The sequence below is a fragment of the Lemur catta genome, chromosome 12 (genome assembly GCF_020740605.2).
Source record: "Lemur catta isolate mLemCat1 chromosome 12, mLemCat1.pri, whole genome shotgun sequence".
NCBI lineage: Eukaryota > Metazoa > Chordata > Mammalia > Primates > Lemuridae > Lemur > Lemur catta.
Window position 1 is genome coordinate 65511977 of NC_059139.1, and position 134149 is coordinate 65646125.

A 134149-nucleotide genomic window follows, 5' to 3' on the forward strand; every position below is an offset into this window, starting at 1 on the left:
TTGAGAGGGAGACTGATAATAAACAACAAACCAAAAACATTGTTTTAGACAGTGATGAGTGCTGTGAAGAAAACAAAGCAGGCCAAGTCTTTACAGAGTGTATCGTGTTTGTGGCTATTTTAGATGTGTGAGAAGGGTTCTTTGCAGAAGTGTCATTTGAGCTGGGATCTAAATGACAAGGAAGAATCAGCAAATTACCAAGCAGAAGAAATAGTTCTTGTGCGAGGAACATGCAAAAGGAATGATTAATAATGCTGAAAGGAACTTGGCGACTTCCAGGAACAGCAAGAAGGCCTCTGTGGCCAAAGCACGGTGAGCATGTGTTGATAAGGTCCCGCTTTTATTCTAAGTGCAATTGGTATCCACTGGAAGGTTTTTAAAATCGAAGATGGGAAGTAAGGAATGTAATACAATAGACATTTTAAGATACAATATTGCATTTCGATTTTACTCTTGGAAACATAGTTTCTAATTCCCGTGCCGATCAAACAATAATATATCCCTCCCGGCCCTCTCTGTTTGCCTAGGCTGTTTGCGCTCGCTGAGGCTTGTTTGTACCCGACACCCTGCTGTTGACAGCCTGGGCGGGACAGTGTGACAGTTGGCAGGCGCAGTGAGGCGCAGCCGGAGCCAAGTCGCTGCAGAGGCCGGGGCTGCGGGAGGGGAGGGCGGGGAGGCGGTGGCGGCGCGCGGGAAGGGCGGCGGCCTTCGCCTCTAGGGTGGCGGCGATGCGCACACCGAGAACGGGATGAGGAAGCGGGCCCCGACGAGCCTCCCTGGGGCTCCCAGGGCCCCTGGCGGTTCGGCCCCGAAGGCTAGCCCGGACTGCCCCGATTTGGCGTTGGAAACAAAAGGTGGCTCCGGGCTGGAGGCAATGGCGCGAGTGCTGGGGGGCAGGGGCGACTGAGGGAGTTTGTGCTTCTGCGGCCTAGCGCCGCGGGGCCTGGCTGCGGGCCCCAGAGGCGGCACCCCCGGGAACCGCAGGTGTTGACTTAAGGCTCGCATCAGGCGGGCCTTCTGCCCACATCCTGCGGCTCTCGCGGCTCGGGCCCGGCGATCCGGCGCCGGGTGTTGTCATCCGCCCGCGCGTAGAGGCGGCGCACCGAGCCTCCGGCCCCGGGACTGCGCTGCGGGCGCGCTCAGCCCCGCGGGCGTCTCTGCCCTCCCTTCAGGCTGCTCTCGCCACCGACGTCGTGGGACACTCGGCGCGGGCGGGCAGCCCGGCTGAAAACACCCACGGCGCCTGCTCCCTCGGCCTCGGAGAAGGGAGCTCCCCGGAGGCAGTCTCCCCGGGAAACCGCCGCTTCGCGCTCCGGACGGCGACCCCCGCCCGCAGGTTCCCGCCCTGCCTTCGGATCGCAGCTTCAGTCGCCCCTCCTCAGCGAGGCCTATCGTCGCCACGCCATCCGAATTAGCTTCCCACTCACTCCGTCCCATCACCCTGATTTAACGCGCGGCGGGCATTGATTTCACTCTCGTGTGTCTTCCGTGTTTACTGTCAGCCTCTGCAATGCCCACTCCATGGAGCAGGGACCGTGCGTTTCCGGCGCAGTGCGGGCGTCCGGGCGCCCAGGGCCGGGCGGACACAGTAGGCCCCCACGTCCGCTGAATGACTGAACTCGGACCCCGGCCCCGGAGAGCGCCGCGGCCGCCCGGCCGCTCCGGCAGGGGCGGGGCTAGCGCAGGCCCCGCCCGGGGCCCGCCCCCAGCCGGGCGCCCTCCTCCCCTGCCTCTCCCCGGAGTCTGGCGGGGGCTGGTCTGTGTTTTTCCCCTTAGCCTCCTCGCTCTTTCTGCAGCCGCCGCGAAAACCCGGCACGGCGGAGCGGCGGAGCGGCGCGCCCCTCGCGCCACCTCCCCGACAGCCCTGGGAGGCCGCGCTGGGCATGCTCAGTCGGAAGGGCCGCTTCAGCTTGCAGAGTAGGAAGCTTGGGCGCTCCGGCTGTGAGGAGCCGCGGCGGGGGGAAAATGGAGCCCTTCACCAATGGTGAGTGGCGGCCCGAGGCGCCCGGACCTGGGCTCCCTGGGGCCCAGGGGGTCGTGGGCAGTCGTGACACGCGGGGTCGGGCTGCAGTCGCCCCCGCCGTGGGCTTCCCGCCGGGGCTGGGGGGCGGAGGGCGGGGGCCGGGGAAGGCGGCTGCAGGCGCCGGGGGCAGCGGCCCGTGCGCGGCCGGGGCTGGCGAGAAGGTGGGCGCGGGGGGCGCGGCCCGGTGGGCGAACCGCGAAGTTTGGGCTGCTGTGCGCGGAGGAGTGGGCAGCGGGAAAGTTGGCAGCCCGGGTTTGCCCTCGGAGCAGGCGGTGTTGGCCCCACTCCGGCAGGGAGGGTTAAGCCGCGGCCGCTGCCAAACGCAACTTCTGTGGGGCGCTGGGAGCTGTCCCCCTGCCCTTCGCCGAGTTGCTGGCGTGACTTTTCCTAACGGAGCGGGGGAGGGATGGGAGGCTTGGCAGGTTAACGTAGTGGAAGGAAGGGAAACTTGCGGAGAGGCTTGCTCGCCCTGCCCGGTGCCGCGGAGCCGCCTGCCCGCATTGCCACCCTCCTGTCCGTCGCCCAGGCGCTCTGCGGGGCGGCCAGGCTTCCTTTCCCTGGCTCCCGATAATTCCAGATTTTCAGTCCGAGACTCATTAAGTATCAAGGGTCCGTCACGGTGATATCACAATGTGTCATGAGTTGACAGTCAAAGCAAGAACCTGCACCCTGCAAACAGCCACAGCCCTTTACTGAATGGAGAGAGTAAATTCCATCCTAGTTAAAACCATGGCTTTTGTTTGGACCAGAAGTGCCGGAGTCACCATGTAGGGGTGAGATGTCTTACCATTTGGCAGCGTTGAGTGTATGGATTCCCTTTTAGGATAGAAAGTAGGAAAACTGCCAATAATGGAGACTACACTCTACAATTAGGGGACTCACTCTTTAGTTGACATGTGTATTCCTGCGGGTGGTTGGTTACTGCAGGTAGTTAGGGTGTCGCTATAATAGGAGCCGAAGTCTGTCCGTGCTTGGGCAGGTTAGTTGCCATCCAAGAGAGAAAGACATTGCCCACTATCTCCCAGACCCCAGCCAGACTTTGTTGTATGCTGTGCTTCACTCATGGGGCTGCGAACTACTCATTATATTCTCCCTGCTCCTAATTCAGAAAGCTTTATTCTACTGCCATCTTTCTGTCTATACTGTTTAATTAGGCTTAATGATGTTAACTTTAATTCTGAATTTTCTTTCTCGTTCAGGTTCTATTTGTAATTATCAAGGCTCTAAGAATCGTCTGGTAGCTACTCAGAAAATTAAGGAAGATTTGAGCTGAAAGGAACTATAGAGATTGTCTAGTACTTTAGTGTAAAATATGTTTAATACAGGTCGTTAAATCCTCGCAGGTGAATATTCCAAGACTTATTCTTTGTTGTAGGTAGAATGCTTTGTTCTAGGTAGAATGGAGCTTCTATGTTAGTGGAGTTTTAAATGTGCAATTTCACCTAAATTAAAAAAAAGTCCCCACAACAAGGCTGAGTCACTCATTTGGTCAATATGAGTGCTAGCTGATTTGCTGAACATATACCTACAGAATTAAAATATGTTCTCAAGTCTTAAAATTGGGATATTTTCTCCCCTCATAGAATATGCTCCTTTAGATGGGAATATTTGCAAATTGTCACATTTGGGAGGACAGTGGAAAAACCCTAGAGAAGAAAAGAAAAAAAGAAGCAATGCTTCAACCCTCATGTAGGAAATTGGATTTCTGATCCTTTCCTATCTATTTTCCAGATTTCAGAGTCAATGCTGAAGATAGTTTAGCAATGCATCATTTTAGTTAATGCATTTATCACTCCTGGGAGCCTTATCTAACATCCTTTAACATAAGGAAAATAGAAACTCAACATTTAAAGTCAATAAGAAATTAGATGCTAGTAATTTGAGGTGCTTTTAGGTTTAAGGTAGACTGGGTATTTATTTTAAAACTTTTGAGGGATTACTGTACAATTTCCTGATGTCTTCAAACATGACATGGTATAGTAGAAAGTATGTTTATCTTTATAGTTCATTCTTTTAAGTACAAAGAATATACGCATATAGTTCTTCCATAGGTCTGGGTGTTTTGGTGCAGAGTATTTAATTATCCGTAGAATTTATGATTGCAGTTTGTATCAAGCTTGGTATTGGATTTTTTTACACATTCATCCTCTTTTAATAAAGGCTTTCCCACTTATACTTTCTCACATATCTCTGTATATGGAGAAAAGTGTGTGAGCTTAACAAAAAGTTTTAATACTTTAAGACCACATATTTTCAGTTAAAATCATGTCAGTAGTTTCACCCTCTAACCTATGCATTTGTGAAGGAAGTGAAATTAGTTTCTGTCTTATCATTCCAGCCTTTAATACTCATCTGTTCCAGTAGGGCTTTCTGTATGTAGTTTCTCTGTTTTCTGTCAAAAATTGCTACCATTTTTCTTTGGTCCTGCTCTCTGCCTATTGATGATGGGTTCATTTGATGAATATCGTATGTTAACCTGTTCAGGTAGCATAACTGCTGCAACCCATTTCAAATACATACCTACAGAAAGAGCTTATAATAAGGCTGGACCTTAGTGCTAGGAGTTCCAGTGTAGCTCAGGACATATTTTTGACCTTGCCCTTGGGAGGAACTGCTTACATTGAATACTGGACATCTGGTCTGTCTTTCGATCTTTGGTGGCTTTCTTACGGTGAGAGAGAGATATGCTGGGATTGGTTTGGCAATAACTATTGTGTCCTGTTAGACAGGTAGAGGTGAAAACTATTAGGAATCGAACTATTAGGAATTGATGGCAATTATCTAGGTTTTTTGATAGAGGTACTTGATCAAGGCAAGTAATGATTTGATGTTTGTCTAGCTTTGTCTTCATTTGCATGAAGGATTGGGATATTTCAGAATAATTTAAATTTGTGTTAAGAAATGCAAATGCCAGGGGCTCAGCCTCAGAATCTGATTGAAAAAGTCTGAGGTTAGACCTAGGAATCCATTTTTTTTTTTAAACCAGAGATCTATTATGTAGTGATGGACCTAGAAATCTGTGACTTCATTTTGAGGATACTAGAAGTGTTCACTAGAAGGGAGCTATTGGGAAGTTTATTAGGCAAGTAAATTCAGGATTTGGAAACATATTGATAGAGAATATCAATATCTTTTCCTGGTATTTTATATGTATGTGTGTGTGTGTGTGTGTATATGTATGGAGACAGAGACAGAGAGTCTACTTTGTGGTATAGTCTCTAGAGATTGGAAAAGCATTGGTATTTTGAAGTCCCAGAACTGGAAACATAATCTAAATAGTTTTTCATTTTTTTCATATGAACATAGCTTCAATGAATCTCTTTATTACCACAGCCTGGTGCATAATCAAACAAGGGGGACTTTCCTGCCTCACAAAATTATTTTTGTTTTTGTTTCAGATTGCTATCCAGTTGAAAGCACTTTTCAACTTCCAAAATGGGAAGTCTGGGCAACAAATTAGGTATTTGTGGGTTGTAAGGCAGTATAAAATTGTGATTTCATCCTTTTATCCTACAAATAATTGTTCTATAGGTATGCATATCTTTCTAAAAAAATTTGGCATCATTTTTCAAAAATGTAAGCTTATCACAGTTTGTATATTTTTTTTCTTTCATTCTATGCTAAATTACCACACTGAGAGAAAACCCTTAAGAAATGGAAGCTTATAGTTTCTCTGTGTGGTGGAATATAAGTTAAATTCTATTTTTATCCTTCTGTCTTAAGTTTTTTATTTTAGTTGAGGGAAATAAAACTATATAGGAATCGAGTTTAGCATCAACCTACAGTCTAAGGTTGAGACTGTAGCTAGAAACCAAAGCAATTTTTAACTGGAACCTAGTGGTAGAAAAGTTCTTTGCTAGTATCAATTTCCGGAGAAGAGTGTCTTGATACAAGATAAAAAAACAGACAGCATATTTTAGAAACTGTTATAACCAGTGATTATCATTTATCCATAGGTGATTCTTGAGAACTCAGCCTGAAAGATACATAGCCAGAAAGATTGGTTGTAAGCAAATTATGTAGAAGAGAAGCGAGGGGTAATTTCCTGCTCAGTAATTTGGTCATATACCATCTTCTGAATGACCACTTCCATGTAAACTTTCTGCTAGGCCCAGATACCGAAAAGCCACAAAAACTCACAAACCTGTCATCAGATAATGCTTACCTGAAAAGAGAAGTAAATTAAAGAGCCTGGTTTTGTTTTCATGCTAATATAAAAATATAGAAATATAGAAGAAATTTTAAAAAAGCAATAAAGCTTTGTCTAAGACAATATTCCAATTAGGAAAGAAATATACAGAATTGTCTTTGTAACCTCTTCTTAACTGTATGATATCTGTCACCACTAAGCTCATATTTCCCCTGATTTAGTGTAATATTCCTGTTAGGAAACAGCAGCATTGGCCATCTCTGTGAAAACACTGGAAATTGAGATGTGGAAGAATTTTATCAAGATTATGCCAGAAATTGAGGTGGAGCTAGATTAGGCCTGTGGTTCTCGGCAGCTGAGGTGAGGAGGATGGTGGTGCAGCCACATTGTCAGTGAGTTACCTCACGTCTTAAAAACTGTAAAAGGCTGGAGTTGAGTTAGTACTACTAGGCCTTTCCATAGTGTCACTGGAGCAACCAGAGAAACAGTTTTTTGTTTTTGTTTTTAACTTGAATCCCTACATATGCTCCTTTTCTGAATGTTCACAAGAAACCAGGATTAGGAATGGAGGGAAGTTTTAGAGCCCTGTGGTTCATCTCCTTTTGTATCTATATGTATATCTGGTTTTTGTAGAGAAGGCTGCTCATTGCCCTGGTATTTCTGGGCAGTAAATGAAACGTTAAGAGTTCCTGTGTTCATGGAAGGGTGTCCTCCAGGATTCCCTTATAACCTCATCTAGTGTTGTAAATTCATTTGTGATTGTCCAAGAAGTGCATGTAGGAGTTTGAATCCTACAAAGATCTTTAGGGAAAGTTTGGACTTAAAAGGAGAATCAATGATGAAGATGAAAGAAATGTAGAGATTTGGGGGTAAAGGAAGAAGCTGATAGGCAGAGATTTTCAAAATGGTCATGCTTTGAACCTTGCAAGTCTTTGGCTCAGAAACAAGCCTAGGTTGGAGAGAAGGGCACTGTTGTATGAAGTTTGAAGATGGAATCAGGGTTGGAAGAGGGGAGCTATGTGGGTCTGGTTGGACTAAAGGAATAGAGGGATGAGGAGATGAATGAGTTAAGACTAGCATTTGGAGGCCCTGGCAGAAGATAGAAAACATTTGCCAGGAATCTAATCATACCATCTTTTCTCTTTCATAGTCAGAAAACTCAGTCACTTGTTAGTTAGTACTGTTCACTTTCCTGAGTGTTTTTAGATTTCAAGAAACAAAATACAAAGAGGACTATATATAGATCCATCTTTTGGCTTGGTAGCAGTCACTTACAGTTCTTTATTGCCTTGTTTTGCCTCACTTTTCTACTGGTGGTTATGGTTGAACAATGAACCAATTAATTTTTTTAAAATTCCATCCTTAGCATCTTAAAGGAGGAGGAAACGAGGTCATTTGCCAAATAAAGAAAATTCAGGCTTCCAAGGGAATTTCAAAAAACAATGGAGAATCAAGTTTAATTGTAGGAGACCCTTTGAAGTTCTTTTCCTTCTGGTGTGTATTGCTTAATGAGTGTCCTCCTGGGCATTCTACATACTTCAAGAATGCAGTCATTGAAACAAAACTGGAGTCAACTGTCTGGACGTCTCTAGATGGGGGGGGGGGGGTGGTCCAAAGTCATCTTGAGCCTCCAGTACTATTGGGGGAGGCTAAACCAATGATCTGGGATGAAGGCAGTTATAAAAGGCTTCCAGATGTTTCTGCATGGGAATGTTTCTCCAGCTGAGGGAACAAGAGAGTGGGGAGTGCAGTGAAAGAAGGGTACTTCAGGCAGTTGGGTGTGTGCTTTCCTCTTGCAGTGTGGTAGCATGTCCCAGACTACTGCCTCAGGTGTCATTCAGTGTCATAGAGGAAATTTCTGGTGGGGAAGGAGGCTTGGGCCCTGGTATTTTTCACAGCTGAGACTGTTATTTTGTGAGATTAAAAACAGAATATTCATCACCAAAACAACATTGCATCATTCCAGGGTTCTCTTTGGAGGAAAAAATACATAGATATTAGTGGGAGTGATTGGGAGAGCTAAATGTTTTAAAGATCTTTCTTTAAGTTGGTGTTGGGAGTATGATTTGAAGACAGAAACAGTGTCATACTTGTCTAGTTTCTTCTTGTTGCATAATTATGAGAAGATTCTCAATGGTTAAGTAAGGGAGGCTGCTGGAACTCTTGAGTCTTGGAGGAACTAGTGTGCCCAGATTTATCAAGATCACATGTAGGAGTCTGGGCTGGCCTACCCTTGTACTTATTAGCAGTAGTTTCTCTGCTCTTTAAACTGGATGCTAAATGCCTCAGCCCTTGGGGCCACTAGCATTGTCTTTACAGAATCAAGACTGAGTGGCTAGATTAAGAAGACAGCTCAGGCTAAGCATAGAGTATTGGGTGTTAGTCAGTGGGAATAAGAAATGGATTGTTCTTTAAAGGAGCAGCCTCACTTCCATCTGCATCAATACAGGCTACTGAGAGGCTTGGTAATTTTCCAGCTGAAGGAAGCACTCAGAAAAATAATTGAATGTAGAAAGGAGGGTCTATTCTGACTTGGGCATTAAATGATATAACGTGTTGAGTTAGATAGAAATAAGCACATGTTCACTAAAGTGTGCCTAGCTTTGTTCAAGTCCGGCTGTTCACTGCGGTTGGGCACATAGTTCTGTTTTAATTAATTTTGGAAATACTATTGAGATAAAGACTTGAAGAATTCATGCACAGAAGCTTTTCTTGGCATGTAATTGAATGACAGTGGCTATTAGTAGAAAATATGTAGTTACAATGCCTGCTTTTTGAGTAATCATCACTAATGTTTTAAATGGGTTAACAATAAGCAAACTGTTCTTGAGTCAGTTGTAAATTGATGGCAGAGTTATTGCTGTAGAGATTTAAGACTGTCATACACCTTGTGTTTTATCAATCTGATGAGTCAGATAGAAAACTATTTCAGAGAATTATCAGCAAAATAATCCTTTGTTTAAATCCCTCTGAAATCAGGGCTGGCAAATTTATTTACCACTGGAGGTACTTTTATAACACACAAGATTTCTGTATACACTGAAGAGTTCTTATAATTTCCTTTTCAGATCTTATTCTGTTAAATAACTCACAGATATTCATTATGACTAGTGCTACTTTTCATTTTAAATAAGGAATTATGATAGGTTAAGCTGTTCTTTTAAAACTATAGTATATCCAGTGTATGGAATTACATATAAACTTTTTACCTTTAGATCCTATGGTATTTGCAGCTATACAGATTTGTCTGAGAGATTAACAAGCATAAATATTTAGGCATCATTGACAATTTCTTTTTACAGCTAAATTTTTCTAAGAGGGTCCCTGAGAGTTGCCAAGGACTATGGAACCTATATTATGAGAAAGATTTAAAAAATACTTACAAGATAAAGATTGTTAATTTGATTGGGGGACAATTTTGATATAAATGCAAACAGGGTAAATAATTTAGCCTAGGAAAAGAAAATTGAAAATTGGGGCTAAAATAATTTGATTTTTTGCTTAACAAGGTTATTGGTTATCTTTTGAAGTGAATAAAAGGGCATATCTTTATGTGAGTTTTCATCATTGTCATATGATAAATATAAGGATAAAGCAGCAGCAGCCAGATGCTATCAGTATTCACTCTTGTTTGTGTTTTTTACTTCATGAGATATCATGTTGTATGTTGACTTGATGCTTTTTCAATGTCCTACAGCCAGAATTTTAACTATGGTACTTCTTTTGTGGTATCGACAATATTTTTGTCTCTCTGTGGCATTGACAATGTTTTGAATACCTAGTTGTTCAGTAGAACTCAATGGTTATTATTAGAATTTTGTACATTATTGTAAATTTTTAGTTTTCTCTTGATTCTGTGTTAATTCCATTGTGGATAACAACCAGAGAAAATAGAGAGAGAATATATTGTACAAAAAAAGTTTTAGAAGATGAATACTTTAGGCTTAATTCTATTTTATTGGTACTAGAGAATACTGGGATTCAAATCTACTTAATTTTTCTTTTTAAAAAGTTTTTCCAATTTTTCTTTTTGAATTTCTTCCTTTTTACATCATGTTAATAATTCATTCTTCTTCTCTTATTTTTATCACCTAGACTAAAAATTTAACAGACCAAAATTACTTCTCCAGGTTTCCATGCTCTGTTCTTTTTTGTGGGGCTGGGGGCAGGTGTTGGGAGTGGACATCAGGGAAGAAGCATAGAGTAAAAATTTTAATAGAGTCTTCCTGTATATTGTTTTAAACTGCTTCAATTAACAGATATTTTAAATTTGTTTTGTTTTTGACTTGTGTCCATTTGTCTTTTTTAAAAGAGAATAGCTTTTAAAAAGATACCATCCCAAATAAATACATTAAACACATTAAAATATACTTTTACTGTATGCTAACTTGTTCCAAGCTTTGTTCTTAAATGTAGACTACAAATCTGAATGCAGTGTGGTCCCTGCCATTTAGGTACTTACATTCTGGTGGAATTAATTTTTTAAAAATTATTGATATGAAAGTACAAATTAGTACACTCCTTGAAAACTGCCTGACTTCAAGAATTACAGGTTCCATCCCTCACCTTTTCCTTCAGATACATTTGGTTTTATACTCTTTTTTTTTTTTTCACTTTGTAGGTGTATCTATCCATGGATCTAAGTTATTTTGTTAAGACTACTTACTGTATAGTGTAGCATAATATGAAGAGCAGTTCAGATTATTGCATTCAGATCCTGGCTCTTTACTCACTAGCTCTGTGATTCTTACTTAGGGATAGTATCTGGATGTTTTAATATATTTAGTTAAAAAAGCTAAAATGTGCACTCAAAACTTTTTTGATACTAGCAGTGGTCCAAGATACATGGTGGTTTGGGCATATTCCAGCCATAGTGAAAATTATGAAGAATTGGAAACAAATGGTATTTCTTGTATCTTCATTCTTTACTAAAGGCTTGAGGTCAGTGTAGGAGGACTCCTTCCATATCATATTTGTTGACAATTATGAATTTGCAACGCTTTCAGGGAAGTGTTGCTTAAGAGTGGAGGAGCTCTTCCTGCCTACGTCCAATTTAATTCTGGCTTAGGTATGCTTTCATGGTTCCTTCAAGCAAATGCTATATGCAACACCTCATTATTCATACAAGCAGAACTTGTTTCAGTCTCCAGCAAGTATTAAATATAGTTTGTCTGTTAAGTACAGTTGAAATAGTTAGGAGTTTAAGACCAAAAGGGGTAGTGTTAACATAAAGATACACAATAAGGGTACTTCATTAACTTCTAACAAGGCCTCCGTTTCTTAAGCATCAGGAATGCAAACAAACATGTCCATAATATTATGTGTTTAAGTTCATACCTATTTTGCTATGCTTTCTCACAGGAAGCTTAATAAGAAGCTAGTTTTACTAATGAATTTGTATTTCTGCTAGTGACTGTTTCCCTTATTTTATTATTATTTTTGCTGAATGAATGTAACTTGGCAGCAGCTTTTGGCTCTGAGAATCTATTATAAATTATTAGCAGTTCACTTCCCTACTTCTACCCTGCCATGAGTCTCTGGATATGTTTTTGTTTTTTTCTCACAAAGATAATATTTTGAACTTCTGAAACACATAAGCTAGTGATTTTGACCAAACAGCAAGGTGAAGTATATAAGAAATAATCCTTTAAGTGTTTGGTGGCTATACGGGTAGATTGCATGGGAACAGAGTACAGGCTTTTCCTCACCGTGGACCACAATTGTTGCTGGGAAACCTCGAGCTAGAGAGATTACATTTTCCCACAGGGATAAGTTATTGAAGTCTACATTTCTGCCCAAGGATGCTCAAATAAGCATAAGTGGTGTATTATAAAAACAGAAATATCACTTGTTTAGGACTCCATTTTCTAAATGGTTAAAACTCCATTTTGGGTTTTATATAAAGAATGTACATGCTTGTTCAACTAGGAACCATTAATTACATATAGCAGATAAAAACACAGTTCTTTTGTATTTGCTACTATGGTTGGCATCTAACATACTGCTCCACACGTATTAGATGCTCAGTAAATGTTATCTGAGACAAATACTTCTTCAAGCAATGCCAAAACAAATAAATAACAATTTTGTTTTGTTTGTGCTCTTAAAGGTCTTCCTTTCTTTCCTTTCCTTCCTTCCCCCTCCTCCCTCCCTCCCTTTCTCCCTGCCTTCCTTCCCAGAAAGCTCAATACTCTTTTTCTTTTTCTATAAAGGTTTCTACAGCAAACAGAGTAATTCCCATTTTTTGGGAACATTCTAATCAGTGTTCATTCAGCTTCCCTTTCCACTGAAATGCATTTATTGAGCATTTGCTGTATTTCAGACCCTATGCTTTATACTGAAAAGACAGTGTGCTAAAACACCATCTCAGTGTTTCAGGGGAAGGAAGATAACGTGGAGGCAGAGGAGTCTCTTACTCTGAAGCATTTGCAAAATCAAAATTAAAGATTGACCCAAGATTTCCCTCCTTTCTTTCATCTTCTGTGATAGCTGCTGTGCATTTATGACCTAAGTAGTACAGTTAAACCAATTTCTCTTCCTGCAGTGCTTCAGGGCCTTTGGCTGACCTGTATTGGGGCACTTTACCCTTCATTAGAGAGCCACAGAAACAATTCCCAAGCCAATTAGATTCAACTTGTAAAAAGATATTTCCTCATATCCCATAGAGTTGCTAAGAAGGCATGAATTTGGTCACATATGAGCTTTCGTATGGTCTTATGGGAAGAGTAAAGAAGGTAAAGTGATGTCACAGCTGTTAATGAGGAAAAGCCACTGAAAGGCAGGATTCCATTAGTTGACATAACTGAATAAGTAGTGTTATGAGTTAGTGGCAGTATGAGTTGAGGTGTGAAAACATGAATTTTAGACTTATATTAACCAGGGGGCAAAATATATGGATGTTTCTGTCCTGGTGTTCATCAAAGGATGAAAATCAAATGACATTTTGAGAAGAACAAAACCTAAACAACTCCTTAATGGCCACATAACATAAATTACGATGTGTGGTATTGTGAAGACACTGATTCACTACTCCCTGCCCCCTTAAGAAAGTTTCCATTCCTGCCCCCTCCCCCTACTCAGTATGTTTATGGAGTGACCATATGGGAGCAGGCTATAGGCAGTGCATTAGTCTGCTTCGGCTTCTGGGATGAAATAATAGAGACTTAGGTGGCTCTAACAGCTGAAATTAACTTTCTCACAGTTCTGCAGGCTGGTAGTACAAGATCAAGGTGTCTGCACAGTTAGTTTCTGGTGAAGGCACTTTTCCTCGCTTGCAAATCGCTGCCTTCCTAGTGTGTCCTCATATGACCTTTGCTCTGTGCAGGTGTGGAAGGAGAGAGCTTTGGTGTTCATCTTTTTTCTAAGGACACCAATCCTATTGGATTAAGGCCCACCATTATGGATGGCCTCGTTTAACCTTAATTACCTCCTTAAAGGCTGTATCTCCAAATATAGTCACATTGGGGGTTAGGGCTTATTATATGAATTTGATTTTGTAGGGAGCACAATTCTGTGTAGAATGGGAGCCTTCACTTTGGACAGTTTGTTTCTGGAAACCTCAGGGTAAAGCAGATTCTTTTTTTCCACAGGCATAAGTTATTGGAGTTTACATTCCTGCCTGAGGATGCTCAAGGAAGCATAGATGGTTAAGTTCAATTATTTTTTTTTCTGGATGCAAGGAATCCAGGATGAGGCAAAAACCCTTGTCCCATTCCTGTCCTGTGATGGAGTGATCCAGACCTATGTTTATTTACTTTGTGTATTTACTTTATATGCCTTTTGAAACAGTATACTGAAACTTGCATGTTCGAGTCAAGATATCTGGAGACTTTCATAGTTTCTTCTTTCTCTTTGAAGGCAGAGTTAATGTTTCTCAAACTTTTTGGTCTCAGGACCTCTTTTATACTCTTCAAATTATTGTGGACCCCTAAGAGCTTTTTAATAAAAAACAACTATTTTCCAAAACAAAAAGATTAGTGAGAGGCATTATTTTACAGCTAGATTATCAGATTTGCTGCTGCATTCAGTCTGTTGTAATAGCACATGTCATGTAGCCTATGGAAAACTTTACAATCATGAGCGAATGGGAGTGAAAATGCAAATAACATCTTATTATTATGAAAATAGTTTTGATTTTGAAGACCTCCCGAGAGGGCATCAGGGATTTCCAGGTGTGCCTATACCATATCTTGAAAACTGTTACTCTAAACATTAAGCTTGCCTTTTTCAGGAACTGGAGAGGGATGCTGTAGGAGTCCAGAGTGGGTAGGAAGTGGAGCTGTTGGAATTGGGCAGCAAGTTTCTTTAGATAGATCTAGGTCACAGGAAGGGGAAATGCTCTGGCCAGGCATATCTGACAGGCCACATTACCAGATGCCTTGGTTATTTGAGGCTTCTACAGTCATTTATTTCAGCCCTGAATAGTTCTAACATAGGGAGGACACAGGTTTTTAAAACTAATTACCTTAAAAAATAATTGATTTTTATCCATTTTCTCTTTATATCCTTACTGAAGGGTTTTTAACAAACTACCCCATCCCCAACACCCCCAGCTCCTCAACACATACATAATAAAGATGTATCATTTAACTTCTTCAGCCGTCTAGAGATTTCTTAGACTTATCTTAATTTTAGTGAATTAAAGCCCTATTTGGCTAAGTTCAATTATTTTTTTTCTACTTGTATGATCTGTGGACCCAGGAGTCCAAGATAATACAAAACCCTTTGTTTCATATCTGCCACAGAATGATCTAGACTTTTAAGAGGACTAAAATCAGCCTTGTTTTTTCCATTTCGGGCCATAAATGACTGGGATTGATCTGCTTTCCCCAGCTCTGCCCGTGGGCCTAACCAGGTCAACTGGGACAAGCCTGTGAGGTTTGACTACACCTGGAACAGACAGTTAATCTGTAATTAGCTTGCTGTAAAATAATTTTCGTGAGGCAGACAGTGGGGAAAGGAGGGTATTTCAGTGAGCTACACACTGATTCTAATCTAGGTGTTCTCCACACATAAAAAACCAGGTTGTATGAAAGAGAGCTTGACCCTCATGTTCCTGATTGGCATTTTGTATTAGTTTGAAATGCTAGAAAGGTATAAACACAGGCAGGTCTAATCACAAAATGGTTGGAGATCTTTTGTCCTTTTCTTAGAGCAAATTTAGTAGAGGAGTTTGATTAGCACCTAAGACTTGCTTAAATATGAACCATTAATTTTTTTCTTTCCACTGACAACTGCCACCTCCACCCTTCCTTCCTCTCTCCACATGTCCCTCTGTCACACACATGGACATATGAGGTCATTTAAGGTATAGTTTATCCCATAGAACAAAATGAAATGGAAAAGGACGTTTATTCCCTGCATCTTGGTTTCCCTTATATGAAACCTAATATGTGGCCAAATAATGTGTTGCCATATATAGAAATGTGTGGTTCTCTCATTTCTGGGGTTTTTGTGTGTTTCTCTTTGTCGGTCTGAAAGTTTTCTCTTGCCCATTTGTATTTTGATGTTTTCTTTTTTCAGCGAAACTGTTAATTTCTAGGAAGCACACCAGATCTATGTCTTAGTTTGTATAAACTATTTTATGTTTTTATTTTTTACTCCAAGATGTGTTGACAGAGGTTAATATAAAAAATGCTTGTGTGGCATAATTCAAAAGTTATCTGATTCTGAACCTGTAGCATTTTATAACCAGTGTTTGTCAGTTTATGTTCGCTTTTATCCTCGAGGTTAGGGAATGCTTAAGAGATGATTAAAAATATCTGTCAAGCCTTTGACTACTAGGTACATTGCAGAATAAATAGAACTGTTGCTGGTGCATATTCTGTATTAACCTGTCCACAGCAGAGTTGTCCCGTGATCTTAAGGCTCTTTGTAGATGTTACTATTGTGTTATGGCATGATAAAATAGAGATAATTAAAACCATGAAGTTCACACTTTAAGTTATCAATAACAATTCTAAAGTAGTCTTCCTTTCCTCTCCTCCCAAAATATGACATGCGGTAAACTGTGATTAAATGTAAACATGTGCATCCTGGAGTGTACATATAAGTTCAGCTGAGTGAACTAGAGTTCTATAAAGTTAGGTGATACACCACCCATCCTAACCCAGCTGTTCAGAATACCTTGAAATACTTATTAACATTATAGAGAATTAGTCCTTTACCCTGCTGGTGTTTACAGTAAGTGTCATAAATACTTGCACAGAGAAGACCTTGTGTGGTTTCTTTACTTGAGTGGTCTGAAAGTTTTGTGGAACAGACCTGGATGGAATCAGGAATGTGAATGTGCAATAATTGTTCAAATGAATAAGTCTCTAAACTTAGTCTTTGTGTAAATTAAAATCAGGGTACTGAAGTAGTGCATATTCCTGATTCTTAATATTATATTTTTTAAACTTAAAGTCAAAACAAAACAAAAAAACAGACCTTTCAATCCATCCCTCTCTCTATACCCACTTCTTGGCAACCACTGATATGCTGTCATTATCTAGAATTATCTTGCATTATCTTGCATTTTCTAGAATTTTATATAAATGGAATTTATATAGATTAGATTATATAGATTTTATATAAATCTTATATAAATGACATTATACAGTACTCCTTTTTGGTCTGTCTTCTTTGACTCAGCATAATAGTTTCTTTTTAAACAATGGCTGAATAGCATTCCATTGTATAGATATACCATAATTTATCTATTTACTGCTACATAGATATTTTTTCCAGTTTTGGGCTGTTATGAATAAAGCTGCTATGAACACTCTAGTACAAGTCTTTGTGTGGACATTGGTTTTGGTTTTTCTTGGGTAAATACATAGGAGTCTATTGGTTGGATCATCTGGTAACTGTATGTTTTAACTTTTTTGTTTGTTTTTTTAAAAAAATAATTTTTTAAAAAATTTCAGTAGGTTTAAGGGATACAACTGTTTTTTTGTCTTTTTTTTTTTTTTTGAGATGGAGTCTTACTTTGTCACCTGGGCTAGAGTGCCCTGGCATCAGCCTAGCTCAGAGCAACCTCAAACTCCTGGGCTCAAGCGATTCTCCTGCCTCAGCTTCTCGAGTAACTGGGACTACAGGTGCACGCCACCACACCTGGCTAATTTTTCTATTTTTAGTAGAGACGAGGTCTCACTCTTGTTCAGGCTGGTGTGGAACTCCTGACCTCAAGCGATCCTCCCACCTTGGCCTCCCAGAGTGCTAGGGTTACAGGCCTGAGCCACTGCCCCCTGCCACAAGTGTTTTCTTTGTTACATAGATGAATTGTATAGTGGTGAAGTCAGGGCTTTTAGTGTAGTCACCCGAATAATGTACATTATGCCTGATAGATAATTTTTGATCCCTCAACCCCCTCCCAACCTCCCTTCTAAGTCTCCGAAGTCCATTGTAACAGTCCATGTGGCCATGTATACCTATCATTTGGCTCCCACTAGTGAGTGAGTTCATGGGAGTATTTGTTTTTCTGTTCCTGAGATACTTCACTTAGGATAACGGCTTCCAGTTCCATCCAAGTTGCTACAAAAGACATTAATTCATTTTTTTATGGCTGAATAGTACTGTATGTTATATATATGTGTATGTGTGTGTATATATATATATATATATATATATGTACACACACGCACACCCCACATTGTCTTTATCCACTTATCAGTTGATGGGCACTTAGGTTAATTCCATATCTTTGCAATTGTGAATTGTGCTGCACTAAACACACATATGTCTTTTTTTTCTTTTTCATTTTTCCTTTTTTTTTTTAATTATTTTTATTCCCCCCCACATATGTCTTTTTGATATAATGACTTCTTTTCTTTTGGAAAGATACTCAGTAGTGGGAATGCTAAGATCCAAACCATCTTCCAAACTGGTTGTTAATCATTTCACATATCCATCAGCAGTAAATGAGAGTGCTGATTAATTTGGTATGGTTAATCTCTTTAACTTAGCCAAACCAATGGGTGGGTAGTCCTATCTCAATGTGGTTTTAATTTGCACGTCCCTGATGACTATTGATGTTGCACATCTTTTCGCCCGTGCGCGCGCACGCTTGTGTGTGTGTGTGTGTGTGTGTGTGTGGCCATCAGTTCACCTTCTTTTGTGAAATGGCTATTCAGATCTTTTGCCTATTCCTTTATATTGTATTATTTGTCATCTTACTGAGTGGTAAGAATATTTCATATATTCTGGATACATGTTTACAGAAAGATATATACACACACACATATAGAACACAAATATATATAATGGTTTTCTCTATATAAAAAATACTAAAGATGTTGCTCCATCATTTCTGATCCTCCATAGTTTTCTATTAAGAAATCCACAATAATTTGAATTATTATTATCCTCTATATAATATGTTGGTTTTTTTTCTAGTTGGTTTTGAGTTTTTCTTTACTTTTAGTTTGCAGCAGTTTGATTATGTGTGTCTCGGTTTGGTTTTCTTTGGGCTTATCCTTTTTTAGGTTCATCAAGCTTCCTGAATCTGTAAGTTTGTGAAGTTTTGGGTATTGTTTTTTCAGATAATTTTTCTGTCCAAATACTTTTCTCCTGTTAATCTGGAACTCCAACTACATATGTTAGTCCTTTTGATATTGTCCTACAGGTTCCTGAGGCGCTGTTCATTTTTTCCTCCATATTTCTTTTCTCTGTGTTCTTCAAATTGAATATTTCTGTTTATCTTTTAAGTTCATTGACTTTCTTTGTGATCACAATTCTGCTCTTGAGGCCATTTAGTTAATTTTTTATTTCAGATTTTTTTTTGTTTAAAACTTTAATTTTGGTTCTTTTTGTATGTAAGTTTCTATTTCTCTACTGAGAATTTTTACTTTCTCATTTATTTCAATATGTTTGTCTTTGCCTCCCAGAGCATAATTATAATAACAGCTTTAAAATATTTGATAATTCCATCATCTGTTGATTGCCTTTTCCATTGAGGATTGTTTGCATTTTCTTGGTCCTTTTTATGTCAAGTAGTTTTGGTTTGTATCCTGGACATTGTGAAGGTTGTATCATGTAGACTCTTTTATCCTCTGAAGTATATTGATATTTTTGTTTTAGCAGACAGTCACTCTGTTCAGGTTCAGACTTGGCGTTCTGTTTCACTGTCTGTGGATATCAATATCAATTCAGTTCTCCTAGGCTTTGTATAGTGGGCAGAATAATGGTCTCCAAAGATGTCCATGTCCTAATCCCTGGAGCCTGGGAATATTTTAGGTAACATGACAATGAGGAGTTATGGTTGCAGTTAGAGTTAAGGTTGCTAATCAGCTGACCTTAAAGAGATTATCTAGGTGGGCCAATGCAGTCATAAGAGTTCTTAAAAGTGGACGAGAGAGGCAGAAGAGCCAATATCAGAGTGTTAAAGTATGAGAAAGACTCAACTAGCCCTTGCTAGCTTTGAAGATGAAAGGGGGACCCAAGTTAAGGAGTGCAACCAGACTTCTAGAAGCTGGAAAAGACAGGAAATGGACTCTCCCCAGAGCCTCCAGAAGGAGTACAGCACTCTTGATATTTTGATGTTGGCTCAGTGAGACCCATTTTGGATTTTTGACCTTCAGAAATGTAATAAAATAAATCTGTATTATGTTAAGCCACCCACTCCGTGGTAATTTGTTACAGCAGCAATAGAAACTAATACACTTTGCTGTATTGATTCTGGTCAGTTCTGCACATATGTAGCTTAGAGGTGGTTCTGTAACTTTTGCAGGTTCATATACAGATTTAGGGGATCCTCCTCTCTGATTCTCTCCCCTCTGGTATTTTGCCCACACTGTGTAGTCTACTGGTTTCTCTGGCTAGAAATATGGAACTCATTGGAGTTTTACCTATTGGCATTGCCACACTACTCTGTGACTAAAGCCTGCTCTCAGGGGAGAGTGGAGAAAGTAAACGAAACTAAAACAGAAAACTCACCCGCATGTGGATTGCTTCAGCAAGTTTGGACTCCGTAATCCACCATTAAGTGAAGTGAAAATGTAGACACCTGTGAAGTTATCTGAGTGCAAAATTTGTCTAGACTTTCACAGTTATTTTCCTACTCTTTTATAGTTGTCTCATACCTAATTCAACAACAGTGTTAATGGCTTGCCTTTATTGAGTTTTTCGAAAGATTTCACCTGATTTTCTCAGAATTGCCTTCTTCATCTGTTTTGTAAGTTAATTGAATTACCAAATAGCTTTACCAATAATTACTGGAAATGCCACAGCTGATTTTGGGCAAGCTCTTAACTCCACTGGAGTACTGGATGGGAGCCAACCAGCCATGAATGTTAGGCATGCTGTGGGTACCAGTTGTATTTGTTTTTTAATACCACCATAAATTATCACAAGTTTGAGCAATACAACACAAATTTATTACCCTACAGTTCTGTAGGTCATAAGCCTCACATGGGTCTCACTGGGCTATAATCAAAAGGGGTTGGCAGGGCTGTGTGTTCTTTTCTGTAGGCTTTGAGTAGGACCCATTTCCCTCACTTTTTTAGCTTCTAGAGGTCACCCACATTCCTTGGCTCTCAGCCCCATTCTTTCATCTTCAAAGCTACCAAAGGCAAATGAAGTCCTCTTCATTACTTCACTCTGATCTTTTCTTCTGGCTTTTGTAGACCCCTGTGATTATACTGGGCTCCTCCTGGATAATCTCTCTCTCTCAGGATCTTTAACCATGTCCCTAGAGATTAGGACATGGACATCTTGTGGTGGTGGGGGGAGGATTATTCTGTCTACCATACCAATCTTATTTACTGTCAATCTTATTTACAGAGGATCTGGAGAGTACTGGTTCATATGGTGAGCTGGTGATGTAGACATTGGCTACTATTTGTAGAAGTAATGTTTGAACAAAGAATATATTCCAAGATAGTTTCTACAAGATTGATTTTATTTTTCAGAAATTATAATTAACTTGCAGTTAATATAACTACCTCTGTATTTAGTTGTGGTGTTCTGTGGGTAGAATTGAGGAAGGTATGGGAGTGGGATATTGTGGCATAGTTCATAATATACCAAAATTTGATCCTTGGTCAATTCAACCAAATATCCATGTAAACACATTTATCTAATTTAATAATTTACTGACATTTTCTTTATTTTAACTTTTTTTTTTTTTTTTTTTGAGACAGAGTGTCACTTTGTTGCCCGGGCTAGAGTGAGTGCCGTGGCATCAGCCTAGCTCACAGCAACCTCAAACTCCTGGGCTTAAGCGATCCTACTGCCTCAGCCTCCCTAGTAGCTGGGACTACAGGCATGAGCCACCATGCCCGGCTAATTTTTTTGTATATATATTTTTTAGTTGGCCAGATAATTTCTTTCTATTTTTAGTAGAGACGGGGTCTCTCTCTTGCTCAGGCTGGTCTCGAACTCCTGACCTCGAGCGATCCACCCGCCTCGGCCTCCCAGAGCTAGGATTACAGGCGTGAGCCACCGCGCCCGGCCTATTTTAACTTTTGATAAAGTTTATAGCCATTTATTTTAGACAGGGTGGTTTTTGAAGATTTCTGTGACATTTTCATAGATATGATTGTTTTAAGATAGTTTGAGTTTTAAATTTAAAAAATCTGGCTTAGCTAAAGCTCTAACTTGGCAGCTAATTCTCCGTATTTGACCAAATTGAGTATTGGGGGATTTTCTGAACCTGGGAAGATCTAAAATTTTTGGTTATGAGAATTTCTCATATATTTCGAATTTCAAGTCTTATGCATGGCTCTAATATCAAGAATAGTAATAAATAATATGTGTATTTCAATACATTTGTAATCCATCCTTCTGCTTTTAAATTTTATTTCCATCCATAGATTTCTGAATTGAATTTATCAAATAAATATTTTTAACTAGAAGAAATGTTTACTGATTGATATGTGAATCATAATCAGGTTGACCTTTAGTTGAAGTCACAAGTCTCCTGAAAAATAGCTGCAGTAAAACTTGGTTCAGTGCTGCGGTCTCCGACTCCCTGGCCGTGTGGACTGGCAGCGGGGGCCGCACAGCAGGAGGTGAGCAGCGGGGCGAGTGAGTGGAGTGAAGCCCCACCTGCACCCACAGCCGTTCCCCATGGCTGGCGTCACGGACCGAGTCCCGCCCCCTGTCAGATCAGCGGCAGTGGAGGCATCAGACCCTCGTAAGAGCGCCAGCCCCACGGCAAACTGCACATGCAAGGCATCCAGGTTGCAGGCTCCCTATGAGAATCCAACACCTGATGATCTGAGATGGAGCCAAGGAGGCTTCTCCCCCACCCATGGAAAAACTGTCTTCCGTGAAACCAGTCCCCGGTGTCAAAAAGGTTGGGGACCGCTGGTTCAATGAATACATCTAAACTAAAACTTTAAAAATCCCCAAAACCATGCCATATGATTTGCTATCAACTTACGGTTAATAAAATGCATTTTGGCCAAATTCTGGGGTATAGGTCGGGGTTATCCATTTCCTAAATAAGTACCTTATCAGCCAGGCCACCGAGTTCTGTGTCCCAATAATAATAGTTCAACCATTGATTTTTCCTTTTATGATGACCATATGTTCAGACTAGTGTTTTTAAGAAGACAGGAAGATAGTAAAATGTGTTAGAAATATTTTCATCAAAAAACAAATTTCAAAATTAGTAAGTAAAATTTCATTGCTTAGGTAGAAAACTTTTATATTAGAAATTATACAGAGTCTTTCATCCCAAATACTAGATTTTACTCTTCCAGGAATCAACTGGTACTACAGGAGAAAAAAGAGACAGCAGATAAATGTTTCTCAAAAAATCAACTATAGTACATGAGAAATTTCTCTAAAAATATAATTTTTTCCACAGTCACATCCGGTTTCTGTTTTGTCTGAGATCAAGGTGAAAATTTTGTTGCTCAGTCTTGAACTGTCAGTTTGTCTGTTGTCTGCAATGATTTTTATTCTTCTGTTTTGGTCTTAAAGTCTTCAGAATTTATATTATAATAAGATGTAAAAACTCATTTAAAAATTGAATTCTTTTTGTTCTTTTTAAAGGAAAAAGAATATCTGAAATGGAGTAATAACCTGTAGCACCTTGTAGACATGCTTCAGTTAATGAATGCTTGGACAATTTTAGGACTTGGAGGACAATTTTAGTCCTATTATTTGAAAAGGACTCACTTTAAAAAAAAAAAATTGTCTACCATGCAAGAACAAATGAGGTCTTTGAGGTTGCTTAACCATTTCCTGTAAGTCTGGGAAAGTGGTTGTTTTCAAAATCACCAAGTTGAATTTGGGTAGAACTAAACTTAGCTGAGCAGTTCTGTGGGTTAAATTCACTTATTGCTTCACTTCCATCTTCCTGTAGAAAAGTTAAAATGTAAAAATTAAAAAGAGAAGTCTCCTCGGTTCCTATCATTTTTACTAACTAGCTAAATATTTTTGGGTAAAGTCAGTTGTTTTATCTATAAATGTAATAGGTTTAGAGATTCTCTAAAAGAGGTTCTAGTTTTCTAAAACAGCAATAGCTGATTTCTTAAGAGTTTCTAGTTTTTAAAATAGCAAAACAGTGTTTCAGTAGAATGAGCACTGTGTTGTGCATTTGCCCCCCTCAAGATCCTCGGGGGATGGAGTCTGGGACCCCTCCCCCATACCACAATTTGTGAGTCCCTGATACAAAATGGCATGTTATTTGCATATAACCTACGCACATAATCCTATATACTTTATTTTTTTAAGTTTTGTTTTACTTTTTTTTTTAAATTTCAAAATATTAAGGGGGCACAAAAGTTTTTGTTACATGGATACACTCTATAACGCTGAAGTCAGGGTTTTCAGTGTGCCCCTCACCAGGACAGTGTTCATTGTCCCCAGTAGATACATTTTTATCTCTCACCCTTCTCCCACCCTCTCTCTTTCTTAGTTTCCAGTGTCCTTTTCATCTTTTTTTCCCCATGTGCACCCAACATTTAGCTCCCACTTATTAGTGAGTACATGAAGTGTTTGTTTATCCATTTCTGAGGTACTTCACTGAGGATAATGGTCTCAGTTATCCTCCAGCAGTTACATCCAAGTTGCTATGAATGATGTTTTTTCACTCCTTTTATGGCTGAGTAGTACTCCATAGTATGTATATATATATACCATATTTTCTTTATCCGCTCATGTATTGCTGGGCCCTTGAGTTGATTCCACATCTTTGCAATTGTGATTGTGCTGCAATAAACATTTGAGTGCAGGTGTCTTGTTAAAATGACTTCTTTTCCTTTGGGTAGATACCAGTAGTGGGATTGCTGGATCAAATGGTAGGTCTACTTTTACCTCTTTGAGGAATCTTCATACTGGTTTTCATAGAGGTTGTACTAATTTGCGGTCCCACCAACAGTGTATAAGCGTACCTTTTTCTCTGTATCCACACAGGCATCTCTTGGTTTTTGACTTTTTAATAATGGCCATTCTGACACTTCCTGCATACTTTAAATCAACTCTAGGTTACTTAAATACAATGTAAATGCTATGTGAATAGTTGTTATACTGTATTTTTTATTTGTATTTTTATTATTATATCATTTTACATTTTTTCCAAATATTTTTGATCCATGGTTGAATCTGCAGATGTGGAATCTATGGATATGGAGGACTGACTGTGTTTGAGTAGTTTCGTAATCTTAAAGAGAGGAGGGGAAGTCCAACTTACTGCCCATGATGGAGTATTAATACAGTTAATTTAGCTGGACAACATCAGCCAACATTTTTTGAATACCTACTAAGTGCCTGACTGAGAAAGTTGTAGAAACCACAGTGTCAGTATCTGACACTGTGGTTTAGGTTTAGGTACTGCATTCAAAAAACTGTGGGGTTGGAACTTGGCTGTGCCACTTCCTAGCAAGTTCTTTAACCTCTCTAACACTCACTTCTTCATCAGTAAAATGTTGTGAGGATTAAATGAGATGACATATGGAAAATGCTGATTGATAATACGGAAAACTAATAATTATTGAGCATGTACTATGTGATCTAAATGCTTTTACACATATCATTTAATTCTCGTAACTCAGTGAGATAGGCACCATTATTGTCTCCATTTACAAATAAGCAAACTGAGCTTGGAAAAATGAAATAACTTGCTGAAAGTTACACAGGAAGTAGCAGAGCACTCTGGTTCCAGAGATGTTCTTAACGATTCTGCTGTGCTCTCTCTCTTTGTCACTCAGCCCAGTGTTAGCATATCATAAAGCCCTCAGTGAAGATTGGTTTTCATTATCATCATTATTGGTGGTGGTGGTGGTGGTGATAAGCTTGGTTTTACTTTTTTCAGCATCCAACCTTGTCCTGTGCTAGGCTACCAGGCAGAGTTTCCTCACTTGCACTGATAAGGAAGTGAGAAACTATGAAGTCATGTACATCAAGGCCCTTGGGCTTAGGAGAAAAAGCCCACAGCTGCACACAAGAGTTTTTGTATAAAGAATACAAAACATTCTAAATACCAACTATTCCATTCTCTTCTTATGATTCTGAGTTGAAGTTTGAAGTAACCATGAAGCGCTGCAAATGTTCTCATATCAAAGATACCACAGAATCATAGTACTAATATGAACGGTATAATTTCAGTTTTGTCTAGGGAATAAATTAGTCTATAAAAATGGTATGCCAAAGTATTAATAGTGATACTATGTGTGTGATGAATAAATTCATCATCTATTGCTGCATAACACATCACAAAATTTAATGGCTTAAAACCACCATTTTATTTGCTCCTGTTCCTGTTGGTCAACAATTTGGACTGGGCACAGCTAAGTGTTTCTTCTGCTAATCTTGCCTGAGCTCACTCTTGTAGCAGCTTGGCTTGGAGGTCTATGATGTAAGAGAATTTCACTCATGTGTCTGGCAGTTGGTGCTGGCTGTTGGTTGGGCTTGTCTTTCCACGTGGTTTCTTATCCATAAGGAGGCCAGCTTAGATTTCTTCTCATGAGACTCTCAGGGCAGTAAAAGAGAAATCATGAAAGCTAAATGGCCTCTCAAAGCCTAGGATGGGAGATTCTGTAGTGTTATTTCTGCTGCATTTCATTCATTAAGTTACAAGGCCAGATTCATGGAGTGGAGATAGAGATTCCACCTCTTAATAGGAGGTCCCATGGGAGATTAATAGCAAATTTTTTAAAAAAAAATTTATCGATTTTTTAAAGTGACCCATTGTAATTGTATGTATTTGTGAGGCACAATTCCATCTTTTGATATGCATCTGTGTTGTATAATGATCCAATCAGGGTAGTTAGTGTACCTATCACCTCATGCATTTATAATTTCTTTGTAGTAAGAACATTAAAAAGCCTCTCTTTAGCTATTTTGTAATATGCAATACTTTGACTGTTAATCAGTCACCCTACTGTGTAGTTGAACAACAGAATTTATTTCTCAGATTTAACTGTAACTTTTTTCCCATTGAGCAACTAACCACTCCCCCATCCTCCCCTCCCATCTCCCCTGCCCAGGTAACTATTGTTCTGGTAACTACTGTTCTGCTCTGTGCTTCTATGATATCAACTTCTTTTTTATTCTACAATTGAATGAGATCATGCAGTATTTGTCTTTCTGTGTCTGGCTTTTAACAGCAAATTCTGTCCTGGTATCCATCCCAGTTTCCTGATTTTACTGTTGAGGTCCATTTCTAAAATATCCTTACAGTGTTGATAGTTTTTCATTAATTTATTAACTTTAGATCTTGGCAAATTAAAACATCTGTACATGTTTCAGAGGTTTGTTCCTATTTTTTATGTATAAGAAGAAGAAAATATAGATAATAAAAATAACCAACACTCATAACTCCACCTATCAGAAATAACCACTGTTAACATTTTTATTTTCAGTATCCAATTGGATGAATATTTATTTATTTAAAATTCTATAACCTGCTTTTCTCTCATTATACTGTGTTTTGAACACCTTTCTATGTTTAAAATAAATGTAAATAATTTTTATGTCTGAATAATATTTTATTGGGTCTGAATATACCTATCTCCTGTTGTTAAACATTTAGGTTGTTTGCCTTTTTTGCTAAAGTGCAATAAATGTTTTTATACATATATATCTGTGCAGGCACTCTTAGGTTAAATTCCTCTTGTGGAGTTACTTGGTCAAAGAACACATTTTAGACTTTTGATATATATAGATAAGGCATGATTTTAAGAATTTTCTGGCTTAAACTTTTCAGTGAGTATATCTATGCAGAGCCAGGTTCACTATGTTTGAGATCACGTTAAAGGGAAATTTCTAAAAGCTAGTTGAAAATAGAAACCATAAACAAAAATTTATTTAGGATTTTGTTTATAAATCAAAACGTATACACTTAATTGCTAATACTGTCTTTTTTTCTGGTGTTGCATTTGTTTCTTTTTTAAAATTGGTACATAATTTTACATATTGAGGGGTACATATGATATTTTGATACATGCACACAATGTGTAATGATCAAATCAGGGTAGTTGGGATATCCATCACCTCAAACATTTATCTTTTCTTTATGTTAGGATTATTAATAGTTTATTATTATGTAACCACAATTATAATTTTAGGTAGCATAAACTGGTTTGAAAACAAGCAAGTAATTCGGGGTAAGAATATGGTGCCTTTGGTGGGGGCATAAGTGCTTGGACTTCTAGAGAGTGGCCCATGGGTTGTAGGCATTCTGTGAGCACTTAGCATCACAACATATCTTATAGAGAAAATTGAGAACAATGGTTAATTTGGAGGTATGTTAAATGGACACAGGTTAAAAGAACTTCTACCTTGTTTGTTGAAATTGGGATTTTCCTTCCTTTACTGAAGGCAATGACTTCTCCCTCATTTTTTTATTCTTGTTTTACAATTAAGGTTTTATTACACCACAGTTACTTATTCATTCCTTTCCTTGATTATTTAAATTCTGTATCTTTGAAGCATTTTGCAGAGAGATTCTTTATGTGCTGTGGTTCTTGTTTCTGTTTGATATTCTCTTTGGTCATTGGCATTCTCTACTAGAATTTCTCCTTTTCATCTTTCATGTCCTCTGTGATGGATATTTACAATGTGCTTTATAGCTACAAAATTAAACCAAAATGTAGTTCATCTTTTTTGCTTCTCTCTAGCACTGGAATGTTGATTTTTGCTTACAGGACTATAGAACCGCACAGAAAATAGCAGCTGTGATTAGACTTAGTAAATATAATGCAGTGAATTTTTAGTCAGAAAATTCACCGAATGAAGTGTTTTTGTTTGATAAAATATAATTGATTTCTGTGTAATGGTGTCCTTTAGATTATTTCAACCAGAAAAATTGAGCATTATATACATTTAAATTGCATTCTTACAAATCATAGCTGCCATAGGATATCTGAGTTCTATTGTGTGAATGCAGTGTAGCAGATGAGCATGGTCTTTATATATACTTAATCTTTGGGATGTTTTGGGAGCTTTTGTGACATTTTTATATTAAGGCAGCCATTTGACAAATATCTTGGAAGTCAGATGACTTAAAGTGCAAAACCTGTGTATCAGAATCTCTATAAAACAGGTAATATCTAAAGTTCCCTAATGCCTGCGGTTGTACATGAACATTGATGTAGCTGACCCTAAAAAATATCAAAAGACCAGAGTTGTTGTTTATCTTCATCATTTGGTATTTATGTAGCCAAAACCAAAATAAGATTTCTGGACTCTTCATATTTTATGAATTTATCTACTGATATGTGCTGCAAATGACATTAAAACATCATTTTTTTATAGTGTAAAATTCAAGGGGGAAATTACATTAATGGATCTTGAAGAGAAATACTTGTGTGGGTGGCTAAAAAGTAAAAGATATGTTTATTGTGCTTATGATTTTGAAGCTCCTACACTAATTATTTAATATAATAGCAATAAACTCTTCCTAATATAGCACTTCATAGTTTGCAAAGTGTTGAGACTCATTTACCTTATTTGACCGTTATGATAATCAAAGTCTACAAGGCAGTTATTACTCCCATTTTACCACTGAGAAAACTGAGCTTCTGACATACACTGAGGGCTGGAACCAGGACTAGCATCCCCAGTTTTTCTTCACTATATTTTATACCCTTTAAACCAAAATTGATTTAATTATATACCAACTTTGAGGAAGAGGAAATGTAGTGAGTGGTCTCAAGGATCAGTGTCCAGTAGAAATGAAATTCAGTGACTCAGAGCCCATAATCACTGAAGTACTCCTAAGCCCTGCTGATTTAAGACTCAGCCCCACCGCACATGTTAGAAGGATCTTGTTAACCTTACAGCTAGCAAGTGAATTCTGTCTCCTTCCAAGCCTTCAGTAAATCTAGATTCTTCATTAAAGCATTTGCGCATGGACATGGAGGTAATTTTCATTAATGAATACTTCATTTTAATGTGTTGGATTAGTGCTACTTTCAACATTTATTGCAGGTCTCTTCCCTGCTAGGCACCAGGCATGCCAAGATGAATGGGATAAGAACCCCTCCCTGGATGAATTATCTATGTGTGAAGCAAAATTTATAATAATTGCAGTTTACTTATGCAGAAATTCTCTTCTCTACAGGGTAAACCAGGCCTTGAGATTTTTCTAAACCTTCCTTCCTTCAACCTATTCTTTAATAAGCAAAAAGTTACTAGGATTAAAATGTACCCATTATTCTAGAAAAGTAAATGTGGAGCAGGTTTTGGAACTAAGTATTTCATCCAAAATGTGAAAAGCTATACAGGCAAATAGTGTGTAAGAGTTTTCATTTTCCAAGTTTGAGAGTCTGCCAGTGGTACGTAGTGTGGAGAGAGTGAAGTGACTCATAATTCTGGAATGACTGTTTTGATCTCTCCCTGTAGCCTCTGTAGAACATTGGCAGGGCAAGCAGCATAATTAACACTGCACAGTCTAATTATAAACAAAACTCTATGTACATTGGCTACCAAGAAGCAAGCCTGTACCGGATAATCCTCCAAGTTGGCAGGATTACTTTACACTGATGACTAGATAATGTCAAGTTTACTATAAATCAAGTTGCTTTTCCTTGATTATCCAAAGAGTTACCATGGGGGGAACATCATAATATCTGTGGAAGTTTTACTGGATTTGTTTTTTTCAGGGTGCATTTAAGCTTTTCTTTATTGTAGTTCTTACAACCTTTTTATTCTAAGAGAACTGTTGTGCACTTTAATATTTGCGTTGTACTATTTTAGGGAGGGGAGGGGAGTTGGTAAGACATTTGTTCAGATTGATCTTTAGAAGGTGAAAGAAACTAGGAATTTGAAAAGATTATATTGGGCTAATATTCATACAATAAAGAGGGAGAAAAGAGAGTGGAGAGAGTGGGATAAAGGCACAAAAGTGAAGTGACTATAGCAGCCATGCATGCTTGAGAGAAATCAAGATGTTTGTAACAGGTGTGTGGTCTCTCATACTGGTCAGAGGCAGAGCAGGCACAGTGCATGGCTGTGTGTGCTCTACAGATTTGTGGAAGCATGGCTGAGAGCCGAGGACCAATTTAGCTACTTTATATATAGGTTTGGCCATTGGGTCTCCAAGATTCAGAACAAAGGTGCTGGCTGTGGAGATTTGTTTTCCATAGCTGTAACCTGAACTACTGAAGGATGGTTGTAGTTCTACAAAATGAGCCTCAGAGTTGTGATTACCTTAAAGGAAGTAAGAATTTTAAATCAGAGGTCTTTTTTTTTTTTTCCTATTCAGAAATACTCAGTTAAATTTTTAAATGGACACTTAAAATTAATTGGGGTTTCCCTTTTTAGGAAAAAATTACAAAAATCCAAATACAGAAACGTATGTTAAGTATTATAATTTTTTGCTTAAGAATGCTTTTATACTTTTGATGTGACGGTGTGAGCTTTCTTTTAAATAGTAGTTCTTTAATTCATTGTAAGTACTTGGATTTACAAAGAAAATTTCCCTAGCTTTTTACTTGAGAGGAGGAGCAGAACATATGTATTTTCTAAATTTGGGCGTATATCCAGCATTACTACTGGCTAAATGATTTTGTTTGCTGAATATTCTTGAAAGAGGAGTAGATGTAAGACAGTTGGGCTTGTTAAAGAGGATCTCTGTCTCTAGCCCATGACCTAGTTCTGATTTGTCCTTTTAATTAACCTAACTAGACTTTGAAGAGAAGTGAAAAATTGGTCTTGGAGATCCAGCTGGACTTGATATACGTGGATATTCAGGCCAGTTTCTAGGAGAATATGAGTTAGAGCCAAGAACACTGCTTTCCTGCCCTCCAGCAGCATTTTTTGCTTTAATTTTCTGTTGTTTATCTTTTATTTTATTGATTTCTCCTCTGTTCTTTAGTATTTCTTCTACTTATTTAGGTTTAATTTGCTATTCTTTTCTAGCTTCTTAGGGTGGAAACTTATATCATTGATTTTAAACCTTTTTATAATGGAGACAAAGCAATAAATTTCTCTCAAATTTTGATATGTTTTATTCATTTCAAATCTTTTGTAAATTCCTTGTGGTTTCTTGTTTGCCCCGTGGATTATTTAGAAGTCTGTTTTTTATTTTCCAAATATCTAGAGATTGTCTACCTAATTTACTAATTGATTTTTTTAATAGTTTCCATTATGGTTAGAGAAAAAAGTCTCTAAAAAGACTATTTCGGCCTTTTGAAGTTTATTGTGATTTATTTTACTTTATTCCATCTTGGTAAATATTTCATACATATTCTGCAGTTATTTGGTTTAATGTTGTGTAACTGTCAATTAGGTCAAATTGTTATTGTCCAGATCTTCTGTGACCTTATTTGTTTGTTGTCTACTTATTCTATCAATTATGAAGAAAAAGGTGATAAAATCTCCCTCTATGGTTGTGGATGTTTCTATTTCTCTATTGAGTTTTGTCATTTTCTGCTTTATGAATTTTGAGATTCTGTTATTAGATATGTACATATTTAAGATTGGTATCTTATCCTGTTGAATTTCTCCTTTTATCATTAAAAAATTTCCTTCTACTTTGTTAACCTATTTGTGTCTTTAAATTTAAAATACATCTCTTATAGACAGTGTATACTTGGTTCTTGCTTTTTTCCCCCCATATGACGATCTTTGTTATGTAGTTGAAGTGTTTAATCCATTTATAATTAATATGTGGTTGGGTTCAAGTCTACTGTTTTGTCACTATATTCATTTGCCTCTTTTGTTTTTGCTTCTCTGTTTCACCTTGACTCTCTCCTTTTGGATTAACTGGATTTTTTTTTTTTTTTTTTTTTTTTTTTGAGACAGAGTCTCACTCTGTTGCTTGGGCTAGAGTACTGTGGTGTCAGCTTAGCTCACAGCAACCTCAAACTCCTGGGCTCAAGCAATCCTACTGCCTCAGCCTCCTGAGTAGCTGGGACCACAGGCATGCACCACCATGCCCGGCTGATTTTTTCTATGTATTTTTAGTTGTCCAGCTAATTTCTTTCTATTTTTTTAGTAGAGACGGGGTCTCCCTCTTGCTCAGGCTGGTCTCGAACTCCTGAGCTCAAATGATCTGCCTGCCTCGGCCTCTCAGAGTGCTAGGTTAACTGGATATTTTTTAGCATTTTATTTTATTTTTTCCTATTGGATTTTTAACTCTACATCTTTTTTAAAATTACTTTTTCAGTGTTTAGGGCTAATGATATGCATCTTTAACTTATTGAAGTCTGTGTATAGTCAGTATTATACCACTTCACATTTTATGCTTGACCCTTCTTACTTTCTACCTCTTATTTCTCACTTGACACATCCCATTTCCCGTTCTCAATTTGTAAATGTAATTTAATATAATTTCTCTTACTCAACTTCCATATTCTTTGTGTTTTTGTTGTCATATCTTTTATTTCTGTATATGTTAGGAATAGGTAGACAATCTCTACATATTTGGAAAATAAAAAACAGACTTCTAAACAGGCTCACAATGTTATTTTGGGCTTTAAGCATATAGTTTTTAAAGATAGTCTTTTAAGGAAATTATAAGAAGAATAAACATAAAATTTTTATTTTTTTAACACTTATGCATTATTTCCAGTATTCTTTTCTTCCTGAAGGTCTGAGTTTCCATCTGGTATCATTTCCCTTTATCCTGAAGAACCTCCTTTATAATTTCTTATAGTATACATCTTCTTGAGATGAATTCTGTCAGCTTTCATTTATCTGAAAATGTCTTTACCCTTGTTTTTGAAGGATATTTTCACTGGATATGGAATGCTGAGTTGACAGTTTTTTTCTTCCAGCCCCTTAAAAATGTTTTATCATCTTCTGGTCCCCACATTGTTGTGATGAGAAGTTAGTGCTCTTTATATTGTTTTTTGTATGTAACATGTTTTCAGGCTCTTTTAAAGATTTTCTCTTTATCTTTGATTTTAAGCAGTTTGACCACAATGTGCCTAGATTTGATTTTTTTTTTTTTGTATTTATCCTATTTGGAGTTTGCTGAACATTTTGGATCTGATAAATGGTGTTTTTCATCAAAGTTAATAACATTTTAATCATTTCTACAAATATTTTTTCTCCCTCATTCTCACACTCTTCTTCTGTGGCTCCTGTTACATATATGTTAGACTGTCTAATACTGTCTCACAAATCCCTGATGCTGTGTTCATTTTTCTTCAGTCCTTTGTTCCTCAAATTGGGAATTTCTAATGATCTGTCAAGTTTATGAACTGTTTCTTCTGTTGTCTCCCATCTGCTGTTAAGCCCGTTTAATGACTTTTTAATTTGTTATTGAACCTTTCAGTACTAGAATTTCCATTTGTTTCCTTCTATTTAGTTCGTTTATGTGGTCTAAATTTCTCTGCTGAGATAACCGTCTGTTCACATATTCTGCCTTTTTCTTTTTAAACCACATTTTCCTTTGGTATTCTTTTTTTTATTTATAATAGCTACTCTAAAGGTTTGCAAAATGTAATATCTGGGCCACCTTGAAGTCAGTTTCTAATGATTTATTTTTTCTTCATAGGTCACATTTTCTTGTTTCATTAAATGCCTAGTAATTTTTTTTACATATTGGACAGCATTGATGCCACATTGCAGAGAGGATGAATTCTTTAAATTTCTCTGTAAAATGTTTATTTATTTATTTTCAAGTAGGCAGCTTAGTTACTGGCTGGTCACCTCTTGTAGGCTTGGTTTTAAAGTTTGTTAGGGCAGATATGTGGAAAGCCCAAGGTGCTTCTTAGCCTCTTCTAACTTAGCAAGACTCGTCCTCAAATTTTTTTTCCCCTGTGTTTTTTTATTAGGGCTTGGTTTTAGGCTTTGTTAGTATGGTTCTAGAGTGTGACTTTTACTCCTAAACTGAGGCCTTTCTAGTGTTTCAAGCTGATGTCCAAGGTATTAATGAATTCTCTTTGCTCTGGCTGGGTTGGACTGCCAGTGTTACCCTACACTGCTTGACCTCTAGTATTTCTGTTCTGTGTTAACCTTTGCGGTCACTTCTTTGTACACCTCATGTTGTTACATCGTGAGTTGGCTAAGAACTCTCAGGCAACAGTTGCCCAAATCTCTGTGATCCCTCTCTGCATAGCTTCCCTCTACCCTGCCCCGGCACCCTGATCTTGGCCTGCCAGCCCTGCTCTACTTGGAGTCCCGCTATACTGCAATTGGGAAATTGTCCCCAGGAAAACAACCAGAGCTATTGTGGGCTCACCTTTCTTTTTCTCAGAAGTCACATTCTTGCTCTGTTATCCAGTATGTGAAACCAGTTCCATCATTTTGTCAAGCTTAATAGTTGTGTATGAGAGGAGTCGTTTGATAACAATTTCTCGTGAACTTTAGGGGTAGCTTGAAAGAGAAAAGTAAATCATAATCTCTCTATACAGAGTGAAATGGGCTTATGATGCTCAGGGACTGAATCAGTTCTCTCTGAGCTTCCTGCCTCCTACTGCTACTCATCCATTTACTTCTTTCTTCACAAGGGAGACAAGATGGGGCAGGTGGAAGAGAGAAAGACCTTACTGGTCTTGCATCCTGGGTCATGACCTTGGCCTCTCAACTGGAAAATTAAAGGTGGTTTGTGAAAAGGCACAATGTACTAGGGGAAAGGTATTAATAGTAATGCACGCAAGACTTTCCATGTGTGTATTTTATGACTCTGCATACATTGAGGTATAAGCAAACAAGGTGTCAAAGAGGAACTGTTTAGATACATCTTCAAAACTTGTTCGTTCTTCATGACTGTCCTCCAGATTCTGGTGAGATAATGGTATATCTAAACTTATAACTTAATATGAGCACTGTGATGAAGAGGAAGAGATTTTCTCTGAGCATGGGTCAGGGAGGTTGGGTAATGTTTTGTCCATCTAGACCTAAATAGGAAAAAAAAAAAAATCATTCCTTTTTGTTCTAAATTCTAGTCTTTTCCTTTTCTTTTTATGCCTAAACTTTACAATAAAATCTTTTTTCATGGAAGAGGATTCTCATTAGGGAAATAGTCACTTTATCTGATAATTAGCCATCACTTTGGAAATTTAATGAAGTTTCCATTTGGAAATGATCTAGAAGATATAGATGCCGTCTCACACTTGATGTGCATAGGGGCCTCAGAAAAAGAACATATATAGCCTCTTTTTTCTTGTTATTATTTCCTAAACAATGCAGTATTACATTGATTTATATAGTATTTACATTGCATTAGGTATTATAAATAATCTAGAGATGATTTAAAGCACCTGGGAGGATACACAAGGTTATATGCAAATAGTATTCAATTCTATACAAGGGATGTGAGCATTTGTGGATTTTGGTATCCACTTGGTGGGGAGGGGATTCCTTGAACCAATCCCCCACCAATAGAGAGGGATGACTGTATATCCCATTTCATTTCATTTTCTAAGAAAATTTGATGATAGTTTAAAGGGATCAAAGTCTGTGGCAAGTCTGCTCATTTTAATTCAAGCTATTCTCCAGGTGGTTTGTCATGGCTTTACTTTTTGTCTTGTCTTCTACATTGTACGCCTCAGCTAATCATTTTCTCTCTTGCCAGCACCCTCTATGCACCATGCCCTTGGCTTCTCACCACATCCTCCCTATGTGTTTAGCCCATGTCAATCTGCTTTCCTTACTTTTAAAAAACTTTTCACTTATTTTTTATTGTGGTATTAATAAAATATACATAACTTACTTTCTCTTCTTTTGGACTTGAGCTGGTAAGCACTGCAAGGATGTTTACAGAGATTTGTGGTATGAAAAAATCCCCTGGCCTTTCTGAGCTTCTCAGCCACACTTTGTGGACCGCTCCCAGGTCCTCTCTCGTGGCATCTGTCCTTTATTGTTCTCAAGCCCCTATGCCTTCCCCACAGTTGCCTTTAGCTCTGGGCAGATGGCCTTGCTTCCACCGTCACGGAGAACATGAAGGCTCTCTGCTGTTTCATGCTCATAGACATGACTCTTGTGTCTTTACCTCCTGTCCTGCAGGTTTGCAGGCAGAACACGCCTAGCTTCCATCAAGGCTGATCTCTCCATTGGGGTTTTTGTGATCTCTCCCTTTCCCTCTGAGGCAGCATTTTCCCTCTTCCACTTCTCCACCTCCATGTTTTGTCTATCTTTACTTTTCCTTCCCCAGAGAAATACACAAATTGTTCCCATCTTAAACACAGACAAATAAAAAACAAAAGATTTAACTCTCCTCTACACCATATATATATATATATATATATATATATTTTTTTTTTTTTTAGTTTGACACCCCATGTTTTTTCCTTGATTAACAACTATGTACTTTGAAGGAATAGTCTGTAGACGTTGCTTTCTCTTGTTAACTTTCCATTCCTTCTCTGGGCCACTGTGGTCAGGCTTCTACTCCCACCACTCTACCGAAAGCACTTCATAAAAGTCACTGGTTCCGTGGTTGCCAAATGTAAGAGACTCTCTCTAGCCCTCATTTTGCTTGACCTTTCTAAGATGTTTAATAGTGACCCCTTCCTTCTTCATGAAACCTTCCCTTGGTTTCATGCATCCCTTGGGATGCTGCTCTCCTGATTTTCCTACCATTCCTCATTCTGCTTAGCCATCCCCTTCCTCTGCCCACTCACCTCTTAAGTGCTGATGATCCCTGACTCTTACCTCGCCTTCAGCACGCTCCCGTATCGGCATGGTTTTAATTATCGTGCATACCCAGGTTATTCAGAAATCCAAATCTTCCAAATACTTCTTTTGAGCTCTAGACCCACATAACATAATTCTTATAACAATCTTACCAAATAGTACTGTTTTCCACATTTATAGATGAGGAAATTGAGGCTAACAGATGGAACCTGTTTGAGATCAAGTAGTCAGTGGAAGAGCCAGGATTTTAACCTCCATCTAAAATCAGGTCTTTAACTCTATTAATCAAACATCTCCACCTGGTTATCTGACAGGTGAATCAAATATCTCATATCCCATACTGAATGCCATCTCATAATCCTGTTCTTTCCTCACCTCCAAGAAAAAGAAAGGGAGAATATGAAAACCTATATTCTCTATCTCTGAATGATATTCCTTCTTGCAGTTATCCAAGCCAGAACGTATAAGGAATTGACATAGACTTTTCTCTCTCTATCCTACCAGCCCATCCAGCCCAAGGGAGCATCAGTTCCTGTGCATTCTCCCTCTTTAACCTGACTTGTAATCATTCCCTCCTCTTCATTTCCACTGCTGCTGTCACAACTAAGAACTTTATCTCAACCAGGATTGCCATTACAGTGACAGTTAACTCATTGCTTCTCAAATTAGCTGAAGAACCATGGTTTCTTGTTTTTGTTTTTTAATTTCTAATCTGTTGCAGAAATTTTGTAGCATACAAAAAATCATTAGAAAATTGAAATAAAAAAAGACATGCAAAATATAAGCTCCCTTTTAAACATTAAATTCAACGGACATAAAATTACTCTATCAAATTGTTACAGAAGTTTTTGGACACTAATTTTCTATGTATATCCTGTCACAGATGGGTAACAAACAGCTTGCAGACTGGCACTGGTCCACAAATGACATGGAGAAGCACCAGTTCACAGCGTCTGATGAAAAGAAATGTCTTTGGTTTTCTTAGATAACCACATGGGCCTATGTTATTTAAAACTGAAATATTTCAACTAGCAAGTTTTTGCTTTTGGCTTATAGTTAGCTTGTATATGTGGATTTAAGAGGTTTTAGGAAATTCCCTGTTTCTTTAGGATCCCTTCTTTTAGTAGGAGTAAATCCCATTAGAGCAAGGGATAGTCGTGTGTTCCATTACAATTTAATGCTGAAATTAAAGTGCACTGACTTAAGAATCAAACTAACATTTTCTTAAATAGGATTGAAGTACAGTGTTCTTGGGCTGCTATAATAAAAGTGATTTCCCCTGATTTGATACATTGAATTTGATATGATTGCACACACAAAAGTATGCTTCTCATGTGCAGTAAAATACAGTAGATGGTTGACATGTTCCATTTTTGAAAGTTTAATATAGACATTCTTCTGACTGGTCATTAATAATAAAAGTAAGTTTTCTGGATTTTGGCAGGCATGTGACTAAGCCCTTTGTCAGAAGATTTGAAGTTAATGAAGTACAGACAGAACATGCTAAGTGGTCAAACTGTAGAATATCCCCAGCCTGTTTAGGGCATGGCTGAAGAATCAAAAAAACAACAGAAAAGTTCTAAGGGGACAGAATTCAGGGATGGGAATGCTCTTAATAGTAAGCTGAGATTCTACCCAGAATTAGTTTAGGAATTTATTAAGTAAAACCATACTGTCCAGAACCCATTGTTGTCTCCATTGGGTCCAACATAGAACAAATCACATGGGCAAATGCCTGAAAAAGCATAATCTTCCCATGTGCAGTAAGGAAAAGAAGAAGGCCTTTTAGATATTTTCAAATGAAAAAAATTAAGCAACTAATCTATAGCACTGTGCCAGGGACTAAAAAACTGCAGAAAATTTCTAACGATTAAAAGCTTAAATGTAATTTAAACAAAAATTCAAATACACCAGTCTTTGTTAATGAAGTGCATGACCCCAAAACAATTAACTGTCAAAAAACAAAACAAACTTGTTACAAGAAGCTGGGGCACTAACAGAAGTTTAGGAGATTAAATTCCCCAAATCAGGATGTTATGGCCCTTCTTCCATTCCAGACCTCTCACAGGGGTGGATAGATGGCTGCTTGCTAAACTCACACCTAGAAAATGATTAAAAGTTTTATTCAAAGAAAACTTTTATGAGTAGCGTAACTTGTACAAAGTTCAGGATAGGGAGGCAGGAAAAGCCAACCTTATTGTGATTTGTCTGATCTTCAAAGCAGAAATGGGTGAGTGACATGAAATTATTTTTAAAAGGTAATAAAGAAAAATGAAAAACAAACAAAAAAAGATAACCTTTCTTAAATCATATTGTAGCAGGTTAAGCTGAGTTGTGGAATTGCAGGTGTTCACCAGGTGGACAGGGATGGGAAGGAGAAATAGTGACATTCTGGGGAGAGGGAACAGAAAGGGGGGAAAAGGCATGTGGAGAATAGCATGAAATAGCAGCTTGGCTTGTTCTGAGAATGGTAAGCAGCTTGGGATGGCCAGAGCACACCCAGGAATGGCACCATTAGTGCCCGTGGGGGTCTGACCACGGAGGGTGCTTAGACCAGTGCTTCTCAAACTTCGGTGCACGTTAATCATCTGAGGATTTGTTAAAATTCATATCTAGGGAGGGCACATGGGAGTCTGCTTTTCCTACAAGCTACAATGTGATGCAAATGCCACTGGGCCCCAGGCCACACGCCACATTTTGAGTAGCAGAACTGTGAATTTTATCCTAATTTTATGAATATTTTGTTGTTTGGATCATGAGCTGCCACTGTTTAGTTTGTTGAATAGTGCAGATACATGGCATTTCTGTTAAGCTAGATACTAAGTAGTCTTACGTAAGCTTTGCTGATGGTGAAATAATATACTCTTAGCAACGTCATTGCCAGGTACAAAATAAATAATGTAGGTACAAATTCTCATCCTTTATTGAATTAGTTTGAGTAGGGGGATGCAATATAATAATGAAAAGAGCCTGAATTTTGGAATCAGATTTTTAGACCTGGGCTCCAATATCAGTTTTATGACTAAATAGTTGTATGACTTTATGAAGATAATTAACCCATTTTAATTTTTCTGTTTTCTCATGTCTGAAATAGAATACTTGCCACTTTATAGACTTGTTGTGATGGTTAGAAATGATATAAAGTACCTTGAAAGGAAAGGTTAATGGTTTCAATTTGATAACTTGAGATTTCTTAAAAACTAAAATTGTATGAATTTTAAATAAAGACGATTGAATGGTCTAATCCTAGGAACTATTGATATATGTGGAATTCTTTACCCTTCCACCTTTTGAATCTTTTTATTCTCAGTGATTCTTGGCAAATTGGAAGGTGTGGTTCTCTGTAGTTTATAAAAGCTCCTGCCACTACCTCACCCCAAGATCCACTAGCACTCATGGTGTATAGTGTAGTTGTTACAGGTGGGACTATGTTGTACTTCTGAATGCTATGGAAGTGTGAAAAACAGGTTGAATTATAGGTTTATCTAATTTTTATGTTCTTTTGGTCTTATTAATTTTTATTATTTCTTGCTTATGAAAATTTCCTGCATAATTTGCTACTTCCAGTTTGCTGTGGAAAAGAAACGTCCCTCTCCCAGAGGAAACAATAACCTATCCTGTTGCTTAGCTGACACTCAAGCCTAGAAATGGGCATACAATTTGTGGTACCAGCTAGGGAAAGTGGGACTCAGGGAAGGGACCCACAAATGCCTTTGACACAGGTTTGAGGCCTTTTGGGGAGGAATTCTGGGATTCCAGTGCCCAAAGCACAGAGGGGGCAAGGACTGTAGGTGGGCACATCCCTTTGGTCCTACTGACTCCTCACCCCATGGGGACAGACACAGCCTGAGGCAGGCCACAGCAGGGCCCTCTGAAGCCCTGGGCAGGCTCCCAGGTTGTTGGGCAGGAGTGTGTAAGGAAATCAGTACATAATCTCAGCTGTCTTTGTTTGATACTAGACTATTTATTTAGCTTTCTTGTTTCATGACTGGTATACTTTTATTTATGTTTGAGTTTTTAATGGATGACTCAAGCATATCATAAGCATCTTATTTAATTCAGTTGCTCTGAGATGGAAATAAGTCTTAGCAATTTAAAGAAAGTTCTTAGATTAAATGTGGTCTTGCTAGAAGACATGTTACTATGAGCTTTGTTTCTAACTCTGTTCCTTGTCCTTATGTTTTGGTTTTTTAGATCGGCTTCAGCTTCCCAGGAATATGATTGAAAACAGCATGTTTGAGGAAGAACCAGATGTAGTGGATTTAGCCAAAGAGCCTTGTTTACACCCTCTAGAGCCTGATGAAGTGGAATACGAGCCCCGGGGTTCCCGGCTGCTAGTGCGGGGTCTTGGTGAACATGAGATGGACGAGGATGAAGAGGATTACGAGTCATCTGCAAAGCTGCTGGGCATGTCCTTCATGAATAGAAGCTCAGGCCTTCGGAACAGTGCCACTGGCTACAGGCAGAGCCCAGATGGGGCATGTTCAGTACCGTCTGCAAGGACCTTGGTGGTCTGTGCTTTCGTCGTTGTGGTTGCTGTTTCTGTAATCATGGTGATTTACTTACTGCCCAGATGTACCTTTACCAAAGAAGGCTGCCATAAAAAAAACCAATCAATGAAATTAATTCAGCCATTTGCAACAAATGGGAAGTTGTTTCCATGGGCACAAATCAGGCTTCCCACTGCCATTATGCCACTACGCTATGAACTTAACCTACACCCGAACCTAACCTCGATGACATTCAAGGGTTCTGTGACAATTTCAGTTCAGGCTCTTCAGGCCACTTGGAATATCATTCTTCATAGCACAGGTCATAATATTTCAAGAGTGACCTTTATGTCAGCATTTTCAAGTCAAGAAAAACAAGTAGAGATCCTGGAATATCCATTTCATGAACAAATTGCTATTGTTGCCCCTGAAGCCCTTCTAATGGGGCACAATTATACCTTGAAGATAGAGTATTCGGCAAATATATCTAGTTCTTACTATGGGTTTTATGGCACCTCCTACACAGATGAAAATAATGAGAAAAAGTATGTAGCTCTCTTAAATAATTCTGGTTCTGTGCTCTATGATGACTTCTGTAATATGGATCCCTGTGCCCACACAAAAGACGCTAACTGCAATTTTTTTTAATTTAGAAAGTCATGTACAAAATAGTAGAATGTTGGTTTGGAGGGATTACTATTTCTCTTAGTCAAAGCCTTGAGTGTATATCATGGTGGGATGGGGGCTGGGTGCGCTGGTGGAAGGAGATAGATAAAGATTATACAAAAAAACCCTTAAGTTATCTTGAGCTTTTCGTATTTTACAAGATGAATCCAGTTTTCTGTCACCTTATACAGTTTCTGTGGGAAGCAGAGTAAAGGGGAGTATGGGTTGGTTATAATTTAAGACCGATTTTCTTAATGTGAAGAACTTTTATGTGGTGCTTAGTAAGATGGAGAAAGAGGGCATGAAGAAGTTGAAGAGGTGTATGCTTTACATATCATTTTTAGTATACTTAACCTTTATTGGTTTATTTTTTTTAAAAAATTCTAGTGTGACTATTTTAGATTTCTGATGGAAATTTTTAAAAAAAGGCTAGTAGAGATTTAATTTGGTTCAAAAAAAAAAGGGTAAGACAAAACAAAATTATTCAGCTCCCTACTTGGACCATATATTTTGTACTTTAATCTTAGTATTCATAGCATACAGTTTGAATTTCTGGGGAGATGTAGTACACACTGTGTACAGGTTTTTCTTAAGTAGAAATAATGTCAATTCTCTTATGTGCACAAAGTCCTCATTATATCTGCTTTATGCAGTTGGAGCATTGTCTCTTATACTACTCTATAAACCAGTATGTGAATTACTGATGCTGGCTATTTGGCTAATATGTGTTGATGTATTAAGAGAAAGTTAGAAATGAATATTTTAAATCTATCTTAAGGGAACTTTTTGATCCTTCTTAAATGCAGATAGAAGCAAAGCAAGATCTGTAGGTTTTTTTTCAGATAAATGATTTTTATTTCTTTCCTCTATGTAATACTTTACAATAAATGGCATGCTGGATCATCATTTCAATTCTCACATGAAATGTGGTATTGAGCACAAATTTATAATCACAATGGCCACTTGGGGGTTCTTCACTTTAGTCCTCCTCTAATCTCCATCATCCCTAGAAAATACAGGATATACGTAAAAACAATGTTCTTAGTATGCAAACAGACCTTTAAGACAAGTCCCCTAGCCATCTCTTCAACCAGATCATTGCCCCTGGAATCCTTGGAGCTATTACTGTATAATGGGAGGCATAAGTGTTGTGTAGCAGTGTAGTTGATTTTTGGTATGGCCACTTGTTGAATTTTTGCCACGGGCTGGATTGAGTTGTGGAAAATGCCAGAAAAATGGAATATGTTTCCTTAAAATTAAAAAATAGAATATTTAAAAAAATAATATTTTAAAATGTGTTGAAATAAATTAGTGTGTGAAACTCTGCTATCACAAACAAAATATAAGTTCATTAACCTACCTGTTTCAGTAAAATGAATGCTGCACATAATTGTATGTGTTGGTGCAAGGTAAAAGTTTAGAAGATTATTTATCCCTTTCAGGATGTCTGAAAACTATAATTCAAAGCAATTTTTTGACTTTCACTTTTAATTTTGCTTAGTTCTATTAGGGAAGTTTTTATACTTTTTTCCCCCTCTGAGGTATAATTAGAATAAATATTTAAAATGGTAGATGAAGTAATTAAGGGATATAGTCCTTGTTGCTGGAAAATCAGAGTATATGTAAATGTCAAACGTCTTGCGTTGACACTGCTTGAGGTCAGGGAGCTTTACCTGTGTGATGTAAGGTGGAGACAGTAACCTTGGAGTTAATTCTAGAAGTTGTTGATAACAAACTGATACTAAAAGAACTAGTAAACAAATTTAGGATGGCCACTGTGTTTCAGCTGTTCCTCATTTCTAACAGACCTTTCATTATCTGGCCATTGTTTTTTCTCCCAGCCCTCACTTGCCATGTTAAACTTTGTGTGCATGTTCCTAAAATCAGATGATAATAATAGACAATATTTACTGGGAACTGAAGTGCTAAAAACTGTTCCAAACATATCCTGTCAATCCCACTAAGGTAGATATTAATATTAATTCATTTTACAGCTAAGGAAGCAGAAGCACGTAAAGGAACTCATCTAGCACCTCGTGGCTAGCAGATAGCAGAGGAGAACTCAAATCCAAGGTCATTTTAACTATAGAGGCCACCTTCTTAACCACCATGGTGTCCTGCCTCCCCAGTGCATACCTCCTTCCCTTTGCACATTGTTATCCCCAGTGCTCAGAATTCTCTTTCCTGACCCCCTAGCTAATTTGTAATTGTCTTGAGCACTACTTGAGGAAGTGCCAGTACTCACCCATGAAAGAATAAGCTTCAAGTTATTCAGCATAGATAAGACAGATTATAAGAATCATCAAGCAGCAGCCATCTCAAGGGACTTTTATGTGAGATAGCTATTATTGGATCTCTTTTAACAGTAGGGTTTTATTTGTCTTAGAATGTTATGATCTAATTTTTATCCAAAAGTGATGGTCTAAGTAGGCTCTCTTTTATGTTTAGTGGGGATATCATCAAACTTTATCCCCTGAGTCCATGTGGCCTTCTTAAAAAATTTTCTGTTACCAGCCGGGTGCAGTGGCTCACGCCTGTAATCCTAGCACTCTGGGAGGCCGAGGCGGGGGGATGGCTTGAGGTCAGGAGTTCGAGACCAGCCTGAGCAAGAACGAGACCCCCGTCTCTACTAAAAATAGAAAGAAATTATCTGGCCAACTAAAAATATATACAGAAAAAATTAGCCGGGCATGGTGGCGCATGCCTGTAGTCCCAGCTACTCGGGAGGCTGAGGCAGTAGGATCGCTTAAGCCCAGGAGTTTGAGGTTGCTGTGAGCTAGGCTGACGCCACGGCACTCACTCTAGCCAGGCAACAGAGCAAGACTCTGTCTCAAAAAAAAAAAAAAAAAAAAAAAAATTTGTGTTACCTGAGTAAGAATGCTGGGGGTAGGGTGAAGTCCTGGAATGTTAGAAACATAATATTTTTCAGTTGTTTCGTGTATGTTGATTGCTACCTTTCTTGCAGTTTACCTAATAGAAATAGTTATTTGGGCACATCCTTCTCAAAAAAAAGGTACAATAATTTTAAGTGTGGAAGAAGAGTTATAGCTATCTCACATTTGCAATAAACATCCATAAAGGGCTTTGTGGTATACAAGTAGTTTTTATTATGAATAATCTTGTTTGATTCTAACAAAAACCCTTGGTGTTTGTCAGGGGATCCTATCTCAATCCTAATTTAACAAATAAGGAAATCAAGATATAGATCACTGATTTGCCCGAAGTCATATGGCTGGTAAATTGTAGAGTTTGGGTCTTATTACTCCAAATCTCTTACTCTTTCTTTTCTATTTATCTTCTAACAGTGGAAACTAAGCCCTAAGCAAGAGAAGCTACCATGTCAAAAGTGGTAGTTGTTTATATGCCATATTGACTGGCACCTGAAGTATGCACGCCAGGGCCATACTTGCCCTTGTTACTCTATGTCCATGTTTGGATGATCTCCCAAATGCAGATACGCTTTATTTCTCTACTTAATTGAAAATCTGCATTTTCTCCATTTCTTTTTATGCTTTCTCCCTCCACCTGTGATTGAGGACTTTTCTATGTGTTTCTCAACTGTTTCTGCTGTGCTCTAGGAGAGGGAGGAAAATTTTTGATTCATCTCTTAAAAGAGTAAAGGAAACGAGAACACTACAGGGCACCTAGTTTTTTCAGTCTTCATGAAAGCACAAGTTGTGAATTTGAGGCATAGTGTTTTAAAGCCAGAGTCTGTACAGATGACTAGTGGTGACTGATGACCACCCTTTTTACTGATCTTCCATCAGAAACCTTTTTAAGACTTCAGTGGGCAGCTGCAGTCTACCTTCTGGCTTCATCTCAAACCACATTGGACGACCACCCCCAGTCCCTGGACATGCCCTGCTCTGTTTCCCTGTGCTACCTACTCTTTCCAGAGTATACTCTCTTCCCTTCTCTACTTTTTCAAATACTTATCTTTTAAGACCCTCTTCAGATTTTGTATCAGTTTCCTTACAGTGTCTTCAACCTCTAGTCAGAATTTGTTTCCCTTTGTTCCCACTGCATTGTTTTCATTGTTAGAACATGATTTGCAGCCTGGCATAAGTTTCAGTCCATTGTGTAAATCTCTGCCTTTCCCAGTTGGTTGCAGATCCTTTAATGGCTGGGATTGTACCATATTTATCTTAGTATCCCTGGCACTTTGCAGGGTGCCTTGTATAGTAGGTGCTCGATAACTTTTGGATTGAATTTGCATTTGTTTTAGGTACTTCGCAGCAACTCAATTTGAACCTCTGGCAGCAAGATCTGCTTTTCCTTGTTTTGATGAACCAGCATTTAAAGCCACATTTATCATCAGGATCGTAAGGGATGAGCAATATACTGCTTTATCAAATATGCCTAAGGTACTATTCTCTTCCTTGAATATAAAATCTTTGAGTGAGTCTCTTTAAGAAAACTTGATTTCCTCTTTGCCAAGCTACTGTTGGAAATGATTAAAATCATATACATTAATATTTTTCTTAAAATACTTAAATAAAAATTAAAACATGTGTTGGAAGCAATTGAGAAGTCACCTGAGAAGCACAGGAGGAAAAAGAAAGACCTGTTGGACTTGGTATGTGTGGGTAGGAAATGTGAACTGTGTGCTGTGTACTAAAGTTGTGCAAATACTAATACTGTGAACTAGTCCAAGATTAGAGTAATATTTTCTGAGCAAGGGTAAATTTGCTGTTTTAAACAGTGTTATTTGATAGTGTTGACTCATGATTGTTCTTAGTGTTTTTTTGGTAAATGAACAATCAATATTGTTGCAAGTAATGTGGAGACTGAGAACTACAACAGGAGCTTCTTTCCTGGGTGTTAGCTCTGCGTGGGAGGCAGTGCAGGTGAAACCAAGCAGAATGGTTTTTATGCTAAACAGAACCTAGAGGGTCCTTCTTTTGTCTCAGACATCTGAGTGGCTGTGTGCAGCCTGATGAGAGCCTTCTGAAGTCCATGTGGCTAGGGGAGAGGAGCAGCTGTACCCAGGAGGCTGTGGAGCCCACCCCTGTAGGCAGCAGAGAACATGATCTGTTCTTAAACAGGTTGTCATTCCAAAGCTTCACTCCCAACCATACTCTTCACCTTTATCTTTCTCTAAGAGAGGTGGATGCCTATTTAACTAGTATCCCAAAACGTATCTTAGCTCATGGTTGGAAAATCCTGCAAGGTTGCCACATTCCCTCATCTTGTGTTTGCTGCAGACTTCTCTAGTGACTTACCACCTTTGATCTGCTAAGCCTTCTTTGGGTCCTCAGCATGGCAGTCTGTGAAGCCATTTCAGATCACTTGGAGGGATATCCCAGCTGTAGCTCCTCCTGTGGATGTCTTTGTAGCAAGAGTGGAACACTCCCAGGTCATAAGGAAGGATTTTGGTTTTGGCTGTGTTTTAAAGGGGAAAGACAGAACCACTGTTACCATATCTAACTTACATTTATTTAAAGTCATCTTTTGGACTAAAAACTCATTAAGGATTTTCAGTGTGTCCTCATGATGAAGGATGGGAGAACAGGCTGAGACTGAGGGGCATGTTGCCCCAGAAACTCATGCTGAGAGATTAAAATATGCTAGTACCTTCACTACTTATTTCTTATTTGAATTTTCAGTCTATTTGTCATTGTCATTGATTCCTATAGTTACAGAACTGTCATCTTTTGCCCTTTGCTTATAGAAGTCATCAGTCGTTATGGAAGATGGACTCATTCAGGATGAGTTTTCTGAGAGTGTGAAGATGAGCACTTACCTAGTTGCTTTCATTGTGGGGGAGATGAAGAACCTGAGTCAGGACGTAAATGGAACTCTGGTATGTTGATGTGGTAATGGCCTAAAAGCTTGTTTCGCAAGTCGTTAAGAGGAACTCTTGCTGTAATGATTCCTGGTAGTTGCTGTATGAAGAAAACAAGCTGTTAGATCACACTCTGACATTTTATACCAGAAACGCTACTCTTTTCCTTAGCTGTTGTTTACTGTTATTAATTTGATACCCACAAGTCAATTTTCAAGTTTCTTTTAATTTGACTTTTATAAGAGAATTCTAGTAAGACAATGTATGTATACTAAAGCTTTCAGAACTGTGCTATACAATATGGTGGCCACTAGCCTTATGTGACTATTTCAATTTAAATTAAAATTAAAGATAATGTAAAATTCACTTCCTCAGTCTCAAGTTTCAACTGTTCAGTAGTGTTCATGTGGCTAGTGTCCGCCATGTTGGATAGCTCTAGGTTGTAAAAATTAGATGAATCCTTCTTTTTTTTAAAAAAAAAAACAAAATCAAGTGCTGATTGAGTTTCTTTATTTTAGAGTAAGAGTAAGATTATTTAACTTAAGGGTTGGGTTTATCTGTGTTTTGCCAAAATTGATCATTTGTTCTAATTAGGCTGCTCTGTTTTTCTGTCATTAGTACCTGTCTGTAAATGATTATTTGATTGGATTTTATACTTTAATTTCATAGTAGAGACCTAATAAAGCTAACATTTTCATGTACTGACAATATAGAAGGAGAAAAGACTCTTTTTAAGCTACAAGTGATTATTTTTCACGATAGTAATATGATCGAATTCATTAATTTTGTTTCTATATTTTTGATCCCCACCAGAGAAAATTATCTATCTTTTGAACGCATCCTGCTACTTTGGGCATGTGTTCCTTTCTAGACTAAAGAGCTTTATTGTAATTGCAATATACTTGAACCTCATCATTTTTCTACTTCAGAACAGTATATTTCTTTCATTAGAAAAGATGATCATGGGGCTGGGTGCCGTGGCTCACACCTGTAATCCTAGCACTCTGGGAGGCCGAGGCGGGAGGATCGCTTGAGGTCAGGAGTTCGAGACCAGCCTGAGCAAGCGTGAGACCCTGTCTCTACTAAAAATAGAAAGAAATTATCTGGACAACTAAAACTATATAGAAAAACTTAGCCGGGCATGGTGGGGCATGCCTGTAGTCGCAGCTACTCAGGAGGCTGAGGCAGGAGGATCGCTTGAGCCCAGGAATTTGAGGTTGCTGTGAGCTAGGCTGATGCCACGGCACTCTAGCCTGAGCAACAGAGCGAGACTCTGTCTCAAAAAAAAAAAAGAAAAAAGAAAAGATGATCATGTCTACCCCATACCTCTCAGAAGCAGGGGCAGAGATTAAGGTCCTCTGGCTGATTATCAGCAGTAACACTCTATGGCTTTGTGCTCTATACTAATGGATGGCACACTGCTGAAGAAGCACACTGAGTGTTTAATGTAAGTGTAGACTATGACATTTAGTAAGGCTAAATATGGTTCACTCACCTTTGGACTGAAAGACTTTATGTCAAATCTAAACCAAAAATTTTTTAGGATCCTTTTAAAAGAGTATGAATTCTGGCCTACATATGAAATAATTCAATTAATTCCACTTCAGTTGTTGCACCAGAGATTTAGCCCTTGATTTAGAGTTTGCAGCCTCGACAAAGCCTAAAGAGCCCAATCTAGAAGAGTCAGGTTTGCTTCTTATTCAAGACTTAGCTGAATACCACCCTTTCCATGAAGCTTTTTTTCCACTCAGCTAGAATTAATCATTCCCTCTCTGATCTTTCATAGGACTTTAGTTACATCTTTGTTGTGGTTCTTATCACAGTCATTGGTATAAAACCCCCAGCACTTTTTATTGTACCTCAAAATGTATGCAGTCTTGCCTTTTTCTTTTTTTCCTTTCCTTCCTCCCTTCTTCTTCACTGTTTCTCTCTTCCTCCCTCTCTCCATCCCCTTCTCTTTGTTTCTTTCATCTGCTGTGTTGGCTTCTGTGTACCTCTGGGATTACATTCAAACTCATCATTCTAATATTCAAGACTTTCCTTATAAATTCAGCCATATTTCTGATGGCTTCAGTGTGAATTCTTTCATCTAGCCAAGTTGAATTATTCATTGCTCACATATATATTTCATTCTCACATATGCACATATGTGTGTGTGCACGCCTGTATGTGTGTAGAAAGATCGAGAGAAGAGAGTTTCAGGTGAGTATTTTTTTTTTGCTTTTTATTTATTTGTATTAGGAAGCAACATGGTTAAACATGTATTCTAGAATCTACCTATGTTGAAATTCCTCCAACACAGTTTCCTAGCTCTGGTAGACTACTCTCTGATCTCTAAATCTCACCTTCCACAACTCTGATACTTTATTGCCTACATTAGCTCTATTAAGGATTAAATTTTATAAATTCTTATAAAATATTTAGTACCTGGCACGTATGTGTATCTGTGTATATATACACATGCATATATGCCATACATATGTAGAGAGTGCACACTCCCTTTTTTCCATATTTCCATATGAAAAATCCCTTGCGTATCAGTAAATATAAATAATATTTATTATTTTTAATGTTACCCAGTTGTAAATGTTTTAAAAAAATTAATATTATACAAATAGTTTTATTAATTTCCTCCCTTTTTCTTAGGAAATGGGGAAGGCTGTAACATGCATGGAGTTATATGCCATGCTGGCAGTGGTCCAAGGCACTCATTTATAAACAGTTTTTCATTTTGTAAACCAAATGAGAAGGAGGCATTAGCCCCGTGTTGCTTATTAGGAAGCAGTGTCTCAGGTTAAGTAATTGACCTAAGATTATATAACCAGTAGGTGATAGTCAAAATTGTTCTATCCATGACAATATAGTGCCTCATAAACCAGGTAACATAAATAATTTCTGGAGGCATGGTGACCAGAAATTCAAAACTTGGAGACTAACAAAGGATTTTTGTTATGTCAAAGTGTTGTAACCTCTAGGATGGCTTTTGTTTTGTACTATTTGACCATAGGTTGATTTAGCAAGTTCAGAAATAAGGCAATAGGGCCTTACTTACTAAAGTCAATCTTACCAAGCAACTAAAAATGTCAAAGCTGTGAGTGTAGATTCTTATGTGTATCCTGTTCAGTATTAAAGACTACTTTGTTGTCAAAGACCTAAAAAAAAAAAAGGAATATTTATTTCATCATTTCTGTTCATTCATCATTCTTTAAACCTCTCCTGCCTTCAGGAATGACAGAATTACCTAGAAAATTCTAGGGCAGTTGTGAAATACACTGCTCTATCTGTTTGTCTTGAGATTTTATTTTGTTTTGTTTTTTGCCACTGCTGCTTTTGTGTTTAGTCAAGTCTAATTTGTAGAATTAGGATCTAATCATGGCTAGTCAGATGTGGACCACACACATCTGACATTTGGCATTCAAACAGAACCTTCAACAGTATTATCCGTGTGAAGTTATTTATAATTTTATTTTCATCAAAAACATGACTTTGTTTCAAATTTCCACTAAAAATATTTCTACCTCAAGTATCTTTCTACCAGCCTGGGACATTGTACACAATTTATATCATTCTCCTAAAGTCTCATGTAATCAGTTATTCTGGAAAGAAACCGTATCAAAATACTGTGGGTTTTTTTGTTTGTTTTTTGTTTTTTATTTTTATTTTTATTTGTTTAGCTTTTTGTGTGTGTCCTGTTATTTGTTTAGGAAGGCTGGTGTTTTTCAGGAAATTTAATATTGAGGCTTCCAATATTTTCTGCCTTTATAAATCTTGTAGACCATATTATTGTGCTTTTTAGGGGGTTGAGGTTTGGTTCTGCTTTTTTTTTCCTCTTGTTAACTAGTTTTTATTTTTATTAAATTTAAAGAAGAGATAAGTTAAACCTAACAAATCTGTTATTCCTTAGTCTTAAAGAACTCTTTTTCCCAAGAGTTGACCAGGGGTCTTTATAGTTGTGTTTTTAGAAATCTTCCATAAGGTCTTTGCAAGAGATGTGGCAAGAAAAATTTCAATTTGTAAATCTTAAGCCCTGAGTGCCCACTGACTTTTATTTAACAATGTTTCGAGTACTCTTACCAAGTCCAGAATGCTGTTCAAGACTTTCTTTGCTGAGCTACATTGCTCTGTTTATTTCTTACTGCTTCTGTTGCTCTTAGAACAAGTTTGATGATAATTATAATTACCAGATGATTTGTTGCTAGTAAAAATCATAACACATGTTTTTTAAGGAAAAGTAGAAAGGAAGAGAAAATACCAAACTACCTTTTTCCCTAATCTTTGTTTTCCAGAGATGAGAAAGGGGATACTTTGGTCAGATTTCATTTTCCTGTGAACTTCTTTTTTCTCCCTGACTTGTTCTCTAAGGAAAGGTGCTTACACATACAGTGATGGGAGTGGCCAGGTGGTACGTGTGGCAGAAGAATGTTTGAGGAGGAATCTGGGGTATAGGTGGTATTTCTGTTGGGATAGCATCTTCTGGATGATTGAGTTGACTATACCATAAAATATGTGTCTGGAAAGAATAGGCAGAGATGATAAAGACTTGCCTTAAATTCCAGGTGATCTTGGCACATTTATAATGATAGGGATTTTAAAAAGACTGTCAGGCTTTTTTGTTTAAGGCTAAAACTGACTTCAGTAGAAGGGGGAAAGATGCAGGAAATACGCACATTCAGCGCATTCAGCAGGATCAGCTTGTAGTTCCCTTGGCAGATGGTGACTGAATTCAATAAGCTGTGATCACAGCCCTGTACCAAGGGCTGCAGATGGTAGACGACTGGCCTAGTGAAGTATCCTTGACCACATGATATGGGAGAAGAACTTTCTGCTATAGTTACTTTATTTTTTACCCCTGGTTATTTTAGAAAGCAACCAAAGTAACTTAATTGGTTAACTCCAATTCTAGATACTTAATTCTTACAGTAACTGTTGCCACAAATGTTTTGGTCACACATATTTCGCCCCAGTTCTGATGAGAGTCTATTTGTAATAACAATACTAACTAGCATTTATTGAACACTTATATTATGTCTTGCAATAATACATGTGTTAGGCCATTTAATCCTCATAGCAACCCTGTGAGTGTAGGAGCTACTTTTATCACCATTTTACAGATAAGGAAACTGAGGTTAACTAACCTCCTCAAGGTCAAACAAATAGCAGAGATTTGAACTACAGCACTATAACTATAGAGTCTATAAATTTAATTTTTGTTCATTTACTTAAAAATTTTTTCTTTACATTTAAATTTTATGCCATGTTACCTTCATTTTTCTTTAATTAATGTATATGTTCTATAGATTGAACCCTCACATAAAGGCATTTATGGTTGAAATCTATTTGACTTCTTAGAAATTGTTTACAATTTTTTAATCTTTTAATGAGAAACTAAAATGGATTTGGAGCTAGAGTTTGCCAGTGTGCTTTTTCCAAATGATGAATTGCTCAATAAGTTTCCATTTCCTACCTGCTGAGATCTTCATTTTGAGGTTTTTATTTTCTGCCATATCCTGTTCACATCCCACTTTTTCAGGTGAGTAGAGAGGGCTTTTTTCAACCAATTGGAGAACAATAAATATTGCTTTTTAAAACCCATTGTTTTGAACACGGTTGTTTAAATTTTGCCTTTTTGTACTTACTGAATGAGATGTTTATTGTTAGTCACATGATATGTGTTTAAGTTATGCATTTAGCAAAAAAAAAAAAGAGAGTGAATAGCAGTTTAAGTAATGGAAGTGGTTTCATTTCCTTTTCCTCTATGTGCCCTTGAGTGAATGGGCAATGGAAGACATGAATCTGTTTTTTTCTTAGTTGGTTTTTTTTTACTATGTGCCACCCATAGTGTGAGTGTTTCACTGTATAATTTTTTTATACCACATGATCCATAAAACAAGCTAACAACTGAAAAAAAAAAGTAAGCTGTCCCAAGCACAGAAAAAAAACTGGCTGTGTCGTACTTGCTGAAAGAGAATGGTTGATCTCTAGTAAGTTTTTCCAGGGTAATTTCAACAAATGTGTAATTTCTGCCTTATGTGCTAACTTTAAACTCCATGCTAAGATGTGACTCCTCTGTATTGAGTGCCTGCTAGATGCCAGGCACTGTGATAGGTGCTAAGGAGATGAAATTTAATTTTGTCCTTCAAATAACTCTCAGTATTCATAGCTCATTAGTAAAGAAGGGCAACGGCAGGTAATGGGAGAGAAAGAGAAGAGTATCATAAAATTAAATGGGCAAATGCTTATAAATTGCTGTAAGATGACCCAAAATATCAGTAGTTTATTTTAGGTGTGGTTAGCTCAAGAAAAAATAAAGGAATAAGTTTCTTGAACATGTTTTTATGCACAGAAGGGACTTAATAAATGCTTTGGGAGCTAAAAGAACTATAAGCAGGAGTTTTATCCTGAAAGATCTTGTACAACTCTGTGTAGTTATCAGATATGCTAGTCTTGACAGTGCTCACCTGAATATCACGGCATTTTAATTGTACTTGTCCTTACCTCATGCATAATGTTTCCCTTTAGGTTTCTATATATGCTGTACCTGAAAAGATTAGTCAAGTTCATCATGCTTTAGAAACAACTGTGAAGCTTCTTGAGTTTTATCAAAACTACTTTGAAATTCAATATCCACTTAAGAAATTGGGTAAGAATCAAATAGTCCCTCTGATTTTTTGTTATGCTTATAACCTAGATTTATTTTGTTAATTTTTTTTAGAAAGAAATTTGACTCAAGTTATTTTAAAAGAAAACCAAGAAACAATGCTTCAAAAATTGTTTGCAATTGTTTTAGGTTGTAATGGTTTGTTTTAGGTTGTAATTCATGAAATCTAAAATATATCTGAACTTGGAGCTTAAGAGTTTGTGGGGCTGTTACAAAGGTGCTATACAAATGGGAATTAGCTTAGGGCTTAATCTGAAGTTTGACTAATTCTAACTTACAAGAAATTCCTGATTCAAGTAAGGAAAACTGAGTAGTGGAAGCTCAGGAAAGCAGGAGGATTTCAGTACTGTTCAACATGGAGCTGTTCCTAGATAGAAGAGTATTGACCACGCACTCTGTCCTCCTTGCTCTAGGAAGTTGATTCATTGTGAAGCAATTAGATATCTCTTTCTTCACTAAGGGACAGAGCAACAGTGACTCTAGAGGTTTGATCAGGGTTTCCTCAACTGTCAGGTAGATGAGGAGCACGCAGAAATAGAGTAAGGAAGATTCCATTTGTTAGCAGTATAAAAAGAACTCACTACCTTCACAGTGATAAAGCACTGGGTAAAACATTTTGATTTAACACTAGAGTGCCTTCGGTGAGGGAAAGTTGATCACTTCTTTCTTGTTATGTCCAGATTTGGTGGCTATTCCTGACTTTGAAGCAGGAGCAATGGAAAATTGGGGTTTGCTCACCTTCCGAGAAGAGACACTTCTGTATGACAATAATACTTCTTCAGTGGCAGATAGAAAACTGGTTACTAAAATCATCGCTCATGAGCTGGCCCATCAGGTATTAGCAACCAAGGCTCTTATGTCTGATACATGAAGAGGTAGAGTTCTAGAATACATTTAGATGCTAATAATTATTCATCTTTTTTTTTAGTATTGTCTTCTTTCATAATAAAACAATATTTTTTAACACAAATTTGATTTTCAGATGAAAATGCTTTCAAATTGCTTATATAGGACTTTGCAGTTTAAGTTATTTGCACATTGTTATCTCACTTCACAAGTGCTCCAAAGTGGCTGGTAATCACATTTTACAGATGTGGAAACAGACTCAGCTTAAATGACTTGTCCAGAGTCACACAGCTAATAAGTGGTAGCACTGGCCCTTGAAGAGCCACTGTCTCTTCTAGATCTCCTTTTTCCCCTCAATAATGCACAGCTGCTTCACCTCTGACAGATGCCAGCTGCTCAGTATAACTTTGTGGCGAAGGATCCTTTCCCCTAAGTTGCACTCTTTTCTGACAACTCTTGAACTGTAGTTGTCAGCACTAGATTTATTTTTTCATCTCCTGTAGGACCTGGGTGCTGTATTAATTGGAGAGAGGGATTTCCTGAAAAAAAGGGCAAGAGTACTCTTTATATGACATGGAGAAAAAGGAAAAAAATCTTAGCCAGGCGTGATGGTGTGCACCTGTAGTCGTAGCTACTCAGGAAGCTAAGGCAGGAGGATTGCTTGGGCCCTGGAGTTTAAGGTTGCAGTGATGAGGCCACTGCACTTTAGCTTGGGTGACAGAGTGAGATCCTGCCTCAAAAAAGAAAAAAAAAGAAAGAAAGAAAATCATATGGGCTCATAACACCCCCCTTCTTCCCAACACCTTATCTCTGTTGTACCCTGGATAGGTGCTTATCAGTGTTGAGTACGGTTTGGGTGATTTCATGACAGTGGCAGGGTATGAAGAAGAATAGGACATCCTCTGGTCCGTTTACTCTCTACCTCGAACACAATTTGTAAATGACTAGCCCTTGTGAAGACTTTGACAAGTTGTCATATGAAACACATATTTATTTACTTTTATGAATGGGTCATATAGATAAGTTATCTTTTGGGGACTCTCCTCTAGGTCTATTACTTCTGGGGCCACCTGTCACCACTTGGGGAATATTTCTGTTATTGCTTTAGGACTTACAAATCGCCTTCCTCTGAAACAGGTTTTAAGACAGTATTTTAGAAAAATATGCTATTGTAATTCTCAAAAGCATTTTGTTTTAGTATCTAGTAACCTCATCCTTTTGATGCTGATTTGAGATAAGCCTTAGGCTGCACCGACTAAATTGCATACCCTATGACAACTTTTTATTTCAAGGATTTTTGACATGCATTTTTTTAGAAGAGCCTCCAATTATTTTTTTCTTCTACTTGCTACCTCATAGAAGAAAATATTTAAAGATCTTTCTGATTTCATCTGTTTATATGTTAATATATGCCACCTTTCTTAAAGAATGTTATTTGAATTCTAGTTTGAATCATGCAAATACTGTCTTCATCTCGGGCAACTGGTGAGAAACATGAAGTACAGGCTCTCTGATTATAGGAAAATCTCTCACATAGAAACTTATTTTTTAGTTGTCATGGATGGTTGTAGATACAATGGAAAATAATCTTATTAACTTAATATTAGAAGGTAGAAGAATTTCATTATCTAGGAAATCTCACTTTTATTCAGTGGCTAAAAAAATGTTTTTATTTCCCTATATAGCATGCTATATAGCATGTTTATTAAATTGATAAATATGCTAATAAAAATATGTTAATCATCTTTCTTGCTTGTTTTCCCAATTAAGCTAAAATGTTAAATTTTTAATTTTACTTTTAAAGTAAATGTATACAAATTTTATTAAGTTTTAAATTAGTTTGAATATAGTTTGTTTTACTATAAGAACAGTGTACTTTTAAGATCCCATCTAGTTATGTACTCTAGCTATGGGCATTTAAGCTGACAATTTAGCTAATTATTAGAAAATTCCTGAGGATATAAATACCATGTTGGTTAATAGTTTGTTTTTTTCCCCACAGTGGTTTGGTAATCTGGTAACAATGCAGTGGTGGGATGACCTATGGCTAAATGAAGGCTTTGCTACCTTCATGGAGTATTTCTCTTTAGAAAAAATATTCAAAGAGCTCTCCAGTGTAAGTATAGTGTTTCTTTGGCCTACTATGAATGCTAGGAGGAAAAATAGTCAAATCATATTTGTCGTGTATTTTCTTTGCATTTAAGTAATGAAAATGTTTCTAGAAAGGTATAATAAAATTGACCTTTGTTGCTGATACCTATACCTTTTGAGATTAGACAATGAAAATTACACTTTTATTTATTAGTATATTTTGTTGAAAGATAAAATTATGTAAGATTATCTTACATTTTTGTCATTAGGGTAAGCACTTTAAATTGCTTTGCTACATTTTATTTTTAACAGATGAGGCCCTTCTGCTTGAAGAAATTTCGATAATGTTGGAAAGACAAAACAGTTTTATCCTGTGTATAAAGAGAAAAAAATTAAGACATTTTGTAGCAATGCTGTCTCTTATCACTGTGTGCATTCTGTAATAGTGATAATTTGCCCTATTTAGGTACAAACCATATTTTATGCCCTTTTCTAAAGACTTGGAATGCTATTTCATTATAGAGAGTCATAATAGTGTTGTCACTATGTTATTAGACTCTCTGGAGATATTTCCTATACTTAAGGATATTTGGACACACTAGGCCATGATACGACAGATATTGACAAAATAATTCAAGCAATAAGTGAGAAAGTGTAAAGATCCCTTTCAACCCTAAAATTCTATGACTTTCTATTAAACTTCCTGGTGATCTGATCCAAGACTGCTTCAAAACAGAAATACTCTTAGAACTTTCCTTTTGAAATTTTTGTGTAGGGCTAGTTCAAAAATTTCAAGAAGTAGGAGGAATTAATTTTTAGCTAGAGTACTAAGCAAGGTATTCTAAATCTGTGTATGCTACTTAATTAAGCAATGAGATATACAGTTTCACCACTTGGTGGTGCCCAGAATGTTTAAAAGCTTACAATATATATTCTAGGGGAGCTTATCTGCTGAGCTCTCAAAGAATGCTTTCTGTTGAAGAGTTATATTTTATTTAAAATGGGCCTCAGTTGAAAGAAATGTATGTTATTTTATTAGAAACACTGGACTATCTATGAGAAATCAGCTTAAGGAAGAGTTTTTGTTTTTTAATTTCAGGTTTTATTTTAAAAATACTAATCTTTTTAGAATGTTTATCTTGGATATCCAGAGTTGGCATTTGTTTGCTTTAGTGAGATATTCTTAATTCATCCTTGTGTTATTGTTTAGGCAATGCTGATTTTTATATGGCCAGCTTATAATTGTATTTTTAAATTCAAGAAATATATCTGAAAGTCACAGTATTACTACATTTTCAAAAGCTTATATTCTGAAGTTTAGTGAAGCTGGTTATTTTTTTAATTATGACCTGAAACGGTAATTAGTCTTATCCATGTAAATAATTACTATACTTACCTTTGCCTTTGATGCTGTTCATGATATTCTAATCTGTTTCATTTTGTGGTAGTATGAAGATTTCTTAGATGCTCGATTTAAAACCATGAAGAAAGATTCCTTAAATTCATCTCATCCAATATCATCATCTGTTCAGTCTTCAGAACAAATTGAAGAAATGTTTGATTCTCTTTCCTATTTTAAGGTATTGCTATACACAAAAAAGTAGCTGGAGTAGATTTCAAATTAATTTCCTCTGTGTGAGTGAGCTGCATGATTTAGATTATTGTAAAGATTAAACTTTAAAAAACTTTTCCTACTCAAATCTTGGGCTTAGCTTTTGTGATGAGTTTTTTTTTTTTTTTCTTTCTTTCTGTATCTCTCTTTTAAGTTTTATGACTAGTATTCCAGGCAGTTAACCAGATCTTATAGCACTACATCTTTTAAAGTTGGTTTACTCTTCACATCTATAGGTAGAATATGTGCAGGGAAGGTCCTAAGCAAGCCTTGGCTATGTAAATTAGAATTGAGGTATGTTCTAAAATTAGTATTGCCAAAACAAGTAAGCAAAAAGAGGTTTTAAGAATTGAAGATTAAATTGCAGGGTCAGAAACACAGACTCTGGGTTTGAGGGTGAAGAATAAGCAGAAAATTAGAAACCCCACTGGCATCACCATAGGTTAGAGAACAGAAAAATAGGGATATCTATGTCATTCACATTTGTGTTGTGGGGAGGGATGAATATTATCGCTTACTTGCCTCCTTATTCTGGCTATCAGATTTATTGGTTAATAAATTGGATTCCTGTGCTAAAGAGAGATAAAAGTATATAAAATGTGTGAGATACAATCTGTGTCATCAGGAAGCTGGTGGGTACTTATGAAGCAATAAGAGATGTGCTAAATGAGTGGTACAGAGAACTTTTGCCTGGGGTAATGAAGGGAAATGTTTTGGAGGAAAAAGGGAATTGAAATGAGTTACATAACAAAAATATAGGTAAAGAGGAATGGGAAGAGGGGAGTAGGGCAGGAATGGGACAAAGAGGTCTGCAAAGAAAAAGTCAGGAATACTAAGGGGCAAGGATTGTTTGTTTAGAGAGTACATGTTTGACTGTAGTGGAAGCCACAGTGGAGCATGGGAAAGGTGAGAGAGGTAGGGTGGGGCCCTGTTGTAGAAGGTTCTGAACACCATAAGGAGTCCCATTTTTTTCTATAAAAAAATGGGAAGCTTTAGAAGACTTTTGAACAGAGGAATGACTTGATTAAAGTTACTACTTAGGAAAATAAAATTGGTTTCAGTTTATAAACTGGATTTAAGCGGAGAGAGACCTAAAGTTGGAAAATCTGCTGAAGCCCATGCATGAAATGGCAAAAGTTTGAAATGAGGAGTGGTGATAAGATTGGAAAGAAAACAATGGATATAAAAAGCACTGGGTGGGGGGAGTACTTAAAGGATTTACTGACAGGATCAGGCAGGTAAAGAACGAGGTAGAAATGTTTTCCAGGTTCAAGCCTGACTGTCCCGGAGAATTATAGTACAAATACTGGTAACACACAAGGAAATCAGGAGCTCAGTAAGCTGTATTAAATATTATTCCGATCCAGGCGCAGTGGTGTGCTCTTGTAGTCCAAGCTACTTGGGGGAGGGGGGCTGAAGCAGAAGGATCCCTTGAGCCCAGGCTGCTGTGAGCTATGGTCGTGCTTGTGAATAGCCACTGCACTTTAGTCTGGATAATATAGCGAGACCTCATCTCTAAAAATGTGTATGTATTTTCTGATTAGAGCTACTGCTGTGATTTTTAAAGCCCTTATTGGACCTGTCAGTAAAGAAAAGTTTTAAACTGGTGGTTCTGTTGTTATATAGAATTTAAACAGAGCAGTTATTTCAGGATTTGTTGTGACAGAGCTCTGTCTGCCTCTAACCCTCACCCTCTAAACCCAGAATTCAGTGTCTTCTGATCATGTGAGTTCCACAGCATACTTAACACCTGTCAATATGATAACTACTTATTTCAGAATTGGGAATCTGGCAAATATTTCACATATTTAAGAAAAATAGGACACTGGATAATTTATCAATATTGTGTGCTAGTGGAAGTAGGTGCCAGCAGGGAAATGTATTCAGCAGACATAATCTGTTTGGTCTTCCTAATCATCAAGCCTAATTCTGACGCAGGTTGTCTTGTAAGATATGAATCCATTCATTTAGCAAGTCTTGAAAGTACCAACCGTATGTCAGCCATTGTTCTAAGTGCTGGGGATACATTGGAGAACAAAGTGGACTGTGTCTCTTCTGTGAAGCTTCGGCACTATACAAATGAATGAATCAATAGGTATTGTTTTAGGTGGTGAGTGCCAATATGAAAATAATGCATGTAAGGGAAATGAGAGTGACAAAGGAAATGCTGTTTTATATAACATGGTCAGGGAAGACTACTTGTAAGGTGACATTTGAACACCATCTGAAGAATGAGGCTTGTGGTTTTCTGGGAGAATAATGTTCCAGGCAGAAGAAATAACCAACATAGAGAGCTTGTGTGCAGAAAAGAGTTCATGTGGCAGATCTGAGGTGGCTATCCTTTGAAAGCCCTGCTTGCAAGATTGGCCTTTGGCTGGCATCAGGGAACTTGGATTTGGAGAGAGTTTCCACCATTCCATGATAAGAGTGTCTCACCGTGCCTAAATTATACAATTTAGTTTATGCTGAACATCTGCTTTCCTTCTGGGAGTCTGGAATTTTGGTATGTGCTAGGCAGAGGGTCCCTCCATGACTTACCACCAGTAAAAATCTTGAGACTCTTAAAAGCTCATGCCTGGTTTCCTCTGGACTTTGTCCCGTGAGCCTTTTTTCTTAGCTGATTTTACTTGTATCTTTTCATCTTAATAAATCACAGCAGTGAGTCTGACCATATGCTGAGTCTTGTGAGTCCTCCTAGTGCATCATCAAACCTGGGATGGTCTCAGGGAGCCCAGCACAGCTTGAGATATGAGATTGCTTCGCATGTTCAAGCACCAGCAAGGAGCCAATGTATCTGTAGTAAACTACACAGAGGGTCAAGTAGTAGTTGAAGTCAGAGAGATTCTAAGGGGCCAGATCATTGTAGGGTTTATTATGCCATTGTAAGGACCTTGATTTTATTCTAAGTGAAATGAGAAGCTATTTGATCAGTACCATGGTATGATATTTTGGCTTATTTGGCTTATTTTGTAAAAGATCACTCTGATCTTCAACAGCACATAGAGTCAGGATGACTAATTAGGAAGTTGTAATAAATGGGTGGTGAGGTAATGCTGGCCTGGATTAGGGTGGTAGTAGTGAAGATGATTAGATATGGAATATATTGTAAAGGTAGATCCAGTAGAATTTGCTGATGGATTGGATGTGGAATATAAGAAAGGCATCAAGGGTAACTTCAAGATTTTTACCTAAACAACTTGGAAAAATGGAGTTGGCATTTGCTGAAATCAAGAAGCTGCTGGAGGAATAGATTTGGGGCAAGAAGAAAAGTTCAGTTTCTGAGTGAATATGAGATGTGCATTAGACATCCAAGTGGCTGTATTAAGCAGGCAGTTGGATTTGAGTCTGGAATTCAGAGTCTGGTTAGATACATAAATTTAAAACCCCTGGAGTTGAGGAGATCAACTAGAAAGTAAGTTTAGATAGAGAACAGAAAAGATCCAAAGGTCAAATGCCAGGGCACACTTCCCTCATTGGGAGATGAGGAGGATCCAGCAAAAAGAGACTGAGAGGGCTGGCCAGTGAGTAGGGGGAGAATCAGGAGTGGTGTCCCGAGGCCCAGGGCATAAAGACTTAAGAGGAGGAGAGGACGACTAGTCATGTCTGTCATGCTACCAGTAATGATAAGATAGGTGAGCCTGAAAAGTCACACTGGTTTGGCACCAGGAAGTTCACCAGGGACCTTTATAAGAATACTTCCACGGGAGTAATGATTAGAAGATGGTATAAAAGAAAATGGAAAGAGAGCATATGGAGATGGCCAATGCAGACAACTCTTTTGAGGAGTCTTACTACAAAGGGGGAGCAAAAAATAGCATGATAATTGGAGGTGTGGAATGAAGGAAAGATAGGGATTCTTTTATTTCTTTAAAATTAGGAATGTTACATAGTTTTTGTTTTGCTAATGGGAATGTTACAGTACAGAGGGAAAGCTGGTGATGCAGGAGAGGAGGGGGACTATTGGGACCAAGAATAAGGACTTAAATTTATAGAGCAAGTAATAGCTGTGTGTATGATATAAAAATAGGGGAGTAAAAGATAACTAATATGTACTGATAATCTTGATGACTTAACATTGTTGCATTTTAATCAGAAGAGAAACTCATTCAAAAACTACTCAAGTGCCTACTGTGTAGTAGGCATTGGAGTTGGGCTTTTCATTTTTTCTCTCAACTAGCATAGAGCATAGAAGAGGAAATAAACATATAATAGATACAGGATACAATATAAATTGCTATAGAAGATGGAGAAATATGATTTGATTTTTGAGTCAGGAAAGGCTTCACTGGGGAGATGGTGGTTGTTTCGAGACTGGGAATAATGACACGTGCTTGAGTAGATATAGTGTGGCCTTAGTGGTGGTGTGGCAGATTGTGAGTTGTTAGTGTATGTTTGCTACCCTATACGTTTGTTAATTACATACATTTTGCAGTGACTTTGCAGGAAGAAGAGAGATCTTGGTTATGTCACAATGTGCTATGCTAAAATTAGAAATTAATGTACTACCTAGCAAAAGACTTTTGAGAGCTCTGCCAATTTCTTTTGTCTCCAGCAGTGTGTGTCCATGAATTCACCTGGTACTTTAAGCACTGGGGATGGAGGTGGGGATGCCACAGAATATTTGGCATGTTTTTCTATTAAAAATATATTTATAAATACTTAGCTTTTCAGCACTAACACTGAAACATTGAGTACACTGATAGCCCACACAAAATGGCTTATGGCAGGATTAGGGCACATGGGAATCTACTCCATTCATTCTTTTTCAAATCCATTAAAATAATTTTAGGACAATTTGAACATAGTCCACATCTAGTTATTTGAGACTAAATAACAAACAGCGTATTATAACTAAGTTCTATATATGAAAGTATATGTTTAGAATGATATTTTGAATTTTAGATTCTCAATTCTATAACCTACAGCAATATTCTGTTGTTTTCTTCCTTTTTTCTCATCTTTTCTTTTTTTTTTTTTTTTTTTTTTTTGAATAGGGAGCTTCTCTCTTGTTGATGCTGAAAACTTACCTTAGTGAAGACATATTTCAACATGCTATTGTTCTTTACCTGCATAATCACAGCTATGCATCTATTCAAAGTGATGATCTGTGGGATAGTTTCAATGAGGTAAGCAACCTGTATAATTTATTTAGTCCTTACAGAAAGAAGACAGGAGTTCTTCTGTTTATATTTTTAGCATGTATGTAAATAAGTTTATGACAACAGTTATTTAAGAGGGGGGTGGAACTTAGGATATAAATATTTATGAATAGAGCACTGAATTTAATGTCAAGAAATGGGAGTACTATTCTTATTTGTTGAAAACTATGCGTGTGGCCTTGGGTAGCCGTTTTTATTTTGTACCTTAATTTCTATTCCTATTTTATAGGAAAGCTGCCTTCTCTGTGTTGATGGATATTACTGTATTTTCATTATTTGATTTTTTAAAAAAAGTCTCCTTTCCTATTCTTATCCTTGTCTGGTTTTCTACCTCCCATTCATGATTCTGTAATCTGCTCTATGAATCTCTGGTCTTTTGTGGCCATGTTCATCCAGAGTAAATGATATATCACAAGCTGACTTCCATGAGCTGCATATTGCCCTTAGACCACTTTGCTGTTAGGATTTTGTCATGCTTGCAAATATTCTAACAAGCACTGTAATTAGGTAGAAGTCATGGTTCAAAGCAATGCATAAAGCCAGCCTGCCTCATGCATGTATGCTGACTGCTCAACCCTTATAAGCATTTGAGTTTGTTACCCTGATCCAGATTGATGGTTCTTTAATGCTTTGGAAAATCACAGACATATTTGAAAATTTGATGAAAGTTCTGGCCATGTTCCCCAGAAAAACCATGTATGTGCAAAACATCACGCACAGTTTCAAAGTTTTACTGATGCTGGGTGAAGAACCCCTGCTCTAGACCTTTCTCGTGTACTCTTTCTGCTTCCTTGCCTTATCTGAATCCTGGTATTTTCTAGCTGTTAACCCTTTGCACAGAAGATATACCTTCCCTACTCTTTGAGTGATCTTTGGAAGAGGGGTCAGTCCTTGTTATCTAACAGTTGCTTCTAGATCATTGTTTTTTTCAATTCAAAGCTATGTTATTTACTTTATACTAATTGCTTTATCTCTTGGCATTTAGAACATATTTCTGCATTCCTCACTTACTACAACTTTTGCATCGTGGTGTTTTCCTGTTCCAACCTAGTCCCCAACATTGACCTTGGGTTTTTCAACATCCACATTAAATTATGCACTTGCTCATTTGAGTTCTGCTTCAGACACCCAAAAGCACCCTGCTTTGGGGCAAGCCTATTTTCTTTCCAGCCTCTGGTCCAGAAATAAATATGTCAGAGCCATGAGAAATATAAAATTAATGTTACAATGAATTTGGGAAGATTTGCTCCATTCTTTTGCTTTAAATAAATAGACATATGGTGATTGAGGTAAGGCCTGCCGTAGTGGAGTGATATTACCAATTTAGGTACATGATGACTTAGTTGCTTGCAATTCCAATCCATATGTAATCTAGAAAAATAATTTGAATCACAAGTTCAACCTACATGCTTTAAAGAAACAGTTGTTCAAAAATTGCTTCATAATAATTGATACCAGATGCCTTAGGGGCTGTGGGCTTTAGAGGATCTGTGAACCTCTGACACCAGATTCTAAATTTTGTAGTTCATGTATTTTCTGAGAAAGAATGTCTGTGACCACAAAGTTTACCACTGTTTTCTAGAGAGACTTAAGGTCAAGGTAACTGATCTGTTTGTATTTCACTCTCTGCTAGGCTGCTGTTCCCTGGTTTTCCCACAGTATTAGGTCTTAAAAGACTAACATTTATGAAGGTAAAGGGTAGGAGAATAAAGAGAAACCTGGACATAGGTGATTCACAGGTTTGAGTAGCAATGCTTCTGATTCTAGACAATATATCATTATTTGTATCTTCTAAATGGTAGTATTGTGACTGGAAAGAATGTTCATACTTTCTAAGGGATTTTAATCTTAATGAATTTCAGGATTTTAATCTCAGTGAACTCTCAGTTTGTTGATATATGTGCTACTTTTCAACATAGTGCCTCCTTTCTCACTCCCTTAGTTATCACTTAGGTCTGTTCCAAGTTACTTTCCTTTCAGTAATTGCTCATTTACCTAGATTAGAAATGTAAACTCGACATACATGCTTTCGTGCTGCTGCCTTTTTTTTTTTTTTTTTTTTTTGAGACAGGGTCTCGCTCTGTTGCCTAGGCCAGAGTGCAGTGGCATGGTCATAACTCACTGCAACCTCAAACTCCTGGGGCTCAAGCGATCCTCTTGCCTCAGCCTCCCTAAGTGCTAGGATTACAGGTGTGAGCCACTGTGCCCATATGCTTCTTTTTCATATTAACATTAAACACAGTCTTCATAGAATGTGGTAGGGAAAGAGAGAGGGGTACAGACAAATTAAACTGTGAAATTTTTTTAACTGATTTTTATCTTTAAGCAAAAATAATTTATTCTTTTTTTGTAGGTCACAAACAAAACACTAGATGTAAAGAAAATGATGAAAACCTGGACCCTGCAGAAAGGATTTCCTTTAGTGACTGTTCAAAGAAAAGGAAAGGAACTTTCTATACAACAAGAGAGATTCTTTTTAAATATGAAGCCCGAAATTCAGCCTTCAGATGCAAGGTACGTGCCCTCTTTCTTTCCATGCCTTCTCTTTTATGTACTTGGGTTGAAGTATTTTTAAATGTTTTTTAATTATAAGTTCTTATGAAACCTAGCAAGATTATTCCTTTCTGAGAATAGCTTGAAAAATTCCACCTTCCTGCCCACGTGGCCCCCAAAAAAGACCCAACAAACCTTGTGTAACTAACTGGAATATTGAAAAGAGTAGTAATTTTTTAAATATTTTCTTTTCACAGCTATCTGTGGCATATTCCACTATCCTATGTCACTGAGGGAAGAAATTCTTCAAAATATCAGTCAGTATCATTACTGGACAAGAAATCAGGTTTGACTATAATTAACACCTTTCTGATAAGAAATTGGAAGTGGCATAATATTAAAAATTATTGATATCTGACCACAGAGCAGAGAGGAGATTACGCTTTTCAGTGTGCACACTCATTGAGCTGGTTTTATGAATCACATATATAGATGTTACTAAAATGAGATTGATTCTATGTGTCATGTGCAAAATCGGCCCTTAGTCATGTGAAATAAGGTACAAAAAATTGCAGGAAATGTGCTGGCAGTAGAAAATAACAAATATCTGTGTTTTTATGTCCTAGATAAGTATTTTATGTAACAAAGTCAGAAGTAACAGAGTAGAGTAGTTTCTTAAAGTATCCTCTGCTGTCTATCTTCCAGGGTTGGGCTGGGGCAACTGCATGTTAACAAGCACCTTTGATGATTCTTATGCATAATAAAGGTTGATTCATGACCTAGATTTCAAGTAAATAGTTATTATAAAATGTCCTTCGGACATAGTATATGTTTTTTGATAATGAGAAAATAGACCAAAAAATACGACAGCAAGGCGGAGGGCAATAATAAAATGTAAAGGTGGTATATGCTGACCCACAAGATGTCTATGAAAAGCAATTAAAATGTAGTTTCTGACCATCTGTGAGGTACCACTGTGAATGCCACACCACATATCCTTTAAATATGTTAATACATCCTAAAAGAGCAAAAGGGTGTTGGGTTCTGTAGGAACCATTAGTGATGCTTTAGACTGATGACAAAGGGAAAATTTCTGTCTGAATCTGGATCTGGTATTTAAGCCTATATTTTTGAGAGGTGAGTATATCCTAGAGCTCAGGGAATGGAATTTGGAGCCAGATTGTCTGGTTCAATTCTTAGCTCTTCCATTGATGATTTTAGGCGAATATGTGACCTCTCCCAGACTCATTCCCTCAGCTACAGAAAGAAGATAAGTGATTTTACTTACTTTAAAGGGTTTTGGTGAGGATTAAATGAGTTCATATATATGAAGCACCTAGAACAATGCTTGGCATGTGTTATGTACTATATAAATGTTAGCTATCATTATTGATGTTGTAATTGAAAAAAATAAGTCTTTAAATATAATATAACCATATTATATAAAATCTGATAAATGGAGAATAAGTTTTTATTACCCTATCTTGAGTATTTGTTTCTAGTCATTTTTTTAAATAAATATTTGTGACTTAGTTGAAATTGTATACATATAATTTCTGTATCTTGCCTTTCTTTTTTAAATTTATTTATTTATTTATTTTAGAGATAGGGTCTTGCTACCCAGGCTGGCCTCAAACTCCTGAGTAGCTGGGATTATAGGCATGTACCACTGTTCCTGGCTCTTGCCATTTTTTGTTTTTAACTTAACATGTACAATAATTGTTTTAACCTTCCCTTACTGTTAGACACTTACTTCACCATTTGTCTGTATAAGAAAAAAATGCCTCAGTAAAAATTTGGAGTCTTAAATGTTTTAACACTGTATGAACTTTTTCTTAGGAATGCTTCTCAAAAATGAAAACTGTGTTTTGTGATTTGATCCATAGAAATAAATTTCCCTCCTAGTGTGTGGTAACAATTGATAATACTGCCTGGGATATATGAATGTGCCAGTTTCATTGTAGTTTTACCACAGTGGCGTGTTACAGAAACAGCAGCAGTCTCATTATTTAAATCCTAGGAACAGGTGGTAATGTCATCATATCTTTGATAGCATAGCTAGAAGTGCAAGGAATCGCTGCCTTCTTGGTGAAACAAAACTTTAAACCTTAAGTGAGCCCTGGAAGGATAGTCTCTGACGCAAAAGAGAACAAATAACTCCAGCTCCCTATATCCTGCAGCACAGGCAAAGCATGGCTGAAACATTTAGAAGGAACCAGTAAGAAAATTTTGCAAACCTCCTGATGGTATATTAATTTTGATGATACTAGAAATAATTGGACAATAATAAACCTGCTTTTATTATCTCTTTTTAGGTCAGTTTACATGTGAGCTTATTAAACTCTTTTTGAGAGTTTAACCCCATAGACTAACTCATATTTTCCTACTTTAGCCTTCTTAGCCCTTACCTGGCATTCTGTGTGTTCACTGCGCAAAAATTCTTTCAGCAGCTCAAACATGCCACACTGTCTCTTGTCTCTGGGCCTTTGCATTCATTGTTTCTTCTCCTTGGAGAACACCCTTGCCTCCCCACTTCCTTGATCTACTCCTATTCATACTTTAGAACTTACCTCAGCCATTGTTTGTTCCAAGAAGCCTTCCCTTTCTCCAAGACAGGATAAATGGTCTACTTATGTTTTTTAATAACATTCTCTGCTTCTCCACTTGTAATATAACTACTGTTGCACTTATATCTGTCCCCGAATTAGATATATCCCCCATTGAGGGTAGAGATAATGGCTATATGAATCACTTTTGTAAACTTAGCACTCAGTAGGGACACAAAAATTTATTGAATGAATAAATTTTAGCCTATAATAAAGTGACTCAATTTCAGGTATCACTACAAAAAACTCTAGGAAAAGAACATGCAAAGGCTGATGAAATGATATCTTCTGTTTCCCTTCATTTGAAAGGATTCTTAGTAAAGGGTAATATGCAAAATGTACTGTAATATAATTGGTTTAATCTAGAGCTGGAACTGGGCCAATATATGATGAAAGCATGTCTGTTACTTCCTCTTCTCAACTGTGTTATTTCCCTTGCTGCCGCTGCTGCTGCTGCTGCTGCTGCCGCCGCTGCTGCTGCCGCTGCTGCTGCTGCTGTTGCTGCTATTTTAATTCCTGCCAGTTCAGGTTTTGAGAGTCCACATTGAAAACATTCTGTCCTTACAAAAAATGTTTGGCCCTGAAGACAGTTGAGTCTTCTTGGTTCCTAATGCTCCAGTGAGAATTACCATTATTTTAATTACATTTTCAATTTTTCTGTTCTCAAAAGAAATATAGCAGAGAGAGTGACTGCAGGCTTATTTTATGACATTTGACTTTAGTGTATTATCTTGATGCTTGATGGTTTGTTTGTAGTATATTTTCATGTGTTCTAATTCCAGGATTGCTGAGTTAGTCCATTAGTTCAATCATATATAGGAGTTATATTTAGTCAATATCTTTGTCAGTTTTCCTCACATACATGTATTTTTTTTACATACATGAATTTTGAACAATTAATATTTGTTGTGCATAAGAAGAGCTGGAAAGGGCCATTTTTCTGGGCTACATATTGAGAGAATTATACTTTAAAAAGTTTCCCTCTTCCCTTTCTTCCTCCGCCCCTCTCTTTTATTCACATCTTACTTAGACCTGAGATCTTTAGGAGATTTTCATATTAAATCTAACTTAAAACATTTATGTTTCTGAAAGGATATTACTGTACCAGAAATACTGCTGTGAAACTAAAAGATCATTGGAGAGAAAGGCAATTGGAAAGAAAGAAGAAGGCAGGGCATGCAGTAATTAAAATATTTATCATGTGCCATTCTCAGCTCTTGCCTTTTTCCCCCCTGATAAAATAAAGGAGGAAGAAAGGGGTATTGGAAAAGGGAATACTTTGAACAAAGGGGGATGCAGTTTAACTGCATGTATCATTCTAATCCTCTGGAGCAAACTGGACAAGAAGTTTTGTAACTTTGTAGTAAAAACATGTTTTTTTGTTCAAGTACTTTAAAGTTTCTTTGTAAAAAACAGTAGTTGATTTTCATAGCTCATTGACAAATGTTTTTTTAAAATCCCTATTAGATTACTTCATCTGGGCATTTGCCATTTTAGATTGGAGTTGCTCACTCTTTTTTACTATTCAATGGACTGTGAAAATTGAACTGTTAATCTGTTAATGATTATAATAAATTAAAAACATACGAGGCTAGCCTCATCCACATTTGCACTGCAGGATGTAGTTAACCTCCCTTGTGTGTAAAGCTATTATTTGTTGAAACCTGTGGTTTTAAGGTCCTCCATCTGATCATTCAGAAGATCCAAAAGAGGCTAAAGTGTTGAATTTTTAAATGATAAGTCTCTTTCTTTGTGCTGTTGGCTGTACTGCTTTATGTCCTGTCGTCTCGATGACAGTAATAATTTCATGTACACTCGCAGCTGCATCCCTCCTCTCTGCCATCTGGACTTGGCTGGGTTAACAAGATGGCAAGTTGCTTATCAGCCAAGATACTCTGTATTTCAATATTTTCCTGCACTCGTCACGTAGAACAGTTGCCATATTTAGCATTCCTTGTCTCCCTTTTTAGGCAAGGGAGACTTGGTGCTCGGTAGCCCTTCTTCACAAGGTCTTTTCTTGATAAAAGCTCTGTAGGAGATTGTGTTTGGTGATCTGGAGAGTGTTGATGTTTTTGAATTAGCTAATGATAAAGTTAATTTCATTAGTCAGAGGTTTGTTAAAAATGGCTCCAGCTTGGAGCAGCTACTGTTGCTGTGACATATATTCCTTAAAACTGTATTCTACCCTGGAAAAAGGAATAAGCCCTATATAATTGATCTTTCCCATCTGTTGCTATATCAACTATATAACAGAAATTAGCATGTAATTTTTTAATGAGAAAGAATTATTAGCTTGGCCAGGCATGGTGGCTCACTCCTATAATCCTAGCACTCTTGGAGGCCATCGTGGGAAAATCACTTGAGCTCAAGAGTTCGAGATCTGCTTGAGCAAGAGCAAGACCCTGTCTCTACTAAAAATAGAAAAAATTAGCCACGCGTGGTGGTGTGCGCCTGTAGTTCCAGCTACTTGGGAGGCTGAGGCAGGAGGATCGCTTGAGCCCAGGAGTTTGAAGTTGCAGTGAGCTATGATGATGCCACTGTACTCTAACCAGGTGACAGACTAAGACTCCTCTGTCTCCCCACCAAAAAAAAAAAAAGAATTAGTAGCTCATTAGCTTATATGTCCTGTTTAGAAGTGAGCAGAAAATCTTTTCATTTTAAACACCTTTTGCAGTATCAATAGAATTGGAATAACAAAGATATTAAGAGAATCTGATATATTTGAATAATTCATGCTTTTGAGATTGACAAACTGTAAGGCTTGAGGTACTAATATATAACCATTGGGCTTAAAACATGTTTTTAAAACATTTTATGTACAAAAAACTTCAGTATGTAATTATTATGATAGTGAACATTTTAAAATAGCCTAAATGTTTCAAAATAGGAGATTGGTTAAACTGTGGTAGGTCTTGAAGTGGAATATTATGAAGATATTTGAACACTGTATATAAGACAATGGAAAAATAGTGGGGGGAACTGATAGGGAAGAAAGGATAAAAATAAATACATATAGATCTGCTATATGAAATATTAAACCTATTAAAACATGTACAAGCAAAATCTTGGCAGGAAATACACTGCAAAATGATAGCATTGTCCAAGTTTAGATTATTTTTATTTACTCTTCTTTCTCTTATAATTTTAAAAATTTAAAAAGTATTCATTGCTTTAAAATGGAGGGAGAAATATAAATATCTACAAACTATATTTGAATTTGATTTTAAACTATCTTTCATGACATAGTCTTTTATTTGTTCACTCATTCACTAATTCAATAAGTATTTTTTGAGCACTTGCAGGTACATTGTTCTAGGGGCTGAGGCTTCAGCAGTAGGCAAAATAGTAAGCTCATGGAGCTTATATTCTCATAAATAATAGACCTCAAGATGCTTAGAAGCACACCCCTATTGTATTAAATCCACATTCTTGTCACCAACTTTAAAGGACATTTCTTGATTAGTAATTCTGAGAATTTCTAAAATTCATATATGTACTTTGTAATCAGTTCTTCATTATTTGTACATTAGTTGAAATAATTCCATAAATATTTCTAACAATTCTCTCAGCATTTATATATGTAATGGTAGGGACCTGAAAAGTACGTGTCACTTTTCTATTACTTTAACGCAGTTATTTCTTATTTGTTCCTAATGAAATCATAAGCCTAATGTTTATTTTGCTAGCTTTGAATTATGTAACTTTTCCAAATGGCTTTGTTTGTTCTTCCTTTGCTAATATAATGAACGACAAAGACTGAGATGGAATACATTGTATATAGTTCTCTCCCTGTTTTTCCCTACTGCCCCACCCTACACACACTTTCCCTTTCTCCAGCCTTCTTTTCTCTAGCCATAATGAACTTGGGAGTATCCAGTTCAGTGCGCAGGTACTATGTACGCTTTCTCTCTGGGCCTTGAGCACTTCAGGTCTCTACTCTACCTTCCTCGCATAGCTAACACCTAAATGTCCTGAGGTCTCTTCGAATAATGACAACTTAGTAGTAGTTCCAGCTACTCGGGAGGCTGAGGCAGGAGGATGACTTGAGCCAAGAGTTGGAGTCCAGCCTGGGCACCATAGCAAGGCCCCCATCTCTTAAAAATACAAGAATGAAAAAAAAAAAAAAAGCCGAATGACAACTTGGATGTCATTTCTTTCAAGAAGCCTCTCCTGACCTTCGTTGTGAAATAAAGCATTTCTTCCATGTACTTCCATTGAATGCTGTATTTTCTTTTTCTATCAATAGCACTTAATGATATTATACTTGCCTGGTTGCTTTAGACTATAAGATCCATAAAAGCAGAGACATATATACTTTGTTCACTGTTTGATTTCCAGCGCCTAGCCTAATGCCAATAATGCACAGTAAATAAATAATTGTTAAGTGAATGTGGTGACCTTTTACTAATATGAAAACAACTGCACTGGGAGGCAGACATTTAGTTTCTTACTAGAATGATCAAATATAAAAATAAACCATATTAATTTTGGATCTAACAAAGCATTCATTTAATTTTTTTTTCTTACTCTGTTGTCTTCCCTCTTGATCCCTCATTTTTCGGTCTCCATTAGGTGTCATCAATCTTACAGAAGAAGTGCAGTGGGTCAAAGTCAACATAAACATGGACGGCTATTATATTGTACATTATGCAGATGACGACTGGGAAGCACTAATCAAACAGCTGAAAATAAATCCTTATGTTCTGAGTGACAAGGACCGAGCCAACCTTATCAACAACATCTTTGAACTTGCAGGGTAGAGTATACTTTGGCTTGGGTTTATTTTGGTTTGTTTTGTTTTGTTTTAAACAGGTCTATTGAGGAAAAGAACATTTATGAAAAACAGTTTGAAAAAACGAGCATGTGTTGGTACAATTCATTTTGGAGGACTGGGAAAATACAAGACGTGTTCTTTGCCTCCAGGGACTTTATAATCTATTTAGAAACATCAGCTACAAACATATTGAGCAGTTAAATAACATAAAATAAGACATTTAATAATAATTCGAGACTCGATACCAATAAACAGGACACATATTTTGCTGAATAAATTGATATAGGAGTTCAGGCATTAATTTATTTCATAAGAGAATTCTTTTCAAGCAGCAGCCGGTGTAAGCGTGAAGTGTCATGCTTACCTGTTGGTTTTGAGGTCACGTCTCTGATAGCCGGAGCCTCCTTATCTGTGTACTACTTGCCTCCCCAACCAGATTACATTTTACAGAATCCCAGAGTCGAGAACGGCAGGGACCTCGTGTAAAGACATACTCTGAATAGAGTATTACCACTTGGATCAATAATAGGCTTAGAAACACAAGGAATACTCAAGCATATTCCTTCTGACCACTCTTGACCTTCCCATTTTGGTTCATTTTTTCTGAAGTGACCTTCTTATATCATCTCAGCCATCACTGCTATTATTTCTTTAAATGGTTAGTTTAAACATACACAGTACAAATTCACAATAGACTTTGCCTTAACAAATTTGACAAATTCCAATACAACCAACAATTTGTTTTTCTGATTCAGATACTCTCTATGCTATACCCTCTCCCCTGGTAAATATAAATAATTAGTAAATAAAATTAGTACTTTCATATTTTCTCACCCAAGAGATTACAATAACTTTTGCTGAGCCAGTAGCAATTTACAGATGACTTAAGGAATAAAAAACATGCTATTGTTGAGGTTTATCTTTCTCTTGAAATGCATCTTTTTACCTTGGGTCACACGAATGTAATCAAATAGAATATTTAGTCCAACTTTACAGAATGCTATGCTAAGTTTAAATTTTTGGTCTTCAAGACTTGCCATCTAGCCATAAAGTTTCACTCTCAGCAGGCATAGAGTTCTGTGTGTCTCTACATATTTACCTCTCCTTTTCTTTTATCCTTTAGCCTAGGCAAGGTGTATCTCCAGAAGGCCTTTGATTTGATTGATTATCTTGGAAATGAAAACCATACCGCACCCATCACTGAAGCTCTTCTCCAAACAGGCCTCATCTATAACCTCCTTGAAAAACTGGGATACATGGATCTAGCTTCAAGACTGGTGGTAAGTCTGCCAGCTTCTCTTGTTGCTTGCCTTTGATATCGTCATCCGTGATTCCATTCAGCCGGTAATGAGCTGAAAAACCAACCAGTTAAATTCTATTTTCTTTACCTTCCTAGTTGTGAAGCCTTTGAAGCAAAATGTCACTGCCTACCATGAAGAGTTGATAAAGGCTTAGTATGATATGGTCTTATTTGAATATCAAAATATAGACTTCTGACACTGCTGTCAAAAGAGTGTCACATGAAAACAATATTTCTCTATTCAATTTCTGTTTTATTTTCATACAATGAATACTTGAAATATAGGACCTTTTCCAAAGTAGATCTCCCCATTAATTTTCTAGTGATCATCATAAAATGTGAGTTAGTTTGTATTGAGAATATTCTGTTTAGGAGCTCTTGCTGATAATCATCTAATGGATAATGATGCTGGTGGATTTAAGTTTCTCCGCAAAGCATTAAAGGAGTCTTAGTATCAGAGACTGTTTTACCTGTCTTAAAACCAATTGCCTGATCTGAATAGTATCTTGTTATTTTAGATACTTTCAGTATTAAATGATTGACTGAGTCTTTAAAAATTTGGGAAAGAGTGAAAAATTCTTCATTTTTATCTAATTCTCTGAACCAGTACATTCTGACAAAAGAGTTTGTCTTATAAACTCATCAGGTTTTTCAGGGACCCAGGCAAAAGGCAGCTTTCAGAAAAAGGAAGAAAGTATTGGACCAGGAATTAGAGTAAGTTTTTTGGGGTTTTGGTATCCTCTCTAGTAAAAGGGAGGGGTTGGATTAAGTCATTTTTTAAAAAATAACCTTCTTTCTGCCTCTATTATTGTCCTACGGTGCATCTCTTGTGATGAGGTCTCTCGTCACATACATGATTCGTAGTGGAGGGAGGGATGCAGAACAGATGGGCCATTTGGAGCTTGAAGAGCTCCCCTCCCACACCAGTTTCTGATCTGACCCAAAGGAGGTGCCCATCTCCACCCATGAGGGAGATGCTTAAGTTGGATGATTTCTGAGCTCTCTTCTAATGGTTAAGATTTTTATTATTTTCTATTTCATAAGGCTTTCAACTAGCAGGCCTAATAAAAACCAGTGCCTGAAACATGACCTGACCTGTAGTGATACTCAGTAAATGTTGAATGAATAAATGAGTGAACACATCAGAAACAAGTGCATTTGAGTTTTATTACATCCTACACATCATGCTTAGTGCTTAATGTTGATTACCTCATTTAATCTTCACACAATGCCAAGATAGATATTTCCACCTCTATTAGATAAATGAGGAGACTGAATAACTTTTCCAATGTCACTTACCTGGTAAATTATAAAGCTGAGAGTCAAACCCAGATTAGTTTTACTCAAAAGCCTACTCTTTGTCTTATGTTGCCATATTAGTGTTCTAGCAATGTCATCTTTCCAGGGTACTCTGTTGCAAAAATTAAAGCTTTCTTTCTTGATATCATTTTTTTTCTTTTTAATACTGAGACTTTTACATTAAAACAGTTTGAAAAGCTTGTAGGCCATACATTTAAGGCTTAAAATAATAGACCTACATATAGTTGTTCTCTTGAAAATAAAGTTGTCAACTTATGAGACTTTTTTAATATCTGAAATATTAATAACTGTACATTTTTACAGTATTTTGGGGCGTTAGCCAGTTCAGATACTGTTGATGGACATCTGATTGTTTATAGTTTGGAGCTATCATGAATATCACAGCTATGAATATTCTTATACATGTCTTTGGTATGCATTTCTATGGAGTTTACATCTGGAAATGGAATTATTGAGTCATAACATTTGCATAGTTAATAGTGTACTATCAAAGTTTTTCAAAGTTGTACCAATTTACACTCCCATATGAGAATTCTAGTTGCTCTATATCCTTGCTGTTAACTTAATTATCCACAGTAAATCTTTTTTCTTTTAGCCACTCAGATGGGTGCATAGTAGTATTGCAATTTTGGCTTTAATTTGCATTTTCCTACTGACTAGTGAAGATGAATTTCTTTTTGATATGTTCATTGACTATTGGATATTCTTTTGTGAAATGCCCGTCTTTCACTTACTTTTCTATTTAATTGTCTGCCTTTTTCTTATTGATCTGTAAGAAATCAAATCAAATTTGCATATTCTAGATATGAATCCTTTGTTATATTTACAAATATCTTCTCTCATTCTGTCTTGCTTTTTACTCTCTTAATGAGGTTTTTGGTTAATGTAAATTGTTAATGTATATAAAATATTTGCCTACCCCAAGATATTCTGTGTTTTCCCTTTTATATTTAGATCTATGATCCATCTGGAATTGATTTTTGTGTATGGTGTGAGGTAGACACCAAGATTCTTTTTTTACAATATGGTATCCAGTTATCTCAGTAACGGTTTATTTTATCATATATATATATTTTTAATTCTAGATTTATTTTGGAAGTAATTAGTGTCATATCAAATCAATACTATATGAGGTAGTATATTAATTTCCTAGGTCTGCCATTATAAATTCACAAACTTGATGCCTTAAAATAACAGAAATTTATTTGCTCATAGTTCTGGAGGCTGGAAGGCCAAAATCAAGGTGTTGGCAGGGTAGGGTTGTTCCTTCTGAGGAAGATTGTGTTCCGTGTCTCTCTCCTAGTGCAGGTGGTTGCCAGCAATCCTTGTTTCCTGGGCTTGTAGATGCATCATTCCAATCTCTGCTTCTGTCGACATGATGTTTTCCCTGTGTTTCTGGGTCCAAGTTTCCCTGCTTTTATGAGGACACCAGTCATTGGGTTAGGGTCTGAGTAATTCAGTATGACCTCATCTTAACGTGATGGCATCTGCAAAGACCCTGTTCCCAAATAAGGTCATGATCACAGGTTCCAGGCAGACATGAAATTTGGGGCAGGAGCGGGGAGACATTATTCAACCCAGTACAGGTAGCAATAAGATTAGTACATCTCACTCACTTTTTTTCACTATTAAAGGACAGTGTTGGTTCTGAATATATCTAAGAGGAAGCAGAATATCTGCCTACGCTAAAGCTGCCCAGCTAAGTTAAATTTCATAATGGCAGAAGCCATTCTTCCCCCGACTCGCTCTGTTAACTCTGTTTAGGGCTTAGTTCTGAGGAAGCACTTGATACTTACCTCAAGCTGTCCCTATGCTGAGAATACAGATGCTAAACTCAATTTAAGGAGTTGTACCTTTGGAGCATTTTCCTACTGATACCCGAGTAACTCTTCTTCTCATTGCATCTTCATCCTGGATGATTTCCAGTTTTGGGGGCAGGTATGTGTTTATTAGGAACATATGTCAGGGTAGGATCTAGGGGAATGATGGATAAAAGACAAGAGTAGGAGGCTTAGTATGTGTCTCTAAGATCAGGGGCCCTGTTAGTGCTGTAGGTCTTCATATTGTTAGCTAAAAGCCAAGTTAGCTTTACTTCATCAAGAGGGAGAACCTGTCTCTTAAAAATTCTTATTCTAATATTAGGGCATTCTGGTAGCATTAACACTTTCAAACTATGAAATCTGGCACTCTGTAGTTAGGAATTGGAATAGCAGACATTTCTGAGTCCTTGGATACAATGCTCAGATATATTAGTATTTAAGACTGGTGTCTGATTAATTTTTATGTCATTGTAACCAGAGCATTATGTACATTTATTGGTCATTCTGTTATGTAGGCTGCACATGATGTGTGCCACATTTTTTGATGTATGCTGTGGTGTTGTGATGGGCAGGGTCTGGAGGCACATTTGAATTGTGTTAAATTGTTCACATCTGATGTTAACATCTGATCCTAGCCATATTCCTGTTTTATCACTTACAAATCTGTCATTCTTTTACATATGAGGCATTGATGGGATAAACCTTTTGCAATAAAAACTGACATTTAACTTTTAAGAAACTCAGTTGACCCAGGAAAGAACTCCCTGGGCATATGAGTGTAAAATTAAAGCAGTAAATCAAAATGTAACATATAACATAAGTGCCAGCATCTTTCCCTGTCTGTTTTATTTTTAAAATCATTTTGTGGTGGTGGTGTTGCATGTTATTGCATATCCAATATTTGTAGTTTGTATAACCCGTTAACTTATTTCCCCCTCCACTTGCCATTTTACTTTATGACATCATAGGGTTGGATTCTATTGTTTAATGAGCTTAAATTTCAAGAAATTAATTTGGGACCATAGAAAAACAGTTTCATTTTAGTACTACAAGGGAAAGATAATTTGAAGCACATGCTATACTTCATTAATATTAATTAATATTAAAAATATAAGCTGAATTACTTATAAAAATGATTATATTTTGTAATGGCAGGATTTTTCTAAAAATAGAATTCTTTTTTAAAATAAAAATTTTTACTCTTATGTTATAATTTGAAATATATTTAAAATCAACTATTTTTAGAATTCCTCTTAATAATTTGGTGCTGAGACTAACTAGCAAAATTGTACCCTGTGATTCCAGTGGTGTAACTGCTCAGGAATTAGCCTTAGCATCTTCAAGTGTCAGGTTTCCTTTGCTTCTAATGCTTTAAAGTGCCAGTTTTTCCACTAACTTCTTTACGTTTTAGTAAACTCTGAATGAGCGTTGCCATTTTTCCTTCGCTGAGTTTTTTAAAATAAAATTGCAGGCTTATAACTTTTTTTTCTCACATTCTTCCTTGATTTCTATTTGACAGTTAAGAGTAGCTTTTAAATTTCTTTTATTCTTCAGTCTTTTGGGATGGTTTGCAATCATGATGCTATTGAGAAGGTAAGGCTGGCGGAAGACAGCGTGTACCAGCGCAGTCAGGTGTATCCAGGGGGATCTCCTGCGTTACTTTACTGTTCCTCGCATTACTAGGCAGCATAGCAAGTCTTTTCCACTTCATGTCCTCCCAGCGACTCTCAAGCTTTACACTCACACATTCCACAAGGTGTCTGTTCTTTATGTCTTTGCTTTTGACAAAAGTGAATTGACATGTCATCACAAACTTTGAGTCCTTCTCCTTGCACAGACTCTTTTCCATTCTTATATTCAGCTCCACAAGAGACTTGTCTCTGCTGAGAAAATGGCCTCAACAGTTTAAAAATCTGCAAATAGGATTCATGTTAAGTATTGACAGTGGTACTTGGGAAGAAAGTAAAGCTATGTGAAGAACTTGAACTGAATTTCTGGGATTAAGAGTTTTTGTTTGTGGTCATCTGTGGTACTGGATTGCTTGAGATGAGATGTGATAATGGTCGTGGTGGTGAAGAAGGACCAGGGGGAAGAAATCCTCCTGTGCTGACATCCCTAGGGAGGGGTCACCTGTAAATTTTTTTTCACTTTTATCATCCTTATATATGGCTGTGAAGGTTTTTTTAAAAATGCCTAAAAGCATCTTTTATATTAGAATTTTTGTTCCTTCCAGTGGCATTTATAAATACATTTTTCATATGGTGCTTTTTAAAATCCTGTGTGTCCTCACCCTTCCCCATGTATAACAACTTGTGATATAGAAATACTTCCACATGCTGTGTACAGTTTTTATGCTTTTGTTGTGGAGAAAGATGAAAAAGTTGTTGGTTCTTTAATACCACAAGTATACATTTGACAATGGCATCCATTCAGAAGAAACTATAAAATTGGACTGGATAGTAGGTGATATTAATGAATAACTTAATTTTCTTAAGTGTAACAAGGTATTATTGTTCTGTAGAAGAATGTCCTCATTTCTGTGAGTTGCATGCTAAAATACTTATAAATGAAATATGATGATATCTGTAACTAACTATCATATGGTTCAGCTAAAACCAGAAAAAAAAAAAACAAGTTGTGTGTGTATGTGCATTACACATATGCAGAAACAAAGCAAATGTAAGAGTGTTAAAAACTGTTGACTCTAGATGAACAACATCTGGGTATTCATTGCATTATCTTTTTTGTAGGTTTGAAAATTTTTTAAAAGCTTGGGAGAAGAAATAAACTGTAAACAACTATTCATCCCTGCAGGCTTCATTTTCTTGCTAATTTGATTAGATTAATTTGTTGTAGCACCAGACTAGTTGATACGTTAAATATACTGTTAACAGTGGATTCAGAAACATTTAAGCATTAACCATCAGTAAAGAAGTATGTTTTTCTCCCATTGCTTTATGGTTTTATAGATTCTGAAGTCACAGGGTCAGGAAGTTCCAACTTCCTTTCAGCAGTGGTTATAAGTGATACTTTTTGGCAGCAAAATAACTTCTAGCTGAGTACACACAGCATAAATGTTCCCTACTGCACAGAAGTCATTAATTCTTTCTGAGTTATGTCATTAAAAGTTCCCCTTGGCTATAGCAGCCTTATGTATAGCCTTTGTTATTGAATGGTTTCATCCCAGCTATATGTGGGCTTCATATCGTCAGTTGATACGTAATGAGTAATATCTATGCCCCCCCTTTTTTTCTCATTGAGTAAATGTTGGGGAAAAGAGATCTTATCGTTCTAATTTTTTTGATTGCCCTAATTATTGCGAATCTATTATAATCTGTTTTGTTTCTCTAGACTAGGGTGTTTAAATTGCTTCAAAACCAAATCCAACAGCAAACATGGACTGATGAGGGCACCCCATCTATGCGAGAGCTTCGGTCAGTCTTGCTAGAATTTGCTTGCACCCACAGCCTGGGGGACTGCCGCACTGCTGCCATGAAGCTGTTTGACGACTGGGTAGCATCCAATGGAACTCATAGGTGAGGTAGACTTCTACTCAAGTGAATCGCTTTCCTCCTCTTCACCTCACATCCTATACTGAAACCAGGATCTTCTCATCCTGGGTCTTAAATGTTATAAAACTGAGTGTTAATATGGGTGAACTCTCTGCATCTGTGCTCTCAAACAAGACTTTTGTGGTCAAATACACATAACATAAAATTTAACATTTTAAAACATTTTTTAGTGTACAGTTCAGTAGTGTTAAGTATATTCACATTGCTGTGCACCAATCTCCAGAACTGTTTCATCTTGCAAAACTGAAACTCCGTACCCATTAAACAACTTCCCACCCCTTCCTCCCCACAACTCCTGGCAGCCACTATTCTGTTTTCTGTTTCTGTGGGTTTAACTACACTAGACACCTCATACAAGTGCAGTCATACAATATTTGTCTTTTTTGTGATTGGCTTATTTCACTTAGCATGAGGTCCTCAAGGTTCATCCATATTGTAGCATGTATCAGAATTTCCTTCTCTTTTAAGGCTGAATAATATTCCATTGTTTGTATGTACCACATTTGATTTATCCATTCATTCATGGATAGACCTTTGAGTTGCGTCCGCCTTTTTGCTACTGTGAATAATACTGCCATGAACATGGGTGTACAAATATCTCTTAGAGACCCTGCTTTCGTTTCTTTTGGATATATGCCTAGAAGTGGTATTGCTAGATCACATGGAAATTTTATTTTTAAATTTTTGAGGAACTGCCGTATTATTTTCCATAGCAGCTGTACCATTTAAATTCCTACCAGCAGTGCACAAGCATTCCAACTTCTCCACATCCTTGCGAACACTTGTTATTTTCTGCATTTTTGATAGCAGCCATCCTAATGGGTGTGAGGTGACAAACAAGTTTCTTTTAATTTAGGACTAAAACATAGCAGGTAGCAGTAATGCTTTGGGTAATGATCGGTTCTCCCCAGGTTCCTCACTGTGCATTATGGAGAGAAGATTCAAGCATCAGATGGACAGTTGGGGTGGGCGGTTCAGATAACCTTTTGAGTCCTTTCCAGCTCTGAGATCTTAATGAATAAAGGCAGTGGACTGTTTCTTCCCCTCTTCTCACACCGCCCTCCACATATACTGCTGTATTTTTACCGCAGAACTTACCACACTGTATTGTAGTGCGTGTATGTGTTGCTCTAAACTTTGTGATAACCTGTGAGTTCCTAGAGGGCAGAGACTATCTCATTCTTCTTCCCCTTGCCAGCATCCAGCCAGCTGCCTACCCGGTTTTTTGTGAGTGCTTCATGAATAATTCTTGTATTAAATTGAACTGATGTTCTCCATAGTTGTACTAAGATAGTAGCAGTCACTGAATTAACCTTTTTCTTGACTCTGAGTTGTATAGTTAAGATTTTTGCAATTATTACCTACACTGACCCCAGAAACACTCCCACTAGTCAACTCCTTACCTTTGTATTCAGAATTTTTTCTTCTTCTTCTCATATTTGACCACCTCTCTTACAGCTTACCTACTGATGTCATGACTACTGTGTTCAAAGTGGGAGCAAAAACTGAGAAAGGCTGGTCATTCCTCTTAAGCAAGTACATGTCTGCAGGCTCTGAAGCAGAGAAGAACAAAATACTTGAAGCACTTGCCAGTTCAGAGGATGTACGGAAACTTTACTGGTATGAAACCACCCAGGGAATGTGATATATAGAAACCAAAAGCATTGTGCTCCTATGATAGGAGCTCATTTTTTTTTTTTTTTCTTTTTTGAGATCTCCCTTTTCTGCCTTTCTGTCACAGCCCAGGCCTGACTTGTGCAGTGTGAGGAGCCCACATGTGCTGGGCTTCATCTCAGAGACTGAACCCTTACAGATAGGCAGAATATGCTTTGCCCAAAGAGATGGGGAGATGTCAGGAATCACAACCTGCTTCCACTCCCTGCTCAAAACATCTTCCTCTCTTGGTATGTTGTCTTACACAACACAGTTAGTACTGCACTCTTTTGGGCCAAGGTGTTGCTCTGGTCAAGCTGTCATTTTGAAAATGCAGGCACTTCAGATAAAATGTAAGGAGCTTATAGGTTCTACCTTCATGTGAATTTATTTGTCAGCCTTTTCCTTTTTTATATGTAGCTGATGAAGGCCCAGAAATGTGAGTTTCATAGGGTGCAAGAAAGGCTGTAAATAGGGCCTCCTGACAGAAAGAACAGGCAATGGCGGGGTAGAGGAGCTCTAGGCAGCCAACAAGAATAATAGGACACAGACGCTGAAAGTCCCACCAAGAAGGACAGAAGTGGGTACCTGGGTCTCATTGTTTCTCTTGTGTAATTTTGCTCAGGTAGATCTTAATAGTGTCCCAGAAATGTCTTCAGCACCTGCCCAGATCCACTTTCTAATCTATAAGTAGGTGTTTTCTATTTCTATAGCCTCTGACATAAAGAAACAGAGAAAAATTTTTTTTAATTACACTTAGTAATACACTAATAATTTCCCATCGTAAAATATTCAAGCAATATCTAAGAAAATGAAATAAAATGTAAAAGTATCTCTCATGATCCTTCTCTTCCATGTTTATTTTCTCTTCTCTGTTAGTAAGGGTCATTTCTGCTCTGTGTGTTTACCTATGGGGATAGATGTATATACATATGTATATATGTATTTAACCACATTTTTTACACATAGGTTTATACCACACTCAACTAAAGTTTTGTGATATCCTTTTTTGTGAATGATTAGTCTTTGAGATTTGCTATGTCACTTCATAAAACCTGTTTCATTTGTTTCTGTGGCTTCATAGTATTGCACAGTATGATTCTATCATCTATTTAGCCCATCACATTTCATTGGATGTTTGGATTTTTCCCCCCTAAAAATACTGCTGCATTGTTTTTGGGGTGTGTGTTTTCTCACTATAAGCTTAGTAGATGAGAACTGCTTATATTCAAATACTAGGCTTTGCTATTTGTTAGCTGTGTTACTGTGGGGCAGTTATCTGACCTCAGTTAGACAGGTAATAAATCCTGTCTCCATAGCATGTTATGTCAAGAATTTAGAACATTATCTAGTACATAGTATCAATAAATGTTCACTATTATTAATAATATTAACAAGAGTATATTCTGAAGGGTATCTTCATTTTCAAATCATTCAAGTGGCCCAGTTCTTTAAGAGTTGTAATATAATATACCTGTCTACTAAAATAAGGCTTTTACTAGAAAGAAATGCCAGTCTCCAGAATTCTAATAAATTCTATCAGAATTTATTTTCTGAATGTCCTTCCTATATCAAAAATTATTTATTATTGTAGGTAAATGCCTATCTTGTTGGTTAAGTTCTTCTTTCATTTAAAAAAATGACGTTTTCACTCTGACTTAGACTAACCTGACACTTATTTTCCTTGAATTGCTACAGAGCTTTAATTAAGAAACCAATACCGATTTAAGTTCAGTCACCACTTCTTTGTGAATAATTATTTTGGAGGCTAAATCTGCTTTGCTCTTTAGGTTAATGAAAAGTAGCCTCGATGGAGATATCATCCGAACACAAAAGCTGTCTTTTATCATTAGAACAGTGGGCCGATGTTTTCCTGGACACTTACTGGCATGGGATTTTGTCAGAGAGAACTGGAATAAGCTTGTACAGAAGTAAGTTTCTCAGACAACCGCTAACTTTGAGTATTCTCGGCCTCTGCGTTTGAAAAAGGCTCCCAGTGTTGTGTTTGTTCACAGGAGTTAAAATTTGCTGTAAAAGGAAAGATACTTCTGTGACAGTTTGAAACATTCAGAAGTTTTTACATTTGTAAACATAATTCCATAGCATGAGTCATTTAGCAGTGTGTCCCAGTCAAGTACTAAGCAAGCTTTGCCTTGCTTGGCACCAGGTCACTTCGCTCAGCATGGCCCTACAGACTGTTTCATAATAGCTGTTTAGCTTTTTGTGTTGAAAAGTACCTCTTCATCACCAAGGCATCAGTTAAGAGCATGCACCCAGCTAGATAGCACATGTCGGTGTTTTTCTTCTTTCTCTCTTTTAAAGCAATAATAACATTTCTAGGTGTATGATCTGATCTTTGAGAAGAGTAAATGGATTAATAATTTATCTGGACATTCTCAACTCCTCCCTATTTCACCCACCTTTTCTTCCCACTGGCAGTAAGTGTGTGTGTAGGCCTAACCCTGCTTTAGTGGGGTGCATTTCCCGGGAGGAGGACCCCACTCTGCCCTTGGTATTAAAGCATTTCCTTTGCACTCAGGAACGACGCTTTGCTCACCAGCAGCTGCCTCATTTTTTTGCTCTTATTTTTGTGTTTTTTCAGATTCCATCTGGGGTCCTATACTATACAAAGTATTGTTGCTGGATCGACTCACCTGTTTTCAACAAAGCCACATTTATCTGAGGTTGGTTGTATAAAATGCTAGTAGGGAGATTGGGTAACTCTTTTCCCCTCAGGCTGCTCAGTGTGAGTGGTATGGTGGCTTTTCATGCTAATCCCTGTCTCTTCTCTGTCTTCCTTCATCAGTACTAATGATTCTGCACTGTGATCACTTTTAGAGAGTGGGATATATAGTAAAAAGGAAACATTTTGGTTTCTATCTGGGCAGTATTCCTTTGTCTTCCTGATAAAAATAATAAAATATATAAAAATAAAACAATAAAATGAAAATGATTATGAAATTATTTTTAAGAATCCTATTCAAAGGGCAAATTTATAGCACCAAGACAAACTTCAGACTCAGCCTCACTTATTGTACTTGGACATCTTTTTTCTATTGTAAGTTAGGAAAATGTATTCTTATGGGAGTAAAGAGAATGCATTTTAAAAATTACTTCAGATATCACCATACTTGATCGGGAACTCCGTGTAGACACCCTTAATATTAAAGTATTTCTTCTCTCTACTGCTTTCAAGATAGCGGTACAGCCATCATTAAGTTACAGCTTATTTGAAATGGATAGCCAGAGTTACCTGAGGTGTATTGTCCTTTTCTTCTTTTGAAATACTTCTATGTGGAACTTACAGGTTCAGGCATTCTTTGAAAATCAGTCAGAGGCAACCTTTCGGCTCCGCTGTGTCCAGGAGGCTTTGGAAGTCATTCAGTTGAATATCCAGTGGATGGAGAAGAACCTGAAAACCCTGACGAGGTGGCTGTAGCATGCACAACCGCACCTCATTTTGTCGCCCATTCAGAAAGCTTATAAACTTGGTCTCTGCTGCTTTTGCAAAAGCCAAGGTAAAGCCAGGATTGCTGCCGAGTTGTTTGCACTCTTAGGAGTTCTAGTTAGCTCAGGGCCCAATTGTGTTTTTCATCTGTCTTTTCTGAAATGTCTTTGGGCAGTATGTAGTTATTTATTACAAAATTGTATTCACTTATATGCCAACCATCTACAGAAACAATGAATAATTTTTCTACTTTGAAGATACACAAATGGGGGAAACATCTGTTTTGGAATTCAGTTCTATTTCTCAGTATCCAGAAAGTTACTGAACACAGTGGAACAAGGAATGGTCTACCATAAGAGCCACCATCTTTGCAGGCTGCTGCTTTGTCAGCCATTTGTTGCTTCTTGTTGATAGATGTTATTGGAATGTGGTACAAAGTTAGTGTGATACAAAGAGTATGGTAACAAAGACGATAAAGCATGCACTGTAGAGAACTGATCTCAGGTGTGCAGATCTACTTTGATTTGGGGTTTTGATTAATCTTTTATTTTCTGAAAAAAGTCTAAATAATATCTACAACTATTGTATTTTTTTCTGCAGAATAGCCAGGTGCTACAGATTTTTGAAATTTTTTTGTTGTATTGAAAAGCTAAATAACAATGCCAAAAGGCTAAACTTTCCAAATATTTAACACTTTCTTTTTCATCTTTTATAGCATTACCATAGGAAACTGTTCCAAACAAAGTTAGCTTTAATTATAATTACGTTATTCATGAATGCTGATATTCCCCAAATCTGTACACCTTTATCACTCCTTGCGTAGATATACCTTATGTTATTGAGAAGTATCTCTACGTTTGTGGCAAGCATTTTGCTAACACTGGTGTTTTTCATCATGACTTTTATCACTGTTACTAAGCATACAATTTAAGTTACCTTTTGGCATCATAGATCATAGACACTTTCTCTCTGAATCATAGCCATGTGTGGATTTTCATTTTATATGATAGAGTAGCATATTAGAAGCATATTTTAAAATAGGGCCTTTGAGATATTGAAAATTTTTATTTGAAGTTCACCATAGTACCTTAAAGGAACAAAGAGAAGGTGGAATAGGAGGAACTTGAAATCAGATATGGTGGGCTTTGAATTTTTTCCATATCAAAAATAGCACTTCTCTTTAGTTGAAAAATCATAGTTTTTCTTTTATTGTGGTCAAACTAACATTAAAAGGAGTGGTCAAAGAAAGAAAGAAGAAAAATGAGGGAGGATATCCAAAACTGTATGGCATTTTTACTCCTTCTGAAGGGGAAATACTGTACTTGAATTTTTTGAGCTATGCAGACTTATACCTAGATTGTTTTGTTTCTTTGATTCTTAGGAGAAAAGCTTTCTTCCTAATAATTATTGAGAATTTTATATTTTGTTTTAAAACAGCTTCTATGTACATAAAAAGGGTAATTACCCATTTGCAAGCACTTAAAACACTCCACAGAGTCAGACAATGGGAAAGGTCACCTTTTTTTATTCAGCAGGTGTAAAGTTAGAATATGTGAGATTGTTTATAAAATTAAATTTTATTTTGTGAAAATATTTTTATATAACAAAATTTAAAAGGCTGGCAAGCTAAAAAAATAGTCTTCTTTAATCCTAGTGTGCTTTCCCCCAATTTAGTCTTTTCTAAACATTTATCTCTTGCTTTAGAGTAAAAAATATTATATCCTGAGAATCATAGAATCATCTAAATATGTCTTATTGAAATTAGGGTGATTGTAGGTCTTTATTCCTCTTGTACTTTGGTAAATGATAATTTAGTTGATATTGAAAGTTAGGATGTTTTTGTATTTTTAGAGTGAGGGAAAAATACTAAACTTTTGAGGGGTTTTTGCTTATTGTTGCTGATTTTTTTTTACCATGTTGTGTTACTGAATTCCACTTTGATACAGAATTTAAATTTTGTTACTCCTCAAAATTGGTTAAGATTCTTCAGTTCTGCCTACCCATCTTGACATTGCTCTTGGAATGTATGTTAATTCTGCATATGGCAAATCTTGTCTTGAATTATATCATTTTTTTTCTATGAGTGTGTCTGCATGTGGTGTGGGGTGGGGGGGTATTGTTATAAGTAAAACTTTATCAAAACATGGGCTAAAAAGAGGTAACTCATGATCCATTGCTATCTTCACATGCAAAGGCTGTTCATTCCCATGACACCAGATCCATAATATTTGTAGTTTTATTTGTAGCCCTCACCTCAATTATATGTAGTTTTAGTAGGCTTCACCTCAGTTTTTCCCCACAGAATTCCATGATGTCCCCACAGATTCCATGGAGTTAAAGTAACCCCATCTATATGGGACTTCTAAAAACTAGCTCTTAGGAATATAAGGTTAAATAAGAGGTAAAACTCGTGGTATGATAAGTATAAGGGTAGCTTTCAAAGTTTTTCTCCCCCAAAACTGTATCTTAGCCACTGTATTTCTGAGAACCCAGATTGAAGCACAGAAGTCACAGTATGCTTTTTTATATAAGCACACAGATTCATGACACAATGAGGTACTTGTTGAATAGGTATTCTCTTCATTCAGAGAGAGGGTCTACTTGAATATAAAAGGGACATCTTACGAGATTATTAGGAAAGATAGAATTGGCAATCTGGAGTTGTGGAAGAAAAATTTATGCTTTGGAGATCTGAAAGGTTACAAAAGTAGGAATCGGAGTCCAGTTTGTTCTGTGAATATGATGTGGTTAGCTGTATTAAACTGCAAGTAGTGTCAGCCTCCACCATAAGCTTGTGCTTTCCTCCATCTTATCTAAGTCTCTTTAAATGAAATTTTGTTGCTTGTCACTGTTTCGTTGTTCATGAACTTCCTTACTATCACAGGTTGTACTTAACTCTAATTTTCTTTGCCATATGTGTTTTCATTTTATGGGGCCACTGTAGGAACAAAATTGCTGTCAGAAGAGTCCTGGGTATAGAGAACGAATCAAGCTGCATTGGTATTACTGGGTACCAAACAGAAAGAATCCTTTCTTACTATTGGGAAGTAAGAAATTAAAGTTAAGTGCTGACTTTGTTGGATTATGGATAGACTGTTATCAAGTTAGATTTTCAGAAGATTCTACTCAAACTAAAGCACGTGGAACCAGTTGCTGAACACTCACACAATCCCCGTTTCCTAGGGCTGCTAGGAAGGTGTACTCAGGCCCAAGGACAGCAGTTCCTAGGCTGAGTTGCAAAACTAGACCTGGATTTAGTTACACAGGCCTATCTAAGAACTAAGGTCATAGATTTGATGTAGCTCTTCTCACCTCTGACTTTATAATTTTTGCTTTTATTGGAATTAAAACTCTCTTTTTAAAGAGCTTCCTTCCCCCTCCCTACTCCTGTTTGTATTTTTAAAACCTAAGGTATATATTTTTGCTGGTTTTCACATTCTTTTATATTGTGCTTTCATTCTTTGCATTGCCAAGTATGTACCAAATGAAAAGTGGAGGTCCAAAAGTATGATAAATCTCCTCTTCTCCCTTTCCCTTATTGCCTACATGGGCAATAGCTAATAGAATAGTTGATGGATTTCTTTGAGTGGTTTGGGGTTGGGGATATATACTTTTAAAGTGCACATATATGTGTGTTTTTGATAGGTTTTTATATTCTTTCATTTTGTATATTTTTGTCCTGATGAAAAGTGATATGTCATCCTATGACATCTCATCTCCCCTTCCCGTATTGCCTGTAACAACAGCTGCAGAGTAGTTACTTGGTTCCCTGTTTTGAAAGGAGGTGGTAATGTTGAGAGGAGAGCAGGGTATGTTCTTGTAAAAGTGTGTACAAGTGTTTTTGCTGCTATTTGTGAATGTCATTTCATTTTCTATTTCATTCATCCTTCTTGTGGACATGTAGATGAGATGTGGAGGTCCAGAAGTGTGACAGATGTCCCCTTTACCTTTCTCCTTATTGCTTCTGTGGACAGTAACAGAGTAGTTGTATTAATAGTTGCTGCTGCTTTGATTTAGTCTTGGGGGCTGGGGTTGTATATCATCCTTTCAAGTATATATAAATGTTATGCTACTTTTTCATATTTTATTTCATACTTGTTTCTTTGCATGGATGCATATATACTTAATGAAAATTGATGTGCAGAGTATTACAAATCTCTTCTTTTCCTTTTTCCTTATTGCCTCTTTAGGCAATACCTAGTAGACTAGTTTGATTTGGGGCTTTGGGAGAAAATGGGCTATGTACTTAATGTATATAAATATACTTGCTACTACATTGTATTACTAATTCATTTCATACTATGTCCTTCTCATGGACATGAAAGTACTTAATGAGATGTGGAGGTACAGATGTGTAACAATCTCCTCTTGTTCCCGTCCCTTACTGCCTATTGGGCAATAGCTAATAAAGTAGTTATCAGGGTGGGGCATGGGGGGAGTGGGGCGGGGGAGTCAGGGAAATGCACTTAATGTATATACATGTTTTTACTATTATACTGTATTAATTCATTGGGTGCCCAGACTGAGAGGCACCCAATGAACCATGGAGTTCTGGATGTATAACAATCTCCTCTTCTCCCTTTCCCTCATTGCCTGTGTGGGCAATACTTTTAGAGTAGTTTGGGGTTTTTGAGGTTTTTTTTGCTAGGGGAGAGAAAGTGATTTCAGAGTAAGGGTGTATACTTTTAAAATGTATACATTTTTCTACTTTTTTGTTAGTTTGTTTCTTTCCTTGTCTTTAAATGGATATATGAAGAAAATTAAGGTTCCGTCTATGACACGTCTCCCCTTCTCCCCTTCCCTTATATTGCCTGTGTGGACAGTCTCTAGGAGAGTAATTAGTTTCAGGCATTCTTTTATGGGTATTGGGGTATATACTTTTATAAATATATGTACATGTTTTTGCTTTATTATAGTATTTCACTGGGGACCCAGCGCTTCACTTGGATGTGTAGGTTCCTATTGAACCATGGAGTTCTGGACGTATAACATGTAACAGTTTCTTTCTCTTTCCTTTTTTATCTACATGGGGAAATTTTTTTAAGTAATTTAGATTTCTTGAAGTTGTGGGGGGTAGAAGGGGACTAAGGGCAGGATATATACTTCTAAAAAATGTATGTACAGTTTTTGTTACTATATTGTGTTATTTCATTTTGTACCCAGTGCTTTGCTTGGACATACAGGTACCTAATGAAATGTGGAGGTCCGGATGTATGAAAATCTCCTCTTTTCCCCTTTCCTTATTGCCTCTGTGGGCAATAGTTGTAGAGTAATATGTATTTTTTTTCACTCAACCCCCCTCCCAGGAGGGTGAGGATATGTACTTTTAGAAATGTATATAAATGTTTTTGCTTCTTTTTTCTGTTACTTCATTTTGTACCTAGATCTTTCCATGGATACTTAGGTACATAATGAAAATGAAGGTTCATTCTATGAAAAAAATCTCCCTTCTCCCCTTCCCTTATTGCCTGTCTGGGCAATGGCTGATAGAGTAGTTGTTTAGGGCTTTTTGGCAGAGGGGTGGGGGATTTAGGGGTTTTTATTTTTTTAAATGTATATAAAAGTTTTGCTGGGCCTTTTTGTTCTTTCACTCCAACTCAGTTTTTTGTTTGGAATTGTAGGAATCCAATGTAATAAGAGACCCAGACCCAGAGGTGTGGCAAATCTTCTTTCCCTTCCCCTATAGCCTGTGTACCCAGGCAAATCTTCTTTTCCTTCCTCTGTAGCCTGTGTACATAGGCTATAGTAAATGAGTACTGTAGGGCTTGGTTTTTTTTTTTTTTGTTTTGTTTTGTTTTTGAGATTTTTAATGGGGAATGGGCTTATTAGGGAAAAAGACAAGATATATAATTTTTCTACTGTATATAAATGTTTTTATCCCCTTTTGGTGTTAAAGTCATTTTGAATCTAGTCCTTTGCATGACTATTTAGGTACTTAATAGTAATGAAGTTGAGATTGACTCTATGAAAAATCTCCCATTCTCCCCATCCTTCATTGCCTGATGGGCAATGGTAGAATAGATGTTTGGTTTCTTTGGGAGGAGGCTGAGTGTACATATATACATACATATTTTTAATGTATATAAATGCTTGCTACATTCTGTGTGTTATTTCATGTAGTACCCAGTCCTTTGCTGGGACATGTAGGTACATAACGAAACATGGAGGTCCAGATGTATGATAACTCTCCTCTGCTTCCCTTCCCTCATTGCCTTTGGGGTCAATAGTTTTATAACTTGGGTTTGTTTTTGTGTGGGGAGGGGTTATATGGGTGGGAAAGGGTTAGGGGGAAAGGACAGGGTATATCCTTTTTAAAGATGTATATAAATGTTTTCATGGTATTGACTTTTGTACCTAGTCCTTTACATAGATATATAGGTACCTAATGAAAATCGAGGATCAGTGTATGACAAATCTCCCTTTCTCCCCTTCCCTTATTGCCTGTGTAGGCAATAGTGAGTAGAGTAGCTGTGTGTTATTTACTTGTTGGAGGGATTTATATTTTTGGTAGGGGGATATTCTTAATAAGTATAAATATGTTTTCATATCTTTGTTATTTCATTTTGTATTTAGTTTTTTGCATGGCTTGTAGGGACCTAATGAAAGTTGAGTTTCATAATATGACAGATCACTTTTTTCCCTACATATTTTCTCATTTATCAGTAGCTAGCGTAGTTGTTTTGTGGTTATTTTGTTTTATTCTCCATGATATATGCTTTTAAGGATTTAGGTATGTACACACATGTGCAATTTGCTTTCACTCCCCTCCCATTATTTCCCTTTAATGCTTAGTCCTTTGCAGGGCTCTGAATGTACCTAACAAAAATAAAGGCCTACTAAATTCATGCCCTCTGGCTTGAAGGTATAGCAATGTGGGAGTGTAGCTAATGGCATCAGGTGTGTAACAGATAAGATGGGAGAAGACGCTTGGGTATGGGTGAGTGGTGAAAGCTAATCAGATCCAACATTTATGTTGATTCAAACTGAATGAGACGGTGAAAAGGGACCTGTGCTTTTGTAAATTCTAGAAAGACAGGGGCCAGTACTGAATAAAAATGTGTTTACACTTCATTGCTGATTAATCTTTTAGTAACTGGTAAGTGAGTGAAGCTGGTAAGCCAAAATAAGAGTGCTACCTAGAAGTCATTTGAAGACCCTTCAGAGTAGCTTCTTCTTGTGGCCTGGAATTCTGATTCATCTAGAGAAATCTGTTGCAGTTAACATATTTTTGTGTACCCAGTAGAAATTATTTTGATTCTTGGAATGTACCTTTTAAGTTATAACCGTGGCTCCAGTGAATGACAACACGGACCCAAAAACTAATCTAAAAAAAATTTCAGGGGCAAGCCCTTTCTTTCTTTCAACCTGCATGTGGCAGGCCAAGTTTATCCTTTCCTACCCAGAATTCTTCTGTGTGGCTACATCTCTCTCCTCAGTTTTCCAGTAGTTGGACTATTCCTGTTCTTTTTTCTGTTTTGTCTTCAGTCCTACACTGTTACATGTTATCTTCAATGGCATTCAAAAATTTAAGCCAGTGCTGTCTCATTAGCCTTGTGTTTTTGTGTGCATGTCATGCATCCAGACCTATACGTTCACTTTTGGTATTCTTATATTTCACATTGTCTCTTGATCCACCACATGATAAATGCTATGACTACATTTGTTTGCGTCAGAGAATATGCATGTGCAAATATCCGTCCCTCGCTGTCTTCCCTCCTGCAAGCATCTTAACATTATTTATTTGTTTTCACATTTATCGTGATGCTACTCCATGCTGAAGATTTGCCATATTATAATTTTAGAGACATCGATAGGACTCCTAGAAAATTTGCAAAGAAATGTTATTTACCACATCAAACTCTCAGGTTTAGTATTGAAGAATTAGCATATACTTTGCTATTACTTATACCTGCTGCTATGGAAAAAATAAAAGTTTATTCATGACACATTTAACTTTGATCAGAAATAAAAGAGAAAGGGGCACCTTTTTGAAGTTAGTCATGGTAGTCATTAGTGATATTTCTGAACAGTTCTTAATTTGAAATACTTCTAAGGAAGTAAAGGTCATGGCTTAGCTGAATGAAATGCTCCAGAAGTTGGACTGTATAAACCATCAGTACAATAATACACTGTGTGTGTATGTGTATATAAAATGAGAATTACAGCATAATTGGAGCATTTGCATTAATCAACAAACTCACATTGAGACAAACAGTCTTACAGCTGTCTTGATTAAAGCCAAGTGTTCCATGTTGCTGTGAAGAATAGTCTCTTTCAAGTACTTTGGAAAGTAATTACTTGGAAACTTGTAAAGATATTACATTTTGTATTTAAACACCTATAGAGTTCTTCAGTTCCTCAAGTCTGAGCTTGTTGGTGGAATTCTAAATTTGTATCATAATCTGTCTTTTGTGGAAGATTTTGAAAATATTATGTATATATAATATTGTATATGCAAATTGTGTTTCACTTGTAAAGGGAAAAGGCTTATTTTTCTTTATATTTCTGATAACTTGTTTTGCATATGACCAGCACTGACTGAAAGGCATGTTTAACTGCAAACACTGTTGCTTTCTTTTGTGACATGAAAATAAAAGTATTTAAATACAAATAATTGTGTGGACTCTTTGGATTAAAAAAAAATACATATATAAAGTGTTATTTCTTCTCAGATTATGAGCTCTATCAGGGCAGCTCCCATATTCATTGTCTTCTGTTGTGTTTCCTACCTCGCCAGTACCCCAGTACCCTTACTGCATGTAACTCAAGGGTTCTCAAATCCACACTACTGATATTTTGGGTTGGATAATTCTTTGTTGTGAGGAGCTGTTCTGTGTATCATAGGATATTTAGCAGCCAATTGCAACTAGATGCCAATAGCACCTCCTACCCCTAGTTGTGACAACCAAAATTGCCTCCTCTAGACATTGACAAATGTCCCTGGGTCCTGGAGTGGGAGCTCAGACTTTCAATGCATGCATAGGGCAGGGGACTGAGTAACAGTTACAGGAGCTCCATCCACACAATTATTTGCTTTTCGTACTAAAGCAATTCTTGTAAACATTCAGGTCACCTAAGTAGCCAACTGACAGTCATAATACAGTAACTAAATCAGTATGAGACATGTAATTTCTTATGCAAGCAAAACCAAGGAACACTTACTCGTAATTAAGGTGAGACATTGGATGTTATCAGGAAATACCCCTTGCTTTGATTCACATGTAGTTGGAGTGGACACACTGCTATAGTTACATTCTTGGTTAGATCTACAAAAGGACTTCCTTTGTTCTATGCCCATAGATAGTCATGAGGAAGAATTGAGAATTTCCTAGGCTTCTTGATACAAGCACTAGAAGCAGTATTCTTTTCAGTAACTGTTAGTGCTTCAAGTTGGGCATTTGAGGACAAATTTAGTAAGTCTCTTAATTCCCATCCCCCAAATCCTGTTTCTGGGTATACAAAACCTTGATGCCATACCCTTTTAAAATCTCTTATCAATGATCATTGCTAATATATAGGGGAAATGCTCTGAGAAATTGTGGGATTTTTGATCCAAGGCTTCTAGTTAACTTTTTATTTTTTATTTTTTTTGAGACACAGGCTCACTCTTTTGCCCTGGGTAGAGTTCAGTGGCATCATCATAGCTCGGTGACTGCAACCTCAACCTCCTGGGCTCAAGCAATTCTCTTGCCTCAACCTCCTGAGTAGCTGGGACTACAGGCACGAGCCACCACACCCGGCTCATTTTTCTATTTTTAGTAGAGACGGGGTCTCACTCTTGCTCAGGCTGATCTTGAACTCCTGAACTCAGGCGATCCTCCCGCCTGGGCCTTCCAGAGTGCTAGGATTACAGGCATGAGCCACCGTGCCTGGCCTGGTTAAAGTTTTTAAGCTTTTATATTCACGGATATGGGAAGTAAACAATTGAACTAAAACTCATTATAAATGTAAGGAACACTTTGGTTCCAATAGACTTTTTGGATGGATAGTATAATAACTTTATTTTCAAAATCATTTTTAGAACTCATGGTACAGAATAGTGATTTGTTTATATCTTGTTTTTGCTTTACTTCAGTTTTTACCATAAATCCCTCTCCCTCAACACACGCATGCACACACGCACGCACACACACATACTCAAACCCTCTGGTGTTTACTAAAACTTGTGTGCAAGTTGAACGGTTAACTTACGTGCTGTGAAGAGATGTTTTATTAACAGAGAGCAAAAACATACTTTTAAGTCATTCATTACAGCCCACCCTCTAGAGCCCATAATTGGTGATATGTTTCCAATGCTTTGTGCTTGTTTACTTTTATTATTTTCATCATGGATGACATCCAGTCAACTGGTCAAAGTCCAGCTGAAGCTAAATGCACTTTTGGGACCCCTGTGATTTCTGTTGTTGGCTGAGTTGAATTATATCCAGGACTGTGGCTTACACATACAGTAAGTTTCATTCTTGCTTTCCCACTCATTTTTATAAAAGGAGAGAGCATAACGTGATAACCTAATAAAATAGCAGCGTCACAGTTGGACTGTTGATGGGCAGGCGGCAGCATCAGGAGGCTTGGTTTAGAGGAAGTCAGGGGACATACAAGAGGCCACATCAGCATAGGAAAGACTCCTTGGGAGGGGTCAGTGTGTTGCTTATTAAAGTAACCATTCGTGTACAAACCAAGTGTGGGAAATTGAAAGCCCTTTTGTTCAATGTCTTCTGATGCTGTTGTTCTTCTCCAATGTGAGTGTAGCTGAAGTGATCCCTGGGTCCTGCTTGCAGAATTGCACAGTGGCTGCCCACTGGGTTCAGTGGCTGTTCATATCTTCATTTTATCTCCAAGGCCTCTGTACTTTTAATTTGAGCAAAATTATTGGAATGTTATTATTATCACATAACAAAGGTAACAATTTCAAGAAATTAAAATACTTGAGAGGCTATGAAGAATAGACTGACATCAATTTGGACTGGAATTGATTCTGGTTCAATCATTTTCCATTTAAAGACAGAGTTGGTACTAATTCCTATTAGTCTTAGTTTCCTCTATTTATAAAATTGGGATCCTACCTACCTACCTTGCAAAGTTATTCACATTAAATAAAATACTTCTAAATTGCCTAGGACAGTGCCTGGCTCAGGAATACTAAATATCAACTGTTATTGTTAAAACTGTAATGGGCTGGGCACGGTAGCTCACACCTGTAATCCCAGCATTTTGGGAGGCCAAAGCAGGAGGATCACTAGAGGCCAGAGGTTCAAAGCCCAGTCTGGGCAACATATCGAAACCCCATCTCTACAAAAAAATTTTTCAAATTAGCCATGCAAGATGGTTTGCACCTGTAGTCCCAGCTACAATGGAGGCTGAGCCAGGAGGATTGCTTGAACCTGGGAGTTGGAGGTAGAAGTGTGCTGTGATTGTGCCATTGTTCTCTAGTCTGGGTGACAGAGTGAGACCCTGCCTGAACGAAAAAGAAAAAGAAAAGAAAACCTGTCAGCTGTTTTCTGAGGTGTATGGATGTTAATGTTTTCATGTTCAGTGACAGATTGAAATGATTTTTTTTAATTGAATAAGGTTGTATAGCTTACCAGTTAGGAAATTATAGAAATAATTGTAATCTAATCTTTTTATAAATTTAAACTTTAAGTTTGCAAGGATTGCATTTGTTTGAGAGGCATTGTAGTATACTAGAAAAATAATGCGGTTATATAGTTTTTATCACTGAAATTAAATCCTGACTGTTGCTGAATGTGGTTAGTTAAAACTAGGTACAATATAAAATCCTGACTGTTGACTAATCTCCAATGGGGGTAATAACAGCTACTTTTTGCTAATAACACGAGGCCCAGGTATATGGGAAAATAGACCTGGTGCTTCACAGGGGCTCAACAAATATTCCTTTCCTTATCTCAATTTATTTGCCATAAATATGCAGAAGAATCAATCATGCCCAAGTCTCAAATCTAGCTAGAAAACATTGTATGCAACTTACTCATTAGATGGTATGATGCAGAGAAGTTGGCCAAATGTTTTAGGATCTCTGATTGATAGTGCTAGGAGGAACCTTCCATATGACCTCGTCTAACTCCCTCATTTTACAGATTAAGGGCACCAGAGGTTATGCTTGAGCTAAAAATCCCACATAATATTATATGTTAAATTTGTATATGTGTTTACATTAGAAACAGTTGTGTGTATCACTTTTGAGACAAATGATGTGCAATTGCCTGCAGAACCCTGTTTCCTTGGAGAAGAGAACGTTAGAATTTGCTATTGAAAGGTGTTTCATTAATGTTGAGTGCAGAATTAAATTAAGCTATCCTAATGTTTTCACTTTTAAATTTGATGATGGTGTGAATGATCCAAACAGAGTGGTCTCAGAACAGTAGCCCTTTTGTGTGTGTTAAAGGAAGAGGGTTGTGTTAAAGTGATCTCGTCTCAGGTGGGAGGCAGTAATGTCAGGAGGTTCAGATAGACTCTTTCCCCACCAAAGAGGATATCAGGGTGGGGCGGGGTGGTTAGCATTGACATGACAAGTTCAGTGTTGATGAGCTGCATGCAAGGACCATAAACATTAGCTTCACTGACTACAAGTAAAAGATGAAAATGAACCATTTTCCCAAAGTACAGTCATATGCCGCATAACAACGTTTCGGTCAATGACAGACTGCATCTGTGGTGGTCCCATAAGATTATAATGAGCTGAAAAATTCCTCTTGCCTAGTGTCGTCTTGATGATCCTGACCCTTTATAGGCCTAGGCTAATGTGAGCATGTCTTAGTTTTTAACAAAAGTTTAAAAAGTAAAAAAAAAATTTAAAAATAGAAAAAAGCTTATAAGGACATAAAGAAAAGATATTTTTGGCCGGGCATAGTGGCTCACGCCTGTAATCCTAGCCCTCTGGGAGGCCGAGGCGGGTGGATCTCTCGAGGTCAGGAGTTCGAGACCAGCCTGAGCGAGAGCCCGTCTCTACTAAAAATAGAAATTAAAAAAAAAATTATCTGGACAACTAAAAATACATACAGAAAAAATTAGCCGGGCATGGTGGCACATGCCTGTTGTCCCAGCTACTCGGGAGGCTGAGGCAGTAGGATCGCTTGAGCCCAGGAGTCTGAGGTTGCTGTGAGCTAGGCTGACGCCACGGCACTCACTCTAACCCGGGCAACAAAGTGAGACTCTGTCTCAAAAAAAAAAAAAAAAGAAAAGAAAACATATTTTTGTACAGCTCTACCATGTGTTTGTGTTTTAAGCTAAGTGTTATTACAAAAGAATTAAAAAGTTGAAATTAAAAAGTTTGTAAAGTAAAAATGTTCCAGTAAACTAAGTTTAATTTATTGAAGAAAGACTTTTATGTAAATTTAGTGTAGCCTAAGTGTGCAGTGTTTATAAAGTCTACAGTAGTGTCCAGTAACGTCCTAGCCTTCACATGCACTCACCACTCACTCACTGACTCACCCAGAGCAACTTCCAGTCCTGCAAGCTCCATTCATGCTGAGTACTCTATACAGGTGTACCATTTTTTATCTTTTATACCGCATATTTACTGAACCTTTTCTATGTATAGATATACAATTCCCTACAGTCACATGCTATACAGATTTGTAGCCTCAGAGCAACAGGCTACTGCACCATCTAGCCTAGGTGTGTAGCAGGCTGTACCACTCGGGTTTGTGTAAGAACACTCCATGATGTTCTCAGAGTGACAAAATCACCTGGCGATGCATTTCTCAGAGTAATTCGTATCCCCATCGGTGATGCATGACTGTAGTTTGCAATCAGCCTGCGACAGGCCTTCGGTCCTCAGCCACAGACTCTCAGACTGTGGTGCAGGCTGCTGTCTTTGCCTGGTTTTCAACAGATCCCCTTTTGTTGCCAGAACGACAGGAACTGCAAGAAGTTCATAGTCATGAGAAAAGAGACAATGTTAAAACAAAGAATATACAAATCATCGATTTCACTTACTTGATTTTTTTGAGGAGGCAAAACCCAGGTGTCCACTGCTGCTCCTCGGCCCTGCATACAGGTCTGTGATCTCTCCTCTGCCTGGAGCAAACCTAGACTCAGAACTTAGCATCTCTTCCAGATTCCTTCCCGCAAAATACACTAAAGCCAAAGCATTACTGAGCGATGCTGGTTTTCTCCAAGTTGTTATGGAGAGGGAAGTTACTCTCACATGCCATGACAAACAGCTTCATCCTCTCTTGATGTTTCTGTTCTCCAGAACCTCTCCTTTACCTTCCCATTTCTGGGGGTTCTTTTGACCTACCCTCCTCACCCAAAGCACACGTGCGCACACACACCCAGGCTTTGCTGACTCCTCACTCCTGTTTCTAGACATCCCCATGAACTTGAAATTTTTTCCCTCCCTTATGGCATTGTGTCTCAGCATCCACATCCAGATGTACACGGCCAAGTGCAGTAGGAGCTCCGCAAAACTAATGGCCTGCAGTTAGCAGCTGGCCCCAAGATTTATAGGACATTTTCGTGGCCTTTTGCTACTTGGACATACTCCTTGGAGTCTCACCCCTTACTGTAAGCAGCTTATCAACAAATATTTATTTCAAACAAATACATTTTTCTTATAAAAGGAATCTTCACCTCTGTAGACTGGCAACAGATTTTTTTCTTCCTATGTTTTTCCAAGCTAATATGAAAATTGGCTTATAATATCTGAGCCCATCCTAACTTTGGGTGAGGGAAAGCAGCTGAACTAGTAGAAGAAGGAAGTCAGGACTCACTTTTAAAAGGCTTTTCATGGATCCTTCATTCAGTAAATATTGTGATCCATCTACTATGCCCTAGGCCCTGAGCTACGTGGGTACGTGAGGTTGGACTCTGTAACGTGAGCAGCTGGCTGTGGCCGGGAGAATGCCACCTGGGTTTTATAAACACTGCCTGCGTGGTGGGTGGTAGATAGTCGAGGGCACTTGGGTTCATGTGGAACAGAAGCAGAGGGTGTCGCAGTGGGAGATTTTCAGCTACGAGGCTGGTAGCAGTGCAGCCTCCTTCAGTAACAGCACAACCGCCTTGAGGGGGAGTGTCTGGGGGACACTCGTCCCAGCCAGAATTCTCCCTCTGCTCATTCGGGTGTGCGGTGAAACGTGAGAAGTGAAGGCCTCTCACCAGATGGGCTTAAGTGCCACATTTAGTGCCCCGTGTCACTGATTGGAAACCAGAGGCACTTTTGATCCATGCTGAATAACCACACAGATGTTCGTTCCTAAGGGGGTTCCGAGTGAATGACAGGAGGTGGGAAGTTAATTGCCTGTTTCCCCTAAATTCTAATTAGCAACCAATGAACTTGGCTCACCTCAACCTGAGTTGTAAGAGTGGGGGCTTTCTTGTCTGAGTTCCCCTGTGTGGCTAAGCAAGAATGAGGAGCGTGTTTCAAGATAGACTTGTAACGCAGGAAGTCTTGACTTACACCTAAGTTCAATAGAAGAGAGGGTCTGTGGCCTCCGGCGGGGGAAGCCCGTAGATGAAGTCCCAGAGCATAATCAATTAAACGTGTCACACAGGAAATGCACTGTTTGTCTGCTTGGCTTCTAGATGACAGTCACTGGCCACAGTTGTTCCAATTGCTGCCCTCTGGCCTCAGTACTCAGGAATTCTGTTCTTTGTCGTCTCCAGGGTCCTTGCTTTAGATTATGTGCGGTCTGCTCCAGGCTTCTAGAACGTGCTTGGGATGCACTTTCAGCAGGATTGGGGGGGGGGGGGTCGGGTAGGGGGAGTCTGGTCTGGACTCTAGCATCTGTCGTTGTCCAGTGCTCACCAGGAGTGACCGGGGACAGCCAGAGAGACCTGTCTGTCCTGAGATGTTTTAGAGTCCACACAGCCCTCATGGAAGCTCCCAGACTCACACAGAGCCCGGGGGAAATTCTAATGAAATCAAAGGAATCCTGGGAAGTGTGCGCCTTGGGAAAGGACACTGCAGAAAAGTATATTTTCAGGTGAAGGGGCCTAAATGGGAGTTATTCTTTTTGTGTTTGGAAAGAGATGGTTAGCTCTAAAGGACATCCTACACCTTCCTGTAAAGAGGCTGGACTCATCTGTGGTCTGATTTAGGGAGCCTAGAAATTTCCACTGGCCAGAAGATGACCAGAAAGGGAGTTGTGCTGTCTTGAGTAAGAGTCGCTGCAGCAGGGGCTGTGGGAGGCGCAGCCAGAATGCCCTCCAGGAGGAGGCAGGGTGGGCTTCACCCTCATCCCAGGGCTGAAATGCTAAGTCACGTCCCTGCAGGCAAGGATCTTCCCTAGGACCTGTGTGACAAGGGACCTAGCGGGCAGGCAGGGACAGTGCTGATCTTCAAAGGTGTCCCTTGCTTGTCCCGAGTTAGCCCGTGAGCCTGCTCAACCCGTAGCAAGGCTGGCCCACGTGCTGTTAGTTTACCATGAAAAGTAGTTCCAAGTGGCGTTACCCCAAATATGCAGACGCAAACTGCAGCTCAGCCTCCTCAGCCTACAGCTGGCTCCAGGAACATTTCCTCTTTCACCTGTCACCAGACCCGTTCTCCAAGTAATTGGCAGAAAAACAGCATGTGCAATTCAGACCAGATGAACCTAGTAAGGAGGATGGGTGTTTGAAAGTATTACCGGACTTTGTGGGAGAAGGCACTTTGGCAAACATTACCCGTGTGATTTTTGCAGCTCCTGTCTCCACAAGCATTTGTTCAAGGTGATGACATTTGAGACAGGAGCTTCATAACTTAGAAGGCCGAGCTTGGTGATGCTCCAGGCATACTAATGGTCCACTTGTGCAGACCCTTCTGGGAGAGAAGCAGCATCCCCGGGGCAAGTGGGGCCCCTCCCTTGCTTTCTGCAGGCCAGCCAGGGGCTGGGGATCGGGTGGAAGAAAGCAGGTGGATTAAGGGAACGGATAGACAGGTATTTTTTGTGAAGGTCTGGGTTGCCCTGGGAAGAAGGGGGGGGAAAGAATAGGGACAGATATTTAAGCAGCTAGTGGATGAAGTGAAGAGGAAAAGAATATTTAAAAGAGATGTTTAAGAAGTTTAGTCAGGTAGTACGTGTGGTGTAGCCCCTTCCTCATTCAGTACAGGCCATAAGTGAAGATCTACTTTGCCCTTTAATAATCAGGACTGCTCAGACAGGGCACGTTCTGAATGCAACACAAAATGCATACAAGGGTAGCAAAGTCATCCCTGCTTCTGGAATCTCTACCCTGCTTTTGTCACTGCACTTAGTGGTAAATCTCACTTCTCACTTAGAAGAAACTCCTGTTTGGTGGTATTTGCTTTGCTCACTAGGCCTTGCATTTTAACATCTTCTGTGGCCATGGGGTGTTACAGAACTCCTTCCATAAGTGCAGAAGCTGTAATCTGGTTTCCTCATCTGCAGGGGGAGCATTCTCAGGTATGCAAATACTAGAACTCAATTAACATAAACAAGGTACCAAATCAATGACTTGCCCATCTTGAACTACATATAGTAGGTGCTCAATAATCTCCTAGAAGTAGTAGGATGAAGGAATCATTGAGGCAGAGGGTAAAGGAGATACACAAAACAAGGGACTTAGGTTTTAGATATTTTTTATTATTTAAACATTTTATAGCTAGTATGTGCTGCTTTCATGATTTAAGGAAAAGGAAAGCCCATGATGAATAAAAAAAAAAATTTACCATCTTCTAAGTTTTACTATAGGAAATATTCAAAATGTAATTGCAGAGTGATGTCAGTGAAAAGGGTACAGTAAGGGCCTCTGAAAGTTCATTCCTTCATAAAAAAGCAAGGAAAAAACTTGCAAAAATTATGAGAACCATTTTTTTCAAAAATATATGGAAATTAACCAAAGTCTTACAGAACCCCAGGGAGTGTTCAGTTAAGAAAAACAGGGGAATCTCAGTAAGAACAATGAGCTTTGTAGCATTTGAACTTACCCCAGACCCACTTCCTGCTCAGCCTCAGCCTGGGGAAAATAACAGCCAGCCTTCTGGGTACTGGAGGGAACAGAATGAACCTCATTTCCAAAGAATCATCATTATTTAACCTGTTTGGTCGAGAGAGTGACCTCACTTGAACTCGCTCAGTGCTGAAAGCCTCTGGAGGAGAAGAAATGGTGTTTGTCAAATGTGTTAATATCATGGCTGCTTAAGACAATGGGGCAAATAGACTAGCCACAAAGCTTAAAAGGAAAAGCTGAGAAATGAAATGTCCGCAATGGCTTTATATAAAAATTCCAACATATTCTTGGGAATCTAGAAGACCATGTGCATGCCCGGGGCTGTACACATGCCCAGGAAAGACCTGAGAAAGTTCAAAACTCGCACCCACGACTGACTCTGAGACTCTGTGAAACAGGAAGTGAAGGCTGAGGCAGGATTGTCAGCTGCCTCACTGAACGTTGAAGGCATTGCCAACATGCACACAGACCCCTGTGGCAAGACGAGGAGACCTATTGGATGTAGGTATTTAAGGAAACCTCTGTCCAGTCATTGGATCACCACTGAGCTAAGCGAGTAGAAACCTATACAGACTTTAGAGAATTAGTTCATAAAAGTTACTAAACAAACTACGACAACAAGCAGTAGCAGCAACAGCAACAAAACCTGAAAGGGGAGAAAATCTGATTTCCATAGTTTCACATTATATTATTTGAAATGTGCAATTTTCAACAACAAAAATTAGACATTCAAATAAATAGGAAGATACAAGCTATACATAGGAAAAAAACTCAATTTATTGAAACTGTCCCTGAAGAAACCCACATGTTGGATTCCCTACACAAAGCCTGAATCAACTATTTTTAAAGTTGTCAAAGAACTAAGGTGAACCATGTCTAAAGAACTAAAGGAAAATATGCAATGATGTCTAACCAAATAGGGAATATCAGTAAAGAAATCATAAAAAGGAACCAAATAGAAACTCTGCAGTTGAAAAGTACAATAACTGAAATTAAAATTTCACTAGAGGGGGCTCAATAGCAGATCTGGGCAGGCAGAAGAAAGAATTCATGAATTCAAAAATAGGTCAATTGATATTATCTGATCTGAAGAAAAGAAAGAAAAAAGAATGAAGAAAAAAATCAGAGCCTCTCAGAGACCTGTAGAACATTATTAAACATACCAACAAATACATAATGGGAGTCCCAAAATGAGAGGAAAGGAGGCTAGAAATAATTTTTAAAGAAATCATGGCTAAAAACTTCCAAATTTGATGAAACACATTAATCTACCCATCCGAGGAGATTCATGAATTCCAAATAAACTAAATTCAAAGAGATTCACACCTAGACACAGCAAACTGTCAAAATCACAAAATAGGGAATCTTGAAAGCCATAAGGGAGAAGCAACTCATCACATACAATGTGGAAAAAAGTGTTACAGTTCCTGGACAGGTGCAACATAGAGTTACCATAGGACCCAGAAATTCCATTTGTGAGTATATACCCAAGAATTCATAACATTTGTTGATATAAAAACATGTACATGAATGCATGAATGCTCATAGTAGCATTATTTGTAATAGTCAAAAAGTAGAAACTACCCAAATGTCCATCAACTACATGGATTAAAAAATGTGGTACATCCATACAATAGAATATTATTCAGCCATAAAAAGGAATAAAGTACTGATACATGCTATAACATAGATGAATATTGAAAACATTATGCTAAGTGAAAGAAGCTAGACACAAAAAGCCACAGATTTTATGATTCAATTTATGTGAAATGTTCAAAACATGCAAATCCATAGAAACAGAGCATAGATTTGCAGTTACCAGAATGTGGGAGAAGGAGTATGTAGAGTGACTTCTAATGGGTATGGGGTTTCTTTATGGGGTGATGGAATTGGATACAGATGATGATTGTACAACCTTATGAATGAACTAAAAACCATTGAATTATAAAATTTCAAGTGATGAATTTTATGGTATTTGAATTATATCTCAATAATAAATAAGTTAAAGAAAATGTAACTACATTAGAATAGAGTTCTCAAACTTTTTGTACTTAGGACCCCTTTATAATAACTCTTGAAATTATTGATGGCCCCAATAAGATTTTATTTATGTAGATTAGAGCTACCAATATTAACTCTATTTTCAATTAAAACTTAGAACTTAAAAATATTAAATTATTTATTTATTTTATAACAAAATGAACCCATTAAATATTAACATAAATTATATTTTCTAAAACAAAAAAATTTAAGAAGAAAAAAACTATTGTTTTACATTTTTGCAAATCTCTTTTAATGTCTGACCCAATAGAAGGCAACTGGATTCTCACATTCAGTCTGTTGTAATATGGTTTTTTGGTTGAAGTATATGAAAAAAATCCAGCCTTACACAAATATGTAGTTGGATAAGGGAGGAGCATTTTAATAGCCTTTTCAGATAATTGTGGCTATTCCTTTTGGATCACAAAAACTCATTAGGTGGTAATTTCTGAAAGGCTAGTTGTAATGTGGAATCCTAAACTACATCAATGCACTTTTTATACTCTGTTAGTTTAAAAATATTGGTCTGTCTTGTATTTTGAATGAATCTGTTACCCATGAATGATTTTGAGACATCATTGAAGTGGTCATTTGTAAAACTTTAGTTCAGAGTGATGCAGATCCTCCAAATGGTGATATATGTCATTATACACTATCAAAATCATATTTGCTAGTATCACCACCCATCTCATAAAAAAAAAAGTCTATAGGTATTGGGAAGTTTTCACACTTACAGTGGTTGACAAAAGGTTTCCAAAATACTAATTTTCTTTTGAACGTTCAAATTTTATCATTGGCAACAAATACTGTCCTTAGTGAGGTTTTTTGTTTTCAAAGTAATAGGCTCACTTCATTAATATTTTAACCTCTTACAATTTATTTAACTTTTTATTTTGATATCATTAGAGTTTTATAGCAAGTTGCAAAGACAGTACAGAGAGATCCTGTGTATCCTTCACCCAGTTTTCCTCAATGGCCACATTATACGTAATTATAGTACAATATCAAAACCAGGAAACTCGGCCAGGCGCGGTGGCTCACGCCTGTAATCATAGCACTCTGGGAGGCCAAGGCGGGTGGATTGCTCGAGGTCAGGAGTTCAAGACCAGCCTGAGCAAGAGCAAGACCCTGTCTCTACTAAAAATAGAAATAAATTATCTGGTCAACTAAAATATATATATAGAAAAAATTAGCCAGCATGCCTATAGTCCCAGCTACTGGGAAGGCTGAGGCAGTAGGATCGCTTAAGCCCAGGAGTTTGAGGTTGCTGTGAGCTAGGCTGACACCACGGCACTCACTCTAGCCCGGGCAACACAGCGAGACTCTGTCTCAAAAAAAAAAAAAAAAACAAACCAGGAAACTGACAATGGTACAAGGTGTGTATATAATTCTGTGTCTTTTTATCACATGTGTAGATTTATGTAACCATAGCCACACCAAGATACAGAACTTTTCATCACTACAAAAAATCTCTCCTGTGCTATCCCTTTGTCATTACACCCACCCCTCTTTTCTGACTGTCCTAACCCCTGGCAAACACTGATCTGGTTTTCTATCTATATAATTTTTTTTATTTCTAGGATGTTGTATAAATGCAATCATGAATTATGCAACTTTTTGAGTTTGGCTTTTTTACTCAGTAGAATGCCTCTGAGATCCATTCAAGTTGTTGCATGTTTCAATAGTTTGTTCCTTTTTATTGCTGGAGAGTATTTCATGGTATGGATGTTCCACAGTTTGTTTAACCATTCACTTAAGACATTTTATTTATTTACAGGTTTTGGCTATTACATTTCAGTACCTTAATTTGCATTTCCCTAAAAGATGTTTTTTATGTGTTAAGTATTTCATTCATTTTTGAGAAAATGTCTACTAAATACTGACATCTGACCAAGAAACCATAGTTTGTCAGTGTTCTTTCAGTAGAACTGGTGTTCCATAAAAACGTGGTTAGTTCGGTCCACATCGTAATTGCACAAGTACTTTGCCTTGAGATATCTGTCTACTTCAGGAAGGAACATAACTGATTTATGAGTACTTTTCATTTCATCATGTAGAATATTAACATGGTATGTACTCAAGGGTGGAGATTTGATAAGATTGATCGTGTTTACTGTGCCCTCGAAGACATTCTTCAATGAAACTGATATTTTGTTTGTTTTGAATAAACTTTATTTTTTAAAATGGTTTTAGATTTACAGAAAACTTATAAAGAAAATACAGATATATGGTTACCATATATCCACACCCATGTGTTGTTGGTTTTTCACTGCTACCACATACTGATGAAGAATGAAATGACTACTAGTATAGCTTGCTGCCACTGTCTTAATTCATGCTATAGCACTAGCAGTTTTGCACACCATTGCTTTTACACTGTTAGTGCAAATGTCAACCCAGTGACATTCTCAGAAGACAAATAGTATCTTAATATTGCAAAGAAAATAGTGTCGAGCCCAGGGTCCCCCAAAAGAGTCTTGGATACCTGCAGGGATTCAGGAACTACTGCTGCATTAGAAGAATATAAATACTTCTTATATGTTGTCATCAAATATAGCAGAAGGGTGGATCAGTCATGGAGAGAGACAAAAGAAGGAGGGAAGGGAAGGAAGGAGAGAGATCTTATCTAGAAAACCTAATGATCCCATTATTCTCCTCATGTCTTTGCCCTCCTGATCCTGGACACAGCTCTTTTGCTGGAAACCTCTGAATGATGAACTAGGTCATTTCTGTGAGCTACAAGTGCCAAACATTGCCTCAACACCCCCTTGGCACATAGTAAACTTGGTACATAGCATAGGATGGGGTAGATGCCTCCTTGTCCCCTTCACTGTATCTCAGTCAAGGTTGGCTGAACCAGGCATGAAAACCTGGTTAGCAGAGGCAAATCACAGTTTGGGCTGCGCCAATCAAGTTCTCCAAACTTCATGACACTTGGTCATGGAGGGACTTGATGCATTAATTGAAAGGGATTATAGAGGTTGGATTTATGAAGCTGATTTGTAAGGTGCCCCTGAGGCAATGCTGGTATGCTTGAGACTTTCCTGGTTTTAGCACTGAAAGTCCTGTCTCCTGGGAGCGCCCTCAGTCCCAGGCAAACTGCATGGTCAGTCACCCTAGGAGGGTGCCATTGTGGAGCAGCTGTATTCATCGACGCAGAAACAGACAAGGCAAGCAGACACATATAAGCAGAGGTGTGAGATTATGGGGCCAAACCTGGAGTCAGTGAGAGCATCCACCTTGATTCCTGATGACTTTCTGTTCCTTCATCTACCCACCTATTCATCCATCTGTTGGACCAAAGCTTATTGAGCATTCACCTTGTGCCAGGAGATTTGGTAGGGACGGGGATAGCATTGAGCCCTAGGTATACTTCCCATTCTTAGGTTTTCTAAGATACCTGAAGCTCTTCCAACAGATTCCATTTTTTATTCAATGGAACCTAAGCATCCCTAAAATACTTGCCCATTAAAATGATGGAAGGGATGGGAAAGAAGGCAGAAGGAGGGTGTTTCAGCTTAAAAATTCTACAACACTTTGAATCAGTGCACAAAAGACTCCCTTGTTTACAGCATATGTCAACCTGTATCCCCCTGTGAGATCTAGTTTGGGAAGAGTGACGCCCATGGATATTATTGGCTGGGAACAGGAGAATTAAGCAGCCACTTTTAGACCTATGCTGTGCATTAAGAAAGTTCCAATGCTGTTCTAAGAGTTCTCCAAGGAATTCTGGATATGCCCAGTAGACCAGTGGCTTTCAAACATTTTTTGCCTTGACCCAGAGAAAGGCATACAGCAAATGTGGTAGATACTACTTCAGATTACTCTGCAGCAATTAAAAGGAATGGACCAGTTATATAGATAGTGTCCTTTTAATTTGTGTCATTTTATGTAAATTATTAAAAAAATGCCCCCAAAGTAAGATACATTTTGCAAGAACACACATATAACAAAAAAGACAACACATTAAACATATTATAATGGCTGTCTCTGGGGTATAAGGAGGTGAATGGAAGTGGAGGAAGTAAAATAAGGGAAGGAACTTGTACTGACCAGTGTGAAGACAGGCAATGAACGAATTAGTGTAATCCAGATTTTTTAAAGTGTATTTTACTTAGCAATCCAGTACACACATAAATATGTTTAGCTGTAACAAATGTGTTACAAACTATTATTTACATTCATTATGTTCAATATTCTCTAGTTTTGTCCCATTTGAATTTTTTAAAAAATGTTGGTTACAGTCCACTAAGTTGATTTCACATCTTCCTAATGTGATCAGGACTCGTAGTTGGAAAACTCTGCACCACACCTCAGTGCGAAGAGCCACGTCTTCAGTAACAGATCATCCAGTGGCTCTAAATTTGTTTGGCAAAGACTCCAAAACCAATTAAGTACACAAGTGTTTGCAGGGAGTAAAAACAGTTTGCCCTTTTTCCATTTTACGTAGACATATTTTGGATTCATTTCTATTCCTGATTGAAGTTTAGAACTACAGTGAGGTAGGCAAAATAATGATCCCCCAGAGATATCCACATTTTAATCCCTGGAATTTGTGCATTTGTTACCTGACATGCAAAGGAGAATTAAGTTTGCAGGTGAAATTAAGATTGTTAATCAGCTGACCTTAAAATAGGGAGATTGCCTTGGATTATGTAGTTGGGCCCAGTGGGTCACAAGGGCCCTTGGAAAAGGAAGATGGAAGTAGGGGAGATCAGAGTGATGCAGTGTGAGCAGGACTCCTCTTGCCTTTGCCAGTTTGGAGGAGGCAGGGAGAGAGTCACCAGCCAAGGAATGCCGCAGCCTCTAAAAGCTGGAAAAAGCAAGGAAGTGGATCCTACCCAGTGCCTGCAGAGAGGAATGCAGCACAATATCTTAATTCTAGTCCGGCAAGATTCATGTCAGACTTTGACCTATAGAAATATAAGATAATAATTTTGTGTGTTTAAGCCACTAAAATTTTGTACTAACTTGTTACAGCAGCAAATGCAAAATTAAGGCATACAGTTCATTTGTTAGTTCAGTTTAAGAAGTTGGATCTTGCTACAAAACTGGTAACTGCTAATCCCATAATTCTTAACCCTGAGGAAGGAGTTCTAAGCTTCAGACAAGTTAGTACAAATCCAAGTAGAGTTGCTTGGCAACAAAAAAATAAACAGTTTTGGAAGCAGTCAGCCAGAGATTGGAATCACCAACGTCCTCTTCTTGTTCAGTCTCTTGGTACAAATTTCTTTTTCTTTCTTTTTAAAAAAATTCAGAGATTGGTTCAAAAGATAGAAATCATGGCTCATGATAATTTTCCCAAACATGGGAATTCACTGGACGGTTAAAATAGGAGAAACAATGGCTCTCAGAGAGTCCCCTGAATAGAGGTAATATCTAAATCAGCAATTTTTATTAATAACATCTTGGGTCATAGATCTATTTGAAACTCTTCTTAGCAAAATGTACGTACATACACAATTTTGCATTTGTTTTTCTAGCCTCGCTAATGTTTATTAGACCCAAGTTACAAGCAGTGGATCTAAATGGATGTTTTCATGATGCCGTATTTGATTTTAGTGAGGGATAAGTTTCTTAGAAAACACTCATGGTAGAGCACAGTTAGCACACTAGAAACAATACCTTTATTTTGGTTCACTGTGAGCAACTAGATTTTCTTCGAAGGGCTGGTGCTTTTTGTTTTTGTCATCAATAGGATCTAACTCCACTACTCCGCTGGGCAAGAATGTGGGCTCTTAAATTCTACAACTGTGAGCACTGTGGGAGTGATTTTGTCAGCCACACAGCCCTAAAGTATCACTTTTGACTGAAGCATCTTGGAAAAGTTCACTGTGAAAAATGCAGCCAAGAAGTCCTGAGGGAGAAGCTCCAAGATCACAGTAAGGTACAAGTGGGTGAAAGTGGGTGAAACCTTTGACTCATCTCCACTTTTTCTAAAACATCCATGCCTGTTGTTTGCTGGTTTTGGTTTTTCATTCATTTTATGCAGCTCTCTTAACAGAAAACTAAAAATTAAAACAAAACCCATGGTCGTAGGGGAGGTGGTAGGGAGCAGTGGTTAATGCTGGTGTCTCAGCCTCCTGGGCTACACGGTACCCATCTCGTGGGCTACAGTGAAGGGCACTTAGCTTAATGCCCTGGGCCCGAGTGTTACATCCAGGGAAGCTGCTGATATTGTCATTGTGATTCCAAAGTGCTTTGAATAGCGATAGGATTCTCATAATCCTAGCATTCATTGTGTTCAAAGTGACCTTAGAGGTAGAAGGTAGATTAATGTATTGCCCTCCTTCTTGCTTGCCATTTTACAAGAGGAAACAAAAATTCAGATTAAATGATTTGCCCAATGTCATGCAAAAAGCAGGCATCAGAGAAAGAACTAGGATCCCATTCTTCTGATTTTATTAAACAAAATCTAGTGCTTTTTAAAATTATACATTTTTTCAGCACTGTGGTTCTTATGGTTTATTGCTTTATTAATTTACAGTGGTTTTTCATCTATAACAGAAGAACTGATGACTGACTTTGCTATGTTTGAGAACTTCAGAGGATGGACTGAACGTTTTCTGTGTCCATGAATGGGAGCGTTTAGTGAGAAGCCAAATGAAGACCAGCCAATCTTTCAAATAGTGCTTGTAAGTCCCTGTTAAGTATCTACTTTTTCTCAGTCTGTGCATGACAGGTCAACCATGGAGACACACAACCTAAACTGGGAAAATCTGGAGGACACGAGTACAAAGCACACAGCTACAAAAATATCAAAAACTCACAGGATGTGTTCTAGGTACTTTGGAACAGTCCTTAGTCGGGAGATCCACGAAATACAAGAGCATCACTTCCCAGCCAATAAAAGAGGTAAAACAGATGCCTAGAGCTTTCCTTTTGTGGATATTCTTATGATGTAGGAACTGTATTTTGGTTTTCCCTTAGTGCAAGGTATTATGGGTTGTTCCAGGAACAGGAAATAGAGAAGGAAGACGATGGTACCAGGATGTGGCTTGAGACTTGGGATGGAAGGAGTGGAGGATAATCCTGCACAGCCACATTTAAGGAGGAAATTGGGAAACTGAGGCATTGTTTAAAGAGACAACCCCATCAGAAGCACAATTCTAGGGACTTCCAGTTGGAAGTGAGAGTGTCAGGAATGCAGGTGGGAGTCAGGTGGGTGGGCCACTCATACTCAGGAGACCCAATTATTCATATCCTAACCTCAGGTACTGGAGGAGGTAGCAGGCAGAACTCCAGTCCCAAAGAAAAGGAAGGAACAAGACAGAATAGCAGGTAGGCTTGGTCATGGGGGAGACTGGGTGAAACTTAGGGGCAGATCCTATGGCAGAAGCCAACTTGGTATGGCAGAAACTGAAGGCAGAAAACAAGTTGGTACGGCAGATACCAAACCATGACCTGGCCAAGTTAGGAAGCATAAGGTAGGTAGAGCATCTATTCAGGGATGGTCCTGGGGGGCTTTAGGCTTTAATGTGTTGGGCAAAGAAGGAGACTCTAGATTTGAATTTTCATAAATCCCTCAAATCATGCAAGGACCAGCGGAATTTGGAAGAGAATTCTAACCATCACCAGATGTTTGAGGCTGATTGCCTCAAGGACTTGGAGTGGGCTGGGGAAGCCAACAGGGCTGGTAGGAGGAACAGGACTGTGGGCACCCGCATTTGAGAATTTGGGAGAAGGCAGAGATAGAGGAGAAAAATAGGTAAGATTGAAACTGACCCTGGGCTCTGGGACAGAAATCTGAAAAATGTTTGTGAAGTAGAGGATTTGGCTTAAGTAAGTGGCTGTTATTATTTATTAGGCTGCTTGAGAATTTTGCAGATAATTTATGCATATATATATTTAAGACACTCTTCAAAATGTTGACATAAATGACTTCAGTTGGGCAAGCCAAGGAGGGGACACACCAGCCTTTCTGAGGGGAACTCCATAGGCAACCTTTGGTTCATAACTGTCCCCAAATGTTTTTGCCAAGTCCTGAGGTTCCTGCCCATAGGACACTCCTTTAGATGAAGGCATTGACCCCTTAGGGTACTATTTACAAACACATATAAATATATTTAACCAGGAAGAATACTTTTGTGAATTGCTACAAATTACCTTATCATATTAGTTCACTATTATTTTAAAAGCAGATCTCTGAGGAAAAACTTTTTTTTTTTTAAATTAGGAGCAAGAAAGAAGAGTCTAGAACAGTGGCTTTCAGATTTCCCTGCCAAGGATCCTTTAATTGTATCAGACATTCCATCCCTTGCAACTTCTACTTTAAAAGATTTAGTTATGAAATGTTTAAAGTGTAATTTATTCATTAGTAAGAATTCTATTCTTTAATCTCATCCTCCCATCCCCAATTTCTGTGTGCCAAACTTCTTTGCCCCGGATTGTTTATATTAATTTGGTCTGGGGGAAATAGGTCATCCTGAGCCAGGAGCAGTACATTTATAGTACAATAGAATATAGTACCACAGAAGACAGAGAAGTAAGCTATATTTTTAAGGCCTGCCCATGTCAAAAATAACCAGAAAACTAAGATATTAATATTGCACCTTTTGCTTACATATTGATTATCTGTCCTTTGCTCTCAAGTTTATGGTCTCCACTCTAAACTAACTGGTGGTTGCTCTTTTAGGAAAGTCTATTGACAAATTAAAATTGTTTTTAGGGATACATAATTGATTCTAAATAAAAATGATGTCTCTGACAAGGGATTAATTCCACTTCAGTTAAATTGTCCCTAAAAAGAGTAGTATACCAATTAGCTATTATGTCTCAAGCGAAAGAATCAAAAAGGATAAAAAAAAAAAACCCACCTCAAATCTGTTAATTTGGCATGATTGATGAAATTAAACAGGGGGCCATGCATCTCCTGAGTTTTGACATAAAGTTTCCTGCTACTGTTCAGTCTAAGTATGTTGATTTCCATTATCATTTCTTCTTTGACCGAAGAGTTATCTGAAAGTATGCGTTTTTTTAACATTTCTAAAATATGGGTTATTTTTAGTTATTTTATTACTGATTTCTCATTTAATTACATGGTAGTCAGAGAATTTAATTTGTGTGATACTCATTCTCTGACACCTGCTGAGTTTTATCTACAGCTGAGTAGATATATTCAATTTTTGTAAATGTTCCATGAGTGAGATCCAAATAAAAGCTCATTCCCAGAGAGGATAAGGATTTTCTTCTCCAAGGCACTTGGCCCTTTATTAGCCTGAGGCTACTCTAAAATGAATTCTCAATGATAATATGAATTTGTTCTGTAAACCCAAATGAGGGTCACTTTGTCATTTCAGATTATCAGGTGTTTTTCTTTTTTCAATCTACCCAGTGAGATAGTTATAGAGTTTCTTTGCTGTCATCCCTCTATGGCCTCCTTCATTCATCCTTTCACTGAGCCTTTAGCCTTTGAGGCCTCAGAGCCAGTGTGGGCATCTCCCTCCAGCCCCTGGGTGTGGGTGGCCTGAGGCCCGAGTGGCTGACGGAGGGGTTAGGAGACCTGGGGTTGCAGACACAGGGGCAGCCGGTGTCCTTACTGTCCCTTCATGTCTCTAGATTCCTGCTTTCACCTGGTGCTCAGCTTCTGGGGATATCCTTTACTTTCTTGTAGCTCAAATGAAAATAAAAGATTTTTCAAAAGTATTCATCTAGTTTTGTTATTTTCCTGTGGGTGTTTTGTTGAGCGTGTCTCGTGCATAAAACTCTTATAAAGCATTTAGAAAGGCTGACAGGTTCTCAGATTCACGACTTCCCAGAAACCGAGGTGTCATGGGCTCCCAGGACCTGGGACCACTGGTCTGGAGCAGGTTACTGACTTTTTGTCCACGACCCACAGGAGGCATTCTTTAATACAGCCACCCAGAACACACGCTGTATGTAAAACAACAAATTCACAGTCCTTAAGACCGTTATTATGCCTGATGAATTTTGAAATTTTTCTATTACATTCCTTTTCTTTATTAAAAAAAAAACTGATTTTAACTGATTAAATTGATTTTATGATTCTTTATGGCCCCTGAAAAATGCTGATCTAGAGCCTGAACCACCATCTCTCCACACATAGCTGAGATCCTCCCCGGGGGGCTGGGGTGGTGACACAGGCAGAGGCAAGGGTGGGGACAGGTGGCAGGCCCTATGGTGGGACACACTCACCTCCTTACAGTGGTGCCCATGCCTGGCCCTGGGTGTGAGCAAGTCCCTGTGGCTTTTCCCTTAAAGAATGTTTTTAGTCTTTCGGGATGACAAACTCCGAATAGGGCCAGGCAGGTATCTTTAAATGAGTGAATTAGGCCTGGCCTAAGAAAGAGAATATGATCTTTCCCATTTTTCTTTCTTATCTATGGCAGAGAGGTGGGTGCAGGGAAACAATTCAACATTGTGAAAAAGCACAGCTCAAGCAACGTGATATATGCCAGAGGCTGTTCAGCCTCAGGGCAGGATCACAGGGCTTGGTGGAGCCTGGGGTCCTGGTGCCACCTCCCCTCCCCCAACAGGCAGTAGCAATTCAGGAATCCAGTCTCCTCTTGTGAAGGGTGCAGTTGGTCTTGTCAGATCTTCTGGTTTAAAACAAACACCTCTGATATCCTCAATTTAAAATATATACTATCTCCGGATTTCTAAATGTTGGCTCAATTTTTTCCTTTTGAAAGCACTGTGCAGGCCAAACCTAACTTTCTGCAGGTAGAATATGGCCTCTGGCTGACAGTTTGAGACTCCGAGACTAGATGGCTTACTTTGGAATGCTTTGTTATCATTTTACTGAAACTTGTTAACTTCCATGTTTTTCATATAGAAACTTAAAACAATTTAGTAAATTGGGGCAAAGACTTTTTGTGTATGGCATCAAAATATCTGAATAGCTCGGTTTTCTGAGCAATTTATCCATGTCTCTAGAGAGATCTACGGTTAAAATGTCATCTAAGTATGGAGAGAACGAAGTCTGCTGGTTCAACGGATGCTCCACCAGCAGGCAGCGACGAAGGCAATTCCAGTGGCAAACGGGACATAGTTTGCACACAGGATTAGCTTCTTGCCTTCCCTCCACCCCCCACCCCGCTCCACACGCACATCTATTTCTGTGCAGGGAATACCAAATACTGATCATTTCTCTGTGTAGCCCAAACGTCCACAGGATTTTCACCTCATAATATGTTGGAGTGTAAAAGTCCCCAAGAGCTACAGAGATTTGCAGACGAAAATATCCGCCCTGCCCCGGGTCGTCTGAGTGCTGCTTGTGTTGCTGAAATTGGCGCCTTCACCGGGCCGATCCAGGGCTGCTCGCCGGCGGCCTCCCGAGTGATCCAGGTAACCCGAGCCCCTGAGCTCCGGGCCGGCCACGCAGCCGGAAGGAAGCGATTTCCTTTCCCTTGGAGGTAATGCACATGCACGGGGCAGGACCACGTGTTCCAGCCCAGCGTCACCTTCTGCATGGGGGCGACACGGGCCTGGTAGGAGCCCTTTGAAACGCCAGGCCAGGCTGCAGACGGGCTGAGCAGGCACTCAAGCGTGCAACAGCTGGAACCCATTACGGGTGGCAGTTTTTGCCCAAAGAACGAAAGCGCCTTTGCATTGGCAGGGCCCAGGACTTGGCTCACACTTGACCGATATTTGTAAAGGGATGCTTAAGGGAGTTGGTGGCAAAGGAGGTGAGCCTTTCCCCCGGGGCCCCATTTCATGCTGGAGCGACCGGCCTGTGGCAGTAATTAGGTGCTGCGCTGACGGGCTCCCTGTCACCTGAGCGACACGTCGCTGTGTCCGGGAATGGCCGTCCACAGAGTGCGGAGCGTGCTGTGAAAACTTCCTGGAGGGAAGAAAATGGCCTACACACAGGGAAGGCATTCCAACGAGAGTGACGGTGCGGCTTCCCTCTTGTTATTTTTATTTTTCATGTTAATACCATCGGTACATAGTACCTAGTATGTATTTAGGAAAAAAAAAATGCAGGACATATTTCTGAAGGCATTTTATTCTGATATTTTTTCCATTTGTTCATTTAAAAATGCACTCATAGCTGGGCGTGGTGGTCCCACCTGTAATCCCAGCACTTTGGGAGGCGGAGGCAGGACGACTGCTTGGCCCAGGAGTTTGAGGTTGCAGTGAGCCATGATCATGCCACGACACTCCAGCCTGGGCGGCAGAGCAAGGCCCTGTGTCAAAAAAACAAAATAAAACAATAATTGTTATAAAGACATATTTAAACCTTTATTTAAAAGTAAAAATTGTCTTTTAATGTAACTCAATATCAAATATAATGTGTATGATTGAATTCTAGCAAGGTAGCTATGGCAAAAGCCTGAATATGAAGCTACATATTTTATGCTACAGAGATAAGGTATTTAGGGTGCACAGTTGGGAATGTGGAGCTAGTGCTCTAGTTCCAGTCCTGCAAGATGCTCACTGAAAACAGGGGCTGATGATCAATTAAGTTCAGGGATTGCTGTACCCTTTATTCCATTCCTGGAGATTGATAGCACACATTAGCATATTAAGAGCTCTCAGGTTAAGGAAACTAAAAACCCCTACATTTCCCATATTGCTGCGCAGCTATGATTTCTAATGGGATTTTGGTTTCATCAATTAGTTGCGCTAGTGCAAGATTTGAGTCCAGAACTGCGAGGTGGTGGAGCCTGAGGCACAATTTTAGCTAGTGCAGGTATAACAGATACAGAATGACTTTGGAGCCAAGAGTTGTGGCCGTAACTTCTACTCCCTGGATGGGATGTTTCTAGGACCCACAGGGCAGCTTGTTTTGTTTTGTTTTGTTTTGTTTGAGGCAGAGTCTTGCTCTGTCACCCAGACTAGAGTACAGTGACATCATCATAGCCCACTGCAACCTCAAACTCCTGGGCTCAAGCAATCCTCTTGCCTCAGCCTCCTGAGTAGCTGGGACTATAGACTTGCGCCACCACGCCCGGCTAATTTTTTCTATTTTTAGTAGAGACAGGGTCTCCCTATTGCTTAGGATGGTCTAGAACTCCTGACCTCAAGTGATCCTCCTACTTTGGCCTACCCAGAGTGCTAGGATTACTGGCGTGAACCACTGCGTCCGGCCCAGAGGCAGCTTCTTAAATCCTAGATCTCAACAAGGGCAGTTCAATCCTGGAGCCAGCAGTTGCCATGGCAGCTTTCAGAGTTCCAGCTCTCTGACTGTAAGTGGGGCAACAGTTCCCTTAGCAGGCCAGTTCTGCAGTGTTATTCTGAAAGTCAGTCCTCAAAGCCCAGCCTGGAACCTATTCTTTTAGCTATTCCAGCGATTCCCTGAATTACCTCGTTTTCTGCTTAGAGTAACTAGAATGATGTCTTGTATCTTCCATTGACCCTTTACTGGTACTTTGTGGTTCTCACTCTTGGAAATGCTGCTCTCAAGTGTCTTTCATGGTCCTACGAGTTGGGAGATATACACCCACCCTTTGCCCTTGACCGACAACAGCTTTTGTTAGTAGGTGGTATTTGTTCCCCTATTTGCTCTAGTAGTATACACTCCTCATGACCCATGAACTCTCCCCTCTACCTGTCCATACTCTGTGCATGCTGTCATGCCTCTGTGAAGAGCTCAGCGTCCTCCTGGGGCAGGCCAGGGAGATGCCAAGATTTCAAAATGGTGCCTTCTTGTTTACTTCAGCACTCAACACAGTACCTGACAGAAGGGGCTGTTGGAAATCCTTAAGAGATTAATTTACAGTAAATGACAGTGAGTTCAGAGCTTCAGAACGTTTTCTAACTTCATATGAAATTGCATTGTCATTTTATGGGTCACGTTCTACCTTTGACAGATTGATTTTGCCTTTTCCTTATAGGGAATGATGGTTCTCAAATCATAGATAACAGTTCCTTGGACTGCTAAGGAAGTTCCTTTGGGAACTTGCCATGTAGAGTTTTCCTTAAGTGCTCAAGAAGGCAAATATGTACCGTTAATTACTTAAAGTTTTAACTTTTATAAAATTACATTTGGCAAGAGCTTTAAGGTAAATTCTCATTAATGATAATTACATGGTACTGTATTAAAATCATTCGTGATAGATTTAGAAACATAACAAACTAACATCTACCAGAAACACCAAATAGTCACTATAATTCTGACTTCTGTAGGTACGATTTGTGTTGCAGGACCGACATTTGGGGTTGCCCTCTCCGGTGTTTGCTGAGGGCTGCGGTGAGTGAGTACTGGGCTGGGTTCTGGTGTACAGTGGTCAAGTTAATTCCTGTCCCTGTGGGTTCCTCACAACCTTTCAAGCAGGAAGAGTCTGAGAACTTCTAGCTGTGACTGTCCATAAAGATTTTCAGGCATTTTTCAAAAATACTTTTTTTCTTTTCCACAGAACCTAAATTCTCAGTAGGCCATTATTGATTACTTTCTCCTTCTCCTGTGTTTTTTGAGGGGTAGGGGGGGAAGGAAGACTACTTGAAATCTGCACTTCCCTTAGGGTTCGTTTAGGTTTTCCCCACGTGGTATCTTTTGTCTTCACAGGGTGGTTCTTACACAAAGGGGACGGACACCCGGGGATGCTCTGAGATTGACATAGTGTTGTTCAGCGATGTGTTTGCCAATGTGAACAATTGCAAGAAACAATTGAGAGAAGGGCTGGATGTCCTGAGAAAAAACTTGAAGCAAACTTCACATGAGAACAGGTCTGAGTGAATGTGTTTCTGTGACTTATTTTATTCCACAGGTGGAAAAGACTGTTAAAGAAAATTCTTAGTTTGGCACAAAAGAGCATTATCGAATAATAATTACTTGTGTATGCTTAACGTTAAAGTCTTGGGAGAAAACTTGGAGAGATTGCCCTAGAGGCATCTTTTTAAGACTCCTACTAAACTTTTGATGAAATTTCACGAATTTGAGATCCTATGATTTAAGGACTAATTATGTGTTCCCCAGTGCACCTTTATTTAATTTCCATTCCCTTAGCTGAAATCTGACTCTGTGGAATGCAAACAGGAAGGGGTGGGAAAGGTACCTCCAAGCACTGAAGAGTCTTTGAAACACATTTGTCTGACAAACGTTCCCTTTAGCGATGTCCTCGGGTCTCTTGCTGATGCCACTTTCCTGACATTACACACAATGTCTCTTTGCCCCAAATATTGAACTAATCAGGCCCATTTTTTTTTTGGTGAGTTCCAAAAACAAAAAAAGAAAGAAAAAGAAAAGGCCCTAATAAGTTATTATTTATGTTTCTATTTCATTTTTACATCTCTTGCTATTTTTCTTTTTTTTTTTCAGTTTAGTGAATCGAGGATGCAGACACATGCAAATAACTACGTTGTCAAGTGAACAACACATTTTTCTTGACAAAAACAAGCCAGGCCGTGTGTCACTTGAATTCCAAAATAAGATTAATGGTTTAAAAACAATGTCCCAGAACTGTTTATTAATTTATATAGTAGATTCATTACCAAGCCCTGGCTTCAACTAAGTGTAGAGGACTAGTGTGAATGTGTCTTTTAATGAGAAACACTACCTTCAGGAATACCAAACACCTACTAAATTGCGGTAGTTAGCAAAAGATGACAGATGAACGGCATGCCGGTGACCGTAATGAAGTATGTTGGCGTGGGTGAGGCAGAAAGGGAAATGAGGGCGTTTCACGTACGGTCACACTTTGGATGGGGAAAGACCACCTTTAAGAAACAAGAAAAAAAAAAAGAAGAAGAAATGGGAGAATGTGTTTTTCATTTTTACCCATTGCTTCTTCCAAGTTTTCCCCCATTAAATTTGTAAACTATAGGGTATATTATACCGTTGTTATTATTATTTATCAAAACAGGACAGTTAGTGTACTCTAAAAGGACATTAAAAATAAGACTAGTGTGTACTCTTTCCACGGTGATGTTATTTGGACTCAAAATCTTTGTTCTTCATTATTTTGCCCTTTTCCTCTATTCCCAGCCTGTGAAACTTCAGAGAATCTTACAGATGCAGCATCCAAACTCTTTTTCCCCTCATATCTCAGGCACATTTCTGCTGGACAAAATACCACTTGAAATATTTATTTTATTAGATTTTCAGAATGAGTTTAAAGTAAAACCCATGAAAAATTACAGCCTTGAAAAACTTGGTTCATTGGCTCTAATTATTCTTGACTGAAAACAAGCAAATTAATTTTCTAACCTATGTTCCTTCTATACTTTCAACTCATTAAATAATCTAATTTGAAAAACATTTAAAGTTGAACAGGATTCCCAGGTAACCCCTATCCTTCCCTCTGTGCCTGTTAAAAGCCTGTTTGTTTCCCTTCCTTGGCATTTTTTCAAGGGGCTAATGGTTTTAATTCAACTCAGAATATATTTTATCCCATATTTTATTTTGCGGAATAATTCCTATGGCAAAAAAGGGAACATAATTAGAGAGGAATGGGACCTCAAGACAGACTGAAGGAAGAGGACTGTTGCGGGCCTTCCTTGTGCTGCTATCTGTGTGCAGCAGTCACTTTTTCTGGCTCTCTGCTACTCAGAGCTGCCCAGACCACACCAAGATTCATTTGAAGGGAAAACTGAGTTAAAAATGGAAAAGAAGCAGATATGTGAGTCTGACAGTTGGTTTTGACTCCCACCCACTGAGAGAGTAAAGAAGTTTATTGTTTCAGTTGATACCTGGTTTTTGGTGATATATTGTTTGTTGCTGTTATTTTTAAAGCTATTCAGTTACTTTATTTTGAAAGATGGATGTGAGAAAAGCCTTTCTTTTCCCTTGGAACTAGTCCACGTCTTAGCCCACAAGTAACAGCAACTGTTCTGTGTCAGTCATTTTCTGGGCCGTGTTTGTGAATGAAGTCTCAGGGGACTTGCTCAGTAACCCCGAGGTACTGGAAATCACTGACACGCCGAGGGTACTGCGCCTCTCTCTTTACATACCAGGATGTTTATTATTGAAAACCACAGTGGGGCGACACAGTCTGAGCTTCTACGGAGACAGTGCCATAAAATATGTCGTGCCTATCACACTTACGGCTATAATTGGGACGTCCGTCCATTATTTCTTCTTTTTTATCACTTTGATTTATAGTTATTGAAAACAAGAATATTTCTGTCTCTTTATATTCTCAGTTCAGGAAAACTTCAGGCTCTTCTCCAACAAATAGTTATTTTTAACTGAGTTGACAAAAAATAAAAGATGGCAGATGTTATTACCTAAGGACTTGTGACCAAACGCTGCTAGGACCCATGTTCTATTTCTACATACAATAATAGCAAAAATCTCGTGTGATGCTCACTGGACAGTGAGTCTCATGCCAGTTAGCCTAGGATAGTACTGACTTTCTCAGGACCTACCTGAATTCCCCTGACAGATTCCATACCTGATTCAGACCCGCTGGTTATTCCCAGGGTTATTCACCCACCTAGAACTGTATCTCCCAAACATACAATTATCACGTTGGGCATGATGAGATTTGCCTTTAATTTGTGACAGAAATGGTGGGTTGCTAATTTATTCTAACTGCTTTTCACTCTTCCTAACTCCCCCATCCCCAACTGAGAGAGAAGGATATACTCATGAGAAAAGTGAGGTGAGGAAATATAATGATATCAGGTAGTCTTTTTATGGTACCTACATGGAGCCAATTAGCGCTTCATAGTCTTGACACTTAAAAAAAATGTATTCTGGAATATGAATTTTTGGAAATCTCTGTTCAATTTAAATGAAAGATTGGACATATTTTATTTCATTTTGGCTAGTGACCTGTCTTACAGTTCACTAATTGTCTCTTCTGCTGTAGCTAATCTTTTGTTAAATTTATCTATAAGGTTCTTAGTTCAATGATTGTCTTCTTCGGTTCTAGACTTTTCATTCAAATCTTTATATATATATATATATATATATATATATATAATATATATATATATATATATATAATATATGTATAAAATCCAACTCTGGTTTAATTTTCCATCTTTTTGTCTTCCTTTTAGCATTTTTTTCTCCATTTTATTGAACATAGTAATTACCTAAAATCTTTACTTGCTTATACCAATATTTGGGTTGCTGATGGGGTCTGTTTCTACAGTTTGTTTTTTCTCTTAGTTTTGTATCTTATAACCACTTTGTCTCTTGGAATTCCTAGTGATTTTTAAAAATTAAAACCAGGACACTGTGTATAAAAAAATCACACAGTGATTCAGCCCTTTTTTTCCACACAGGGTGGATAGAGTGAGAGCTAATCACACAGGTCATACCCCATATCAATTAAATTAAAAAACGTTTAGTGGTGGGAGCTAGGTAGCAAAACTTTTAAGGGATCCCCAGGTGATACTGATTAGGTGACAAAGTTTAGGAACCACTGTTATAGCCTCGTGTGTTGACCAAGTACTCTCTCCAATCCTTACCTCCTGAGCACCTGAGACTGAACATTAATGTTGCCTCAGCGCGGCATGACTAACAAAAATTTCACTCACCTCTGCAAGACATTCTGCTTCGTTTCTTAACCATACCTACCTTAAGTATCTTCAGAATTTAGCAAACGTTTTGAGGGAAAAGCAGATCATATTTCAGGTTCAGTTCTCCACCCTTCATTTTTCACCAGGATCGTGGCCTCTGAGTCTCTACCGTTGCCTCTTCAGCCCCATTAGCTTGACAAAGCCCTGATGGTTTCTTTAACCCCAGAAGCATCCCTCTGCCCAAGCAAAGTCTGTATTTTCAGTCTCTTGTCTATTCTCCAAATCAGCATATATCCCTAGGGGTAGGGCCGTGAGATATAAGTTCACCTCTCTATGATCTACTACTGTCTCCCACCCCCACCTGCCAAATCTTGGCCCCTCCAGCTTCAGCAGGTCTCCAATGTCTCTAAAACACATGTACACATGATTTCTTAAATTCAGTTGTCTAGTTGTTCTCAGCGAGCACAGATCTGCTATAAATAACTCTGTTGTACCCAGAAGTGGAAGTCTGACAATAGCTTTTAAAATATTTTACTTAATCATATTCATGATTGAAAATATCTTGCTGCCCAATTCATATTTAGATGATCATTCATTTTAAAATTATTTATTGAGCAGGCAATAAATATGCGTCAGGCATTAGGTACAGAGCAGTGAACAAAACAAACACAGTTCCTGCCCTTGCGGACCTGATGCTGCGGTGTGAGAGGGAATAAGCAAATAACATAATGCCAAGTGGTAATTAAATGCTATGAAGAAACATAAAATTGGGCAAGGGACAAGAGAGACCAGGAAAGCCCACGTTGTATAGCAGAGGCTGCATGAAGCCAGAGATCAAGCCATGTGAATTACCTGAAATAGGTGTATTCTAGGTGCAGGGAACAGCAACTGAAGAGGTCGAAAAGAGGAAACATTCCTGGAATGCTCAAGAAATAGCCAAGAGATAAGCAAGGCTATGGTAAGGGGACAGGTGGTAGAAAATCACCTAGTGTTTTCTTTTCTCTCTTCCTATTATTTCTCATGCCAAGTCATGTTACTGTTTTAAGGATCGTAATGAAGAAGAGAACATCATTGTCTTTAAGATTCAATTTTCTTTGTATTGAAAGTCTTCACAGTCATTCTTTTGAGATCATGGCTTATTATGATGTCCTGGGGCCTGCACCCTCCACAGGTAAGATTTATTTGTTTTCTTTCAAAGAAAGCCTTTAAGTGGCTGCTCATTTATTATGCATTTAAGAGGACTGACCACGTCCAGACACGATATGATGAGCTGGGCTTACACAACCAGGCTGCTTGCAGTAGAACTGAAATGCTTAGTACTTTTAGGGGTTGCTTTTTTTTCCCCTGTAGTGCATAAACATTATATATCTTTACACCACAAGTTTTCAGTTTAAAAAGTATTATTATTAAGTATTAACCATTTGTCTGGTATAATGGAGCACAGAAAGTGTGCAAAAGAAGTATAGACATTGCCTTTGAGGAGCTTCATCTTACAGCAGGAATCCCACCTTGAGCCTAAGATAAGTTTGTACGAGATTCAGTCACCATCTGGGGGATTCAGGAGGGTACATGAGTCTTCTTTAGTGGAAAAGGCAGGTTAGGTATAGAGCTTTGGTCCAAAGTCAACAGATCATTGTTGAAGAGAGAGATGTTTATTACTCAGCCCTTCTGGACTCATGACTTTGGGAGAAAGACTTCAAAAAAAATTGAGCAAAAACCAGAGAAGCTGTTTCCCAGATACCTACTAAGGCAGCCAGAGCTCAAGTCAGCACAGCTCTGCAGCTTGAGAACAGCTCTGGAGTTACTGCCTGAGCAGGGAAGGTACCCAGAGGCTGAGTAGCAAGGGACCAACCCTCACCCTGAATTGAGAAGGTGCCAGAGCATGCCTCTTTATTTGGTGGCCTTAGTTCCCTGGCACTGGCAGGAGCAGCCGTGGCTTTGGCAGCCATGGCACTGGTGGCATTACCATCTTTGGGGGAGACCATAGATGCTTTTGGCATCAGCAGCCACAGAAGTCATCAGATACAGGACAAAAGAACATGAGAAGAATAATGGCAGATGCCACACAGTACAGGAAGAATTAGCCTGAACGCGTGTGTGGGATATGCTTTGGGGGTATCTTAAGTAGGGGAGAACCAGGAGGGAATTAGAACTCGTAGAAGTGGGAAGTAATAAGGACAGAGCCAGACAATGACTTTGTTATGGTCATTGTGATGCTATTTTTATTCCTAAAATGTTGTGGTATCTGGAATAAGATACAAAGTATAAAATCTAATCACATTCATAAAAAAGGGGAGATAAAGTATCTTCATTTTAGACCAGGAGATTAAGGTTCTGTTAGCGACAAAATGTTTGTATCCTCTCAAAATTCATACGTTGAAGCCCTAACCCCCAGTGTGATGGTGTAAGGAGTGGGGGCCTTTGGGAGATAATTAGGTTGATATGAGGTCATGAGGGTAGAACCCCCATGATGGGATTAATGCCCTTATAAGAAAAGGAAGAGAAAGGGAGCTTTCTCTGTTCACCATGCAATGATACAACTGGAAGACGACACTTGCAAGCCAAGAGGAGAGCTCTCCCCAAAATCCAAATCTGCCAGGACCTTCTTATAAGCTGCCCCCACCTCCAAAACTTTGAGAAAATCAATTTATGTTGTTTAAACCACCCACTCTGTGGTATTTTGTTATAGCAGCCAGAGTGGAGGCCCAAATGACCAAGTGATTTATGTAGATGTAAATGTATTCTCCAGAGAGCTTGGGGATTGAGTCTGGCTGGGTTCTGCTAGAGTTAATACATTTATATTTTCTCTACGTGGCAAAATGGCAGAACTGTCTAGCAACTTATGAACCAATACATGACCAGTAATCTTCCTCTAGCTTAGCAGTAGGTATTAAATATTTTCATTCATTTGTTCACTTCATTCAACCATTATTTCCAAAACACCTATCATGTGCCATTAAGTACTTACAATGGATCAGGTACTGAGCTAGGAGATCAAGATTTTTTGCTTTTGTGGGGCTCACATTTGGTAGAGGAGAGATTCATGAGCCAGCAACCCAGAAATATTGATTTCCTAAAGCTCTGTGCTCTCCCCTAACTCCATGTCTTTGCATAGATGTCCCCATTGATGTACTTTCCTTAACCTGCCCCCACTGTCTGCCTTGGAAGTTCCTGTTCATCTTTCAAGACTCTGCTCACGTGACTCCCTTCCCTAATCTTTCCTAGACATGCCTCTTCTGCTTTAAATATTGAAAAACTGAGTGAGCCTTAGAGAATTTAAACAACTTGCCTAAGGTTACATAGCTACTAAATGGCTGGCGGTGCAAACCCAGGTAAGTCTGGCTTTATCTTGCCTCCTGTGTAGACTGACAGAACATCAGAGTTACACAGTGGAGAGGACACAGTGGGCCTGGAGCCAAACTGCAGATCTATTTCATGTTGTCTATGGGACCCTGGGGAAGCCATGTAAAACTCTCAACTCTCAAGTTTTCCGTCTATAAAACAGGGATGAGAAAGTTACTTGCTAGGATAGTTGTGAGAATTAAAATATGGGATTTAACTTGAAATTATGGAAGAAAGTGCTTAGTTCAATGAATATTTATCAAGGAAAGATATTTTAGGTTTTATCATAGGCCTTGAGTTTGTGCAAAATGCTTTCTTTCTCTTCTGTGCACACTTCAAAAGCCCAGTTGTTAGCCAACAGCAGCTTCTGGGTAATTGTCTTGAGGATCTGAGGTTGTATCAGTAGCTTCCAAGCTAAAAACATATTCCAGAGGAACAGAAGCACATTTTACACCGACTGCTAAGTCCCCTAAGTTCTTGAGCACAGCTGTGTGAGATGAATTGAAAAAGACTGAAGTGATTAAGTAACTCTGCTTCCCTCCATTGATGATGGGGAATGGATTTGACAGGAGACAGCAACTCAGACAACTCCTGGAGTTCCGAGAAATTTCAATGGGCTACGAAATGTTAATAATAATTGTCAGACTACGACTCAGATGATCACATCAGACCCTCACAGGCATCTTAACGTTATTCCCTCCACATCTTACACATGTGCTAGACAATGAGTAGCATGGCCTGTGTGCCGTGATGCAGCCCAGAGCCATGAGATTTGACAAGGACATGGTTGACAATATTCCTCTTCCAGATAGGATCCTCCACCCACCAGGATCAGTGTCACTTGGGAACATATTGGAAATACTTTTCTTTGGGCCCCACCCCAGATCTACTGAATCAGAGACTGCATGTCACAAGATCCCCAGGTGATTCGTATGTTCATTAAAGTCTAAAGGTACTGAATTAACCACCGAAGAAGCACTTGTGCTCAGATCTACATGGTGGCAGTAGAGGGTTTTAACTTCTAAGCTGTGTGCCTTTGGGCAAGCTACTTAACCTCTCCAACTCTATTTCCTCACTTACAAACTGGAGATAATAATAGTTCCTACAGCTCAGGGTTGTTGAAGAATGAACGTGCTAATAAATATAAAGCACAGGATAGTACGTGTTGCATAGTAAGGAAGCTAAGTGCAGTATTCTTGTTTTGCAAATGATAATAATAAGACTAACAGAGTTTAATAGACAATGCAAGTCACGCAGAGTAGAAACAGAAAATCATAAGCCTCAAAAATAATTGAAGTCAGAAGCCACCAACTTTAGTTCCTGATAGTGAAGAACCTTGAAAGAGGGGAAATGGTACAGTGGCTTTGAGTAGATCATCTCTGAGTCAACTATGACATCTTATCAGATGGATCAGAAAAGTCAGGAAATATCTGACTTATCTATTGCATACGAAAATTTAGGTTAAATTATTATTTATTCAATCTTTTACCATCATAAACCTGAGTTTCTGTCCAAACCTGTTTGCTAAGAAAGGCAGACAGCCTCCCAGTAAAATTGAAAGATCTGTTTTAATAGTTCTAATGACTTCTGCCTTGTAACTTTGGGATTGGAATGTTTGTTATAATAATATTTACAAGAATCTCTGCCATAGACAGCTCTATTTGTTCATTTATGTTTATCATAGGAATTTGATTTTACTTTTTAACCTGTTGATAATAACCTGCTATTACATCTCTGATCTGGCCCTAAACAACTGGACTATATAAAAGGATTGTGTAGATACCCTTAAAATTAGGGATCAAGATAAAGGCATATGTGCATTGTTTTGTAAAATATATTTACAAGTAAAATAAAGTAACTAGACAATTAACTTAATTGTGTGTGTGTGTGTGTGTGTGTGTGTGTGTGTGTGTCTTGAGAGGTTTTGGTTTTTTCCCAATGTGTTTAGGGGGCACTGTGTTTTGTTACATGGATGTATTGTATAATGCTAAAGTCCTGGCTTTTAGTGTACCCATCACCAGAATAGTGTACATTGTACCCAACAGGTAGATTTTTACACCTCACCCCTTGCCACCCTCCCCCTTCTTAGTTTTCAATGTCAGTTGTACCACTTTATGACCACATATACCCATCATTTAGCTCTCACTTACAAGTGAGAAAATGTGGTATTTGTTTTTCCATTCCTGAGATACTTCACTTAGGATAATGTTCTCCAGTTCCATCAAAGTTGCTGCAAAAAACATTATTTCATTCCTGTTTATGGCTGAGTAGTACTTTATGGTGTATATATACCACATTTTTCTTTATCCACTCATCAGTTGGTGAGCACTTAGGTTGATCCCATGCCTTTACAATTGTGAATTGTGCAGCAATAAACATTTTGGTGCAGGTTAGACAATTAACTTTAAAATGTATGTTGTAGAATATAAATTTGCCACAATTAACAAATGGTAAAGTCCTTGTGTCTCAACTTAGTTGGGCAGAAGGACAGGTACATAAAAAGAGTATGCAAAATAGAGTCACATTAAACCTCTAATCGTGTAGGACTGAGAAAATTTAAGTAGACTATGATAAAAGTTACCAAGCATTTATAGTTAATAACGTTTTATGAGATTGCGGTTTTAAGCTGTAGATGGTTCGATCATATTTGCTGTTTAATCTAGCTTTCCTATCTCATTAATCTGTCGGTTAACTGAAGTAGCTTACTTGTTTTCAATTTGTCTAAATAGCTAAATGTCATTTTAAATCATCTTCATCTTCATAAACGTAATTAATTCAAGTGTTCAGGTGGTAGATTCTCTCCACACACACACACACACACACACAGAGTTATGTATTGCTTAACAAAGGGGATATGTTCTGAGATTGCATTGTTGTGTGGCCATCACAGAGCGTACTTACATAAACCTAGAAAGTACAGCCTAATACTGCGGTCCCTAACCCCCAGGCCATGGACCAGTACCAGCCAGTCTGTGGCCTGTTAGGAACTGAGCCACACAGCAGTGGATGAGTGGCAGGTGAGCCAGCAAAGCTTTATCTATATGTTTTCAGCCACTCCCCATTGCTCACATCACCGCATAAGCTCCGCCTCCTGTCAGATCTGCAGCAGCATTGGATTCTCATAGGAGTGCAAAACCTACTGTAAACTGCACATGCCAGGGGTCTAGGTTGCGTGCTCCTTATGAGAATCTAATGCCTGATGATCTGAGGTGGAGCTGAGGTGGTGATGCTAGCGCTGGGGAGCAGCTGCAAATACAGGTTATCATTAGCAGAGAGGTTTGCACAATAAATCAATAAATGCATTGTGCTTGAATCATCCCCAACACCCACCCCCCAACACACACACACAGTCCGTGGAAAAATTGTCTTCCATGAAACTGGTCCCTGGCACCCAAAAGGTTGGGGACCACTGACTTCCTACACACCTAGGCTATAGGATGTAGCCTATTGTTCCTAGGTGACACACCTGTACAGCATGTTACTGTATCAAATACTACAGGCAATTGTAACACAATGGTCAGTATTTGTGTATCCAAACACATCTATACATAGAAAAGGTACAGTAAATATATAGCATAAAAGATAAAAGATGGTACACCTGTATAGGGCACTTACCATGAATGGAGCTTGCAGGACTGGCAGTTGCTCTGGGTGAGTCAGTGAGTGATTGGTGAGTGCATGTGAAGGCTAGGACGTTACTGGACACTACTGTAGACTTTATAAACACTGCACACTTAGGCTATACTAAATTGATTTTAAAATATTTTCCTTTCTTCGATAATAAATTAACCTTAGCTTACTGTAACTTTTTTACTTTATAAAGTTTATAAAGTAGGTTTGTTTACAACAGCATCACCAAAATCATGTGAATAATTCGTTGTACTATGATGTTATGATGGCTAAGACTTCACTAGGTGATAGAAATTATTCAGTTCCGTTATAATCTTATGGGACCACATCATATATGTGGTCTGTCGTTGACTGAAAGGTTGATATGCAGCACATGACTGTGTGTGTGTGTGTGTATATTTGCATGTATATATATATATATATATATATATACATACACACATAATAACAATTTGGATATTAAATGGGGGGATTATATAGATTATTGGGCAGAGATCATAGTGACATTTAGCTTCCATGCTACATGATATTTGCATAAGGTAATTAAATCTGCTTCTGAGAAATGAACTTCCTCTGCTGATAGAAAGAAAATCTTTCTCATCACACAGGTTTTCTTGTGCCAGGGTTTGCTCAATTTGCACTGCTCAGGCATTGTAATGCTGAAGCTTACTCTTTAATTACTTGGGCAAACTAGAATAACTCTCTTGCATACAGAAAACTGTTTTGTTTTAAGTGCTCAAAGTTTAATTAATCAGAATGCCAGAGCTCATTTGTACCAGGGGAAAACAGGAGAGGAGAGGGGGAAGGAAATTCTCACAGTTGTCTTTGTTCCTTGGTGTTAACAGATTTAAAACTTCACCTTTACCGCAAACTATACCTCTGTAATGACATTGAGGAGGCCCAGCTGTGTGCCTTGGCCCTCTTGCCCTACCAAGTGGATTTTGTTAAGGCATCTATTGTGAGGGTGAAGGAGCTCATTCATTTAATGACACATTGGTTCAAGACATCATTTGCCAACCCTACTGAGAAAAATAAGTATGTAACCAGCACATGGGCACCATGTGAGCCTTTCTCTTTTCAGGTCCCTTTCTTTATTCTTTCAGGCCCTACCCCTGTAGGTGGAGAGGATAGAGAGAAAGAGAGGGAGAGAGAGCAAGCACAGGGCTGTTAGAGAATACGGAACATCTGTATTGTATTATTTCAAAGCCCAGCATAATGGTTTGGTAGAAATGAAACTGTTCGGTGGCATAACCAAATAGATCGGTGCAAGGAAAGAAGGCATAGAGAAGAAAAAGAGAAACTCCTGGTACTATTTGAATGGGATGTTTGATGTTTGTGCTTCAAGTTTTCCTTCTGTTGTAGCCTGTTGCACCAGAAGCAGAGTTGTCTTTCAGAGGAGCAGCATCTGCAAAGGTTGTGCATATTT

General features: G+C 38.2%; 1 protein-coding gene and 2 long non-coding RNA genes across 5 annotated transcripts; 2 read left to right on the top strand and 1 right to left on the bottom strand.

Annotated features, from left to right (window-relative positions):
- Positions 1–289: 289 nt before the first annotated feature.
- On the top strand, positions 290–89506 carry LOC123648582 (leucyl and cystinyl aminopeptidase). Of its 2 annotated transcripts, none has more exons than XM_045566467.1 (18): positions 290–312; positions 41328–42168; positions 46515–46653; positions 47961–48092; positions 54594–54714; positions 55413–55567; positions 57581–57694; positions 59118–59249; positions 64276–64407; positions 66794–66954; positions 67191–67279; positions 74112–74295; positions 75437–75593; positions 82105–82289; positions 83784–83945; positions 85769–85909; positions 86581–86662; positions 87286–89506. In XM_045566467.1, exons 2-18 carry the CDS (start codon positions 41351–41353, stop codon positions 87415–87417), a joined length of 3036 nt encoding a protein of 1011 aa, XP_045422423.1. In that variant the 5' UTR covers positions 290–312; positions 41328–41350; the 3' UTR covers positions 87418–89506. The 2 variants fall into 2 exon arrangements, with proteins under 2 accessions (XP_045422423.1, XP_045422422.1); XM_045566466.1 differs by lacking the exon at positions 290–312 and adding an exon at positions 1739–1984.
- On the bottom strand, positions 43127–48152 carry LOC123648583. Its single transcript, XR_006738661.1, has 3 exons — positions 48033–48152; positions 47512–47671; positions 43127–43295 (listed from the first exon to the last, which is right to left on the bottom strand). It is a non-coding gene; the product is annotated as an uncharacterized LOC123648583 (long non-coding RNA).
- Positions 89507–112441: 22935 nt separating the features above from the next.
- On the top strand, positions 112442–114672 carry LOC123648303. 2 transcript variants are annotated; one of them, XR_006738558.1, is made up of 4 exons: positions 112442–112596; positions 113075–113258; positions 114045–114231; positions 114591–114672. It is a non-coding gene; the product is annotated as an uncharacterized LOC123648303 (long non-coding RNA). The 2 variants fall into 2 exon arrangements; XR_006738557.1 differs by lacking the exon at positions 112442–112596 and adding an exon at positions 112659–112748.
- The last annotated feature ends 19477 nt before the right edge of the window (positions 114673–134149 follow it).

Excerpts from the sequence above, each read along its gene's own strand:
- LOC123648582 (XM_045566466.1), top strand. Across the intron at positions 54,715-55,412 it reads ATATCCACTTAAGAAATTGG|ATTTGGTGGCTATTCCTGAC; the intron begins GTAAGAATCAAA and ends TGTTATGTCCAG. Across the intron at positions 64,408-66,793 it reads TGTGGGATAGTTTCAATGAG|GTCACAAACAAAACACTAGA; the intron begins GTAAGCAACCTG and ends CTTTTTTTGTAG.